We start from the raw sequence: 144179 nt of genomic DNA on the forward strand, positions 1-144179 counted from the left end.
GTGCTAGTCGAGCACGGTATTGTAACTAGCTGTATGGTCTTGACCTCTCCGTGTACTCGTATTGCAGTTTCGTAAATCCCGAAAGAATGGTAGTGACCTCTTGTGATTGTTTTTTCCGCCACAAAGCGTCGGAAAGTTTTCGTCTGTGCGTGTGTCAAAGAGCATTTCGTTTTTCCAGTGATTGAACAGCATATATGTATATAAGCCCGTCATTGCCCTTTGGTCATTGCACACTGTGCTTCATCACAGCATTACCACATGGGGTCAGTTTGTACCGCATTACTGCTGCTCACGTCGGCCTGGTAAGTGTGTGCGAATTTGGATTTTTGCGATCGAATCGAATACGAATCGAATAGTGCCAGAAGTGAATGAAATCGAATCGAATATCGAATATTTTTTGAATAGCTTTCGGATGATGAACAGTCGTTTTCACAATTAATATAAACGATGTTCACATCCCAGTAGTCTTAGGGTTGGCAAGCTTCTGTCATTACACGGAACATTATGAAGAGTGGTTCATTAAAGTCACAACTGGAGCATCAGAAACAAACAAGTAGTTTCTTCGGATGCACAGAACTCTTCATAGAGTGTGAATGATCGCTGTACATCCTCTAAAGTACGACTACCTAAGTGACGTAGCCGGCTCCACTACGCAAGCTCGAATGTTTTATGTCTATAACATGCCCGTGGGAGTGAAAATGTACCGTACTTTTGCTCCAATTTTATGTTTATTTGGGCGCAGTTGGCGTTCTGAAATATTCGAAAAGTATTCGAAAATTATTCTCTTTTACGAATAGTGACCATTCGATTACAAGACCGAATCGAATAGGACACTATTCGATTCGTTATTCTAAAGTTTCGAATTTCTGCACACCCCTTAGGCGCATGACCGTTATTCCGTAATTGGTGATAGTTTAGGGACAAATTAAATTTGCTTCCATTCTTTCGCCGTCTCTTTTTAAGCAGACTTCCACTCCGTGTCGAGCCATACATCCATCTGCCGTTTCAGTGCGCATCCATCCAACACCACTCGTCGCCCTGCATATCCGTGCTGAGTTGGGTCAGCCCACGTGCTGTAGATAACGAGCTGTACGGACAGCCAAGGCAAAAAAAAAAAAAGAGGGGGGGGGGGGAGGTGCCAGCACCCGTAGACCTCCTTGGAAGTTGATTAACGAGCTTCATTACTAAATTGACGCGGTTCCGTCAGCTCGAGAAGAAGGGAGAGCAGTTGAAAGCAAGCAAGCAGTTGAAAGAGGGCAAGCAGGTGAAAAAGAAAGGCTCTCGCAACGTAGCTCTGTAGCACTACAGGAATTGTAGCAATAAGAGGTAACGGCTGCTATACGTAGCCCTTATATAAAGCAAGAAGGCTGTGAGATCGAAGCGGGTGGAAAACGAATTAGCACAGCCTGTCAGCAGCAACAGCTGAATCGTGTGGGTCGGACGAATGAAGCTAATTGGCAATATATTCTGCAGATGAGCTAAAGTGCGTGAACGAGAAAGGACTAGTAAGGCGAATGAGCTTGGCGAGGCTTTAACAGCAGCCGACGGCTTCCGGATTCGCCCGCCCCTGCTGCAACGTTAAAACTAGTAGTAGTTTCAGCTTCGTCACGTTTGTCAGTAGTTAAATATGTTGCCCGTTAATTACCGGCGGGTGCCAGGCGGTCGAATTCCGCTGTTAAAGGGTAACTGCCTAAGCTGGCATACCTTTCAAGAGAACTTCCGAAGTTAATCTTCTTGAGAGTTTTTTTCATATGACCAGTTATTGCAAGAAGCACGGAGCGCAGCGGGCACAGATGGAGTGTCGCCAGTCTTTGAGCTTCTAGACTTACGAAAGCCAGCGGATGTTAGAATCAAAGCGGGGCAACTTCAAGAGGCTCCGACCCCACGAGATTGACCGAAACCTTAACTTGGCCTCGGCCTCACAATGTGAGATGAGATGTGAGGGGAGGCTGACGACTGCTAGAAATTATGTGAGTCAGGTCAAGAATCATCTGACCTCAATTCGTGTGTTAGTTTGATGTTGAGTGAGGTCGAATGTGAGGTAAGGTCCGAGTATTGAGGCCCAAAGTTTACTACAACTGCTGAGGTGCATATCTGCTCCATCTGCACGAAAGAGACGTCAGTACTTAGTTGACATTCTTATGATGGTAAATTCTCACATACATTGAAATATGCCTACATTCAAAAACAGTCTATGTAAGAAGACGCCTTGGCATAGCATGTTTCGCAACGGAAATCTACTGAACAGCTTTTATCAAGAAGCACATTTAGTGCGTTGTTTCCCGGATTTCACTCTCCAGTATAAGAGGCATCATAGACATCAGGTTTCTCGTGCATAAGTTTAAGCACAAGAAAACAGGTAAATGCACGGTGCATTCGAGGTTGTGAATCCGACCTTGAACTCACGAGAATAGGTTGAACCTGAGGACTCCACTTCAACCTCAATAATGAGGCTGAGGTGAGGTCGACATGCGCTCCCTGGCGGCTGGTGAAGTTGATGCGAGTTCTGCTGAAAGCACCTCAACCTCATTGGATAAGCTTTTGGTTGCGTTCGTCAAACCTGATTGGAGCTTGACATAAGGTAAATATTGTGCCGTCGTTGTCTCATTTTTGGCGAGAATATCTTGGTATGGTGCAGGGGTATAACTGGTGTCAATGGTTACAACGTACACGACCCTCTGCACATACCTATACTGGCTCGGCCACTCGTTGCTGCCCTGATGAAGACAAAATCTCTTTTTAAATCTCTGACTCAAAAGGGTCAAAAAAGCATCGCATGCGTCACTGCCTTTCATGCATCGCCGAAACACAAGGCTGCAATGCACATAGATAGTTTTTTTTTTTTTTTAGCTGCACCAAATTAAAAAAAAAATGCATGTTTCAGATAGCACAGTTCTAACCTAACCCTTGAGCTAAGTTCCTCGATGAGGTGGCCATTACTTCTACAAGAACGCGATTGAATAATTCACATAATCCTGCTAATTAACCTTTTATTTATTTCCTTTATGGCTCATATTTCAATCAATTTCTACAAAACTTGTAATCTTCAGGGCTGCACTGTTTTCTTGGCAGGGTATTTATACAGACCCCACACATTTTAGTAATGAAAAGGAGATGAAGAGGATGGGTAGAGTAAGGTGAGGGCTCTGTGATTGAAGTTGGAAGGTTCAACAATCCGGCCAATAACAATAGTTGCTGCTCTGATGAAGACAAAATCTCTTTTTAAATCTTTGACTCAAAAGGGTCCATGCTGAAGCTTCCCTTGCTCGACTACTCTTGACAATTTCAAGACTACATCTTCCTTTGAACCTGCTTTAATTGTTTAGATATCTACGTATACAACGTAACAAGAACTTACATATGCTGCATATAGCACGTGGAATGCGGATATCACACATGCACACTATCTGGCGTTAGTGCGCTGGCACATGGCCTGCTGCTGCAGTCCATCACAACCACCAAACAACCCCTGCTGTCTGTTGAGGAAGGTGACAGATATTGTCGCACGATTTCGCGTACAAAAGTTAAAGCAAAGCTAGGTGACTAAGTCCACCGTTAGCGTCTACGCTAACGATCATCGAACATATCATCGAGTTATGCTATCCCTTCAGCCTCAGTACTCTCTCGTGTTCTTGTCACTTTGGTATAATTCAGGGACGCAAATAACCCTCTTGGAAGTAGAGCTATACATGTGTCTAGGTATTTTCTTTGCGTCTAGTTCGCGGAGTGGTTGTTTTCAATATTGTTAGAGGAGTGAAGCAGCTCAGTGATCATAGTGAAAAGAAATTTTCGACATCTCGACCGCGGAAGGCCGGCTAAGCAGAAGGTTCTTAAGTAGCTTTGAGGGCGCTATGCAGAGTTCTGGAGAACCCATGGTTGAAGCTGGCAGTGGATTGGTTCAATGTATTTATTTCTTGTGGCTTGAATGACTACAGAGGCCCGATTTATCCTGGTTGTCAGGTTCTTCTCCGTATAGCAGCATTATGCGCGTTGACGCAGTTCATCTTGTGAGTCGTCTCTTATAGGCACGCTCTGGAATGGCACTCGTCAGTTTGCGGCCTTTGCTAGCGTAATTTTTTGTGTTGTCCAAGAACATTTTACAAACCGTAAAGCTACTAGCGCTCGGCAGGTCACTAATAAAATGTCTGCCGAGGACCAGACTTCTGGAAGCGCACCGTCTGCTATACGCCATAAAAAAATAGTTACGCAGATCCATATATTTCTCGTAACAGAGCCGTGGCTTACAAATTTTGAGTATTTTACATATGAAGTGCATTACGTTTTCTTTTTTTTCCTTTTTACCGTGACCATTTGAGATATGTACATATATATATTTTTTTTTGTTAGTCGCTCAAATGTATTTCTCTGTCTCTTGTTTATGCCAAGTAATGGGGCAAGCACCCAGTCAAGCTGCAGCTTAGCAGCTTTCTCGCTTGTCCCAGCATTCTTCTCTTATTTTTTTTTTTTGTATAGAAGAAATGCTGAGATAAATTAACTTGACAACGCACATTTAGAGTCAGTGTTAAAACACTAGTTTGTTAAAGATCTGATTATGAGGCACGTCGTAGTGAGGGACTCCGGATCAATTCTGACCTCCTGGGATTCTTTAAGGTGCCCCCAATGCACGGTACACAATCGTTTTTGGCATTCCGCCCTCTCTGGAATGCGGCCATTGAGTACGAACCCGCGACATCGAGCTCAGCAGCGCGACGCTATAGCAACTAAGCCAACTAAGCTACCGTGGCGGGTTGGGATCAGTGGAAATCGAAGTTTTTGTGAAGCTTCGATTGTAATCCTTTATTCCGCGTGAGATTATATATATATACAGCAAACTGATGACGTAGTTGTCACGTGGCTTACGTGCTTATCAAACAGAAAGTGGCGTTTGGTGCCGCGTCATAACAAATTCAAAAACGCCTCAGTTATCAACTCGCAGAAAGATGCGCAGCAATTTAAAAGGCAATGGTCTTCTTTTTCTTTCTGGGGTTTTACGTATACCAAAATCAGTTCTGACTATCTTCTTTCTGAGGTTTTACGTGCCAAAACCAGTTCTCATTATGAGGCACGCCGTAGTGGAGGGCTCCGGTTTAATTTTGACCACCTGGGGTTCTTTAATGTGCCCTACAACGCAAGCACACGGGCGTTTTTGCATTTCGTCTCCATCGAAATGCGGCCGCCGCGGGCGGGATTCGATCCCGCGATCTCGTGCTCAGCAGCGCAACGCCTTAGCTGACTGAGTTCTGATTATGAGGCACGCCGTAGTGGAGGGCTCCGGATTAATTTTGACCGCCTGGGGTTCTTTAACGTGCACTACAACGCAAGCACACAGGCGTTTTTGCATTGCGCGTCCATTCGAAATGCGGCCGCCGCGGCCGGGATTCGATCCCGCGACCTCGTGCTCAGCAGCGCAACGCCTTAGCTAACTGAGCCACTGCGGCGGGTAAAAGGCAATGGTCAACATTGCTCTCTGAAGCGTTTTCGCGCTCGAGGCAAGTGAAGAATTCAGCTGTACTGGCATGAACTTAGCAATTCTACGAGCATTTAAAAGGGGTAAGGTGAGAAAAGCATTTACTGTTCGTGAAAGGAAACGACCCGGGCCACCGATTAATTCCGGTAACAGCTTCTGATCGCCACAGTGGTAGTCCTGCCTTTCCTTTTTTTTTCTTTTTTTTTGCGCTACACATCGACAGATTTAAGGCACCTTAATCTAGAAACATTAAACTCGTGCGAACGTGCAGATGGAAGGGGCTAGAAATAAATCTTTCCTCGGGCGAGGTATAGGGTTGCCTACATCGAACGCCCCAAATTGGAAAGGCAGTAGAAATTACACCGCGCTTAGCGCGGTTCTCTCACGGAAACGAAATCGCTCGCGTTCTAATTTACGACACTCATTCGGTCGACCCTCAAGGGTCGCCCTCCCCTTCCAGAGAAACCTCCCCTTCGCGGCGCCTTCACATCACAGTCACAGAGGCAGCAGCGTTCCTCAAATGTGACTGCATGTTCGTACACGTATGCGCACGAATGCAACTCGCGGGTTTTAAGGGGAGGGGGCACTTTTCTCTTAACTTATTATTTCGCTAATGCGATCCCATATAAGAACGTCGGCTACACTACCCACACCACGCGACTCCGGGGACGACGCCGGACTCCTTTTGCGGACTCCGCGGTGCTCATGAATACCAAAGAAGAAGCTAGTGATGCAGAACCAAGAAACAAAAAAAAAAAAAAGAAGGAAGCATAAAATGAAGGCATCTCCACATTAAAGGCGGCACACACACACACACACACACCCGCACAAGCACGCCGGAGTAGCCTATAGTCGAATTCACGCTCCCGTCTCTCATTACCAAATTCATCATCGCGCAAATTGCAGGTTGTCCACGTGGCTTTTTTTTTGCCGGGCTCCGATTCGGGGCTCCTCGAGTCCTCTTGTGGTAGTACATCGCATGTTTTGCTCTTTGCGTCTCTCTGCCCCCCCCCCCCCCCCCCCTCCCTGTCTCTGCGCGTGCATTTTTTGTTCTCTTTCTTTTCCTTTCTTTTTTTTTCTTCCCCAGGTTGTTGCTGCAATTGTCGTTGATGCCACGTAGAATCGGTCACTTCTTCCCCGCGTTGCCGCCTCTCTTTGCTGTTGCCTTGACCCCCCTCGTCGCGTAAGTTTTGAGACATTTGCTTCTTCTGACGTAGCAACAACACGTGGGACCTTTCGCTTATGCGGGCTCGCTCCGGGTTCTGTCTCACCTATGGCTTCGCGCGTCGTTTCTTCTTGTATTCCTTCGGAGTGAAACCAAGGAAGAAGGAAGGAAGGAAGGAAGGTCGCCGCGGTTCTGACGGTCGTGAATCTGTTGATGCTGTTGTTTTGCAGCACGTAATACCACTCGTGACTGTAGCCCTACCTGGGAGCCAGCCAGCAAGCTATAGGGCGTACAGCATCAAGCGCCGTTGCGTCGCCTTCTTTCTTTTTTCTTTTTCTTTTTTTTATCCCTCTCCGCGAGTGCGAGAGTGTAGCTACTTGACGGAGGGTTAAAGGATCAGCTCTAGGAGAGGGGGTCGAGCGGTGGGTTCACTAGCGTCGGGCTTTCGTCTTCTTGACTACGAGCCGTGTTTGCTCACCGCCACCCGGTCTATGTCGTGAGCAGCTCTCGTGCTCATTAATGTCCGCTAGTTGTACTGACGCTTTCTGTTCCTCTCTAATGCGTGCTTTGACTGAATCGTCGCTCCGGTGGCCATCTTCGCAAGGGGCAGGCACGGTCGAATGCTTTTATACGTCCCCGCCGAATTTCCCGCGCCTGGGGTGTACCCCCCAACCTACATCACTGTTTGCGTTATTCCTTCGTCTACCTACGAAGCAGTCGAAAGTAACTATTTCACTTGTAGACCGGGGCGTTTCTGTTTTGTCCATGTTTCTCTAGGTGGTGTCTGTTCGCGCCGGTAACGTCCTCGCGGAGCACAAGCTTTATTGTCATGTCTGAATATGTTGCAAGTGTAGTTTGCATGTTTACTGACACAACGTTTATGAAGACACGTGAAGCTATATGTAGAGTCGCGAGCAAAAGTTTGGCGACCAAAGGTGCCGCGACTTTTTTTTTTTTTCCTTTCGCAGGCTGGGCATTTCGGCTGAAATCAAGAGCGCAGGCATATACGTGCGCGTGTTTGACCAATACAATGTATTCAACCAATTCCAGGCCGCGGAGCTGCGCTTGAATATATTTAAATTTTTTGCTGATGCCATGGTCTCCAAACTTGAATATATGAGGACTGCGATCGGCAGTAGCATTCTCTGAGTTTTTATTACAATCACTGCATTGTCCTTTCTTTGGAATTCTGTAAGCATGCTAACACTGTGTGCGATTGTTTCTGGGACACCGACATCATCAAGCCTATTGCAGGTTTTCGTACCTGCCACGGGTGCCGAATAAAGATGATTGTGTAGTGAAAACGATGCGATGCACAAGGCAGCTAGAACGAATGAATGAAAGACTTTATTCAAAAGGGAGTGTGTCATAGAGTCTTATGGGTGGGGCCCTCTGTCCAGGGCTCCAGTGGCCTCCGCCGCCCGCCGGACTTGATCCAGAAGTGCTAGTTGCACTCCCAGGTCCGAACTGGCAAGCCGTGCCTCCCACTGCTCCGTACTAAGTATTGTATGATTGCCTAAACTAGAGTTCAGATCTCCGGACTTCCGCGCGCATCCCCACGAAACGTGGTAGCAGCTATAGAGAAACCGGAGACTGGTGGTATTGGTGGTGGTGGTGGTGATGATGATGATGATGATGATGATGATGATGATGATGATGATGATGATTTCATGCTTAATGGCACAAACCCACTTTGGGGCCACTTGCTCATCTCCCCGCAGCCCGGTGTCATTATCAGTGTCATGCAGTACAAACCATGCAGTGCAGACCATGCAGTACAAACGACAGCGCTGAGGCGACACGAACTGCTGCGGACGGCGGCGCAAGGTGAATCGATGACGCAAGCAAGCTATACCATAGAGAAACATGCTTCCCTATATGTTTCTCTATGACGTAGGTGATGACGTTCCGATCATTATAAGCCGGTATCGTTCTTTAGCGCCTTATCCAGTTGCGTCGAACCATTATCAACAAAGCTGCGTATGACGCGGCCGCGCGTGCCCCTATCTTAAAAGCAATCTGCGATGTGGACACAGTGTGGCGCGTGCTGATAGCTTAGTGCGCGCTGTGTTCTTGCCACTTAGTTGGCGCTGAAGCGAGAGGCAGTACGAATGTGAATTAGCTCGCTGCTGCGGGCTTATATTGAAAGCGATCGTCTCACGGCACGGACGGACGGACGGACGGATGGTTTTTCTCGTTGGGTAAGCATAGAAATGCTGAAGCATTTAATAAATGAAAAAAAATATATTGTGCTTGTCTTCATTCTCCTGATCGCGCGCCCTCTAAACCTCTAAACTTCTTCCTCCTCAGCGCTCAGGCGATCTTTGTCGTCGCCAGCGCACGGGCGCCACCACAAATGATTGATTCACTGACTGGCTGTTTAATTATTATTTAAAATTAATATTGATTGATCGATCAATTGATTTACTGAGTCTTTTGCAATTACTTTCGTTTGCTAAAGCGCTTGCGAAAGACAATGATCATTGACAGCTTCGCCATAAATGACATACGATCGCCGAAAAGACTGTTGATAGCGAAGCGCAGGAAAGTGCGATGTCGAGAATTTGACGCCCCTTGAGGCGATCGCTGATAAGGGCAATGATCCGGGCTTAAATTTTATACGGTTTGACACACAGCGGTTTATCTTTAGCGGTCATATTCTTTTTCTTTTGAACTAAGCAGTATCTAGAGTATCGGATCACGCAACTTTGCCACGACCCTTGGGTATAGCTTATGACAGCACAAAGGGCCGTGGTGCATGGTTCGAGGTTGATTAAAGCAGCTAATGCTGATCGTGGTGCGATTCTGTCCAGCAAACAACTTTTCATCGATCGTTGCTCCATCAATCATGGCGTGATCCAAGTTCGCGCCTTTCGCGATGCATGCCCTCGGCGCTCAACAATCATGTTTGGTACTTACCTGCGGTTGACCACGCCATAATACTGATGACGCTGTTGACGTAGCCACGAGTTTGACGAGAATTTAGCTGTTGTAACGTCGAAGAGACTGGCGTAACTCGCCGAGTTAACAGGGAGAATACATACACGTTCCTGATCTTCGTGTTTACACCCTAAAAATAGGCGAGGTAGAAAAATCGCGCACGACGTAGGCGCTAGACACTCAAATGAAAGCTTTAATCGATGCAGAGAAAATATATAGGCCTACGTTAAAGTGAGCAAGAGGGAAGGGACATGTTATCGATAAAGTAATATGGATTGCGCATTCTTTTTTCGTTCCTCGCCTGTGACGTAGGCCAATGCATTTTTCTTCCTTCGAACAAAGCTTTAAACTAGGCACGCTTCTTCGTAGCGTTCCACTTGTTATGTTACGTTCTTTATAAACTTGACAGAATGTACGAAGGGACATTTTGGTACTACGTACTAAACTGAACAGCACGAACAAGAGAGATGACGAAAGACGAGGCGACACGAAGCGCTTCGTCTTGTCTCGTCTTTCTTTCTGGTGGTGCTGCTCTTTCAGTAGGCTTCATATAAAGTTTTTGTCTGGCCTCTACGACCAGTTCCAGATCTATACTATGTCACGCAACACGTAAAGGATTTAGCTAACTCTGCCGGCGACCAAACCAATGTTGTCGAGATGTTCACTTTGTATGGGATACCACGGAATACCACGTGAACGTCCGCTGCCTATGCCCCTTAGTTTCCTTTCGATACCTATATCACCATTATCATTAATTAGTCCCCTAAATGCCCCATTTCTGGGTATTGCGTAAGGGGGAGCGTACACAGTAAACGCAGGTAATTCCCAGAATATATCGAAGAAAGTAGTGTGCAATCGAACCAAAAGGGCTACATAGGTATACAAAACATGAATTCACAAAAAAAAAACCATATAGCAACACACTAACATGCGGAAATACATAGGCCATGCAATATTCAACAAGGATGGCAAAGAAGTGTTCAAACGCTGACAGGCTGTGCACATATACGATGCATTCAGGCAGTTCATTGCAGACTTTAATGGCGACAGATAAAGAAGGACTCATTGAAAGTTTTAGTTCGCCAACTCATGTGCTCTATACTTACTGTTGGAGATGTCATGCGACGTACCAACTGGGGTAGAAGAACTTCATGACATACAACAGAAAATACATAGAAAAGCTTGCAAAGCTCTTTCATACGTACATGGTAGGTCATTAAGTTGCCACCGAAATGTCTAAATCGGCTTGAATCTTTAATCGATAGCCAATTCTTTTTATGAAAGACGAAATCGCAACTCCTGCAGGCTGCCGATGGCCGGAAATCAATCCCTATTTTAATGTGTGGCTAAATTATCGATAACCGTATTGATGATCACCCAATTGCAAGAGCACAAAATATACACCCTCAAACACGAGACAAAAGAAAGACAAAACAGGGCGAGAGAGACAGACTCGAGACGGGTGATTGTGTTTTACTAGTGGACTGGCAGGTATCGGTGCCACCTTTTTTATTTGCTGTACTTTAACCAATCGTGTTATATCTACCGGTCTGTACAAAACACGTCACAGGTGACGTGCGGGAACAAAAGTTAGACAACGATGAAAAAAAATTAACGCCGGGCTAATTTATTACAATAACAAACAAGCGAAGAAGGTTAGCGACAAATTCATTTTGTCGCGGGATTAGAAGAATGGTTTTAGGTCGCACTAATTTTAGACTTTTGTTTCAGGACGATGTTGAAGCTCTCGACGATACTTGAAGTGCTTGTGGTACTGTCGTCTGAGAGATTTTACGCGCAGAGCCGTTGTCCGTTAGCCAAGACAAGTCTACATGCGTCCTTGCCTTCTTTGCCGCGGCGAAAAGGTCGCGACTTAGGGTCCGCACAAAATTGGGACTCTGCTTGAGAGACATGTTTTGCATAATTACCTTAAGGGGCGCTATGCTCTCACTGCTACTGATGTTTAGACACGGATCACCGCGCCGAATGCACTGCTCTAGAATGCCCAAAACCAAGTCGTTGTGCCTGGATGCCGTCGACGGCAGCTGCTGTACCACGGACAGCACAAACTTTTCCGTGTCTTCCGTTTCAGCACCGAGGTGCTTGAAAGAAGTGTTGTACGTGTCAAGCAACCGCTCAGCGAGCACCGTCTTGATGTCCGGCCTTTTTTCGTTTACGTAGGCATTGTAAAGTTGCGACAGGACAGATTTCTTGCTACCAGAGGGGTCGTCGTTAGAGCGTCCCGTGTTCTTGAGGAGCCCTTTGTTGTCGTTAAAGGACATAGGCTTCTGGAGCCAGTCTTTTAGGTATCGCAGTTCAGACGGGGAGCTGGCCGAAAGATAGTCATGCGATTTGGGTTTGAGCAGACTAGAACTCCGTTTCCACCTTCGTATTGATATTGAATCGATGTAATTGTCCTTGAGGGTCAGTATGAACTTTGTGACTTGGCTCTTCAGGTCCTTTGGAAGGCCAAAACCGTCCCGGATTCCGACGTTGCATAGTGCAAATATGAGGTTGTGGATATCGCTGGAGCTGAGCTTTGTACACTCGTGACCGTCGCACTTGAGAGCAAGCTTGAGCAGACGGATCCTTTCTTCGGTCTTCAGCGAGATTCTCTTGCTGTGGACAAGTTTCAAAAGTGCTATGAACGATCTCACTGCGGGTTGTGGCAGCTTGCCGCCACCCATTTTCCAGACTTCTTCCAGGTCGTCAAGCCTGAGCTTGCGCTCAGCCTTGGCGACCTTGCGCACCTCGGCGAAAAACTTCCCGAAAAGCAGGGCCTTCTCCTCGTCTGAAATCGTCGGTTCACGTAGCTCTTCTAAAAAGACATCGTAATCGCCCATCTTGTAGTAGACCATTTCATCGCCTTCTTCGTCCTCTTCGGGCTGCAAGTTAAGCGCTTTTGCGATATCCAGCATCAGCCACTTCTTTTCATGGGCCTTTTGAGGGAAGTACCTGTCGACGAGCATGTCGATCGTGTCCATCACATTCTCAGGAACCTCTTCACAGAGGATGCCAGCACATGGAGACTCTTCAACCTTTGTCCTGTTTCGGTCCGCGTAGAGGAGGTGTATCAAGTGTTCCATGTCGGGGCATGATAGCTCACTCGCTACGCTTTCGGAGATAGATATCATGTAAGTGTTTTCAGAGAGGAGCTTTGTGATTATGTCTTTGTGGTCGACGGCACAAAGGAAGACACCGACGGCCTTCACAACGACGTCGTGAGCTATTCTGGTTCCATGCGATTTCAGGTAATGGGCAATTTCATAGGCGACCTTAATCCTCTCCGCAGGAGCCAAGTATTTGCATGATACCTTTATGTCTTTTAAAGCAAGGAGAATGATGGTATAAGCGTCATGGCTTCCTATCGTTGTAGCTTTGATCAAGAAAGTGTGGAGTACAGTGGCATTAACTTTATATGTCTTCAAATCAGTTCTTATGATCATCAACAGAATCCTGATTTCTTCAGTCTCTGGAGTAATCAAACTGGGTGGAAGGGTTGTGCTGATAGGTTCTTCGGGCCCCGTTACACCACCCGTCTGGTACGGCATTGGAGTGGAAGTGAAATCATTGGCGACCTTCGTTCCATAAAACGATGGCGCTGTTGCTGTAGCTATGGTAGGAACAAATCCAGGAGGCACTGAAACACTAACTGATGCCTCTGGGACCTCGCTTACAGGTGTGCGAGGAAGACCAGATGGAAAACCCAAGTTAGTTGTGGGCACTGCGGAAGGAATAAAGGGTTGAGTAGTCTCATGTAGTTCTTCTGATGGAGCAGGAGTTCCGGTCTCAGATTCAACACTTATTCCCTCAGGTAGTGAGGGCGGAGGTCCACTAGAAATAGAAGGTGAACCGAAAGGAACTGTTGCAGGAGTTGTTGGAGCACCGGGAGTACCATGTGGGAACGATGATGGCCATGGCGCAGGCGTTCCTGGCATTGTCTCAGATACTGGGAACCCACTTGGTAAAGTACGGGTTTCAACAGTAAGCGGCCCAGCAGTAGAGGTTGCTGTTTCTGGCATTGAGACGCCCACTGAAAATGACGGAACCGCGACACTTGGCAATCCCGTTATACCAGATGGCAATGATACCTCAGTTGTAGGCACAGCAGGGCCTCCTGACGGAAATGTAGAGCTGTATTCTCCTGGAGAAAATGATGCCTCGGGCAGGGAAACACCAACGGTGGCTGAAGGAATGATTGCCGTCGGCTCGCCAGGCCCACCGCGTGGCAAAGACACTTCACTGGTCGGTACGACAGACATAGCAGAAGGTAACGTTCCTGTCACTACTGGACCTCCTGATATAGGAGGAAGCAAGGTTGACTTAAATGGTGCATTGGATGGTACAGAAAGCTCTGTTGTCGGGAAAGATGCACCGGTTCCACTCACGCCTTCTTCAGCAAACGTTGGTTGTGTGGAAGTCACTCCTTCAGGGATGGACACGCCCAATGATACTGAGGGAGGAACTGTCGATGGTTCACTGGAGGCACCCGAGTAAAACGGCACCTCTGTTGTTGGAAAAGCAGAAACGCCCGAAGGCAACATTGGTTGGCCCGGTGCTCCAGAAGGCGACATCTGTGGCGTCGGAACAGTGAAGGCTTCTGATGGCAATATTGGAGTGAGTCCGGGAGTACCAAAAGGGGGATTTGTCGTTTCTGCTTGGGGCCCAGAAACACCAACGGGGACAGATGGTTTCTCAGCACTTGGAATGACTGATGGACCGGACGGGAATGAAGTCGTGAATTCCGATTGAGGAATAGACTCAGGACTAGCAGTCGAGATTCCGGGTACTGATACACCGACTGATATCGAGGGCATGACTTCGGACGGCTGACCTGGAACACCAGATGGTATTGATGTCTCTGTAGTTGGAATAACCGATGAAGCTGACGGGAATGGAGCCGTAAATTCGGAATTGGGGAAAGCCTCTGGGTTGGTAGTCGACGTCTCGGGCACAGATACGCCGACTGACACCGAGGGAACAACAGCAGTTGGCTGGCCAGGGACACTAGATGGCATTGGCTTCTCAGTGGTTGTAAAGAGTGATGTACCTGACGAGAATGGAGTCGTGAATTCTTGGGGGAAGGATGGTTGACTACCAGTCTGAGTCTTTGGCACAGAGACACCTACTGATACTGAAGGAACAGCAGCAGTCGGCCCACCTGGAACACCAGATGGTATTGGTACCTCCGTGGTTGGTAAGCCTGAGGGACCTGTCGGGAAGGGCGTCGTGAGTCCTTCCTGGGGGAAACCCGATGGACGACTAGCTTCTGTCTCTGGCATCGAGACACCTACTGATACAGAGGGAACAATAGCTGTAGGCTGACCTGGAGCACCAGATAATGTTGGTACCTCTGTGTTTGGTATGCCTGAAGGACCTGACGGTAACGGAGTTGTTAGTTCTCCGTAGGAGAAAGACGGTTGACTACCTGTTTGTGTCTCTGGCACAGAAACGCCTAATGATACAGAGGGAACTATGCCTGTCGGCTGACCTGGAATACCGGACGGCATTGATACTTCTGTGGTTGGTAAGCCTGAGGGACCTGGTGGCAAGGGCGTCGTGAGTCCTTCCTGGGAGAAACCCGGTGGATGACTAGCTCCTGTCTCTGGCACCGAGACGCCTACTGATACAGAGGGAACAATAGCTGTAGGCTGACCTGGTACACCAGTTAATGTTGATACCTCTGTGTTCGGTATGCCTGAAGGACCTGACGGGAACGGAGTTAGTTCTCCATAGGGGAAAGACGGTTGACTACCTGTGTGTGTCTCTGGCACAGAAACGCCTAATGATACTGAGGGAACTATGCCTGTCGGCTGACCTGGAATACCCGACGGTATTGATACTTCCGTGGTTGGTAAGCCTGAGGGACCTGTCGGGAAGGGCGTCGTGAGTCCTTCCTGGGGGAAACCCGATGGATGACTAGCTTCTGTCTCTGGCACCGAGACGCCTACTGATACAGAGGGAACAATAGCTGTAGGCTGACCTGGAACACCAGATAATGTTGGTACCTCCGTGTTTGGCATGCCTGAAGGACCTGACCGGAACGGAGTTGTTAGTTCTCCGTAGGGCAAAGACGGTTGACTACCTGTTTGTGTCTCTGGCACAGAAACTCCTACTGATACTGAGGGAACTATGCCCGTCGGCTGACCTTGAATGCCCGACGGTATTGATACTTCCGTGGTTGGTAAGCCTGAGGGACCTGTCGGCAAGGGCGTCGTGAGTCCTTCCTGGGAGAAACCCGGTGGATGACTAGCTTCTGTCTCTGGCACCGATACGCCTACTGATACAGAGGGAACAATAGCTGTAGGCTGACCTGGTACACCAGTTAATGTTGGTACCTCTGTGTTCGGTATGCCTGAAGGACCTGACGGGAACGGAGTCGTTATTTCTCCATAGGCGAAAGACGGTTGACTACCTGTTTGTGTCTCTGGCACAGAAACGCCTAATGATACAGAGGGAACTATGCCTGTCGGCTGACCTGGAATACCCGACGGTATTGATACTTCCGTGGTTGGTAAGCCTGAAGGACCTGTCGGGATGGTCGTCGTGAGTCCTTCCTGGGGGAAACCCGGTGGATGACTAGCTTCTGTCTCTGGCACCGAGACGCCTACTGATACAGAGGGAACAATAGCTGTAGGCTGGCCTGGAACACCAGATAATGTTGGTACCTCCGTGTTTGGCATGCCTGAAGGACCTGACGGGAACAGAGTTGTTAGTTCTCCGTAGGGCAAAGACGGTTGACTACCTGTTTGTGCCTCTGGCACAGAAACTCCTACTGATACTGAGGGAACTATGCCCGTCGGCTGACCTGGAATGCCCGACGGCATTGATACCTCCGTGGTTGGTAAGCCTGAGGGACCTGTCGGGAAGGGCGTCGTCAGTCCTTCCTGGGGGAAACCTGGTGGACGACTAGCTTCTGTCTCTGGCCCTGAGACGCCTACTGATACAGAGGGAACAATATCCGTAGGCTGACCTGGAATACCAGATAATGTTGGTACTTCTGCGTTCGGTATGCCTGAAGCGCCTGACGGAAACGGAGTCGTTAGTTCTCCGTAGGGGAAAGACGGTTGACTACCTGTTTGTGTCTCTGGCCCAGAAACTCCTAATGATACTGCGGGAACTATGCCTGTCGGCTGACCTGGAATACCCGACGGCAATGATACTTCCGTGGTCGGTAAGCCTGAGGGTCCTGTCGGCAATGGCGTCGTGAGTCCTTCCTGGGAGAAACCCGGTGGACGACTAGATTCTGTCTCTGGCACCGAGACGCCTACTGATACAGAGGGAACAATAGCCGTAGGCTGACCTGGAGCACCAGATAATGTTGGTACCTCCGTGTTTGGCATGCCTGAAGGACCTGACGGGAACGGAGTTGTTAGTTCTCCGTAGGGCAAAGACGGTTGACTACCTGTTTGTGTCTCTGGCACAGAAACTCCTACTGATACTGAGGGAACTATGCCTGTCGGCTGACCTGGAATACTCGACGGCATTGATACCTCCGTGGTTGGTAAGCCTGAAGGACCGGTCGGGATGGTCGTCGTGAGTCCTTCCTGGGGGAAAGCCGGTGGATGACTAGCTTCTGTCTCTGGCACCGAGACGCCTACTGATACAGAGGGAACAATAGCCGTAGGCTGACCTGGAGCACCAGATAATGTTGGTACCTCCGTGTTTGGCATGCCTGAAGGACCTGACGGGAACGGAGTTGTTAGTTCTCCGTAGGGCAAAGACGGTTGACTACCTGTTTGTGTCTCTGGCACAGAAACTCCTAATGATACTGAGGGAACTATGCCTGTCGGCTGACCTGGAATACCGGACGGTAGTGATACCTCCGTGGTCGGTAAGCCTGAGGGCCCTGTCGGCAAGGGCGTCGTGAGTCCTTCCTGGGAGAAACCCGGTGGACGACTAGCTTCTGTCTCTGGCACCGAGACGCCTACTGATACCGAGGGAACAATAGTCGTAGGCTGACCTGGAGCACCAGATAATGTTGGTACCTCTGCGTTCGGTATGCCTGAAGCGCCTGACGGGAAAGGTGTCGTTAGTTCTCCATAGGGGAAAGATGCTTGACTACCTGTTTGGGTCTCTGGCACAGAAACTCCTACTGATACTGAGGGAACTATGCCCGTCGGCTGACCTTGAATGCCCGACGGTATTGATACCTCCGTGGTTGGTAAGCCTGAGGGACCTGACGGGAAGGGCGTCGTGAGTCCTTCCTCGGGGAAGCCCGGTGGACGACTAGCTTCTGTCTCTGTCACCGAGACGCCCACTGATACAGAGGGAACAATAGCCGTAGGCTGACCTGGAATACCAGATAATGTTGGTACCTCTGCGTTCGGTATGCCTGAAGCGCCTGACGGGAACGGAGTCGTTAGTTCTCCGTAGGGGAAAGACGGTTGACTACCTGTTTGTGTCTCTGGCACAGAAACACCTAATGATACAGAGGGAACTATGCCTGTCGGCTGACCTGTAATACTGGACGGCATTGATACTTCCGTGGTTGGTAAGCCTGAGGGACCTGTCGGCAAGGGCGTCACGAGTCCTTCATGGGTGAAACTAGGTGGACGACTACCTTCTACTACTGGCACAGAGACGCCTACTGATACCGAGGGAACAATAGCCGTAGGCTGACCTGGAGCACCAGATAATGTTGGTATGCCTGAAGGACCTGACGGGAACGGAGTTGTTAGTTCTCCATGGGGGAAAGACGGCGGACTACTTGTCTGTGTTTCTGGCAGAGAAACTCCTGCTGATACTGAGGGAACTATGCCTGTCGGCTGACCTGGTATGCCCGAAGGTATTGAAACCTCCGTGGTTGGTAAGCCTGAGGGACCTGTCTGGAAGGGCATCGTGAGTCCTTCCTGGGGGAATGATGGTGGACTACTGGTCTGTGCCTCTGGCAGAGAAACTCCTACTGATACTGAGGGAACGATGCCTGTCGGCTCACCTGGTATGCCCGATGGTATTGATGCCTCTGTGTTCGCTATGCCTGAAGGACCTGACGGGAACGGAGTCGTTAGTTCTCCATGGGGGAAAGACGGCGGACTACTTGTCTGTGTTTCTGGCAGAGAAACTCCTGCTGATACTGAGGGAACTATGCCTGTCGGCTGACCTGGTATGCCCGAAGGTATTGAAACCTCCGTGGTTGGTAAGCCTGAGGGACCTGTCTGGAAGGGCATCGTGAGTCCTTCCTGGGGGAATGATGGTGGACTACTGGTCTGTGCCTCTGGCAGAGAAACTCCTACTGATACTGAGGGAACTATGCCTGTCGGCTCACCTGGTATGCCCGATGGTATTGATACCTCTGTGTTCGCTATGCCTGAAGGACCTGACGGGAACGGAGTCGTTAGTTCTCCATGGGGGAAAGACGGCGGACTACTTGTCTGTGTTTCTGGCAGAGAAACTCCTGCTGATACTGAGGGAACTATGCCTGTCGGCTGACCTGGTATGCCCGAAGGTATTGAAACCTCCGTGGTTGGTAAACCTGAGGGACCTGTCTGGAAGGGCATCGTGAGTCCTTCCTGGGGGAATGATGGTGGACTACTGGTCTGTGCCTCTGGCAGAGAAACTCCTACTGATACTGAGGGAACTATGCCTGTCGGCTGACCTGGTATGCCCGACGGTATTGATACCTCTGTGTTCGCTATGCCTGAAGGACCTGACGGAAACGGAGTCGTTAGTTCTCCATGGGGGAAAGACGGCGGACTACTTGTCTGTGTTTCTGGCAGAGAAACTCCGACTGATACTGAGGGTACTATGCCTGTCGTCTGACCTGGAATAACTGACGGTATTGATACCTCCGTGATTGGTAAGCCTGAGGGACCAGTCGGGAAGGGTGTCGTGATTCCTTCTGGGGGGAAAGCCGGTGGACGACTAGCTTCTGTCTCCGGCACCGAGACGCCTACTGATACAGAGGGAACAATAGCTGTAGGCTGACCTGGAACACCAGATAATGTTGGCACCTCCGTGGTTGGTATGCCTGAAGGACCAGACGGAAACGGAGTCGTTAGTTCTCCATAGGGGAAAGACGGTTGACCACCTGTTTGTTGACTACCAGGCACAGACACGCCCTGTGATACTGAAGGCACAACAGCCGTTGGTTGACCCGGGGCACCAGATGGTAGTGATACTTCTGTTGTTGGTAAGCCTGAGGGGCCTGAGAAGAATGGGGTCGTCATTTCTTTCTGAGGGTATGTTGGCAGTGTGTCAAGGCCGGTGTTTACCGCAGAAATGCCGGCCGATACCTTAGTTGTAGGTGTTACGGAGCCGGCTGACGGTATTATATCTGAACCTTCTGTATCTGTAGGTTGTGGGCTGACAGGGAAGGTACCCGGAAAAGATGCACCTGGTGAGAAAGTAGGCACGAAACTCGTCGATGGACCAGGCCTAAAAGAAGGAACAGATGTTTCACTTGTAGGGACAGTGGACATACCAGATGGTATTGTCGCGGTACTTTCTTTCTGACCGACGGATGGTGGAGTGCCAGTTCTTTCTGGCACTGAAATTCCCATTGATACTGATGGAACAATGAGGCTCGGCTCCCTTGATACGCCAGAAGGGAAAGAAACTTCAGTGGTCGGTGCGACGGACAGTCCTGGTGGATACGAAGTGTTGACTTCTCCATGAGTAAAAGATGCTGGCGTGCCTGTCATCATTACTGGCACCGAAAGTCCCCCTGTAACCGAGGGAATCCCTGTGGCTGGTTGGCTAAACATGCTGGAAGGGAATGACACTGAACCTGTCGGAATAAAGGATACGCCGGGTAGCGCTGTGGCGGGAATTCCTTTCTGTGTTACCAAGGCTGGAAAGGCACTTACTGTGTCCGACAGGGAAGAACCCATGGAAACTGAAGGAATAAAATTCGGTTTACCTGAAGCGCCAGTTGGCATTGAAACTTCTGTCGTTGGCACTACGGAAATTCCGAACGGTGTAGCCGTGGTGATTGTTTCGGGTGCTGTAGCGGCGTTTGACATTGTAGGCATGAAAGCGCTAGGTTCACTCTGCACGCCAGATGGCAACGACATTTGGGTTGTTGGGAAAACGGACGCGCCAGTTGGGAATGCCTCCGGCACTGAGATGCCGAATGGACGCGACGGAACAGCTTCGTTCGGTGTAAATGACGCGCCATGGGGCGAAGAGGCTTGCGTAGTTGGGATACCGGACACTTCAGGCGAAAATGTATGAGAGGCCTCTTCGTGTGGTAGCGACGTCGCACTAGGTAGTTGCGCCGGTGAAACACTTTGTGATATTGTCGGTACTAGGCCTGTGGACGGTGACGCTGCTTCGGGTGGTATTCCAACTTCAGTTGTTGCTGCTATGGAAGCGACTGGCAGAGAGGAACCCGTGGCCTGCTGTTGCGGAAACAACGGAGACTCTGTAGGGTACTCGGTCGAAGCTCCCGGGAACGGTGTTTCAGAAAATGTTGCACCCTCTTCTGGAGTGGCGCTAGGAGTATATTTCAGGGTGCGCAGGGTGGTGGAACCAACGTTGTGCCAAGGAACCGTTGCTTCTTCAGTGAACGGCGTGATGAGGGTGGTGGCCGAGGGTACAGTGGTCACCCCTGCATGTGGAGATACATCAGTAAGCGGAGCTCATGGGACACGTGTACATACAGCTTCTGCCAAAAGTATTGTACAACTTAGAGCATGATCGAAGCGCTCTCTAGCGGACCTGGCATCGCACCCCGGGAGCTCCAAATAAATGAAAAAAAGGCACTTGTTCATTATTTTTTGTATTCACGATAGTTGTACAAATAAAAGCTTTTGAACAAGGTGGTGGGGACCCAGAATATCCTTCGTTATGCTGACCACTTGGTCGTAAACATCGCGTCCTTTAGTGCACTAATTAAGTGAGGCAGAATGAGCGTAGTACTGATAAACACCATAGTTCCGACCATGCCGACAGGTATACTTTTAAAACTTACGATGGGCTCCGCTTACGAAGTTCGTATCTGTCTTCTAGTTTACGCTCGCATCGCATATACAGACTTTCATGGCCTCAAGGTTCAAGGCAAAAGTGCAGAGTCGTGCCAGGCCTGTTCTTGAGGCACTGACCGGACTTGCCTATCGGCAGCGCAGTTTCATAATATAGTTTGCGCGGGCACTCTGTGGATGTTCGTTCTAAAATAACAGATTTTGACCGCTCAGGCGTGCATTATTTTGGTAAAGAGGCCAATTTGTTCGACAATTATTTGTTATGCGGCGCTCAAACTACATGCATAAGAAGAAAAGCAGGCCAGGTCATGTTGTCCTTTTCGTTATACAGGTCGTTTCGCAGTGAAGACGTCCATTTTAACGTCGTTCGACTGTGATTTACACAGACTTATTAAATACGCTAATGCTCCGCATAAAAGCACAGTCAGACCACAAACCTTATCGGTCATGCGACTCTTGGCGACCCTTATCGGTGACTATATGTGTGGTTATATGAAAACCAAGGTCAAGTGATAAAGGCCCGTTAGGTTAGTACAATCGGTGGGGATATAACAAAGAAAATAAATGAGGAGCCGGAAGATAAAATGTAAACGAACGTGTTAAACTGTTCCGAATGGTAGAGGTGGACGTAAACCAACTGCGAGATTCCATCTACTCGTGGCGCAAGTTAGTAGTCAGGGTGTCACCACAAGGATCTGCATTTAAGCATTTAACCCAGAAGACAAGGATAGACTTAAATAACGTGTCAATTGCTTTGAGAGCTTGTCAATGTGGAGGAAAGAAAGCTTGGATCACTGGCTGGTAACACCACTCCAGCTGACAAACTCCCCGCGTCTCTCAAACTGTCGCATGCGAATTATGGACCCCACCCTAGAGTTACAGCTACCATGAGGTTTCTTCTGCGGCGATGCAGCGTTATTCTGTCTGCAACGCTATTCATTCGCATATGCGCGCGAGAAATCTATGTTCGAAAAAAAAAACCCAAAAAAGGGCGACAAGCTATAAAGCCGCTGATTTAGGGGAGATCTGTGGTTTAGGCAGGATATGTAAGGAGAAGCAAGATAAAGTCATAGGCGAGGTGGTTCTAAAGAGTTGCGAGACTGACTCTGTCTTGAAGAAAGTTATTTATTTATGTGCATTCAAACACTGTCACCTTTGAAATAGCCCCCCCCCCCCCCCCCCCCTAGCGAAGAAATTGAGCGCTCCCACCGTTCCTGCCAATTTGCGAATATGCTTTGGAAGTTTCTTTTCTGGAACGAGCCGAACACCCTTCTGCAATACGAGTTTATAATTTAAGCAATCGTGTCAAAATGGTGACATCTGAGCTGGGCTTTTAATTTTCGGGAATGAGCGAAATAAGCGAGAGTGAAACCTGGCAAATTGCCCGTCTTTCACGTCGAGCGTCATCACCAGCGACGAAACTTATAAGTACGGGTTGGACCCTGGGACGAAGCGACAGTCGAGGCAGTGCAAAAGCCCAGTGTCACCGCGACCAAAAAGAAAGGCGTCATGTCCGCAGTTCGACAAAGTGCATGCTTATCGTGTTATTGCGATAGCAATTATATGGACACTTCAACCGTTTTTTGCCGTCGGCGTCGCCGTCATCGTCGCCGTCGTCGTCGCCGTGAGGTTCCCTATAGATAAAATCTTCGCCGCGTGCCGTATGCCCGAGCGGAAGCGTGCGGGGACGCGCGCTATCACGGAGAGCGAACGCACTCAATCTCCCACGCGCAAGCAAGGAAGCGGGAAGCCAGCGCCAGAGGGCGCGGGGGGGGGGGGGGGGGCGCACTTCCACTCTGCCAACAACCGCGCTCGTCGCTCGCTCGCACCGTCTCTTATCTCCACACGGCTCTGACCTTTATGCGCCGTGCATTCGCCGCTCAGTTTCCGTTGAAGCGATAGACCGCACGTACCTTCGCCGCTGCGGCGTATCCGCTTGCTGCCAGAGTTTTGACGGTCGTTGTCTGCAGTCATTCAGTGTGATCTATTCATGTTTGTTTGTGCGCGCTCACACCACGCTTGTTCATTCAGTTAGTAATAGTCGGGCCACATTTTCCAACGCACGCTACACATGCAATGCTGCCCGGATCGGCAGTGCAGCGCTACAGGTGTGTCCCTTCGCACGGGAAGCGCTTCTCATCAACACCACCGTTTCACAGGCGCCTTCTCGTGGTCATCGAGTCTCTCTTCATGTCGGTCTACTTACGGCGCAGCACACCTGCTTACTTAATCAGCTCATGTTTACTACAATTCATATTGCTACCAAAGCCGCTCACCTTACTTCGTATGACATTGCGGTGTTGCTATCGCATTCATTGCTTCGCCCTTAGGGCGAAACTGTGACATTTTTTTTTTCGTGCATTCACGGTATTGTTCATCGGGAATTCGTCCTGAATGGCCAGACTACGAACAGCGAGTTTCACTGCCAAGTTTTAGGGGCGTCTAGAGGCAGGCCGTTTGGAGAAATTGTTCCGATTTGGGGCGCATTGCTCGTCATCCACCCCAGATCGGGACGATCTGAGAGTGTCACATCAGAGTGTGATCGTCAGAGTGTCACAGCTGTGACAGAGTCATGGTCATTATGGTCACCTAGGTCACTCCGGACATACGAGTACCTCGTCGGAGACAACAGCGTTTCTACCCTATTTGTCGGACTTGGCTCCCACTTATTTCATTTTCGGAACAAGATTAAAAATCTCAGCTTGAAAGTTGCAATTTTAGCACGATTGATTTAATCAAGCTAGAATCGCAGAAGGGTGCTCAACTTCTTCCAAAAAGAAGACGTATAAAAATTCGAAACGTGGCAGGGTCACTGGGAGCGCTGTAAGTATAGTGCCTGCGCAAAGGGGGGGGGGGGGGGGGGGGGGCTGTTTTGAAAGCTGGGAGGTGTTTGAATGCACATAAATAAATCACTTACTTCAAGACAGAGCCAATCTCGAAACTATCCAATTCACCATCGGTGGGGCCCAACTTCCACAAATGAGTATGGCTCGCGCTTCTTTTTTTCTTCTCGAAGGAAGACCCCTCGCGCGCACCTGCGAATTTTCACTCCAGCCAACATCGCGGGGAACAATGCAAGGTTTACTGCGCATTGCATTTTGTCAGCAATCACGTTATTATTTTTCGTTATGGGTGAACCAGCAATTTTTATTGCGAATACATCTTTTTTATCAAGTTGCCTGCTTTTTGGTCGTCGGTGTGCTATGTCACATGCGATTTCTTTAAAATTCTGTATAGTCTATATAAAAACAAACAAACAAAAACAAATCTGGTATATTGTTCCAGCTCCGTCCCAGTTTGAGAGATATATAGAGACAGAAAGAGAGAGAGAGAGGGAGTTGGATGACAGAGAGGAAAAGCCTGCTGACCACGCCGTCTACCGCACGGCTGACTCCTGAGCATCGGTCAGCAGGGTGGGAAAGGAGAAGGAACGGAAAGATGACAGAGATAGGAAGGAAAAGAGTGCTCGGAGCTGATAGCTCTGCTGGCATAAAATGCAGTGCGAACGCTAAACAAAACAAGATTCCCGTTTCTATGGTCTTTCTCGCTTTTTCTTCCTTTTTTTTTTTTCTTTTTTGTTTCAGACTCGAAGCCCTCTTTTCCGTCGCGCTTGATTTCAGGATTCAGGCTCTCCCTAAATTACAAACTTCTTACAAACTTCCTGCAATCTTCTTTCTGACGGAACCGACTGAACCAAAGCGGTGACGCATCGTCCAGCCGGCTGCAAGAAGCATCGCGCCACCGCAGGAGCGTCGGTGCCTGGAATCACTCCGGCTGCCAAATCGGTGGCGCCATCTGGTTTGCGCAACGTGTATTTCGCTCACTTCGCGGCACAGCCCCTCAGATTCGAAGATACCGGAGAGCAGTGATGCCCTACTGTAGGATTTCTATCTCAATGTTCTAGGTTTCTGAGTGCTTTTAGAAATGTGTTAAGAAACGCGGCAGTGTTAACGCACTGTATAGTCTGCCCACCCAAATTCAAAATGTCATTCACTTATTCACCTATAATGCAGTTTAGGCTGGTTTGTAGCAAAATTTACCGTACCCTATAATTATTCTACAGTGTGGAAAACCAAGGTTGCATTCCAGTGGCACTGCAGAATACGCGATGACATTCGTCATTCCCTAACCAGGAATAACTAGGAAAGCTACATGTCATTATGTGGGACGCTCGTAAAGATGAATGCGCGTGTCTGGCATTACTCGACAACTAAGATTGCTTTAAGTTGAACTAAAACACGTACGAAGCTTGTAGCTGACAAACTACCGCGAAAAAAAAAAGCCACAAATGAGAGCTAGTGCAATATTTTGTAACAATTCTTTTTGTTTCCTTTTTTTCTTTTTCTTTTACCCTAGGTCATTAAACCGCAGAAAACCACACCTTGGTTGTCGCTGGGATCGATCCCTGAGTGGGACTTGTTGGAGCCGCGTAAGTCACTAACGGACGCAGCTGCGCACCGTGCTGGTTCAACAACATGGTGTCTAGGATATGACGTCACTGCAATCTATCTATACACAGCAGGCAATGCTGCGAAGGCTAGATACTTCTCTCACAGCGCGCATTCGAGACCAAAAGTTGTGAGTCACATATGAAAGAACGATGTAGAGCCTAGAGGAACGCGTCATGTAATTCCATGTAGCACCAAGCCTGATACTTTTATTTTGAGAAGTGTGACCTAATTAGTTTATGAGAGGCGTCACAGATCTCAACTTATTTACGACCGAACAAACGGAGCGACACGTTGTTGCAGCCAGCAACCACCGACGAGAGTCGACGAGAATCGGAAGAAAAGAATCTCTATGCCCCCTGGGTTTCTTTTGCTTCTACTTCTTCTATAAGACATAGAGTCTCCTGCTAAAACTACTGGAGGGAACTGTAGAGCTGCGATTGTAATGTTACCACGGGAATGATGGGTAGCACACGTTGTCTAAGCCTCGTGTTGGCGGCTCCAGACGACCCTGCTTCTTTACTTATTTTACGCTTCATCTGCGTTTGAAAGACAACATTTCTAGGCAATCAAAGTTTCCTAAACGCAAGAAGACAATGAAACACCGCGCACACGCATGGGCATTGCGAATTGTTGCAATTATAACGCAACTATGTATTTGTCCGAAGATGATCAGTTTGCAAATTTGCAAAAAAAAATAACTAGAGGGAACTCTTGACGCTGCGATCGTTCGGCAATCTCAGGAATCACAATTAGTACATGTGTGTTTCTCTATTTCATGCACGTGGCTTCTAGGTACTCGTGACGTAATCACCGCGAATTGTGTCATTTATGACGCAATGTTTCGTTGAAATTGACCAATTCGCGAAGTTTCGAAGTCGTTTTAGGCCCGAAGGACGAAGTTTGTAGGCGAATCCATGTACCACGCATCATCACCATGCTGACTCAATCACCGTAATTACAGCTCCCATAGACGCTAGAGACAGATTTCCCTCTAGTGGTTTTCGTAGGAAACTGTATGCAATAAGCCATGACGCCACAGAGAATCAGTCTGCATGTTAGTGCGCGTCAGAAGATGGCAACCCAGATGATGCATACCTTCCTCGGAGAACGGGGTTTCGGTCACCGAAACTTCCGTGGTTGCTATGGTCTCCCATGGCGACAGCGTCGTTGTTGGATGTTTCCTCTCGAAGGCGCACTTGTCTGTACCTAGGCGAAAGCAACGGTGCGAGATCACGTGGTCTTAAAAACTGCCATTTCGATAGGCACCAATCACAAAATAAACGCTTATGCAATCTGTATTTTTTAAAACTGAATGGTCCTGAAGCCTCATTACGAGATCCTGTCACTCCTCTAACCATCTTTCGACATCCGCATGACTTCTCCAATTTCGTGGTCATCTGTGAGTTGTAACGTTACGATCTAGTACTTCTGTCTACGAGTCTACAACGTCACCTGTGGTTAGCCGAAATGCAACAGCGCGTCGGCAGTTTCACTTTTTTTGTTTGTGTGTTTGTTTTTTGTTTGTTTCTTGCACCTACAAACGACACATGTACACTAAAGCCGTGGCTAATGACGTACACAAAAAAATATCATATCACACACATGCCACATATCTAATGATCTGCCAGAATGAATGCGCCGCTGTGACACAAGGTGTATCGGCCTTAAATGTATTTAGACGTGCGTCTTACTAATCTGTGCCCACGCACCTCTCACCAACATTTTTCCCTCGGCAAGCATCACACAATGCCTTCGCTCTTATGACGCTAACAGCTGCAGGCGAATAGGCTGTGCTCGTGTCATCGGCAGCTGCTCCTAACACGCTAACTAAAACAAGCTTCGCGTCAGTCATGAAGATTAAAACATTGAGTTGGGTCTGCATTTCATTGTTTTTTTTGGTTTTGTTTTTAATGCGAGAGCATTATATGCCCCATTACGCGAAAATCCGTCGGCGTGACTGAAAGATGGTCCCAAAAATGGCCTACGCCGCAAAAAGAGTAAAAACACGTCAACAAATGACGTCACATTTCTGGGGGAGGTTCCTGTAAACAAAGTAAATTAATGGTTTTGAAAAGGAAATGTGGTGCATTTCGGTCTGGGTGGGTAGCGAGCCCGGGCCTCCGGGGCGCCAGTCGAGCACGGCTCCCCGACGCCACGGCGGTTCCATGGTTCTGGCCGACTAAAGGCGTGCCTAGTGCGTGAGTTCATGACGCGTTCATGAGCGCGTTCATGACGTTCCGAGGTCGACAAACAGTATAATGCTTCCGCATTCCCACACGTAAGCAGTCCCATGTATCTCTGCCGAATTTCTTTTTTTTTTATTAGCGTGCACAGCACTTTGCAACTTTCCAATGCACGGACGCAAAAACTTGCGTAGGTACATTTGAAACTGACAACTGACAGGGCCTCTAGAGGGGATGAGCGCGCTCAACGCCCACTGCCACTAACATTCGCGAAAACGCGGCAGGAATTAGGCGAACGTCGACCGGCAGCATTATTTCGTTTCTACGATCGGCTACCCGTTAAAGCACCGGGCGCGCTCCTTTCATATATACTCGCGGCTATGTCACGGGCATATATACGAGTATATAAGACACCGATCGGAAATAAATCACGCGACCGCGACCGCAGGGAGTCATGGACGCGAGTGAGTCTCGACCTGGCCGTTATATAGGCTTGTATTTGATCGTAAAAAAAAAAAAAAGACAAGGTGTGCGTGTGTTTGTGTTTGTGTGTCTGAGGGGGCTGGGAAAGGGGGAGGCTGTTTTCCTTTTTTCCTACGCATGGCGGGGCGAACGATTTTGCGCGCTGCGCAACGCGCGAGGTCTCGGTCGTCACGCGTGGCTCGTATTTTAAGAGAGATCGTGGTTCACTTATGTCAACCCGTGCCGAAGAGGTGGAGAGGGTTAAGGGCAGGGCAGAGGCTGATACTACGCAAGTGCCCTGAGGAGAGAACGCTCTTGTCTCTGAGGTCACGCTGACGCTGATTCCGCGTCACAGCTGCCTTTTTTTTTTTTTTTTTTTGGCTCGAAGAAGACAGCCCCCGTCTCCTGCACCGAACGCCGGCGCACAGCATCTGCGCGTCGTGTTATATTGCGCACGTCATTCGCACTAAGTCGACGGACGCCCCCACGTATACGACGGGAGCGGCGCTGACAATTCGTCCGCGTATTCGAGGAGTCAGTCGGGTTAATTAAGTGCCACCTAAGCGCGAGGAAGCCACGGTGCTTCGCGGCGGGAGTGCGATGAAAAACGGCCCAGAGCGTACCTGCCCATCCTTGCTCCCATTAATTTACAGTTTTTTTTTATTTTGTAATTTGAGCGCGTGTCAGTTGTACGTCAGGTCTCTGTAGGAGCCGTGTTTATCCTTGCGTGTGCGCCACTTATGGGACAAGAAGAAAATTCGCATATTTGAAGCGGACTTGTTACTTTATCCGAGTCCATGTCCATTTCTTTGTTTCAGTTTCTTTATTGTTCTTCTTTTCTTGGGCGCAGACATTTCATTTTGGCGCTGGAATGTCGGTAGTTTTAAATTGGCGAGTAAAAACAGCCCCAACCGAGAGGACACACGACTAGACGGAACAAACGAACGTGCTCTCAATCTCGGCAGGACTGGTCCCCGCAGCCGTCTTTCTGCTTCGCCTTCGCCTTCTTTCGAATAAATGTATAGGACGGCGGCAAGGCTCATCGGCCTCCGTCGCGTCTTTCTACAGAGCACTAATCATACTGACGTAACGAAAATGTGACAGAAATGGCGCAGGAACCATCTGAGGTTGATTGTCAAAGTCAGTCGATAGCTTCCCGGTAGACCTGCTGAGATACTATGCTGCTTGCGATATTTATCGGCTAGCTCTACTGTATTGAAGAAACTCCCCGAGAGATCTGACATCAGTCCGAGCATTTCTGACATGTGTTTAGTCTTTGTGCCGTCGGCCATTTTTGGTACCATAATTTGGTCACGCCGCCGACTGCGAAAGATTTTCGCGTATGGGGCATATAATACTTTCGCATTAAAAAAAATAAAAATACTGTTAGGCGCGTGCGTAGATGATGTGGCATTGTATTGCCTGTATTGCCCGCGTTACAAACCACATTAAAACCGTTTCGAGGTAACTTATGCTCAGTCCTGTACCGGCCCAATCTATACTCGGCTAGGCAGTCATAAACGAAAAATTTTGGAGCGGGAAGAGCAATAGCTAAAGAAAGCTGCGTTTTAATAATAATAATAATAATAATAATAATAATAATAATAATAATAATAATAATAATAATAATAATAATAATAATAATTATGCACGTGTTTCTTCGAGCACTATGTCCAGTCTGTTTGCATTACTTCACTTCTGACAATGCTATCACAATGTGACCCCATCAGCCTTTCCGTAGTTTCAAACGTCCGAATAAACGTTACCGGGTCCCACACAAACAAACATACACACGCACACAAAAGAAGTGAACGTTACGTACTGCTGCCTCGTTCGAAAGTGCAGCTGAATGAGTTACTGGCGTCCTTGCCGTCTCGGAATGTAACAACGGCGTAGTTGTAGGTCAGCTCGAGCCGCTGCCTCCCGGGCACGTTGCTGTCGCAGTATCTGGAAGATGTTCACGAAAACATAGTTGGTCATATATCGGCTGGCCTTTAAAGATGCACAGAATGGAAACGTGAACTCAGTTTTAGACTGATAACGTACTATTTTAAAACATTTATTGTCGTTAATATCGCGCGAATAAGTTGATTACTAGAGGAGACTGTAAAGGCCGAAACTTCCAATTTCACATTTGGAAGTGACGTAGCGGCCGTCTCAAAACACAGTGACGTAGTGGCGCTGGCGCTACGTCACAGTGACGTCACGGATTTCCAAGTATTATCCTGTAGCTCGGCTTTCATGGTGCAGTCACACTTCATGTATTTTCCCAAGTTCATTATCTCACTGCTTTAGAGTACAAGGTATCCCCGCCCCCCCCCCCCCCCTACTTCAATTCTAAAAAAAAAGATAATAATAATCCACGAATAATTCACTGATTAAAAAAGAAAGAGAAGTAAACAGCCTTCAAATAGTTTGTGACCATAATTCACACGCTTAGGTCTACAAAATGAGAAAATTGAGATGCTACAAGCTGTCTACTAATGTGATACTAGTATGCAGCGTTCATCGCAAGAAATTTGGATATATAACAAAATAATTACATTAGGATATTTCAATCTCCTTGTTTTGTTTTGTTTTTTCTCGTCGAGATGCACAAGTTATACATTTGTGAACTCAAAAATGAACTTCGAATCATGAAGGGTGCAACCAAATGTTTCTGTAACTAACTTGTTAAAGAGAAATATTTTCATCTGTGAAACAAACAGCGCGAATCAAACGCACTAGGGGGGTTGGGTGTGTCTGGCGTGTGGTTGTTAAGGCTGATTCACACTTCGCCGACATGACAACGAGTTTGGTCTGCCGACTGATGACGACAGCAGCTTACAGGACGGAAAACGCTATGGCCAACGGTTTAGAGGAAGGAAGACGCTGTCGCCAACAGTCGGCAGACCGAACTCGGTGCCGTGTAGGCCTAGTGTGAATCAGCCTTTGTGCACCGTAGGCAATTATCAGAAGTTCTGCGTCCTTTGTGACGAAATGCCCGCCTTATTCTACATCCTACGACGTCACATTTATTCGTTTTTGAAAATGGTACGTTTCACTTGCTAAACAATTTATGCGCGTGTGTGTGCTTTCATTTTCATGAAAAAAAAAAAAAACGCTCTGGTGTTCCAACTACCTTGCATTCTTGTCATTAGGTGAAGCTGCTATGAAAATATCGTCAGAAACGACCTAATGTCTCTTTCTCTTTTTTTTTTTGTTTATGCGTTGGAAGCTCTTACATGTGTACTTACTTCCACATTACAGTTGCCTCGCTAGCGCTGTCAATGTAAGGCGAATGTTCTAGAGCTTATTGGTACAATGAGGCTAATAGTTCTCAATCATACGCCCAAGCCTTCGCACGACGCAACCGAATCAAAGCCCCTTATCTAGCATTTCGTAACATTTCGAGTTGTGCTTACTGTCGATCGTTTATCTTCAAGTAGCTGTTGGAGCAGTCGGCACCCGACTGGATGTTGAAAGCCGAACAGGTGACGACGACCTCGGAGTCCGGTGGCGCCTAGAAGAATTCGAAGTCACGAAATTGGCAGTGTGACAACGCGAAACGCGACTGCGACGCAGCCGTCAAAGCCGCGCAGCTCAATCGAAAATTGTTCCTTCGAAGTCCTTATCAAATAATACGAGGGAATCGTCATACCAGGACGTAGTAGGTGATGACTTGCGAATCGTGGGGGAATATCCTCTTCGAGGCGTGCTTTTCAATGGTGGCGGAATTCTTGGAGAACAAGTCCAATGTGTATGTACCTGAAACCTATTCAAAACTTAGTGCAATTTCAGAGCAGCATATTAGGTAGTAGCTATTTGCTAAAGAACGAAGATTTCTCTTGAAGTAACCCAACGCATAAGCAACCTGCCAAAAACAAATGATATAAGTACTTGTTATTCGCCAGAGGGTAACACACATTTTCTATTCACGACAAAATAACGGGGTTAATACTTTTTGAAGCCCTCAGATGTATCCATAGGGCGAACATGCAAATACCGCTTTCGATTATGGGCAGGTATAAATTTCAATTTGGTATTGAGATTTTCAGTGCCAGAATTAAGAGATTATGCATCAAATTGCAGACATCTTTTGCCAAGCCAGTCAAAAGAAAGCGATTTAGTATAAGGAGGACAACTTCGCATAAAACATGCTACAGTAAGTGGTTAACGTTTAATTGCCTCTTGTGAAACGGGCGAGAAGCAACACCAAGAAATGATCCGTCCAAGCGATCTTAAATACAGTGCTTTCATGCGGAATTGATATGCAGTGAGAGGTACCGCTGCGTTGAACACGTCAACTGAATTCTCTGTGCTTAGATGTGAAGGCGTCCAATATATAAACAGTTCTTAATGAGCTGCTGCAGTTATCCTAAGCTTACCAAAACCCGGCTTCTTTATGAATTGAATTGAACTTATTCTGCAGCAAAGTGGCGACGACCACAAGACGAAAACGTTGCAGGTTGCAGCTTGAGGGGAGCCTGGCGACCTCATACACAAGGCAACTTCATAGCGTTTGACCGAGAGCAGGTGTTTTACACAACGCAGTTTAAGAAAATGAAACTTAAATTAAAATTCGTACGGCACACAGAAACCACAATCAAATTTCATATACAGCATTATCGTGAAAAATATATCACACGGATTTTTTTTAAACAGGTGTGATAGTTATGAAACAAAAGGCAACCAACTTGTCACCGGCAACAGAAGTCAGCATACAAATGTTTCGGGTAGTTTTTTTTTTTTTTTTTTTTTTTTACAGAATAGATAAATTTAGATAAATTTCCTGTGTGCTTAATTCCAATACAACCTTTTTCAGTCCTCAGCAATTTTCTCACCTGACTCACTTAACCTTTGGGCACATCGCTGCTCCTAAACCACCAATCAATAAACTAGAAAAACCGGAATGTAGGGTTATAGATATTGTATCAACACTGTCCGTATCGAGGCTACTTTGGCACTGAGAATTCCAATGACATGCTGTACAATTGCAAAGCGAACACTAAAACCGACAATTAACAGGTCAACACTCATTCAGAAAAAAAAAATCATCCGGCCACCTCGATAAGAAGGTCATTCAAGTTATGCATAACTACGTGCATGTTTCGGGAGCGTTTGTTTGTTCTGTGGAAATCGCCTACGCAGACTGTTTGAGTTTTTGCCATGTTTAGCCTTTTTCAAGCTGTGCCTGAAGTGCTGTAACTTTGTGCCTTTCTTGTGCTATGCGATGCTGAGTGCATTCCGGAATCGTGCAATGGTTATATTACAGTGAAGAGGTTAAGGGCTAGGTTCCAGGAGATCGCGTCCGTAGACCGACCGGCGTGTACAACAATTTCGGCTCCGTGTGCGTGGTGGTTTGGCTCCATGTGCGTGGCGGTTTCCCGCCAGTTGTGCAGGACTCTGTCAAGGATAGTTTTCTAAACTTTATAGTTCTGGGTCTCCCGGACATTTCAGCGTTCCGATGTGAAGTCCTACCCGAAGTGAAACGAATTGAACTGAAGCGGGTCCTGCGCGAGCCTCACCTTTGGACTGGGGCTCCCGGTAGAGGAAGCACGAGAAATGTCCCTGGCGAACGCCGCGTTGCTTCTTATACGTCAGGCTGTACGTGGCCTTCTCTTTCACATGCCCGTAAGAGTATGTGAAGTCACGAGGCCGCGAGTGGCCGCACAACCTGCGAAGATGTGCACGACGAGATTAAGGACTCTTCTGTCACTGCGTTAGAACGGTGCTCGACTTACTACAACTCAATCATCATCATCATCATCATCATCATCATCATCATCATCATCATCATCATCATCATCATCAGTATATCTATGTCCACTGCAGGACGAAGGCCTCTCCCTGCGATCTCCAATTACCACTGTCTTGCGCCTAGCTTACTGCCTACCTCTCAAGGTAGAGCATGCAAAACAAGGTAGAGTGTTTCCGTGCGTACATAACAGGAAATGCTTATTCGTATTTTTCCCCTAAATATTCACTAATCATAGTGCAGCATTTGATTATTTCTATCTGTTTTCTATGATGTAAGGTTTCACTATGGCAGCCGTAAAGGCGGCTAACTTGCAACCAACATATTTCAAGCTAAGATGAATCCACAGCGCATGCGTCGTGTGGAGCCCTGAGCTATCACGTAAAAGCACATCCCCTTGCATTTGCTGCTCTCAGATTGTGGTAAGTATACCGAAGGCAAATAAATACATAATTATAATGATCATTACAGTATGTGCCCTCATGACTCAGTAGTTAAGCCGATGGACACTGCACGGGCCTGATTTGTCGCCTGATTCTTTATGAAGCCCGAGCACAGCCCGGGCCCATGATACCAGGCCCGAGCCCGCCCTGGGCCCGTGTTACGAAGCCCGGGCCCGGCCGTTCAATACTAAGCTTAGGCAGGGTCTGCGTTTGCATGTCCGCGTTTGCAGGATCCGCGTTTTACGTACAGGCCGAAAAAAAAATTTTTTTTTTTTACTTACAGATTGTACCGTATGTCAGCCTCACCTTCTCGAGGTATAATCAGCTGCGGTATATATAAGCAATAAAATACCTAAATCTTTCTTTTCCCCATGGCAGCATCAATGATCTGGCACATTGCCTGTGCTGTTATTTTTCCGCTAGTGCGCAAGATCATACCTTGATGGTATGATTTGGTCCTATGAGGTCATTTAGTATGCGAATATATGTATAGGTGAATTCACTAGCATACCGCCTAAATAAACGAACAAGTAGAAAGAGGCACCCCTTGAGTTAGGCCTAAAATAATATAATAGTGTCGAGAGTTGTAATATTATCGCACCAGCGGTGAGAGGAAAATATTTTGAAGTGCGCTTTTTGTTTGGTAGCCGTAAAGGCGGCTAACTTGCAACCAACATATTTCAAGCTAAGATGAATCCACAGCGCATGCGTCGTGTGGAGCCCTGAGCTATCACGTATAAGCACATCCCCTTGCATTTACTGCTCTCAGAATTTTTTTTCCTGACGCAAACTACGTTGGTTTTGTGGACAAGAAAATAACTAGAATATCACCTGTTTTCCTATTTTCTGTAGTAAGGTATACTAAGAGCTAGCTAGCTCTTTACACGTATCACTTCAGCTTGGCATAGAATACCTTGAACCATGCAATGCATAACGTTCGCGTGTGGTCGCACGCCATTTAATAAGCGGGCCGAATCTGGCCCGGGCCCGTGGCTTCAAGCCGGAGTCCGGCCTGGGCGCGCGGCCTCATGCCCGAGCCCGGCGAGAAACGCTTCGGATGGCCCGGCCCGGCTCGCGGGCAGGGCCGGGCCCGGTCTTTCGAGTCGGCCCGGGCCCGTGCAGTTCTCTAATCGATAGCACAAAAGAGAAGGTTGAATGACCGTAAGGTGAGCACGCATTTCGGTGGAAGCGAAGTCGAAAAATATCCGATGTCCCGATATATTCGGTGTTCATCGGTAGAAACATGTCCCGAGTCGACCATTGCGACTGATTCAGCAAGTGTACTGTTAGCTGTGTTGACGTCAGTGACCAGAGTTAATCACGCGAACGTTAAATATTACAATTTGTCTCGTGCTGTGGTTGTGTCGCTAGAACCTTACCTGTCGTTGTAGTTAAACCAATGCAGCCTCTCCTTGGAACAGTCGGTGTCCAGTCTGAAGTCGTTGCACCACAGGTAGTGGACCATGTGCGGCACACTCTGCGGGAGACGGTGGCTGATTGATTCATCGGGGTAGAATGCGACATTTTTTTTCACTGCGACATAGCTTGAAGACACAATGAGAGCCGGTGCACATCTCCCATGTGTGCGCTACTGTTTAGAGATATCCTTTTTGTTTCAGGTGACGATCACTGGCAGTGCGGTAAAATAGCACTTTTTACACATTTTCTTGAGAAACGTTCCTGCAACCGCAGAATCTGTGCTTATACAGTGAACATCCTTCGCACTGTTAAGTCTTGCTCTATGTGTCGGAGGACATTGCTGGAACGTACGGTATGTTGAATTATACTATCCAGAGATAAAGAAAGTATTCGCTTAAAATAAAAGAAAAAGCTGCTGCGATGCGTTCGTTAAATCAAAAAGAGAACGCTGAAACTTGTCGTCCACCCAACAGTAGCAAGAAACTACACAGGGCAATTATACCAGCTTCCCAGAGTGAAAGCTTCGTGGCTGAAGAAAACATTCGTACTGGTCCGGTGGTCGGACCTGGGATCAACGCCTTTCCGTATAGCGGCGATTCTACTGTCTGAGCAAGCCAGGAGGCCAGCAGATGACAGAGCGAAAGCCGAATCGATCGACAACTTGAAACACGGGGACGCTGAATATGCACAGCTTTGACTTTCCACGAAAGATGGCACTGCGGTGGTTCCTCGTAATAAACGTACTAAGTAAGCTCAGGGAAACTACATCACATACTGCGGAGAACAATCGCTTCAGTTTCTAGTTTTCGCTAATATTCTGGCAACCAGAGCCTGAATTTTCGCTTATGATTGATGCAAACTTAATCTTCATCGCGTCTGCTTCGACGTTGGATATCATCGTCCGACCTGTATCTCTGCTCACCATGACTTCGTACCGGACGGTCATGTCCATCTCTGTCTCCATTTCATCTCTGAACGGTGAGACGATCTTAACTATGGGACTGGCCACCATGTTGACGCAGATTTGAGCTGAAATCACAAGAAAGAGTGCATAGACAAAGTTATTGGCTACCCAATGGCGAATATGTAGGGTTGTATAGGAAAGTTGCATTATAGATCTTACTTTTTTTTTACTTTCTATTATTATGTATTGATTTGACGTGAAACGGGTAGCCGCGCAGCGCCACTTAGAGGTGCCAATATCTCTTGACAATGATCTATTTTAAAGATTTAAAACGAAGGAGTGGTAAACGTGCCCTCAAATTAAAAGAGCGAAAATGCGAAACGCTGTTCGGCGCCAGGCATTCGTTCGCTCACCTCGATGCCTAAAAGCAGATCTTTTGTTCAACGGCACGCATAAATGTAAGCAAAGCAAGAAAATGAATCAAAGTGATTCGGAATCGGAATATAATGACGTACCCCCTCCCTCATTACTTACAAAAGTAACGTAATGCAAAATGTGCTGCCGATCTATGCGATTTATTCTGTCAACTTCTTTCAGAAACAATACGGCAGATATCCTAACAGGGACATTGTATGAGCCGTGTTACTGCCTCTGTCCCTGACAACCACTGCCAATGAAGCCTGCAGGCTGTCTCAATACACGAAGAGAATAGGAAATTTCGAGGCAGCAGAATGCAGCTAGCGACAGTTACTAAGGTGACGCTAACATCGAGGACATTAGAAGTCTGCACTGATTATCCTCCCCTCAAAGCCTGAACAGAAAGAGAAAGGGCAGTCACCTCTCTGCTCCGGAGCTCCCACGTACGTCGGTGTGTTGGGCGATTCGACGCAAGCAGTCTTCTTGCCTGGTGGAAAATGAACAATGAGAAAACGACCAACCGATAACACCAGAATACTTTATCTTTCGGGGGAACAGTGCAAACGTTATTCAAAGAAGTTACGGGCACAGGAAGGCAGCTGATCCTCAATGATGAGGGTGTTAGCGAAGTAACCAAAAAAAATGTTCAGAAAACTTCTTCCAGGGCAGAAATGCAACTTCACGTTGTTTTGCTTACCATACGATTGAAATGAGCTGTGCTTGCTCACGTAAGAAGTTACTTGCAACGACAAATGTCATATTGATCAGGAAGCCTTCTGCTCGGAGACGCCGAGTATACGGCTTAACATCTTCGTTACAGAGACCACATCTGTTGCGTCCCTGTTGTCGAAATTCGCAGTTTCCTTGATTCTTCGTCGTCAATTTACCCTCCTCCTCACCTGTGGTCTGCGCGCTTCACAGTTGCTTTCTCCTACATTCCCTCTTTCTTCGATATTTCGCAAACGTTCTTGGTTCTACCTGAGGGAAGCGCTTCGCACGTATTGTGGCGGCACAAATAAATTTCACGATTAACTACAGCGTATGCTACAGGGAATCTATAGCACGACGTCGTTAACGACATCGCATTATGGGACACCCCTGAGTATATTATAGAAGCATTACGTCATGCTTCAACCTCAGCCTGCTATCACTCCCTAGCAAGAAATTTTCTCTCTCTGACAAGCTATAATACAGCTTTTTAAACTTGGAGCAAACAGCACTCCGTCCTTTTCGCAGCCAGAGTGCGTCGTTAAGCGCTTACACGGTAAAATAACACCATCAGTAATCCTTTTGTCGCTTTTGACCGACATTTTCAATTATTCACTTTCATATAAAACCTCACAGGACCAACAACTGACACTTTCAGTAAAGATGGCAACGTGTCATAAGTGGTTTTCAATGCAACTACAAGCGCATACTTTCCGCTTGGTCTGCAGAAAAAAAGAAAGAAAAGCGAAAACCTTAATGCGCGAGTTTCTGCAGTTGTGTCATTTCGCAGAAAGTAGATTTATTATAATAAGCCATTCATTCATTTCAGCCATAAGGGACGCTGTTGGGGTACTACACAAGGGGAAGCATGAATAACAAAGTATATCATTATATCACCAATGTAAACAATAATCTATAACAACGAAAGAAAAAACAATAATTACAAACCAGCAAAGTAATGAATGTAATAAACTTCCCCAGCATATTATTGAACTAGTGTAGGCAAGCAGGAAGGTTGTAATGATGGAATCAGCTGATAACTGAATAAATATTTTTAAAAGAGAAACAAAAGGGAATAAAGAAACGAAAATACAAAAAAATTATGTCATTCAGGAACGAAAAATAAGAAGCACTCGAAGCAAACAAGGAGGAAGCAGAATATCACCAACATTTAATACCCGAAGCGTGCAGTTTGAGGAATTTTAGCGATTAAATAAACATATTGCAGTTTACGGATTACCAGAACGCCGAAGGCATCAACGGCAACAGTGGCATTGGCAGCGCTATCTTGTGCTACCTTTTCAAGCACTTGGAAACATACTTCTTTTGCGTCATTGTTCTTGCAGAAGGGGATAGAAAAAGATATCCACTGCTGTGAGAAAACAAGTTTTTGAGCCCCTATTTCCTTTGTTTACGTCGAAAATTTATTTATTTATTTATTTATTTATTTATTTATTTATTTATTTATTTATTTATTTAGTTAGTTAGTTAGTTAGTTAGTTAGTTAGTTAGTTAGTTAGTTAGTTAGTTAGTTAGTTAGTTAGTTAGTTAGTTAGTTAGTTAGTTAGTTAGTTAGTTAGTTAGTTAGTTAGTTAGTTAGTTAGTTAGTTAGTTAGTTAGTTAGTTAGTTAGTTAGTTAGTAGTTAGTTAGTTAGTTAGTTAGTTAGTTAGTTAGTTATTGCTGCTTCACAGGTATTTGTGCCAGCATATAGGTAGAATTTTGTCGCTGCAATTATAGCTCTTTGCGCTCTAGTTTACATTAGCGTCACACGGTGGCGTCACCAACGTTGTTGCGCACGTCCCTCTATCCGGTGTTCCGTATTTCGTAATGTGTGATACGTTTAGCGACACGCTAAAACTCTATAAAATCTCTGTAAGTTTTCAAGGACTGCGTTCAAAGACAATTCATTGAATTGAGTAGAACATTCCATTCTACAATAGCGTAAGGCAAAAATCTATTTTTCGGCTGCCAAATCAGCACAGGTGAGGAAGCTCACCTGCTATCCGGTGCAGGACACACTGCACTCGATCGTTAGGTGACGAGGCCAGCTTGACCGCAATGGCCGCCGTGCCCGTTGGAGGAATCTCAATTTCCACTTTGTGCGCCGTGGGGAAGTGGCAGTACCTGAGCAGATAACCCGAAAGCGAAAGTATAACAGAAATTTCACAAAAGATAACGGCCGAGTAATAGATTAGTGTCGTCTGCTCTGTGGCCGTCTGCTTCCGTTTCGCGCAAAGAGCCAAGCTGTACAGCCAACTGTCCACGTTGGCCGTTCATGCAGTCGCCCATTAATCATCTGTTCTCCAGACGCAGCACAGACGCAGACGCAGTCCAGTTTTAGAAATCACGTGACCATTTGTAACGCTAGAGCCTTTCTTTCTTTTTTTTCGTTATTATTAAGTGAATAAATATAGGAAAGGATTATTTTTTTTTCATTTTCTTTCTTTTTTTACTTTCTGAACATAGCAACATACTTTCGAACAGTTTTCATTAGTTTGCTCCACTTTGTCATGAACGTGAAGGATATGCTCGTTTCTGGCCACGCCAATTCAAACAACATGCGTCGCGTGAGAATGAAGAAATGAAATGGCTTGGGCATGCACAAGACGGTCACAAAGCACGATTCTTCTGAAGAAAGCAACGGCTCTTGGCAAGTCACCGAGTGGCCAGTTCAACATTCATCCCCTCAATGTAAACGTCTCCCCGCAATGTCCTGTTGCGCTTTACCCACTCATTAGAACCTGGAAAATGTGGAACGTTTCCTCCAGTTGCTGGCCCGGCGTTTCCACTTGTAGTGTTGTGAAATTGGTTGGGTTCAAGAGACGTTTCAGTTTCGGTTTTGCTGTGACACTCATGACAATTGACATGATCCCGAAATGTGTGATGGGACACCGAGAGAGAGCTGGGTTAGTGTTGTTGTATTGTGTTTGTGCTGTTAATCTAATGTCATCTCTTGAATAAATAGTGCAAAGACACTACACCACTGATTCTGGCCCCCGAACGCGGTGCGTTGTGCGTAGCGATTGGCACAACTCTAGCGTACTTACTTTTGCAGGTCGACTGTAACGTAGCTCTGTTTGCAGGGCCAGTAGTCACTCACTTCGAACACGGGACAGCTCATGACAACGAAGGATTTCTTGGGAGCCTAGGAAAGCCAAGCATGAAACACAGTCAACATGCATACAGAAACGTAAATCAGTTTCTCGTGCTTTTAGGGCGATGGCTGAACATATAATCTTCAGACTGTCTTTATAACCCGGTGTGCTTAATTGCCCTCACTATGACTGTCGAGATCAAACGCGGTGAAGGCTTACTGGTCGCCGAGGGTGGCTTTCAACTCTTGTGCTGTAGAGTTAGATGTGCGAAATTTCGGAAGTGCGCTAACCGAGCCAAGATGGCCGACCTCGTGCTACGCGCGCCACCTACCCTGTCAACCATGTTTCTTCGCCCCTGGAGTTCAACTCTCTGAGCGCCTTCGTGGGTACTTGGGCTATTATTATTACTATTAGTAGTAGTACAAGTGGTAGTAGCAGTAGTAGCAGCAGCAGCAGCAGTAGTAGTAGTCGTAGTAGTAGTAGTAGTAGTAGTAGTAGTAGTAGTAGTAGTAGTAGTAGTAGTAGTAGTAGTAGTAGTAGTACCCTGACTGAATTTAAAAGATATTTCGGACCAGGAGATAATATCAGCTACTTCTTGTCACTTGGGAAAGCTAGAAATATATCGCAGGCTTTCGCAAACAATCAAAGGGACGTAGCACACTAACATAAAAGTTTAAAGCGCCATACAGAACACCACTAAGGCAAAGCAGCATAGCACAAGCACTCATAACACAGAATGTCTCAAGAGAGAAATAAACTCATCATAAAATATCTGCAACTGCCTAAAATGCCACAATCGCGAGACGTAAGTTATGTATGTATATCACTGCTCCAAAAGGCAAAAGAAAGAACGTACAACGTCAGCCTAACCGGAGAAAAACGCTACATTCGTTTTATGTCCTAGTACTAGTCGGTAATATGACTGTCCTCAAAAAAAAAAACAAAAAAAAAAACGAAGGAAGCTGTTTTCGAGAAATGGACGCACATTTATTATTTTTTTAGATTAGTTTATTTATAGGCTACAGGCCCAGTAACTTCATCGTGCTCACAGGCCGGCCTCTTTGGTTGGGGCTATTTTTGTGTGGAGGGGAAGCCTGCTTTCACTGTTCCGGATAACGACTCTTAAATAGTTCGCTCAGATTTGAAGCGGTAAGATAATTCTTATCCTTTAACAAAACGCTATCGTCATGGCCTGTTCAATTCATGCGGCTTTACATACATTTTATTGGCTCACTGCACGTGACGGTTGACGCGCGAGCGTCAAACCGTAAGCTGTCTTCACTGTTAAATCACTCAGTAGTGAGACAAACACAACCTTCTGATCTTTTCGTGCTTCATCGGTTTCATTGTGAGTTCCAGCACAGACATGTACTAATAAGCGTACAATGGAATAAGGATATATGTATACAGCGCTAGCACCAGCAATGGTGGCGGCACCTTGTGACGTTATTATCAACTACAGAGCCACAGATGCGCGTCTTCGTTACACGACTCTACACTTTGAAAATGAAACCAGGTTATGTCGTCACCACTACGTTGTTCATGACACGGCTTCGTCAGCAGCAATACAGTTTAAAGGGATTATCTACTGTTTTTCACGGACCTTTTATTTTGTAGCGCAGTAGCAGGCCTACTATACGAAGTGTCTAAATGGGCAGTGGTTTCTCTGGAAAGCGAGAAGAAATTTTAAAACGGAACTTTTCGATCTGCGTAGTCCCTTCTTGAAGCTGCACTCTAAAGGCGCAACTTGTCCCACAACAATAATAGCCACCTATCTTGCTCGTGTTTCCTTTCTTTAACGCTGCGCGCCCGGTACTTCCAGGTCACGAACGGCATGCGCGTTATCAGCGTGACGTATAGCATTCTCAACCGGAATGTGGCGAGCGCAGAGTTTTCAAGAAAGGAAACGCAAACAAGGCAGACGAAGATTATTGTTGTGGTACCAGATAAGCCCCAAACACTGATTACACCGGATGCCGACAACACTGATTACTGGACGCGATGGCACTCTCGGAGGTCATGTATCACCGCGACTACGTTGGTTTGCACAAGGCGGCGCCACTTTTCAACGCGCGCCAGCTCGAAACGAAAGGACTTACTCTCTCAGGCAAAGAAACGTTAGCAGTAGAGCGCAAAATTCAATTTCGGGCAATACAATACAGCATCCAAGCAAAATACCTCTCCCTGTGCGCCTTTCTGGTTACTTCAGCGTACACGAATCGGTTGCACTGTTTGACCGCCGAGCGGCGCCGCATGCCATCCTTGCACCGCTTCCAGAGCCAAATTAAATATATATTTCCTATTTTATGGGATACAAGCATGCTCCATTCCGTCAATATGACAGACAATCTTCTCATTACCACCACAATCCGAAACCATGTTCCGAGTGGTAGACGGTCCCTTCAAGCATCGCAATTCACGTTTAACGTGCTGTTAATAAACAAGGTAGTCGAGGAATCTGCGGAGTACAATCAACCTCTCTATATGGCTTTCATAGATTATGAAAAGGCATTCGATTCAGTAGAGATACCAGCAGTCATAGAGGCATTGCGTAATCAAGGAGAACATGAGGCATACGTGAATATCTTGGCAAATATCTACAAGGATTCCACAGCTATACCTTGCTTCTCCACAAGAAAAGTAGAAAGTTACCTATCAAGAAAGGGGTCAGGCAAGGAGACACAATCTCTCCAATGGTATTCACTGCATCCTTAGAAGAAGTATTCAACCTCTTAGACTGGGAAGGCTTAGGAGTAAGGATCAACGGTGAATATCTCAGCAACCTTCGGTTCGCAAATGACATTGTCCTATTCAGACAATGGGGACGAAATACAACAAATGATTGAGGACCTTAACCAAGAAACTGTAAGAGTCGGGTTCAAGTTTAAAATGCAGAAGACCAAGATAACGTTCAATAGCCTGGCAAGGGAACAAGAACTGAGGATCGTCAGTCAGCCTCTAGAGCCGGTATACGAGTACGTTTATCTAGGTCAATTACTCACAGGGGACCGTGATCATTAGAAAGAAATTTACAGAAGAATAAAATTGGGTTGGAGTGCCTACGGCAGGCATTGCCAAATCCTGACTGGGAGCTTACCTCTGTCGTTGAAAAGGAAAGTGTACAATCATTGCATTCTACTGGAACTAACATATTGGACAGAAACTTAGAGGTTAAGAAAGAAGCTCGAGAACAGTTAAGGACCGCATAAAGAGCGATGGAACGAAAAATCTTAGGACTAACGTTAAGAGACAGGAAGAGAGCGGTGTGGATCAGAGAACAAACGGGGATAGCTGATATTCTAGTTGACATCAAGCGGAAGAAATGGAGCTGGGCAGGCCATGTAATGCGTAGGATGGATAACCGGTGGACCATTAGGGTTACAGAATGGATACCAAAGGAAGGGAAGCGCAGTCGAGGACGGCAGAAAACCAGGTGGGATGATGAAGTTAGGAAATTTGCAGGCGCAAGTTGGAATACGCTAGCGCAAGACAGGGGTAATTGGTGATCGTAGGGAGAGGCCTTGGTCATTCAGTGGACATAAATATAGGCTGATGATGATGATGAATAAGCAAAGCTTAACGGGTGTCGACATAAGCGTTTCTGCTCTTATATACACCTTACAACACTCTGGTTTATGTGTACCGTAAAGTACTTGCGCTATGTCATATCTCTTATTCTTCCTGATATACTTGAAAAAAAAAAAAGAAAAGGAACCTCTCGTGTCACTGTTATGAATTAATGCGTGTGATGGATATAATTTTCATCACGCACTCTCACTGAAATGAAATGCAGTGTTGGAAGCAGACTCCTCAGCCTACATAAGGGCAAACTTAATTGCATATTGTATAAGTACCCATGCATCTTATTACGCGTAATGTGAGCGTACCACTGCAGTGACCAGTAGTAATATTCACGGAAACGGCAACATGACATGCGAGCATTGTCTGAGACTATCCTCGCTTTTTTTTTTTTTAGAGAGAAATCTTCGAGCTACTTATGCCCCACAAGAACATAATAAATACAACAACCTGAGAGCTCTGTTTAACTCAGCTAGTCGTAGCTTGCCTGATCCCGGTGTCAAGAACGGCTTACGTTCACGGAATGGGTTTTTATTATGAGATATCGCATGATGGTATACCCTCGCGGATAACCGTTATGAGAGCTCTTAAAAAAAAAAAAACTTATTAAGAGTCACGTCTCATGATGGCTATAAGCAGGCCTGTGGACGCCAACACTTACCAGAATAACAAAGTCTGTCTCCTGGCGGTAAGCCTTTCCGCTGACGTCCAGCGTAAACTCCACATGCTTTATCAGGTCAATGACCCGCTTTGGGTACCCTGAAGGAGACCAGGAAGCGTATTTGGTTAGGCTGATGGCTTCCATGGAACATGATAAAAATATACGTGGTGGGGCTACTCTTTCGAAACGTTAACAGATGGCTTTTGTCATTAAAAAAGTTTTAAAACGAATATTGTGTCCTTCTGCATTGCTTTAATGTTTTTGTATAATACGGACAACAGCAACTTTCTTCAGCAAATCAACTCTGTAAGGTACGCTGGAAACGAAAATTCGCGATGAAGCGGGTCGTCGTTTAACGCAAATGGGTCATGAATGAATTCCGTGCCATTAGACAGCGCGACAGATACCTGTCGTTTGTCGTTTGCCGACTGCCATGCTATCTAACTACAACGAATGGAATTCAACTGTGACAACTCTACTGCTTTGACTGAATTTGCAGATGAAACGCGAAAGAGCTAACATGCAACAGCACTAACCCGCCCGTTAAGAACTGCTCAGCAGTTTCTTTTTCTTTTCTTTTTTTAATGTTACGTATAGGAACTCTCTTCCACTTACTTCTGACCACTTGGAGCTGACAGCTGTAAGCTGCACGCTGCGGATTGGCCGTTTTGAGCACAATCATGCTCTCCTGAGATCCAGGGTTGCCAGACGTGAACGTGAACGGTGCCTGAGGAAAGTTGTTGTTGCAGAACCTGCGCGCCAAAAGAAAGAAATGGCCATCATTGAACGGTTCAAAGAACAATGTCTCCCCGCTGTCGTGAAGGAGTTGACTGGGAAAGCGGATGTCAAATGCGAATGCATTTATAGCAGCGCAAGTAAAACTACAGCTTGAGAAAGATAGCACATTGTATGGCTAAACTATCAGTCGTCTTCTGTAGTAAACGGGATGCATTTCGTAACTACTCATTTTTCAGATACTTTCAAAACATTACACAACGTATATCTAGGCAAAAAGACTTTAAACCGTCTATATCCATCAAATTCGAATAGGTACAAAAACACGCGGCGTGATACCACTCAGTAACCCATCAAAGCGTTTACTGCCCCAAGTATCCACTTACACCAAGCCGTAACCATTAAATATATAGTTCTACCACACTTTACCAAAACAAAACGTTAGAAGCGCCGTTGGTGCACGCAGGAAATGCCTTGTGCAGCATCCCGCACAGCATTAAAATTTAACAACATAGCACAGATAAAGGATTCACTGAGCAGAGGCTTTAACCCTTAAGTAACTTTTCTATTTCACTATGGTATAAAGGTTATGAACAGGGATTAGGTGCCTCGGAAAGACTGGCCAACGTTTCGATAGGAGGACCTATCTTCGTCAAAGGCGGCCTCGCCATCTACGGCTTGTCAGCTTTAACAGTTTAGTAGAGTGACGTCACGTGCTGGTCGTTGTCGGTGGCGACTGGCAGAGTTTGACCGCATTCTTCAGCTTCATTCCTTTTTGTGTGTGACGCTTGAGACATGACTAAGCAAACAGGAGGTGCTGACATAGTCCAGCTACTCGCAGCCCAATAAAATTAAGTGATTGCGCTGGTGCACCCGAACCACCCGACTCTTACGATTATTCACACCTACTGCACAAGGCCAACGCACTGGTTCTCACTGCCACGTGCAAGCTCATCCACCAATGCTTTTGACCACACAAAAACGCATCACGTGTAAACAACGCTACCACGAGATCAAGCACAATCTCACTGAAGTGACCGTCGATAAGCCGATAAGCATGAACGGGCAACGAGCGTTTATTTTTCCGCTCATAGTCTTTCAAAGGACTCTTTCTCGTGAATGGTCGCACGTCTAAGCGGCTCGTGCCGCTCGATTACGAAGCAAAGCTGCTGTTTACACAATATCGATATCAGCGCCTAGTTGCGGTTCCCAGCGGCTACCGGCATTTTCACGCACATGTGTAGCGCGGCTGACCAAAGAAACGTGCAGCTGTGCTTTTGTTTCTTTTTTTTTTTTTTTCGTGGCCGCCTATGAATCGCGAGGCGCGCCGGGAAAGCTATTTCTATATATACAATGGTTCGTATTTGTGCACCCGAAGCATGGAACATATCTCTCTCTCCCTTTTTCTTTCTCTCCGCATCAGCTGTTCTTCGACCAGCGGCGATACCTATAAAGGCCTGAAAGCCCGCCACAGGTGCTTTGAGCGGCGCCGCAAAGCAAGGCGTTGTTCACGCTTCGTTCATTGATGTGGTAATGGAGCTTTTACGAGCGTTCGCAGCGGCGGCCGATGGCAATGCACTCCAAGTTTCCCCGAGCGACGACTAATGCAGTTGTTGCGCATTTCCTTCGACACGCGTGCGACAATTGTGCCAGTATTTCTTAGCTCTTTCCTGTCCACGCGTTCATTTTCTTCGGGAGACTCGCGATTTATTGGGTACAAGAACAAAATTTGATCTGTGCTAAAACAACATAAAAACTTTTTTTTATTACCTGGTGAGACTTGGTTTAGAATGGCCTCAGTAACTTTATGCCACAAAAAATTGCCAACAACAGCAACAACCACTCGCAAACGAACGTTTCAAGAGTCCCGTTTCACCTCGTTCTGAGGGCTCATTTGAAGCTCGCTTACATTCCCATAGAGTGAAGCTGACGTCACGACGTCGTGTAGGTAGTTGGGACAGGCGTAGAGTCACTGTTTACTTCATTTCCGCTTCTTTACAAGGCGGTAATTTTTCAAAACTCCGACCAAGGTTTACGGTTTGAGGCTATGGCATCTTCCTGACGGAGCAGATGGCCCTCAGGAAAGCCGTATTTCCCGTGATTCTAAAATGTTCGCGCGCCACTTCCTTCGCATAAGCAGCAGCACCCACCCCAATTATGTCCTCTCTGCCTTTCTTCAAGTAAACCTCTCTCTCCAATTATGTCCATTCGTCATATTTTAACAACAACAAACGTATTATTGGTTGACTGATTGATTGACTGATTAATTGATTGATCGATTGATCGATCGTGCAGCATCCAGCACCCATTTGTCTCACCTTGCACTGTTGATCATAAGGTAGTCGTGAGAGCAGTTGAACGTGGGACTTTGAACTTTGACTTGGGAGCACGTAACCTGTATTGTCGCGTTTGGGGGAACCTGCACAAACAGAGAGCGATGAAGATTACTTAAGCTGTGCAGAAATAAAGAATAAAAGAACTCGCTTGGAAAAAAAAAACAGATTTTAACCTGCTGACGCTCCCGGCACACCAAATTACGAGAGTACGTGTGAAAGTTGACACAAAGCACTCACTGGAAACAGGTGCACTGACAAACAACTCACCTTTACGCGTACACTCACGGAGCTGTTCACAAGCTCCGATTTATTCATGTTCGAGTAGAAAAAAAATACGTTGATCCAATGCAGTGTTGGAATCTTGCTGGCGCGATGCTTGTTTGAATTGGCGAGGCACAACAGCAGTAGCGCATGACACGCGCACGTCATCGTAACCTGTAGCTTTTATCTCTCTGCGCCACAAACACTGACGCCCTCATCAACATCCAAGGCATTAACCAAGGTGTTCATGGTTGTACCGTGGCTACATCGGGACACAAGGCGCGATCCCTCAGAATTAGCACGACCACAGGAGAGATACTGCAAGGCGAGCAGATGCTGCAGAATAAATGTGCATGTTCTCCGAAAGATGCAAATTTGGGTTGTATTAACATTCTTACGTAGACGCCGATTGCGATTGGTCAATGCTGTGGTGACGATGTCAACGCGTCAATGACCATCACGAGTGGCTGGTGGTCCATTACCGGCCAATAAAGAAACTCTATTAGGTAAGAGACGTTCTGGAAATGCGGGCCCTGGTTCGTTGGCTTGCTGGACCATTGAATTTTGTTCTGGAATCAACCATCGTAAGCGACGCTGAACCTGACCTGCCGAAAGTGCCAGGTTCTGGCCTGCCGATGCCAGGCGTCACCAGCAGCGGCAAGTGAAGCGATTTCCCAAACACCAAAGGTAGCATGTCAAACGCCACGCAAAGACAGGCATGCGTTTACACAATGCATTTAGAGAGTGTCGAACTTCCTGTTCAGATTGAGCTTCAATATAGCCAATAAGCGTTTGTTCTATAATCCACGCTGCTCTTTTAGCGTCCAATAACACTGCACCTATAATTGCACTTGCAATTCTCGATGCATCGTCCTCAGAATTGATTTAAAGCTGCTTCTTCATTCCTGAGTTTCAAACACCAATGATGTAGGTAACAGCATACACTGATCATTCTATAAGGTTACCACATATATACCACCGTACTCACCATCAGCTCATAGCCTTCGGAATAAACGTGAGTGACCCTGGCAATGGTCTGGCTGAGCTTCTCGTACTTGACGTCCGGCACTGTGGGGAAGTCTGTCACTCGCGGCCCTGAGACCACTGCGCTGTCGCTGTTCACCAGGTCAATGCACATCCACTTCTGTACCTCTGCAATCGGATCGAGCCGATTGGTAAACAACAATATAAGCTGTAAATCTGGCAGGCCTTGTTTCTCCTAAACACCCACAACACTGTCCTACCACGTAAATTGCTTTAAAAGCCAGTGTCCTCTTTAGTTTGATTTCCACACAGTCTTCCGCCTCGACATGCTCGTACATGTTTCGAGGTCTTTCCTGTGATTTGAGAGCCTAATGTTCAAGAGAAAAAAGTCTGCAAAAGTCGCCAATAGGAGTTCTTTTCTCCACTACATCATGATTGTTTTTAATAGTCAACAATTACCCAGCCTCAGCTAGATGCTTTTAATGCTCACTGTCAAATTGAGCCGATTCGTAACTTTCGATGAGAGAGACAGAAGGGGAAAGGCAGGATGGTTAACCAGAGGGGAAGGTCCGGTTTGCTACCCTACGCTGGGGAGAGGGGGAGGTAAAGTGACAGGAAAGTAGAAACAGAGAAAGAAAGGGAGCACAGATACACAATCACAGTCGGTCACTGTCACCGCATACAATCACTGCACAGCACAGTAGCACTTGTAGCACCGTAAACGTCAGTTCAGGCTACAGCCGCTTATCCAATTCTGGGGCCGTATTCTGAAACGTTCCACTAGACGAAATTTCTTTTTTTTTCGTTTTCATGTGCACGCTGATTGGCTGGTTGAGCAAAATTGAATGACTTCGGGCTCAACCACCCAATGAGCTCATCCAATTGTGCTAAAACAGCCAATGAGCGCGCGCCTGAAAGCAAAAAAAAAAAAAAGAAATTTCGCCTAGTGGAACGTTCCAGAATACGGCCCCTCTATTTTTTAAAAACTGCAACAGAGCTTTCGTCGCCCTCCGCTGCGATGTCTTGTGATGGTGCCATTCTAAAATGGCTTCCTCTGTTAAAGCTATTTCGTACAAGCGCGCTATCCGAATTCGAGCGATCGTCTCGCTGGCATCACCACCCATCTACTAGCCCAAATGTCTACCGTACTACGTGTTGTCTTACGTCATTTACGTCATCTTCTGTAACTTTAAAGGGTCTGAAGGCGAGCTCGTTGGTATGCATTCATGGTGTAAAGTTATCCACTTCATGCATTCATGGAGGAGTATATCTTCTGGCTTACGGAACATCTACGTCAGATACACGTGGCCTACTTAACCCCCACTGACTACGGCGAAAATTAGCGAGAGCTAACGAAAAATTTTCGCTTTAATATTTGCAGTTTCGCCCGTAAAGCGAAGCCCTGAAAGCGACGCAAATGCATAGCACCGCGCTCGAGCTCCTCGACCATTCTAAATTTCCACTCTGCCAAACTAGCATGACTTCGTATGTTTATTCTTCAAAAGCTACACATACAACTGCGAGCGTCACAATCAAAACATCGTGACCGTCACCTTCTTCGCAGACATCTGAGGCGCTGGACCTTCCTTGCTCTACCGGCGGGTAAGAGTCTGTCTGTTCATCTGAAAAGGTGCGAGAAAAAGACCGAAACAGCATGTCTGCCATGCACTGTTCAACAAAAAGAAACATTTAGGGTATGCACTGTTCAATATCTGACCTCCGCATTCACAAATTGACCCAGCCTTCATCGAGTGGAGCACAGTGTCACGCCAAATGGAACATCTAAACGCTAATAGCGCAAACACAAAAGCAAAACTTCTTTCAGCTTTACCGGATAAGATGATGTCGTAAGAAGCGTCGGGCGCGCATCTCTGCATGCGGCTACAGAGTGCGTGAAAAGCTACGACCACTGAAATCGACAGAGCAATGGACAGAGAAGCTTCAGTAGCCAAAGGCACGTGAATATTATCGGCGTTGTTTTAGATATAGCAATCGACGTGGTGACCAAAGCTTTGGCCCTAATGTTCACATTTCGTCAACAACAAAAACAGGGGAAGGAGGGCGGTTACTAGCAGAGTAGGCAGAGTTTCAGTGTTACAACTTCTTGCCCGGCTTGCGTACGAAATATAAAATATAAAAAAACCAGAAACAAAACGTTATTTTCTCTTTTCGTTCTCGTATTTTATCTTTATAGTATTTCGTTTATGCTTCCTTAGGTTTATGTTTTCTCCGCCTCAAGCTTTAGGTCGGAGACCCAGTCAGAGCTACTAGAGAAAGTTTTGAAAGCAATTCTTAGGAGCAGGGCTTCTTTTTTTTCTTTTTTTTTGCAGTCTCTGTCAAGTATTGGTTTATTTGCTAATGTATTTATAACTGTTGGTAAATACGCATTGCATCGATTAACAAAGCAATATAGCATAAAATTCAAGGTATTGCTAAAGTACAAACTGAAGCCACAATGCAGTTTTAGTTTCCTTGTTTTAACGACTCGTAACAGTAATGGCGAAGTGTCCACTTCTGCCACGTACACACATCGGCACACCTTAAAATGCACAAAAATGATTAAACGTGTCCCATTGTTCAATGTTATGAAGTACATCGGCACTGGTAATAAGGGTATGCGCTGCTAGCAGTTTGGGTAGAGATTTATGACCTCGTGCCGTAGTCACGTGCATCGTTTCGCAAGAAAGAAGCTGGAAACTCTTAAACATCTATAAGTGAACTAAACAATTTGTTGTATTGTAGCACGGCCATTCGTGAAAAAAAAAAGCTCGAATATGTGTCACTGCGTGTGTATATCGCATTATGAACGGCAGTGGAGGCCTTAATAGCCAATCTCGTCGTCTAATGCCTCGCTCTGCAATAACAACACGGCGTCTTGCGAGAAGCTCGTGCAAGTAGCAATGGCTGCGCAGTTGTCATGTGCCCCCAATATAAAAATATATCTTGCTTGTTCAGAAATACAAGCTTCCTGAGTGCAGGTGGAACATAGGAAGCGCAATAAAAATGTCAAACATGGCTGAACGTCCTGTTCTAGTCATTTCTGGCTGTTGAATTCAGCTATCGCGAAGTTTTCCAGAGAGCAAACCAAAAATATGTGCCTGAGTAAAACAAAAAGAACAGCTTACATTCTTCTGTGGACTCGGACGACGACGAACTTTCTTCTATCTGAAAGCAGAAATTATACAGTAGAACGCGCGCCTTAGTAAGTCGTCCGTTCCAGAAGCATAATTTCATTGGTGAGGATTCGATGGATACTTAAAGTGTGTGGAAACCGGCGGCGATTCTTAGTTACTGGAGGTCATCAATGTTCATAACATTTGTGGGCCACGATAACACGATATATTTGCTTTTTTAATGTTATTATTTAAACTATCCCTCGGGACACTATGCAAGTGCTTAATCTATTCCTCAGCGGCAACAGTTAGTAGCTTGCGTGTCCAGCATTAATGCTTCGTACTCCACAGAGGAATAATTGCTTGTTTAAGATTGAACTCACAACTCGTGATCTTTTCAGCGAGTAGTTTTAAAAATTTTCACAATTTTTCGCATATTTTGTGTAGATAACCCATTTTCGCTGATGTGGGCCAAACGACATGTCTGAATGAGAACATTTTTAGTACATGAACGTACATTGTGTGCCGCATTGATAGCGTATACATATATGGCACCAAGATCATACTTTTTTGTCTACTATTTTAAACAGACATTACACTTCAGTTCTTGCCAGATTACATCGGCAAAAATAGCCCGCCCCAGTTTTGTTCGCGCAAGGCCCCCCCATGGGTAGAAGCTCTTTTTATTTATTTCGTTCCTCGTCAGAGCTGCTGCTTCCTTTGAGTTTGCATACATTATTCCCATTCCAGCTTTGATTCAAGGAATTCCTCCAAACTCCTATCATGAATTGGGCACATTGTAATTATGTCATCGAAAACGTGATATTGCAACTGCCGAAAGGTCATCCCTGCGTTCTTGTTTACCTGTTCTTCCTAAAGACGCAAGACCTGGATTTGTACACTGAGGCAAACTTGGCATATATGCGAGCAGAGTAGTCAAAAGAAACAAACAGTTCTTCGCGTAAAACTGCGACTAGATTATTGCGAGGGCAAGTTCAAGTCTCCTTTGCACACGGCACCACTGACGCGCATGCCCTTGATCATCAGTCACATGATAGGTGCCCATGATAACTCGGCGAACACCTTAAGTCTTTTTTCTTTCTGTGTGTCAATTTTAAGTAAATTTTTCGGCATTTGATATATGACATATGAGACGTGCAAACAAGATGACAGGATCGAGTGCAAGCACCAGTTAAACCTTGTATAGAGGACCGAGGTTAAGTCCACTACAACTTGATATTGCAAGGAATATTTTGCCTTTTATCACAGGTAAAATAATTCAATTCACGGTGTCAACAGAAACCCATAGGCAGTAGTAGTGAGACTTGCTCACTATCACTCATGGACCACATTTCATCTATATATTTTCTTAATTTTATGTGGCAGACTGTGCTTCTCAATTATGTGTAGCAGAATTTTGCTGCTGAAGAGCCAAACTAACGTCAAAGAAACGTCATATAGCCTAACTTTGAGCTCTCTTCAATTTATAAAGTTAGTGTTGACAAACGAGTTTCAAGTAACATTCGCGTACAGAATTAGCAGTACAAAAGATTTCAACGCGATGAGTTTGGTGTGGCGCGAAGCACCAATGAGAGACAGTGCCTTGTTAGAAATAATATCGATATGTTTATACCAGTGAATGTTATTGGCTACAAGACCTAATTACTTAGACTCATTAACACGATGCATTAGATTACCATTTGACTTATATGTGTAGAAAGCTGGGCTCATTTTATTTTACATTCCATAACTGCAAATATTTCACAATATCATTTAATATGATCGGAAATTGAGTTTATCACAGAATACACCATATGGTCGTCTGCATATAATCTGATTTTAACACCGCAAACGTCTACAATATCATCTATAAAACGGAAGAACAAAAGTGGCCCAATACTGAGCCATGGGGTCCACCTGAATTCACAGGCACTTTGTTCGAAAAAGATTAATTGAAAACAACATACTGTTTTCGAGATGTAAGATAAGCTTGAATCCACTGACAAATTTATTTGTTTTTCAATGCTTGCCATAGTTTCAGGGAAAGTTTAGAGTGACATATATTGTCGAATGTCATTGCGAAATCTAAAATAAAATCCATCTACCTGGCACCGGTAATTAATGGTCAAGGCAAAGTCATGATCTATTTCGTCGTTATATAGACATTCTTATAGAAAAAGCATGCCGAAAGTCATGCTGGACTGAGGGGAGACCCGAATGGGTGTCTCAAAGAAGGAAAATGTGCCTGGGACTTAAGGTCTCGAGTAACTGAGAGCACGTAGAAGACTATCGGCTATCCGACGGTAGTTTGGAACTAGTTCCCTGTTCCCTTGTTTGAATTATGGTTTACTTTATAGAGTTCCCCGTCATTGGGCCGGGTACCTCTGGAAAGTTAATCCGTTAAAATAATTATGAGAAATTGTGATGACCATTAATTTGGTATATCTCTTTGGGAAAGCCGGGTACCTCTGGAAAGTCTGGCAGGGTATCTGGGCCAGAAGATTTCCGTTCATTCAGATTTAGTAATAAACGAAGTACACCAGCCTCTGTGACTTGCAGGTTATCAACGGGAGGTAGTTCTTTCCGTTTATTAAAAGTCAGAGCGATTCCGTCATCACAAGTAAAAACAGACGTTAAGTATGCAGTAAATGCATCAGCAATGTCCTTTTCGTTCGAAGTGCAATCGTTATCTATAGCAAACGTGTCCCTCTGTCATGTTCTGGGCCTAATGAACCCTCAAAATTGAGCAGGTTATTCTTTGATCGTTGCTTAACCGCACATAATAAAAATTCCGTTGTTCAATTCTCACCTTTTCCATAATTTGGTGAGACATGTCATTGATCCGAAAAAACAATTATGGAGTTTTACGTGCCAAAACCACCATCTGGTTATGAGGCACGCCGTAGTGGGGGACTACGGATTAATTTGGACCACCTGGGGTTCTTTAACCTGCACCTAAATGTAAGTACACGGCTGTTTCCTGCATATCGCCCCCATCGAAATGTGGCCGCCATGGCCGGGATTCGATCCCGCGACCTCGTGCTCAGCAGCCCAACACCATAACCACTGAGCATCCACGGCGGGTCATTGATCCGAGTACGCGTGGTCGTGTTCTTACTCTTTTTTTGACTGATTTTTGAAGCCCAATAATTTTCCTTTTATGTCGAATAAGTTGCCACGTCATGTAGGAATTTCGTTATCTAGGATTTCTTGACAGAGGCAAAAATATTAATGTTAATGCGCTGTCTTCTTATACTTTAATCACAGAGCGTTATTATAACCTAAACCAGCACTGACACTATGGCAGTCATCGCACGCTATCTCTAGCCTGTTCAAAATGGCCCCATCATCAGAAGAACCAGTCTGGCACACGCGTGAACCTAATAGTGATTTTTCGTCTCAAAGAGCAAAAGTGAACTAAGACGGTGTTGTGGTGCAAAATGCCTGTCCCGGGCCCACTTCATGTTCGATTTCCCCAGGGATACTCGTACAATTACCAAAGACAAGATCAATAATTGATTCACTACTGCCCTGTACCCGTGTCCTTAACCAATTGAGTTAAACCGAAACAAAATGCAATGTTAGTGATGCCCACATAATTACCGGGATCTAATCTGCCGGTACAATTAGTAGGACGCTGATGCCAGGCGGGTTAAAATCCCCACTCAAAACAAGCTTAGTAGTATGACTTGTTTTTAGCTGAAATGTGCTGTTTTAATTTTTCCCGCACCTCGAAGTCCGACCCCGGAAGTCTATAAATTACTCAAATGACGAGGCTTTGTTCGATATAGAATAGCTTACAAAACAATGCATGGACACCAGGAGCATCAGTCATGCGCAATATTTTCAGATTTTGCTTAAAAAGTAATGCGACCCCAGCCCCTCTGGAATTACGATATCTTCGGTACACGTTGAACCCGACGTCGAACTTGAATGAGTTTCCGTTATAGACTCCTCGCAGGCTAGCGAAAACTCAGTTCTATCAATAACGCTTGAGTTTAGAGTAACTTTCGCTGATTACCTAAAACTCCGTGAACATAAGACACGTATTTAGGGAGTTCTAACGTGTCCGCAAAAGTATTACAGTTTACGGAATACCGTAACACGATGATGATGATTTACAGAATTAACGGAATACCGGAACACGAACGGCACTGGTGGCGCCATCTCGTGAAGGTTTCGTGAACCGCAGAGTTATGTCGGAAGTACTACCGTGTCATGTGTTGATTCTCGCAGAGGGGTAGTTGAATGAAAAACAAATCCAGTATATGGCTCATGATGGTTGCTGCCAACGCCTTTACAACCGCCCGTTGGTAGGCCATATGTTCGTTAAATACACCACTGCGTGCTCTAGTTGACGTCAGCGTCACGTGATGGCACCATCAGCGCTGCTGTGCGTGTTTGTGTCTTCGCTGTTCCGGTGTTCGTACTCACTAAACTTCAATACATCTCTTTAAACATTACAGTGCGTGAACTATCCGTAAACTGTGAGGCGTTTACGGACATTATTCCGTTTACGGGCATAGGTTGTTCCGTAAACAACCTATTAAATCGGGCTACGTGGACACGGTAGAACGTCTCTCCCTCACTTCTGCCGAAGGCGTGGGAAAGAGCAGCTACGTGAGGGTCCTTAAAGAATGAGAGTTCTCGACAAAAAGAGTCGACGTCTCTAGCCCATCGTCGCTTTGATGGCCTGGTGAAAGTACTTATACCTCAAAGTGTACGGCGTAATAAAAGGGGGTCATTTCAAGGAAATGTGTCGCTTTGAGCCTGTCACGCGTTGGCGAAACACCGATAATAAACAGTTTTACAGCACTCGGCGAGGACGGCTTTACGACGCGGCAAGAAAAAGAGAATCCACAAACAACTCCACCTTCCCTTGTCTTCACTTTACCCAAACATTTTCGCTGTTCTGTCGCTACTTTCGTCACCCTTCTTCAAACCCTAAGCTCCTGGAAAGCATGCTTCGTCCAGCATGTCACTAGAACGCCTGAAACGATGCAGCAAGAAAAAAATAGCATTCAACGTTCCAGCTTGCGTCCTAGACTGGAGTCTCGGCGCCAGCCAGTCGGTGGGGCGGAAGTAAGAAGCATGAAAGAAGCGAGTATAAAATGAAGAAGCTAGCGCAATGCCGGACCCGTGTGCTTGAAACTCCGAAACTCAGTTTCCTATGCAGACGTCAAGTGCGCTGCAAAGGCTGAAGGGTATCTCGGTGTGTGTAGCCCAGCTGCGTTCTGTCAACGCGCGCTCCCCCTCCTGGCTACGTGATTTAGCGTTAACCGGAAACGACGTGTTACTCCCACTGCACGCTGAGCATCGTCTTCAAGGAGCACGGAGGCCAACATCTTGATTACGTTTGCGCGTGTAGAATACGGCGTAGGCGAACGTCACTGAGAACCGGAGCACAGGATGCGCCGAAAGGCGATAAAAAAATTGAGGAGGGCACTACTTTGGAGGTAGCTGGTAGCTGTAATGCATGACGGCAGATATTGCGGGCAAACTAAGAGACAACTACACTTGATAAACATACGCCAGCGCAAGTATGTGGTTGTGTATGTGTTAGTTGTGTCTGTGTTTAGTGGTATAGAGGGGTAACAAGTAGGGGGAATTGCGCCTGGTTTAGAAGCCTGGCTGGTAAAAATGGAAACGGCTACAAAAATGCAAGCACACGCTGACAATACCACGGACCCATCTTCCGGGAAAGCACTAAATAAGAGGACATGCTGTTCGAACGCGTGAAAAAGAAAACAATGAAAAAAAAAACGGACAGGAAACAAAAACATGTCGAATAAACCGACCTTGGTCAATACATGTTAGAGGTTAAGGTACGGAAACATCTTTCCAAGAGCTGAGGCGGAAAGAAACGACATTAATAGAAGAATAAACAAATGAAGCAATAAGCTTATACTGGGGGATAAAAAGTCCACTATTATGGCTTTTGAGGAGAGAAAGAAAATGGCGGCAGAACACGTCTTATGTTGATTGTCGATGGTAATGCATGCGTATAAGCATCGAATCAATATGACGACACAACGTGTTGCCACCATCGAAACGAGTTACGTACGAGGCGTGTACTGCAGCGGGACTTCTCTTTCCCACTTCCCTAAGAACACTCGGCGCCATCTAGCGCTGCCGCGAAGCCTCTGCGAAGCCTCCGCGTGGCCTCCGAAATGCATGGCGCGCCGGTGCGTGCGAACGCTGAGAAACGTGTCACGTGGCAACCTGGCTCCTCTCTCGCGCTTCGTTCTGGACGCGCTGCATCATCTAGTGGCACCGCCGTGAAGTTCGAGCGTGTCCTCCGAGACTAGAAGCGTGGCGCGCCAGGGCATGCGAAAGCTGATAATTGCTCCCTCGCTTGCCGCACACTCCGTGGCCCATACTCATTGGACCCAAATTGACGAGAGGTTCATTGAAGAGCGGCACATATCCCGTGCGCTCATGGCGCGGCTCACTAAGGCTTTGTCGTACAAATGCGTTAATTGAACAGCGGCACATACCCAGTGCATTTGTGGCGCAACCTGCTAAAGTGTCGGGTCGATCTCCTTTCTTTTATTCCAGGGCGGCGCATTTTTGGAGATGGATTAGTGCATTTCAGGTAAAGTTTTGTTTCAATTATTAGGCACATATTCACATTTAAGGACCATTTATATATTTCCTTCTTTCGTGTACCGCAGTAGGCTTCCTCTTATGGAATGTGCAAGCAGCAGTAACAAAAGAAATTCTGCAGGAACTATTGACGATGATTATCAATGTAAGCGAACAGTTCGAACGAACGAACAATCGAACGAACGAGACAGCAAGCGAACGAAAGAATGAGACAGAGAGAGAAAGCAAGAGAGAGAATAAATGAACAAAAGAACTAGAGAGTGAGAGAAACGAACGAATGAACGAACGAAGGTTTTGATTGCCGAGTTCAACCATCGACCATCACAGACCTCCCACCAACCACGAAAACGACTGAAAGAGCAAAAAAAAATGTGCAGAAACCATCTACGATGATTTTAAATGTAAGCTAATAGCACGAACGAACGAACGAACGAACCAACGAACGAACGAACGAAAGAGCCAGAAAGAAAGCGAGACAGCGAGCGAACGATTGTTTTCCTTGCCGAGTCCAACGCCAGACCATCAGTGACCTTCGACCAACCACGAAAACGGCCGAAGAGCTAAAGAAACTCATTCGCTTTAATTTTAAAAAATGTCGCAGTTTCGCCCGAAAGGCGAAGCATCGATTGCGATAGCAAATTAGTAGAGAGCTATTCGGAGTAGGGATAGTGGTTTTATTGGCTGCATAATCTTGGACACATTCGCTTACAAACTGAATTAACAATCGTGGTGTCAGCGCGCACAAGCCAACATGAATAGATCACACTGAATGACCGCAGACAACAACTGTCAAAACGCCGCAGCGGGCGAAGGCTCGCGCGGTCTATCGCTTCAACGGAAACTGAGCGGCGAATGCACAGCGCATACAAAGGTCAGAGCCGTGTGGAGATAATTAAGAGACGGTGCGGGCGACAGCCAACGCAGAGCAAAGTGCAGAGGAGTTGTGCAGAGGATTTGTTGGCAAAGGAGAAGCTGCCCCCCCTTCCCCCCCCCTCCTTCCCGCGCTGCCTTCCCGCTTTCTTGCTTTCGCGTGGGAGATTGAGTGGCAAGATACGCCTTCGGTGCCGGAGCACAGCGCCGCCCCGCCTCCCTCCCTCCCACGCTCCACGGCCTTTCGCGCGACGGTCGCGTTTGCTTTCCGCCGTGCGTTCGCTCTCCGTGATAGCGCGCGGGCGAGTTCGCCCTCCGTGATAGCGCGCGTCCTCCGCGCGCTTTCGCTTGCGCATACGGCGCGCGGCGACGATCTTATCGCCCTTGGAATCTATACGGAACCTCACGGCAGAAATCCGGTTGAAGTGTCCATATAATTGGCAATAATAATGATGCCATGTCACGACGTGTACACGAGAAGCAAGCACGCTTGTTACATGTTTAGGACCTCCCGAACACCCAGCTACTCCCTTTTCATGTTGTAAAGCTTCATTTCATTTGCATCATGCTAAGGCATGTCCGACTCATGTAGAATCAACATGACGACTCATGTAGAAGGATTTTTCAAAAAGAGTCTATTGATTTCTTTATTATTAATGATTTCATTGTTTGGTTAATAGGACGTTTTCATCGCACTTGAAAGCACCCAAGGGGCTATGAGAAAAGCCGTCGTGGAAGGCTCCGGATTATATTATACCCACGTGCCCTACTTTAAAAGTTTACCTATATAAATATTTGAGTTCATCTGCATTGAAATACGGCCACCGCGGCAGAGAGTTCAAACCGCGACAGTGTGTTCAGGAGGAGAACCTCCTACGCACTCAGCCACAGTAATAAGAGCTAGCCACGCCTTCGTATTAAAATGATAAAAATCGTCCGTATTCCTTCTCTAGCGCTGCAGGTTACTTGTTCATTCATGGAACTGACAAAGCCACCAATAAACCTGACGCTTGCACGGCTCGCCGCTCTAAAATAAAGAGGGCGCAATGCGCCGAATACCGCAGCCTATATTCTATATTCATTGCTTTCTTTTGTACTCATAACAAGATATAGCAATATATTTCTGCATATGACCTGTAACCAATGACAGAAGATAATCTTGAGGAAATTCGAGCAAGATTGAGAATGATTGTTTTGATTCCCGCGCGAGAACTCAAATTTCTGGCATTTTGCTTTTTTATTACTTTTACCTTTACAAATAAAAATAACATTACATAAGAGAAACTAATATACTTTGCTACGCATTTAACATGTAGCGAAATAAACAAATAAATAAACGTGAGAGAAACTATGTTACAAGGCACTAAAAGATTACCACACGCATGTGCCCCTTTCCTAGCATCTTGTTAAAAAGATAAGTTTGCATTTTTTTATTTGTGCTGCGTGCCTGCGGGAAACAATTGGATTTATTTTATTGCGATAGCAATTACATATACAAACCAGATTAATTTCCGCCGTCGGCGTCGCCGTGGGGTTCCGTATAAAGTCCAAGTGCGATAATATCGTGGCGGCGCGCCCTATATGCTGTAGGCGCGAGGGAGAGCATGGGAGGGTGAGCCAAGAAGGATTGTGGCTAGTGACGGCGGCTTCCTCTCGCGCGCGCAGCAGAGGAAGATAGGGAGGGTGCGCGCGCTAGAACAGGGGAGAGGGAGGGGGGCAGGGTAGCGCGCGTCTCGGCTTCTACTACGGCCGTGGCTGCGTATGGCGCGAATGAGCGCGGACGGGCGCGTTCGATCCTGGACGTAATCTGCGGTGGGTTCGAAGGCTAGGCGACCCGAGATAGCTGATGGCTTCGTGTGCGCTGCGCTCTCGCACGCTTAGTTTGCGTTAAAGCGAGAGGCGGCACGAAGGGGAATTCACTCGTCACGGTTGCCGCTCTTCATCACGCTAGGGTTCTAACAGCGAGTGTCCGCAGTCATCGAGCGAGATGTGTTCATGTTTGCCTGTGTGCCTGTGATACATTGCTTGCTCATTTAGTTAGTAAGAGAATGTTTGGAGCAGTTTATGCAGCCAATAAAACTAACCTTACTGCGTACAGCCGTCTAATAATTTGCTATCGTAATCAATGCTACGTTTTTCGGGCGAAACTGGGACTTCTTTTTATTTCTAGTAAAGTAGTTTTGTGAAAAGTATAAAGGTATGAAAGCATATAACTCTTTATAATTTTTTATGCTCTGTCAAAGTTGTAATATCGTGGATTGCGTAATCCGCCTTTACCACCTTGTCGCAGTTAAGATACTTTCAGGCTGAAAAAAGGACGCACGCAGAAAAAAATAAGCTCGGTTCCGATGCATAGAGGGATATTTCTGTCAAATGAAAATTCCGTGGAAATTTTTTTAAATGTCGGTACCTATTTGTGACGGTCCTTATCTGAACACACCCACACGTGCCACTCCAGGGCACTCTGGAGCACCCGAGGCCGAATGTACCATCACATTAAAATGACACGGACGTCTCTTTCACAAGCAATCATGTGATTTCGCATGTGCGCCGTCGCGGCTGCTCCAAATGTAGCCATCGGCATCTTGATGCGTGCGAATAAAATCCCATTATAAGTATCCGTCGTATAAATAATTGGGTAGGCCCCTAAGTGTCGGATATGAGCCTTTGCAGCAAAGCAGTCTCGCCATTCACGAGGAGGGTCTACGCAATTCGCTTCCAATACACACTAGTGTGCTCAAACGGAACAAATCTTTCTCCCTTGTGAGTCCCGTCTAGGCAATGTCTACTGTACAGACCGCATGCAGTTAAACTCAAAAGCGAACAAATACGAAAAGGAAAATAAGTAGGGTAGCACACCTTGTACTCACAAGTGTTTGAAACCACGACGTTGTCTATATCTCCGTAACTGACTGCTAAATCGACTACGTACACTAAAGCCACAAAGCTCAAGCGTCGCTAAAGACGTCACAGTGACGTAATATGCACTAAAGGAATGTGACAAGGGAGATCAGTTCGCATGCATGACCCTCCGCGTCTTCCTGTTTACGTCTCTTTGCTGTTCGATAGTGCTTACTCTCACGTGACTCTGCGACTACATAGCAGTACTCGTAAAAAGCTGAGTCATCTCCTGCGGCTGTAACACTTACGAGGCAACCAGACACCGCCGGTGGGATATGTGGGTTATGTAGGCAGTGCGTAGAGACAATACGGCAAGTCGCTTGCCATTGTGATGATCACGTTCCATTTGCAGCTGAGGTTGTAAATTTTGTCAAACAATGTATGCCTTAGGGCATCTCTGCAGGACGGCTATGCTTGCTTGGGTTTTATCCAATTAAAATAAAATAACGAGGGCTTGATTTATTCAGTATGTATGATAGCTGTTTTAATCATAGTATAGCTTGAGCGTTCCTCCTGCTGCTTATTTTAGCGCTACCGATAAAGGCCTGCACCCTAGACATCTGTAACTGATGATGTTGAATAAAGCTTAACATTAACAATCGCTTTGCCACCATAAATGCTCGACGCTGCTTCTGTTTCTGCCTGTTTTTATGTGCCTTCTTCGCGAAGCACAGAACAACAAGCATGCCTCTCTATAAACCTCGTACAATTAAAATTAACATAGAAGACCGTCATTACACGGAGATTGCATGCCCCTCTTTTGCAGGGATAGGCTGTTATGTATAACTCATACAGGCATCAGTGGGGCTTGCTGCAGGTACCATCATAACGTTTCTCTGGCATAGATTGCCAAGAAAGAAAATCCCTATCTGTCCGCAGAGTCATTGGTAGCGTTTCGTAAAAATCATTTTTTTTATGCGATAGCATCAAACGGCCTATTGAGCGAAAAGAGCCAGCGGCGTCTGCATCATCCGAAACGGCACCTAAATGCCCATTGGCTGCGACGCCACTTCACGAGCGCGCCTCGACGGAGCAGAGCGGGCGAAACGGTGTTGCGTGAGGGGAGAGGGTATCGCCGCGACGCCACGTCACCAACGCGCCTCAACGAAGCAGATACAGCGACGCGACGCCGCGGGGCGAGACGGCTTGTCGTCGGCGAGCCAGTTGCCTGACGCGCACGTGCGGGTGCCACCGTTTGGCTATCGAAAGCCGGAGAGCAGTCCGTCTCTCTCTCTCTCTCTCACCCCCACTGGGCTTAGCTGCTGCGCGCACCTTCCGGTGTTAGTGACCGCTGCTGCTTCCTTGGTCTCTCGTCACTGCAGGACGTCGGTGGCATGCGGCGTTGGCACAGCAGGCTGCTGCTGCTTGCTGGCACGGGAAGCACGTACTGCTATGGTACATTAGTCGTAGCGCAAAACGCGAAGGACCGCTCAGCGGCGTTAAATTGGACATTAACGCTTTCACATTCAGAACTCATAAGTGCTTAGGTGTCCTCGGAGTTTTTTTTTTTGTCATAGGTCCTGTCCACAGGCCCTCTTTTAATTGTAACTGTCCATTTAATTTTCCATGGGCCCTGTTTTGTAACGATCCGTTAAATTTTTATTTTTTACTAATCACACGTCAAACCGAGCAGCCGCCTTCGGTGATAGCGGTGGCGCGCAGTGACCAGTGCCAATGATTAAGCCCCATCACCCCCAAGAAATGAAATGGGTCGTTACGAAACACCCACACGAAGAATGAAACGGATCTTTACAAAACGTGGCCACATGCAACAATCTATCACGGCATGTCGACTTGTCAATTGTCGCGCCATCGTGAGTGTCGTATTCATCGTTACGCTGTAATAGTGATTCTGCTGCCGTCATCGCATTGTGGTCGTCATTTTGGTCGTCAGGCCACTTAGCCACCGTCTACTGGGACGGCTTTTGACCGGCCGTAAACATTTTGATGCACGTGCTCAAAATGAAAACTGTAGGGTGCAATTCGCGCGCAATAAAAGATGACAGCCACATTTCTGTTATAATAACCGCATAAAAGCATCTACTTGTGCCCGCAGAAGTTCGAATTTTAAGACATAGCACAGAAAACACGCACCTAGTAGTACTATACCCTTATATCAGTTGCAGTCTGTGTAGGCTGCCCTCCTGAAATAATTTTACGGAACGTTTTTTTTTTTAATTTCTTTCTTTCTTACGACGGTCAAACAAACGCTTCAAATTTAATCAGACATTTATTCCCTCCATACGGCTGCTTGTTAGTTCATATTGCGTTTATCTAACGAGATTTTTATGGTTTTGTCGTTATATGTCATAGTATAATTCGCATCTCCGTACACGCCACTTCAAACAAATATTCAAACGAAAGTTTGCGCGCCCTTACGCTCAGAGCAGCCAGCCTCCTCGCCGGCAAGTGAGCATGACGTCATATGTCTCGCCCACCACGTCACAGATTGCAGTGCACAAATAGACAGCATCAACGTGAACAACACGGGGGAACTTCCGTCAAATGCAGAGCACGCAAAACAGCCGGACCAGCACACGGAAACGCACATCCTGAAGTTTAAGTGCTCACGCCGTTTCTTGAGCTACAATGACACAGCAGGTGTAGGATGCTCAGAGATTTGCGCGAATAAACCGAGTGCGCGTGACAAGAACGAGCAAGTGGTGCCAATAATCGGTAGCAGCAGGTCACCTTACCGACAATCTTGTAACGTCACCTACAGCTCCCTCAATGCGGTGTATATAGTTGCGTGGTAAACAGTTCCAAGTCCAACTTCTTTATTATTATTATTATTATTATTATTATTATTATTATTATTATTATTATTATTATTATTATTATTATTATTATTATTATTATTATTATTATTATTATTATGCTGTTGTTCTTGTTGCGGTTCTTGTAAACAAACACCACAAAGAGAGAGAGAGAGAGCGATCACGAAAACACAAAACGGCAAATGACACACCCACAAAGTATGAGCACTACACACGAGAGTCGAGTCCTGTGGTCGAGAAATACTGCAGCACAGCTTCGCGAGCCTCGTATCGAGCTAAGGCTGGTCGGAAATAAGAAAACAAGAGACGCATCCCCGTAACGATCAAGCTGATGGAATGCGCTATGAAGACTGCAACTCGCATACTACACGTATAATTTTTACCGACGAAAACATTTTCCACCAAGCGAACATTTTGTGGACACAAATCGAGGACGACTGCCACATTTACCCACAGACGCGTCGAGCAGAAGTGTGGGGTCCTCGATGGCAGAGAAATCCCCATTTTCGCACCTCTATACAACCGTCTGGACGTAAACCCACTCAACACCGAAACCTGCGCGCACAGCATGAAATTAGCGAGAACCTGCAGACCGAGAACTTACCTCTCGCATCGGGAGTGCATGCACGGTATGCACACACGCACGCACATACACACACACATGCAGTAAGCGACAACACTTAATTCTGCAGAGTTTCTTCCAAGCGGTTGTAGCACTCCTTAAGAGACCGTTCGCCGCCTTAACACGGACCCCGTCGCCCCGTCGCGGCTTCTTTGATCTCATCTTGAGCGGTATACCTTTTTTCTTTATCTCTTTCGTTTTTTCGCATTTTGTTTCTTTTGTTTGTTTGTTTTTTTCTGTCTTCATGCATGACTGCTGTCTGCAAATGGCGTTCGTTACAGACGAAGGTAAGTGAAATACCACGAACTGAAAATTGTTAAGCCACAGTGTAATTTAGAAGCCGGAAACCGAAGGTTATAAAGATGATCACCGCGTCATTAGGCCTCATGAAATGAGCGGTCTAATGGGCACAATTACGCGATGGTTAAGCCAGTCATTAAGCTCACTTTATTCTCCCGTCCCCTTCGACGCGAATTCTGGCAGACTCTTCTCCTACAATAATCGTTCTCATGCTCCTTGGAACCAAAAAAGGAGAGAACTGACAGCACCATGCCCTTATATATGAACGAGTTTCACATCAACTGCGTAGCAAACACTGTATCACGTTTGCGCACCTTATTTACGAAGGCAACAGTTTGCGAACCTCATTTAATAAAACCCTAGCTCCGAGGTCTGTGGTTTAACATTGCAAACATTAGCTGCTCGCGCGCGCCAGGCGGCTCAGGGCATGATGTGCTCAAAACAGTAAGAGCGATGCCAATAAAACCTAACGTCGAAACTTTTTTCTTATACTTAATACGCGCTACCAGTCAAGATGTATGGAGGAGAAAGGGCTGTTCTTTTCCTGGACGACATACTATGCATTGTTCAAAAAACCTGAAACAGTCGAACATACATACATTGATTGCTGGGGCCTGGTATTCCACTGGGATATATCACAACTCACCCGCAAGAAAGACCTACCCAACATCTCGCTCAAAATTCACTTTCTATCGGACCCCATATGACATGATCATGGACTTGAGTCTACACAGCATCTGGGAAAAAAATAATGTCTGCTTGGCACTTTGTTGTCAATGTCCGAACGGTCAGAGTGAACTTTGTAGAGTATATTGTTTATGTGCGAGAAGTGTATCGTCGCGCTATCAGGACCTCCTGAATGGATCGGGATGATCCATTCATGGCACCTGAAAAAGTTTTGATTCGCCATATTGACCTTCGCGTGGCTGGTGAATCTTCTCCCATTGTGCGCGACTGTATTGGGATTATTCAAACTAGTTAAAAAAAAAGAGTTAAACATCGTCATCCATTAACTTTTTGCCTTTTTGATGCACCAGAAAGCATTGAAAGTTGTCTTATAAGTTTCAAGATGCCATTTCGTTTCGGGAACGACGAACTCTTCAAAAACGCTTTGATCGACAGCCTAATTCCGCGCGATATCTGGCGCAAACACTTGTTGTGACTACTGTACCATTTGATATGTTTTTACTCATGGGAATGCATAGCGTGTCGAAGACATGTTTGACCGTAACGACGAACCTATGATTTCCACAGAGAGGCATTTCAGTCGAATGAATGCCCATTCGAATGTTGTATATGATCGAATTGAATTTAGCGCAGGGTGGTATTCTATATCCTTACCGTCATTCCAGTGTTTTCTGTAAACAGCGTCCGGTGCCTGATCAGCATGCCCCATGGATGAATGTTAACGTATATGTGGCTATTTCGCCTTCGCGTGACGCAGTGCTCAACCAGCCAATCAGCTCATTCCATTTTGCTCAACCGGCCAATCAGAGCGCCTGACAGCCGAGCAATAGTATCGCCGAAAGTTATCGTCGCAGAATACGTCCCCTGGTGGTCAGAATTAATCGGAGCCATTCACTATACACACGGAGTATCTCCAAGCACACAAGTTGCTTTGCTGCGTGAAAGCGCGTGGATTGATTTTGCAATAATTTTTGCTACGGTGTAATAACACGCGAAACGAAGCGAAGTGAGACCAGGACAGGAAAGGTCTGTCTGGTCCTGGTCTTACTGCAAACTTTGTTTCGCGTCTTACTGCACGGTAACGAGTAAGAACCAACTAGCCCAGCCATAAGTGTTGATACTTTTTGGCACTCCGACCCCTGTTGGAACGCGATCAATGCGGCCGGGAATCCAACCCACGACCTCGCTCTCAGCAGTATATTGTCACACAGATTCTGTTGGACGCTTATGATTACGTTAGATTACGTTGGACGCTTATGCACACGTGCGCGTGCATGCTGGGAACTCTTCTTTCTCTCGTCCTTCTCGTCTTTCACTTCCTCCTTTCCACCTTCCCCAGTGCAGGGTAACCAACCGGGCTCAGCCTAATTAACCTTCTTGCCTTTTATTTATCGCTTTCATTCATCACAAGCCGCTGTAGCCTGAACTGACGTTTACAGTGCTACAAGTGCTACTATGCTGTGCAGTCACTGTATGCGGTGACAGTGACCGACTGTGATTTTGTATCTGTGCTTCCTTTCATTCTCTCTCTCTCTTCTCTCTCTACATTCCTGTCACTTTACCTCCCTCTCCCATCTCTCCCCAGCATGGGGTAGCAAACCGGATCTTCCCCTCTGGTTAACCTCCCTGCCTTGCCCTTTCTTCTGTCTGTCTCTCTCTCTCTCTCTCTCTCTCACACATAGCAACTGCGTCACCACGACGGGTCACGCACAAGGCGAGTGGAGAGAGGCCACGGCGAGAGAGGCGTTTCTCTCGCGTTTGAGGCCGTCGTCACGGCCCGTCTGTCGCAGCCGTAGTTGCCGACTGGAATCATTCCTTTCATCGCGAAAGGAAGCCGCCGCCGCCGTCTCGGCGGTCCGGCAAGGGCAGGCGCCACCACGCACGACTTTTTTGCTTACTTTCATTCTTTCTTTTTTTTTTTTTGTTCTCGGACAAAATAAACAAAAAGGACACTTGCACTAACCGCCTAGAGATCTCTACTCCACGGTCGCGTGGGGATAGAGCTTCTGCCGGAAGCAGCATAGAACAGTGTCTGCACACTTCGTCATCTTTGCCAAACAGTGTCTGTCAAGACAATTTGGACGACGCGAAAAGGCTCGTGTCAGCCGGCGGGACAGGACGAACACGTATTCCTGTAAGTCTTCCTGGACAACGACTACGCCAAAATGTGACAGGCCAACATTTATTCTTTTTTTCTTTAGAGCCGAAATAACGGGATCAGAATGGCTTACGTATGCTTTTTCTTCAGGTTAATTATGAATAAAGTGGCAGCAACGATGAAAGATGAGAGCGTACACGCGCTTACAGACACTGTTACAGATGTTCCAGAGAAAAAAAATGTATAAGTTTTGCCGACTTCAGTGATTTCTCTCATTTTCTGCAACAGTAACACATCCTCACAGGGGCCGTCACAACCTTGTCAAGAAGTTCATTGCAACGCGCTTAACGTAGTTTTGGACCTTTACAACACAATCAATGCCCGATGATTCGAACCTTGCGGGACTGCAAGATTTGGTCGAATTATACCACATGTCGAATTTACAAATGGCGGCAAAAATGAACGAATTTGACTTCTTTTTGTATTGCTTCAAGTAGTCTGTAATGTACTCTTGCTTCTTGCTCTTGAGACGCTACCTAATCATGCAGCTTCTTTAGTCTTATTGTCAACCTAATCCTGTCTGCAGGATTTAGGAATTTTCTCCACCTTCGCTATTAGCGGTAGTTCTCGCCGATCTGTTTCCTGCTGAGAACACTTTCCTAACATCTTGAAGTGTCTCTTTCTTGACCTCGATGGATAGCGTCCTGTAATTGCCAGGCGACGCCAAGGTGAACGGATGAACCGGGCTGCCGAATCAATGTGGGGGCGTGACACAAGACGAATCAAGCGGGAATGGATGGATTCGCAGGCGGAAGGAGCGTCGGCCACTAAATAATAATAATAAAAAAAATCGGCAAATACACTTAAGACTGCTTACGTGTGGGAATGCCGAAAGCATATTACCTTTGGTGAAACCTTTAGTCAGCCAGTAGGACGCAACGTGACGTGTGCAATCACGCACGCACTTTAGGCAAACCTTTAGTCAGCCAGAACCGTGAATCCACCGTGGCGTCGGAGAATCACGCTCGACTCGCACCCAGACCGAAATGTACCAAATTTTCTTTTCAAAGCCACTAATTCACTTTGCTTACAGTTACCATCCTTGAGAAATTTCACGTCAATCCGAGCATTTTCAACCTGCTTTAAATGTTTGCACCGTCGGCCACATTTTTGCGTAATGGGGCGCATAATGCTTTCGCATGAAAATTTTAACAACTTCATTTCTAGGGAAGCAGTAGCGCCCTCTGCTGAATCTTCTTGTGTCTTCAGGCTTTTAGTGACCGCTGCACGAATGAGGGGACGCCCGGTAGAGGTCGAATTAACCGAAGCGGCATGCTTTCGCATTCGAATTAACTAAACGAGTTTTCCTTTCATGGCGATGTACTATTTCTCGCCGGCTCTTTTCAGTGCGTTGGAATTAAGCGAAAACTCGAATTAACCGAGGTCGACTCAACGGGAGTCGACAGCATTTGCTGCTGTGGACCTTCCACAATAAATGCACCGACACCACCGCTCTCAGAGTCCGCATGGAGTTTCATGCCACGCAGACTGCCACCCTACACGAAGGTAAGGGGGGAAGAAAGATAAGAAGGAACTAGTATAGTCAGTGTGCGCAAACCCGCAGAAGAATCTTCATCCACGTATACGTATAGTCACAAGCACTCGTCTAACCCAGTTACCTAGCTTTAAGGAGGAGGTGGAGAGAAAGAGAGAAGGCAGCGATGTTAACCAGAAGTGCGTCTGCTTGGCTACCCTACTCTGGGGGACGGGAAAGAGGGAATAGAAAGATGAGATAGGAGGTGGCAGGAATGACTCGGTGAGCTCGCGTACGCAAGGTTCAAGAAGCCTATTACGGCTATGGTGGCCTTGTGCACAATAGAGTTCTTCAGCCAAGGTTCCAGGATATTTGCTACCGAGAATGGTCTTTCGTTTAAGCGGCTGAGAGAGAGGGGCCATAAGAGAAAGGCAGGGAGGTTAACCAGGCTGAGACTGATAGGCTACCCTGCACTGGGGAAGCAGGAACGGGACTAAAGTATGAGCAGGATGAGGGAAGTTCACACTTTGCACTGTTCACACACGACCAAGAGTTCATCGTTGAGTCGATCGTAATCAGTAATAGAGGCTGGTGCATTTCAAAAATCGCAGCAGCGCTTTTCTAGCGTTTGGCATCGCAGACGCACGAGGCCGTGGTCCGAAGATCTTCTCTTCCGTGAAGGGCCTGTCATCTAAGTGACCTAAATCTGTCCGAAGGGCAATCCTTTCACGTCACTGAGCGGCTGAGGCTAGAACGCAGAGCATATCGTTGAGAGTGGAAAGTCGGGCAGTGGCGAAGAATGTGCTGTAGTACATGCAGCGTATAGACTGCCCTTGTAGACTGGAAACATGCACGGCGTTCGAAATGTCTAAACATGAAGGAAAAGACGAGTGGAAGTGGGAGAAACGGCTATTTGCCGCAGGTAGGAGCCGAACCCACAACCACGCACGACGCATGCGATTCTCTGCCAATTGTGCTACGACGGCTGCTGTTTCCCCTTGTACGCTTCCTTGGGTATTTATTTAACGTGCGCTAAGCCTAGTCCTGGGAGCGTTTGCCAGTGCAACTGCATGGCGCCTGCGGTGTTGGACGTGGAACTCTTCCGAGGTTATGTTTGGTGCACGCACATAAATACTCTAAAACTAGACGACGAGACAGCCGCCTCTGTTGCTCAGTCGGAAGGGCAGCGCACTTGTCGTGCATAGGTCGTGGGTTCGGTTACCGCCATTGTGCCAAGTTGCCTTTTTTCTGCTTCTAGTTTAATTTCCTTTACTACGTTTACATTTCAATTAACAAACATTTATCTTACCCTCTGTTACCCTTGGTTTCATTGCCTATACGTCTTCATGTGGGCCGGAATAATGCAACTATTCGATTCCAATTATTTTCCTTTTCGCCCTTTGTCAGTGGTCCAAGCGGCCTTTCATTAACGTTATCGCCGAGATCGGCCTGCCGTGAGCGGCTGAGGATAAGAAAGGAATATAATCGAGTCAATGGAACATTATACCGGCCGTGGTTGCCTTCAACAGGCGGTTGTGCGCCCGCATAATGCGCACTTTTGCCTTCGCTCTATCTCTGCCTTTTGCATGCGGTGTTTTCATCCCTTGTTTGGAAACGCGCTCTAAGAAGCGTACGCTTTCCGCCACCATGTTTGCCGCCCGTTGAAGAGTTGATGGGCTGATGGAAGAGTTGACAAAACACATGCGAAATCCGTGCTGATGCAAATGACCACAGGAGAGTGGTCATTAATACCCGCCGGGGTGGCTCAGTCAGCTAAGGCGTTGCGCTGCTGAGCACGAGGTCGCGGGATCGAATTCTGGCCCCGGCGACCGCATTTCGATGGAGGCGAAATGCAAAAACGCCCGTGTGCTTGCGTTGTAGTGCACGTTAAAGAGTGGTCAAAATTAATCCGGAGCCCTCCACTACGGCGTGTCTCATAATCAGAACTGATTTTGGCACGTAAAACCACAGAAAGAAGAAGAAGAAGTGGTCATTAATATCTTCACGGACCCCCACAACCTGTTCCCCGTGCGGCGAAACCGAATGACGAGAACCACATACGTGAGGTTCACAAAACGACATGCGAATTGCTGGACATGCGAATTGCTGCCCTAAGTCTATGCAGACCTAAATGACCACCCGCCGTGTTTGCTTAGTGGCTATGGTGTTGGGCTGCTGAGCACGAGGTCGCGAGATCGAATCCCGGCCACGGCAGCCGTATTTCGATGGGGGCGAATTGCGAAAACACCCGTGTACTTAGATTTAGGTGCACGTTAAGGAACCCCAGGTGGTCCAAATTATTCCGGAGTCCCCCACTACGGCGTGCCCCATAATCAGATCGTGGTTTTGGCACCTAAATGACCAACTGTGCTGTCGATGTGCACCTCCGGATGAAGCGACCCCTTTCTGCTCTCTTCATTCTTTCTTTCTTGCTGTCTTTGTTTTACTCCCTTGGCCTCCACCCCCTGCCTATAGGGTGGCAAACCATAGACACGTCTGTTTCCCCCCTCTGCCTTTCCTCTATCTCTCTGTCCCGACACCGTGGGAGTTTGCATCACACATTGAACCGCTCCACGATAACCATGCAAAAAGAGAGACCCTTGGGGTGTAAACGCCTGCGCGGAAGAAGAAGGCGTTGACGCCTTCACGCCCAAGTCCTACTCGGTGTTGCAGGAACGGTGGGAGACGGCAGCGAGCAGCTGCGTTCCTCCAGCTCCGCGGCCGGGTCTGGCATGCCCGCCATCGCCGCCAGTGGCATGGAAGGAATAGTCTACGCGGTTTCGAGAACGGGGTCGGGTGCTGTGCTGCGGCGAAGAGGCCGAAGGAAAGGGCTCGTGCTTTTGGCAAAGGGTTATAGCAAGCACGCGAGGAAGTCGAGGGAAGAAGAAGGTGAGAAGGTATACACACGCGAGAACCGTAAAGTGGCGCGGGGCAGCTGTTTTCCCAAGTCGTCTCGTTAATTGCCCCGCACGGGCCCGGATGGAGGCAGGCAGCGACAAACCTTATAGTTAGCTCGCCGGGTGTTCGAGACGGGGGCGCGCGTATACGCGTGAAAATCTCGAGCGTTTTGCGACGCGCTGCGCTTCGCTTTACGTCTATACCGCGTGTGTATGTATACGTCATGTGGACAAGCTGTAGCGGGTGACGTCATGAATAAAGCGCGGTGGAGCTGCCGTCACGTTCGGTGCAGGGCAAATCAATTTCGATCACAGCTCGAGGAACAGAACACCCGTATACCCACGCTGACTCTGACCCAGCCATCAACACTTCAGTCAGCCCTTTTGGCGTTTCTGTGGTATAGAAATGTTGAATAGCTGTGATTTTCTTTCTTGTATATGTACACCTTTTATTTTCTTCTTGTGGATCCGCTTTGCGAACTCACGGCTACAATTTGTAAATTGCAATATGGGCTATCATGTAATTAGTTAAAAACTTAATTAGTAAATTTTTGGTAATTAGCTGATTATTCATTTCAATGTTTTGTGCAAGTAATGTCCGTCTCTTCCAGTAGACCAGCTCATTAACTAGAATTGGGCTATCTGCCCACAGGCAACCTTAAATAAATTTTGAAAGTATTCGCTGAAACACCCTGTATGTACACCTTTTGTTGTCTTCTTTTCTAGCAACCTACTTTACACTATCATTCATGTTGAAGTTATGTTCGCGTTTTGTGCTGCATTCATATATTTTGCGAAGTACCATCGCTGAATCTATGATTTTGCTTGCTTCTATATGTAGTTCGTTTCCCAGTGATCCACTAAATGGTATTCATGTTGAAGTTATTGTGTCCGTCTTTTATAGTACATACCGTGTAATGTGTTTTTCATCCTGCATTCATTCCAACATCGCTCAAAACGCCAAACATTTCAAAACATTCAGCGTCACATCCGTTCAACTGCGCTTACGAACATGGCGTTATTTCCTTTCCGTGGTCAAGAAACTACCGCTTCTGCCAGCGCGCTGAAAAAAAAAAAAATAGAACACCGTTTCATACACTGGCGAGACATTTCGTTGCTTTCAGGCATTCTTAAATGAGAACAATCGTCCCACGCGCTGTGGAAATTGGTTTTAGGCGAAGCTTTCATTGATTCTTGCGGAGAATCGTGCTTATAGCTATCATTAGCAAGTAGATACCACACGACCCATATTTGGACACCTTATTACTGAGAACCGCCTCGCTCAACATGAACTTGTCGCGCTCGATGATGCACATGCCACGCATCGAAGATCATGGAATGAGCACGACGGTATGACGGCGACTCTGTGACGAGGCGTGATGATGATGACCTAACAAGGCAGTGACTGCGACTAAGACGGAGGTGGGATGGCGATGTCTTGTCAAACAAAACGAATTATTACAATGGCACGAAGGTGACGAAATGACGAGACATTGATGACTTTGGCATAACTGGATAGCACGTTGGTGTTGGAGCTCGCGTGCGCGCTTACGTGCATCACCTGCCGTCGCGGGCCGCCTCGACTCACACTATATCCGGTGTTTGCACTGTGTCTTCGGGAAGACGGCGGTGGCGGCGGCGGCAGCGGCAGCAGCAGGAATGTTGAGGGAAGAGACAAAGAAAGCTTCGCTTAAAAAAAAAAAGTATGCCGAGACCATCGGCGTTGATTATCAATGTAAGCGTATATGCGAAGGCTGCAAGAAAATTATTCACTTTATTAAAGTATTGACGAGCTTGGCGGGGTATACTTGTTGCAATGAGGATGTTTATGTAGCGTTTGTTGCTTATTCGCGTAATTCTGCAGAGAACAGAGCCGTTATGCAGTACATCTGTAGCAGTAATCTAGGTGGACAGCACGTGCGTCTCAAGAGCTAGAATAGTTGGCTTTCAGCAACAAGCGTGCCCCGCGACTCGGTTTGCGCGAGTGGATGCGCCTTTTGCGCCGGCGCATTTGTATCGGCGGTGAAAGTCCAACCTCTCACGACCAACCAGCAACCACTAAAGCGGGCGATAGATCCAAAGAATGCTGTTCGCGATAAAACTAAACAAAGACTGGGATGACTGCGCCATAAACGGCTGTTTGTTTTAGAAAGTGCAGGGATCCTCCTTAATCCACGCTTTTGCCACTTGATTTGCATTGCCTCAGGCAAAAAAATATAAGCGATAAGCAGGTCATTTTCGATTGTTTGTAGCGAGAGCTACATTGGCCGTATTTTCGCCGTTTCGCTGTGGCCGGTGGTCGCACCGTGAGCTGAGCCGTTGCCTAGCAACCGCCGCAGCTGGCAGCACCGCTCGCCGCGCCATCTGGCACGACGTCAGAGGAGGAGCCGGTGAAACCGCGTTGCAACAACAGAGGAGGAGCCGGCGTTGCATCGTATATATATATATAGAAGGGGCGGCTCGGTGGGATTCGTCGGCAGATATGGAACGTGAGTCGGAGAGAGTGAAAGAAGTCAGGCTTAGTCGTCGGAACGAAACCAAGAGGAGGCAGCGAGCCGAGGAGACGGAGGAAGAACGAGCCGCACGCCTCGAGAAGCGCCGTAAGTACGAAGCGGCCAGGCGAGTGGATTCAGATGAGGATAGCACCCGAAACGTGTTCAAGTCACTAGACGACAACCCCTCATCCTCCCGCCTCACCGACCATCGGGCCGTCTTTATGGCAACTGAGAAACACTAAGATGAAGACTTTCAAAATAAATGCGTTGCACTTTAAAAATACGTAGTCTTTAACGTGACGATAACTCAACGAGAGGTAACTACCAAACCGAAACACTCAGACGTACGAAGTTAAACGATAAAGATGTAACCGTAGAGAGAACCAAGCTAAACAATAAGATTAACCGTACCTCTCGCTACGCACACCCAGGCATAACTGAGTTAAGCCACACTCAATTTTTTTTCTTGTACAGTGTATGCGACTCAGTAACTGTCAACAGATCAGATGGTCTTGATCGGTGCATTCGCATGTTTGCTCGGTCTTCGGATGTCTGCACACTCTTAATCTTGCTCTGTTTGGGTTCCCACTATGACTAGAAAATTTTACATTTTTCTCACTTTCATAAATGAAACAGCGTTGAGTATAATAAACTTTTTTTGCGTTTTAGATACACATAACAATAAACATGAGGAAATGCGTTTCAGTGCAATAGGCACAGTTGACAGGAGCAGTGTTTTTCATACCTGAAACTTTTATTCGAAACATTGTTCCACACACCTCTACCTGGCGTCCTGTCGAAGTATGTGGGACGATATCCCGCATGCTTAGGCATGGTTCCAGGTTGAAGTATGTGAAGCAACGTCCCGGATAATATCTACAGAAGTGTGTAACATATATATCAATTAGCCAAAAAAAACTAATCTCTCTCTCCAAATACGTCACGAAGCGTGTAGACACATGTATGAGTCGCTATCTATAGCTAAAGCGTCGCAAGCACATAAGCATGAAATAGCAGAGACGCATTTAAACGCATCTGCTGTGATTTAATAACTGGACCATGATTTCGTGAATTGCTCCTTATCTGTCAAAATTTCCTCCCCTGCCAGTTTTGTCGCTCAAGAACAACGTTACGAGGCTTGTTTAATAACAATGCCATGGCCGTTCCACGCATTATGCTCGTGTTGGGTGGAAACGTGGTGGGCTCAGACAACCAATAATTTTGAATAGCTGCGACAGGTGAACTCTACAAGACAGTTGGAACGTCAATACGTCGCTTCAAGAACGTTTGCTTGTCACCAATTCGAGTCTCTGCATCGCCTTCGGTCTAATTGATTGATTGAATTATTGATTGACTGATTGATTGATTGAATAATTGATTGATTGATTGATTGATTGATTGATTGATTGATTGATTGATTGATTGATTCATTGATTGATTGAACAAATACGGGCAGGTTAGGGGTAATGTGTGGACAAAGTTTAAAAGAGTGTGGACTGAACGGCCTTAGCAGTAAATTACGTAAGCAAGCGATCCGGAGCGCTATAAGTGTGTGTCACGAACAACGCCGAATTTATCCCACTGTCCTGCGAGAGCTGTGATCGCAAACGAGATCAAACTTAGCTGAAATTGGGGTGGAAGACATTGTAGCCAATGATTCTGGCGAACTAAGATGCGTGTGGAGGAATTACTGCCTTTGCAAAACTTTCTCAACAAGTGATCGAAAGCGTTGTATACGGGCAAGGTTTCGAACGGACCAGTCATACTACGTGTAATGTTTTAAAGTAAGCGATTAAATTACCGGCCGCCAAAGTTCTTACTGCATTCTGCAGAGTCGACGAAGTCTGCCGTCTTTTTCTTTTTCTCTCTCTATCTACCTGGACCTGCTCCTGTACATTCCTGTCACTATGTATTTTGAAAGGATTTGTCAGTGAAATTGAAAGGCACACACGCCGCCTCTGGGTGCGTGTGCTTTTCTTTCTTTTGTGTCGCACCTTTGTACACACTATGCGTAAAGGATAACGACCTACCAACTCGTACAAGCCTCCTTAGAAATGAAAAAAAAAAAAAAAAGAAAATAATGAATGCACCGACTGATCGCGATAGTCAACCATAAAACTACCGGTCAATCCCGACAGGCAGTGACGAAGCAACAAAACCGTTGGCCAATCACGACAGCCAATTACAAAACAGCGAGAAAGCCGACCAATCACGATAGTCAACGATAAAACATCGAAAGCATCGGTCGATCGCGACAGGTACTGACGAAGCAACGAAAACGTAGGCCAATCACGACACCCGGCAATCACAATAGGCAGTGCTGAAACAACGAAACCGTTGGCAGTCAATGATAAAACAACCGAAACGTCGGCCATTGACGAGTTTTTAACAGCTTCTAACGGTCACTTTGCGATGTGCGTCCACGTGACGACAGCTTTTACACAGCATTTATACGCTGCACGGACTTCTGCCGAAGCGCTCTATATGCCTGCCGCTGGCGCATTCCGTCCGTGAAAGTCCCGTGTCGCTTGCCGGCGTTGCGCGATGCATTCCAGCAGCCGTCTCGCGGAAGTCAGAGGAGGCCACGCCATCAACCCCGCGTTACGGGGAATCGCGCACGCAGTCGTGCTTTCAGCGATCGCCGTAAAGAGCGCTCTGTTCGCTTATCCGAACGCGAGCGTAACGTCAAATATTTGCTTTCCCTCTTTTCCCCCCTCCCCCGCTCCTCTCCTTCCCCTCCTCTCTCTTTATATTCCACGGCCCTGTCGTTAACAGGCCGGACGTCTGTCCAGGACGCTTCGAGAGCCCCTCGGCGCGCATGCGCAAACGACGGAACGGGCCGCGGCTGTATACAAAATAGTCGTGGTCGCCAAAAGGAGGGACCAGTCGTAAATTCCTTAGCGGGCGAGCGTGTTTCCTTGAGCTGTGGGCGCTGCTCATATTCATTCGGCGGCGACGGGGGCTCGGGCGCAAAAGGCGTGTAAAAAAAGCGACGAGTCCGTATCCATAGCAAAAGGACCGCGCGCACGCAAAACCCGTAGCTGGGAAGCTTCTGACGCACTAAACCAAACGTTCGGCCCATCGCTCGTTTCAGGTCGGGCCGGCGCGCCTTGCAGCGGTGGCGCTGTGGTCGTCGACGGCCATTTTCCGCTGCTAGCCGGCGCATCCGGCGAGTTATTATGCAACGGTTTCACCTGAGCAAGTTGGTAGATGATTAGTGAAGCGTGTAAAGCCTAAGATTACAGAGAAGACAGGAAGGAGGCAAGGCAACACATGTGACTGAAACCTGCAGCTAAACGATGGCCTAGTTACTAAACACTGGCCCCGGAGCGATGTTTACGAAGCTCGAGATTGGCAAGTTATGCTCTGTGCGCTCGTATAATAAAAGAAATGCGGTCAATACGGCTGTGCCCTTTACACTATTCCTGATCTCATCGGTGTTAAAAGCTGTCCAGTAAATATGCCATTTCTGTCCAGATGACGCGGACTGAATACTTGGCACGTTTTGAAATACTACTCCAAAGAAAGAAATTCGCTGAATTGTCGGTACAGTTCTTGTATGTTCTGTGGCTTTTATGCACTGTATTATTCAAAATGACTTAAGATCAGTCGACTTTCTGCGCATATATGTCAAGTGGAGCAATTACCGGCCAGGTATGCCAGGCTAACCTCGCCTGCAGCAAAATCACCAGCACAAAACCCACCACCACTCCTGATTGACTTTACGCAGATTACATAAGTTTGCTTGTGGTTATAAAATTTCTAGGGAAGAAATACTCAACGCCTGCTGACATGCTCTCCTCTCAAATACATTCAGGTTAAGTTCTACCTGTCGGATGTGAGGCTATGCCCAAGCCACCCAGCCACCTACCATCTGTGGATGTGTTGTCCACACCATAGATACCTGCTGGATTTTATTGAAAAGAACAAGCTAAACTTGTACACATAAAATGCATAACCCATTTTATGCCACAGGACAATGTTTATAACCGAAAATAAGTTCATTCAGGGGCCAGCCCACAGCACGTTTATGGCGGTCCAAATCGCCAGACACTAGAGGAGGCCAGAGGAGATGATGAAGAACAACTAAGATCAGCAATGCAGCAGGTAAATCATCATCGTTCTACCAATGTAGCTACATACTCTACATAGAATCTTCACATTGGTGCAGTCGACAGGGAAGCGTTAAAAAAATTCACAACCAGTTCCCACGACAGACATCAGAAAACCAAGATGAATATAATGGAATTTCTATCTTCGCGACACTACAAAGACGCCAGCGATTGATCCATGTCTGATGATATTGGTGAGAAAAGGGCTCGACACAAACCCTCCATACTGTGGGGCAAAAAGGCTATGCAACAAAGGCTGCTGGAGAGCTTGCATTACCATGCACCAAGTGAAGGGTAATTCACGGTAAATGTGCGCTCATATTACCAGGGCAAAGTTAAATACAACGGACCGGGAAAGTGTAGGCAATCCAGATCGCCACCACTCCGGGGGAGGCCGAGAGAAGACAAAGATCAAGTATGCAACCAGAAAAACATCATCATTATCATCATCAATTAATTGATGTTGCTATAGGACGTCTACGCACAACCTTTACATTGGCGCAGTCGACAGGATCGTCTTGAAATAAAATTTACAGCCAGTTGCAGCAGCGGACGTTAGAAATAGAGGATGACAATTAAAATAATTTGACCTTTACGTTAATACTAAAATGCCAGACATAGATGCTAGGTTTATCTATTAGTCAGAAGAGGCCTCAAATCAAGACCTCTGTTCACCAGTATATACTTCGCGGTCAAAACAGCTAAGCAACAAAAATGAGAGTAAAGAATAAATGAAAGGCAGGAGGGTAACCAGGACAGCGCGGTGTTGACTGCCCTGCAGTGGGGGGGAGGAAGGACTTTTCGTATGAGTACGAGAGAAAGCCAATAGCTGATCGCGGACTGGTATCGCCGACGTAATGAAGATTCTCAGCGCTGTGTCACAGACGCTGCTCTGTCTGGTTGCATTCAGGAATCATAGCAGAGCTTTTTCAGCCTTCTGTAGCTGTGATATGCGAGATCATGGCCCGAACATTTTATGAACCCAGCCGTAAAGTGGAAGAGCCATCCCGGAAAATGTGCTCACATATTACCACAGCAAGGGCAACAGCAACCGGCTGGAAAAACGTGGCTATCCACGCCGCCGGAGATCAGGGTTGTCTAGAGAACTAGGTAAAGTGCAACCAAGATTGAACATGCAACTATAAATCGCTGGTAGCTACATCGTCTACGCAACATCTTCGCAATGTTCGACAAGCACGATTCATTGAAGATGGCATGCGTGAACATCAGTCGATTGATATACTCGAGCTGTGCTCCACCTTACAACCTCACCATGTGAGGTGGTTTCGGAGCGGCACTGTCCGGTAAAATTATGAAGCGGCTCTGCATACGTATAGCAATGATGAAGGGAAAAGAGGGTGTGCCTTCGTTCGGACAACTCAACGTTTTTTCTTGCCCAACCCTAACTTTGCTCTTTCGTACTCATTTATCCTCCTCGCCTCTTGGAGGGGGGAGGGTGTTTGAGGGAGTGACCTATATAAATAATTCCAAGCAAAACAGTTGTTGGCCTGAGGAAGAAAAAAAAGACAAGTTATCTCAGTGCAAACATTGCTTTGTAAGTGAATTTGTTTCACTGACAAAGGCGGGGTAATCCTGGAAGCCTGAGCCGGCACTTGATCAGCCTCAGCGTCTCTTACCGCTATTCAGGAGCGTATTACGACGTGTTCATTATTTTAACAGGAGATCGAGAGACGAGCTCGGCCCCAGTCATCCTGGGGACGTATTCTGCGACGATCACTTTCGGTGATAGTGTCGCCTCAGCGACAGCATCACCGTCAGGTGCACGCTGATTGGCTGGTTGAGCAAAATCGGATGAGCTATTGGCTGGTTCAGCACTGCGTCACGCGAAGGCGGTAGTATCGCCGATGTGATCTTCGAATAACACGTCCTCTGAGGAGCACATCAGAGGTTAACACTTCTGCAATGTATCGGTGCGCATCCCAACAAACTCCTTTGGTCACGTACGCAGTGGTGTCGAAGATATCCACGATTGTACGCACGCGCATGGCAGGGTTGAAACATCGTCAAGACTCCAGCACCGAGATTAATCGTGCAATGCTTTTTCAGAGGCACAGGCCACATAAATGAAAGTAAGTAGGAGCGATTTGCAATGAACAGCGTTTAGCACAGAATGCAAGGGGGTAAGTCAGCTTCATTGTTTTTGCTCTAAGTAAAACCTAAACTCATGGTTCGGAAAGAACAACCAGGAAGGGAAACAAAAACGGACATGTATAGAAGCGAGGAGATATCGGTTGGTTCACAGTAATATACCCGATGTGACTTGATGATAAAGCAGTTGGTAGTTTGCGCTTCTTCGTGTTCATCTGTATTTTCCTTCATGGTTAGTGCTCCTTTCGTAGTCGTTAGTTTGCGCTGTTTGTAGCTTAAGAACACCGAACATGCACCAACTAGACCAATTCACAGCGCAGGTGTATTGTTCATTGCGCTGTGAAAGAGGGCAACATGAACTCACCAACGACCCCGTACTGATAAGAGTAGCAAAACGCAGTTTCAAAATGTGGGCAAGCTGGGTTCGCAGCATTTTCTTTTTATCTGTGTTTGTTTGTGTGTGTGCTTGTATGGGTGCGCGCGTACATGCGTGCATGAACGTGCGCGTGTGCGAAGGGGTTTATGCTTTTTTGAGTATTTATCATTTAGAACAACATGCCCAACAAGCACCCAACGCCTAATGTACAGCCGACAGTGACCGATTCTGGGAATCCTATTTTTTGACGGCAGCGCACCATTACAATAGCACATACACGAAGATATAGCCTACGTTTAGAAGATAACGACTCTGAACGTCTGCTGTGACCCTGACGTTTCACTTTTCGCTAACGCCCGTATACGTCGAAGAGACCAGCGCCGTTCTGCCTTTTTAGCGACCCCAGAATAGCGCCATCCTGACGGGCATTGTTCGTTTGCGTGTCGTCAGGTTTCCGAACAAGCTGCAGTTCGAGGAAAGAGAAGAAAAAAAAAAAGAGTCCCAAAGGTGGCGCCAACGACGCCTGTTTCAGAGAGCGCAGAAAAGAAGCTGACCGTACCCGGCCTGAGCACACACCTTCCTCTCTAGCCAAACGCAGGCACTAAGCAAAGCAGCCGCGTATACGCCAAGAGCACGCGGCTCTAAAGCTAGCAAAAGCGCTTTCGAGAAACGTGTTTAAAACCGCAGCCAGCTTGCAGCCGGGCCTTTATTCTCACTGTAACGGCTCCGTCTCGCGTACCGACTGAAACTCAGAGTCTCAAAGAGAAGCTTTCAGCAGACGGCAAAACGCGCGCTGCCTGTGAGTGCTACGACGTTTTCGTCGTGTGTAGGTGTAATTTTTGCTATCCTTTTTTTTTTCTATCTTGCTTAGGTTGGTTCGAGTTTCGTCACCGACACCCAGCATACGTCGGTACCGCGGTCGCGGACTAACGAATGTGAAAAACTGCGTTGTCCCAGTAAATTTCTACTCTATCTCTGTTCGTTGGCCGCGCTTTAAAGTATACGAGCGCATTAGCCGTTGCGCGTCAACAACAACTAACATTCTTTTTTTTTTTTGCTTTCTCTACTCATTCTAATGACTCAAAACGCAAGGGCCTGGGAAGGCGTGGAGCGTTAATTGCTCACCGTCGTTAAGCCCTACAGAAGCCAACGCGTCGACGCGGCATCTTACGGCGTGCGAACAAGCGCCGATTCCGGAGCCTTTAAATGCCAACTGGAACAAAATGTCGCGGAAGCAAAACTCTCACTTCGTTAAAACGCTGATAACAGATGTCACCAAATGTAATTTCGGCAATTTCAAAGGCGAACAACCACGCAAGTTTTTTTTTTTCTTTTTTTTTAACTAACAGCGTTCAGATTACCCTGTAGCAGACAACAGGCAGGGAAAAAGTAAGGCGACTTATGCCCACACCCAGAACGTCAGTAAGGTCGCAACCGAGTAAGTGCTCATTGGCTGTGGCGCCTGGCTCCTCCCGACGCGCATCCAAGCCCAGCCAATCAGAACTTCAACAACAGGCGAAATGGACATTTCTACTAGGTGGACACTTACGGCACCTCACCAGGGCTCCTTGCCCGGCCATGACTACAGCCAAAATAAGCTAGCTGTGTGAATGAAAGGGATCGCTACGACGTCTCATATGCTCAATGCCTAACTGAAGCAAGACTTCACATCATTTTTGCAACATGCTGAAGGTGAGCGTTCGCGCCTGAAAAATAACAACAAAGGACATTTAAATAAAACACGCTGCTTTCTTTCCGAAAAACCACTGCTCAAAGTATGAACAAAGCAGCCCAAATTCGTACACTTCCACACAACGCGCTATCAATATTTCTCTGTTTATGATAGTTCTCGTTGGATTCGAACACACCGCCTTTTGTGTGCAAGGGGTCCGGATGCGGACTTTCTTGCTCGAGCATAATTACAGGGCGCCGAACGTCCCGCTCTGTCTGATGCTTGTCCTTGATACGACGCGCGAAGAAAAAAAAAGTCTAATGCGAAACTATGCGGCAGGCACTGAGAGTACCACCGCATAAAACGTTTTCGCAAGACCGAGAGATGTGCCACTGGAGATATACTGATATATGCGTGCACGTCAAATAGCTACAGGTGGCCGAAGTCAGCCAAAACAAGCTGTCTTCAATTCGGTGTCCGTAGAAGCCCCGTAGGAGTTCTTCCGTGTCACCATGTCCCGCATTCTTATCATTATCCTCTCGTCCCAGTCAATGGCGTTTTCTTTTTCTTCTTCTTCAATCTTGCTGCAGGCGTACGACTGCCCCGACAATGACAGGTTCTCGTGCGCTGAAACATCACCGGGAGGAGATCATTTTTGCTGCACCTGTTGCCAGCCGCTCGTCCTAGACCCTCCCCCCTCCTGCAGCAGCCCCGTGCTAATCGCCGAAGATGTTTCGCCCGGACAGCATATCCTCTACTACGCCACCTCGCGTCTGAAGGAACATACTGATCTCGGTTGCTGCCGGAGGGGCCCTCGCGCCCCCCTCCTCCTCCCCCCCCCTCACCCCCCCTTCTTGACTTGTGATATTGAGTTGGAGGATGAGGCTCCCCATCCTTTTTCCTTTCTTTCCGCGAATCGCTCAGCGTTTCTGACCAGTGGTTGTGGTTGGGAGGGGAGAGAGTGGGCGGCCTTCACAAGGAGCGCCCAGCCGGTGCGTAAATCAGCCCGTGGCCGGCGCAGCGCGCTGGAGCCAGCGGCCACGAAGCGCCGTAAATCAGACCAGATCCCCCTCAAACACGCCGACTTTCCTGCGCGCTGTAACTCGCGATCTTCTCCCGCTCCAAGGACTGAGAGATGCGCACACTGAGCTGGATGGAACGCGGGGCCACTTCGCTCGAGCAAGGAGCGAAGTATGCTGAAAGATGTGACCATGTGGTCTCGATTCGTTCGACTAGCCATTCTGAACCAACAGTGCCTCAGTTACCGGACCACGGAAAGGCGGTGAACATCGGCGTTGGGGTCGTATAGCCAGCGCTGTTTGTTCGAGTGTCGATGCTTTAACCAACTAGCACAACTTGACCAGAGCTCTTATGTCCACGCAGTTTCCAAGGGGCTATTTGGGGGTGGCGGTTGTACCAACGTCTTGAGTTCAAAGTCTGGAGTATTGGTCTCCGGCACTTGGTTGGTCTCTTTTCTCGACGCCAGGAAATCTAGGCCAGAATCAGTGATATGAGAATGCCATCAATTATGATGGGGTCATTGAACCCACACCCACAGGCCATCCAGGTCAGTGGTTGAGATGAGGCTTCGAGCAAAGTGCCTTCCACGAATTTCCTTTTTTAACAGTTCTACTATGAGGCAGGTGACTAAGGGAAATTCTGCTGATTTTGAACGTGCCACCTGCCAAACATTCAACCACAACGGAAATAAGGCACAGCACATTAACTTGCTGACACACCAGCTTGACGCTCCCCGAACGCTTATGTTATATTTAATGCTTTCAGACACCTCTTGTGGCTACTCATGTTATTTTTTTTTTCAAGTTCGCAAGTAGCAGTCAACGCAGCGCATGTGCTTTGCAAACTTCCACTGCACAAAAATGCGTTCGAAGAATGGCACATTCCTGGAGGGCTCATTTCTCCTACAGACAAGGATGTCCTCCCGGGCGTGGGTTCATGATGCCCGTGTAATTTCGCCTCTCTCCCATCACAGAGCCCGCACCAGTTGTGTACATAGTCGCGAAGGCACACGATCAATTTTGTCAGCACGAACAACAGTGCGACGAAAAAAAAAAAATGGCGACGAACAGAGTCGCTACTGAACAAAGAAAGCTTTAGCACCCAATTCTCACGCCACCCTATTGTCTGGCGACTCCGCGAGCAGCACATTCAGCACATCGAAAACATTTTGCCGACCCCCAGAGCACCAAATGGCAACACCAGCACCGACGGCTCGAACAAAAAGCCATTTGTAAATAAAGTTAACATCTCTCTCTCTCTCGATGGAGCCAAATGCAAGAATGCCCGTGTCCCGTGCATTGGGGTCACGTTAACGATCCCCTGGTGGTCAAAATTAATACGGAGTCCGCCACTACAGCGTGTCCTATAATCAAATCGTGGTTTTGGCAGGTAAAACACCCGAGTTCAGTTCTCTCTCTCTCTCTCTCTGTCATGACTCAGCAGTAACGAAAAGAGACGCAAGCAGAAAAAGGTGAGGAAGCGACGCATGGCACCGAGTGGGGGAGGAGGGTGCGTGCTGTCTCTTCCACAAAGTATGCGGACAAGCTGCAACAGGTGGCCCCGTATCACGCCGCCGGCGCGCTCTCTCGAGGTTCGCGACCGGGGCCGCAGCCGCGACTCTTCTCCCGCAACAGTGTATACGTTGCATAGCGTAAAACTGCTACTACGAAGCACGCGGAAGCGATCTGAGTATGTTTGCCTCTATCATCAGTTTCACTATAACTGGAGATGCTCCTGATCTTGCAAAGGCAGGCTTCAACCCTCAACGAAAGGCTCGTTAGGGTCACCTACCACAACAAGGAAAACGAGGTTGTAAACTAAACATCATGTATGTTAAGCAATCCTATAAAAATCAATGTCATAATATGTACGAATGCGAAGTACACCCTTATTAAACTGGAAGGGATAACTCTGGGCATGTGTCCCTTTCCCATTCTGGGAAAGGTTACCACGTGCCCAAAATGGTCTTGTACCACGAATCGGGCAGCTTTAGCAGAGATATTTTGGGAGCTTTTAAAGATTAATAGAAATACGGACTGTAAAAATACAATTTATATTGAGAAAGGTCAGAGTAGCAACAGCAACAGTTTCATAGGTTGTGAGCGATGGGTTCCTTGTAAGCGTAGCGTACGTATACAGGGCAGTGCTGTGGCGATTGTGGCTATGCAAAAAGCGTTGGCATTCATAGTCGCCATTTGTTAAAATAATAGAGACAAAGGGATTGCGTTTTTCAATTATAGTCTAAATGAAATCTGAAGGCCTAACGAGTCCAAGAAATGCTAGGCGTGTGTGCTGTAGCTGCGGTGATTTTACCCGTATACCAGGTTTACGTGCGATGACTTTTAACTCATTTTTAAAAAATCGCCTGTGGCAGATAGCACAATTCTAGTCCTTGAGCTGGCCTGCTCGAAGAGTCGGACATTATTTGCACGAGAAATTGAAATACGTATTCGACCATGCAACAAAATTCACTACAATTAAGTTTGTAACTAATTGCATTACGGTACATATTGCAATTTACAAATTGTAAGCCGGTGAGCCTGGATCGAATATGCACTTGAAAAGAATTCTGTATATGATATCCTTTCGAGATATGGCGCCATCAAATTTTCAATAATATTGCACTGTCGCTCCACTTACTTTTTTGACAAAACACCGTTGTATGCATTGAAGCACGAAGTAACTGGACCGGCCGTCAGTGTATTTCTTTGCAAAGTTGGGGCATTAATGTCTCGGGAACTGGTGTCATCCTGAGAATTAGTTCCACTTGAATCCGCCTTGCGATCTCCCTGTTTACAATTTGTAAATTGCAATAAGCGCCGTAAGGTAATTAGTTAAAACTTGATTAGTGAATTATTCTATTATGCATTTAGATTTCTTCTGAAAATAATGTCCGCCTGCTTGAGCAATACACCTCAAGGATTACAATTGTGCTATCTGCCATACCTGATTTTTTTAAATTTACAAAATCTTCGCAGACATACCCGGTATATGTAATATATATATTTCATAACTGCTCGCGTGGCCTTATGAAGCTTGCGTGGCCTTAAGCCTGCAGTTCATTGCCGCTGCCACATTAAACGACCACAAGAAAAACAATACAAACATTTTTACATTGCTTCGTAGGCAGTTCCTTCACAGTGTATAGTGTAACTTGTGCCTGCAGCGCGATTTTGTTAAGTGTAAGCCCTGTTCCTAACTCTTTCTCATCATCTGTACATATCCTCACCATTGGAAGTGTGGTCATTCTCTCTCTGGAATGTTCGTGGGATAAGAAAAAAGAGGAGAATAGCCAGTGGTACGTTGTACGGCGCGGTGTTGTAAGCGATCGTGACAATACTAATATTCCCTAAGTACCAACCAGCGATTTCACTATGTAGTTAGTTTTTCTTTTTGTTTGTGTCACATCGAGTCATTAAAGATAAACTTTGAAATGAATAAATGCCTTCCTTGTCTGTACAAGCTGCCTGGTGCTTGTTTATTTTTGTCTACGCATAAGATGCTGCTTTGCGACCTCATTTATATTATGTGTACAGGGAATAACTTTCTCTCGCATTATTTTTTATTACGAATGCGAATGCTGGTACGCTTGTGCTGTGCTGCCATTTTCCGTGTTTTTTTCCGGATCCCGAACAGTTTCAAGTCACCCTTTTCGGCTTTTAGTTTCCTATAACGTTGTAGAATTAAATAAACTTCGACATTGTGCGTATAACGGCGCGCAAATTCCGGGCGTTCCTCGCAGTATACTTGTCCTTGATAGAAAGGGGAATCGGTAGATTGCCATATTACGGGAAGATCTAGCAGCCTTGCGGACTCAGTCGTTGCCGATAACGTCCCAATGATTTAGTAGCCACTGAAACATCCCTCAGTGACTTTTCTCGGTCAGCTGGTGTATCGTCCATATGATCCTGAAAATCATCTGTGGAAGAACGAGATGAACGTCGACCAAGTTGACAGCCCCGCACTTATCGAAAATGCAAGGATGATAATGAACAATGAAGCCTTGTCTTTGAATAGCACGCAATCCATCATTTATAAAGCGATCCGCGACGCGAGAGGCTGTAATTTTGAGATTGATGCGATGAGGCGATGATTTTTGCTGGGACGGCCATAGATGGCGCGTGCGTGATTGATTGATTGATTTGCTGATTGATTATTTGCTGATTGATTGATTGATTGATTGATTGATTGATTGATTGATTGATTGATTGATTGATTGATTGATTGATTGAGTGATTGATTGATTGGCGGGCACTAATGCCTCGAAGCTACAGGAACCGTAATGGAAGACTACGGATTCCTCCATTTCTTAAACATGCACCGAAAGGTGTGGGCATGTGCGTTTTCAGGCATAGAGTGGACACGGGGCTGATTCCTTTCTTCTCACTTCACTTGGCCTTTTCCTGCGCTTTGCATCATGGCAACAATTCTCCATGTTTCTCCATCATTTATTTTTCTTTGTAAACGCACAAGTGTGTCATTAACTCCCGAAAGCCACCGGTGGTAGATTTCTTTCAATGAGACATAAGATGACGAGTGATGGAAGATTGACAATGATAAAAGAAGAAAGCATGAAAACGCTTCCACACAATTCACCATGTACATACAACGGGCACTGCATGTGCTGAACGTGTTGGCCAGTTCCTAAAAAACTGAGAAAATGGGCAATGAAGCATTTGTAGCGATACAGGTGTTTCACGGTATACCTTTAAAATGATGCGTATGCATTCTTGTGCAAAAAAGCACCAAGGACGAAGACAAGACGACGACCGACGTACTCCACGCAATCGCTCACAGAACACATTCGCTTATCATGAATCTGCATTCACAAGCCACAAACACCAAACACTGCTGCTGTGACGTTCTTCTCTCTCTCTCTCTCTCTCTCTCTCTCTCTCTTTTTTTTTTTACAACATACTCTCGGACTCTCAAACTGCCAAGCCTCGTGCGAGCGGAAAAGAACAAGACGTCACAGGATCGGTCACATATCTCATAGAGTGCTAAAACATTTTACCACTGACACGAGAAGGTAAATTTAAGCCTGAGCTGTACGACCTAATCGACAGCGGCAAATGATAAGTTAAGCATCACCGTTTTTAAGAGCGTGTAATCAGCCCACCAACTTCTCAACCCCACATTTCCCACTCTTGATGTTGCGCTGAGCACGCGCCTGCAAAAAAAAAAAAAAAAAAAAAAAAAAAAAAAAAAAACTTGCACAAAAACTATGCAATGCAAAGGCTCAAAAATTTCAAAATTTCAAAGCGCGTTACGCAGTTGAACAAGATGTTCCATGAATAGCGACGGCGTTCCATAACTCCAAAGCAATGAGATGTGGGATGGCACCATTGCACACCATTGCTTGGAGTTATTGAATGCCATCAAACACCGACCAGGGTTATGGCCGTCGATCGATCCGGGTGCGTGGGAGTTACTCCAGCGCTCGCCACGCATACTGGACCTGCATGCCCCCAAGGACGCTCATCACCCCCGCCACACCCCTCACACCAGTACTTGGGAAACTTGGATGAAGGTCCCACCGCGGACTTAGCCAGCGCTCGGCCCTTTCTTGGTTTCTAAGATTTCTACATTCAAGCAGCCATGCCACGCGCCACCTCACCGGCAGCTTCAGAATCACCTGTTATTGTATATAGAACGGTGTGCTGCTGACAATTGTTGTTGTTATTGCTGTTATGGTTATTGTTGTTTTGTTATTGGTGCTATTGTTATTGTTGTTATTGTTATTGTTATTGTCGTTATTGTTGTCGTTGTTGTTGTTGTGAATGATTTTGGCACATACCCACATTGTGGGATTGGCCATGAATCAAGTTAAGAGAATTGACAAAGGCGAGAAATAAGAAATTGGAAATTGCCAATTACAAAGCATATGAATGTTTTCTCCTTCTTCCAAACAAGGAAGAAAAAAAAAGCAAAGCTATGTATGGATTGATTGTGGTATCTCTTTATTAATTAAGGCTGTAGCCTTTCAGGAAACAAACGCTGGCGCGCTTCCCTTTCTTTCTGTGTAGGGATTAAATGTTTACAGGAATAATAACACTTTAAGCCTCAGCAGCATAAATAGTTTATTTACTGATATGGTAATCCCATTTGCCAAACATTTATTACGTGTCATCAGCTAGTCCCAGCTAAGCGAGGTGAGATAAACCAATCTTTCGGTGTATAGTTACGTAAAGACAAGCTGTTCAATTAGGCTTAGCTAAGCCTAAATGTTAGCCCAATTAAATTTAAAGGTCAGATAGTCACTCCTGTTTCACGCGAGAGGTAAGAGCTTGTTCCAGAGGTTGGTTAGGCTTCGTAGCAAAGCTGAACTGTTGGTTTGTCTTGCGCCTTGCGAATTAGCTTCTTTTGTCCCCTGTTAAACACACCAGCAAAATGTTGCCATCAGTTAGTACTACGTGTACAAATCTAGGCGCATTCAAACGAAGTCAGCGCGACTTCTCGGAACTTATTGGTAACGTACGTCCACCGTTTTAACGCGCTTTAATGAAATCAGCAGCAAACGCAAATTTGTTTCAGCGAGAACGGCCCGAGACCTTCCTTTCAAGAAGACCATTATGGCCTGTCTTCGCTGCACGCCTCCGAGCTCATTTAGTGATGAGACGCACAAGGACGAATCTCCTAAACCCTGGTTCCTCGTAACGCAATTCCGGCTTCCAAAAACAGCTCGGCGTTCAAGCTCCAGAGTCTGTCGCCTCAACTCGAAAAGAAGGAGGGAAAGAGATTAAAAAAAAAAAGAAAGGCCGATCTCGCGCGGACGAAAGCCAAGTGAAAACAAGACGCTTTCGCACGGCAAACAAGAAAAAAAGGAGGATGAAAACAAACGCGCTTAGGTAGAGGCATGCAAGAACAACAGGTGTGTGCGGTGACCAGGTATAGTCGCGGAAGCAGGCGCTGAATCGTATTACGCTTACGCTGCGTGTAGTACGCAGCAAGGCTCGTAACTCCGATGCTGCACGAATACGCCTTCAACGCGGCTTGAAGGCTCGTGCACATTTTACAAGCCTGAATCTTCTTCATCCCGCAGCTGCGCCTATGTTTTATACGACGGGTTAGCTGGTCCTTATACGTTACCTCTTCTTTGTTTTGTGCTCATCCCGTACCTCTTGAAACTTCTTGGCTTTAAGGATCTTGCTCGGTGGTTCCTCAGCATCTGTCCTCAAGTCAAGCTTGTTCATTTTGCGTTGCAACTGTTCATTGTTTTTGTTGTGAATCCTTGCAGAGAGCCGGATGAATAGGAAGCATCTACCCATATCAATGTGCTTTAATGTGCTCTTGATCTTCACCTTCGGTATTTAAATCACATTAGAAGGCGACGAGCCGTAACAGCCGTTCGCAATTTGCGAACGGAGGCAGAGGGTCTCTTATATGCCAAATTATCCATGCGTTAACAGTGAGTGCCCAATTCTCAGTCTCCTAACATTACTTCTTTAGGCGTTAAAGGTGATGACAGCCTTTTCTGATGCCTAGTATCAGTTATCTCGATGCAGTACATGATTTGGGAAAATTTCAGCCAGTTATGAACAACGAAGACTGGAAGACGGAACACCTTTTTGTTAGCACAATGACCTGAGCTCACGTTTTGCAATTAAACTCCGAACACGCAAACACAAGCGCCACACGCAAACATACACACAAACACACAAAAAAAAAAACACCGCATATCCACGGGGTGAATGATGATGAGTGGGCGAAGCTCCGGAGGGAATCATCGGTAAACCGTGAATCTTGCGTGTAATTCGCCCAGTCTCGCCGCACTAAATCGAACGATTGACTTCCACCAATGACACGCGCCATATGTGACGTCATTCCTATTTTATAACAGCGCCCTTCATTATAATTGCACCATCTCCCGCTTAAGGGGACGCTAGCACAAACGCGTTAGAAACGTGCAGTACTCTAAGGGGAAGAGGCCACAACGTCTTACGCAGCCGTTTACACATGCCGGAACGTGCACCGCGTTTGCCGACGCCATCAGCGTTTATGAATACGGGGGTAAGGCGGAGAGACCACAGCGTCTTACACCAGCTTCTTGCACGGGCCGTAACGCGCTAGCACAAACGCGTTAGAAACGCGCAGTCTTTCGTTAATGTTGGGTATTTATTGCCATCTAGGTGCGTCTGTCCATGTGCGCTTCGTGGCGTAGTGGATTGTCCTCTACAGTGGTTGACTGTTATACCAATGCAATAAAGAAAAAAAAAATGTGGTTGATCCCTCTTATATAGGAATCGGTATAGAACACGAAAGTGAAACGTGTCTTCACAGAAGTAGTGTAATGTTTATTGCACATTGATATATAATGTCTATTGGTGTTTTGTGGCTAAAGCGCCCTTAGGCGTTGATGCACCCACGCTGACGCCTGGTGGCACGTCTCCTCCATCACGACTACCAACGTCGATGACCATGAGCAACCGTCGTGCATATGGAAGCTGCACTACGCTGCACACGCTAGCACAACGCGAAAGACGAAGCACGTAACTGACACACTAATACAACGCGCAAGACAAAGCACGTAACTGAATCGTCACCGAGTCAAATCAGCGCGTACAGCACGTCGTAATTGCAGCCTCCGCGATCAACTTCAGAAACATTTTCAGAGCTAATTGCGGAGGCCACGCTCCGCTGTGCTGAGTACGGTGAACGCCACCTAGCGCGTTTCTAACGCGTTTGTGCTAGCGTGTTACGGCGTTGGTAGTGCTTCTTGATGCCAGCGTCCCTTCGAATGCTGGAATCGAGGCGTCGTACTGCTGAGACCACCGAAGCGTTCACTGTCGGTGCGCGTTAGTGTCATAATGCAGTACTTCTCTTTTCTGCTCGTAGGTGGCGGCACCGCCCCGAGCAAGAGCGCGGGTACACGGAGGAGTGTTAGATATATAAGGCGCGTCTGTGTAGCTCTCTGCAAATGCGTTTGTGGCGCAATGGGTTAAACGCTCGGCGATCTATCGTCGCGGACCGAGAGGTCGTGGGTTCGATTTCCAAATTTTGCATGTTTGTGGAACTTTTTCTTCTGGTTTCTTTCTTTGTATTATGTTCTATGACGTATTTCCGTGACGGAAATACGTCAGTGAAGTCTTGGTGGACCCCGGCATAAAACACTTTCGTGTTAAAAAAAAAAAAAAAAAAAAAGCTTCGTGGCGTAGTGGTTAGCGCCACGCGTTCAGAAGCGAGGGGTCCCTGGTTCGATTCCGCTACGGCCACAACTCTCGGAATTTTTTTTCTCATAAAAGTAGACGTGGCTACCTACTACGACGACTACGACGACTACTACTACAGAGGAGGGACAGACCCACACCCTAAGGAGCTTCGCCCCTAAAAGGCACGTGAACACACGAACAAACGCAAACACAAATGAACACTCATGCAAACACAAAACAGTTGCAATAGCCCGTGTCATCTCGCTCTCTTGCGTTCAATCGCGGCACTTTACTCGTCATGTCTGAATTAGACTCACAAAAGCAGCGTGAATGCCAGAATGAGACTCGCAAAAGCAACTGCTACTCGGCGACGCCACATAGTTTGCACTATGGGTCATGACGTGACGATATAATATCAATTTTGGCTGGCCCAGGGTCAGCTTGAGGAGTTATCTGTCAAACAGAATACCTGAGAATTGCTTCATACTTTCATACCTTCATACTTCCTGATTGATATCGCTATACACCTCAGAAAACGTAGGACAGATTCTCTGCAGCTTCCGCGACAATGAAATTAGGAAATATGCAGGCACAACATGGAGTCGCTTGTGCAAAACAGAGGTAACTTGGAGATCGCTGGGAAAGTCCTTCCTCTTGGAGTAGACAAATAGGCTCATGGTGATAATGACGAACTTGTGCGAGTTGGTGCCTATTGGCAAGCATTTTCTAAACTGCGTGAGTAAACGGCCACAGAAAGAGCATGGAACAAGGACTGCACCTGTCCTTGTTCCATGCTCTTTCTGGTGCCGTCTGTTCCCGCAGTTTAAAAGATGATAATGACGGCGATGATAACTTATGTAACGCCTACGTCACGGTGATCAGAAGGGGAAAAAAACACCCATTTTGATTTCACCTTGCTTTTTTGAGCAAAGAGTTAGCTACGGCTTTCTTAATTATTTTACAATCTGTGGAGGCGGTAACTGCTTCGGCTTCGTGGCGTTCACACTTCGCTTCAGAATCACATTCTGGTTTTTGAAACTAGCTTGCACTTGCACATTGACTGAGAAGTGTAATTAGCCTCGGCAATGGGAAGAGTGACAAATTGTTACGAGTAGAACTGTGAGCTGAAATATCCAGGAAAAGATGTGCACGTGACAAAAATGTGGGAACATAACGAGACCAGAGGATTAAACGGGAATATGGGGGACAGCACGTGAATACTACAGCAATACGAAAGCCCTGTGTGCTGTAATTGCACAGCATGGTTGTCTTCGTCAGAGTACTGACGATGTTAAGCCCCTTGTCGAAATGTTGGTTCCGGCTGAGCCTTCCATTACTCAGCAGCTGTTTTTGTATTATTACACATTAAGGAACGACAAAAAATTTGAAGCTTGACGTTTCTTTGAAGTAGAAGGCATAGGACGTAGCATAATTGCTAGCCCTAGTGGTTCATGGGATTCAGAGCCCATTCTACTAAAATAACAAGTCATTTCATCTCTGTAAGGTGCACATTAAAAATAAAAAGTGTTCCACTGTGAGCTGTTGCACAAGTGGTTGATGGTGAATGCGGCGTTAATTCAGACAAAGGCCGATTATTCATTGTCTCAAGGGTGACGCAGAAGCTGATGTCGAAGTCTAGATTTTAGGACGGGGTCAATTTATGACATTGGCTTAATTCACTCACATCAAAACGATAGCTTTTGTCAAACCTGTATGACCAGTCATATGTTTCGTTGGCTATTCCTTTCCAGCACTCTTTGTTCTAGAGTCTTTTCTTTTTTGTGTCCTCGTTTTTTTCGCGCAGTTTATAAACGTCTAAAACCTATGAACCAGCTAGCCCGCCAGAACGTCCTACTGTTAATTGAGGATAGCAAAGAGACGAACAAATCTGATTTCGTTCAGAGTATGGTTGACATTTTTTTACGTCAGAGAGAATAGGTGCCGAATCTGTTACAATCAATTAAAAACGCTGTTTTTCAGCGTAAACAGAAGGAAAAAAACCTTTTTTCGAAACAAAGAATCTGGGCCTGAGTTCACAAAAACTTCTTACGCTAGAATTGTTCGTAAGAAAGAATTTCAGCCAATTCAGATGCACTACATATTATTATCTAAGGCGGCACTTACGAAAGAAAAGCTTTGTGAATCTGGCCCCTGTTCCTTATTTCCTTTGAGAGAAACTTTCTGTTTTAAAAGAATATTTTCCGTGTTTCTTTAATTTTTTCACATTCATTTTTCACAGTACAGCAGCCCCCTTCGGCAGGTCTAAAGGGAAGCCTATCGCTTGACTTCGACAATCATCCTCTGATGGTTCCTGCCCAATTTATACCTTTCTAGTTTTCGCGAGCACCACAAAACTCTCTCTACGAGGGGCCTTAATAAAGTTTTATCATACCATACCATAGTCACAAAACTAAACTGGACTGAGCAAGGCATTCATACGGATTTTAAGTTTCAGCGTGAATACAGGCGCATCGACAAAAGAGGTTTACCTTCCGATGTCGCCAGCGTTACAGTTACACAAACAGCGCCTTCAACACTGAACACCAAAACCCAAAGGTGAGCCGAGGTCAAAAGAATGGAAGAACAACTTCATTACGTAACGAATAGCGTAACTGTCACAAATACGAGCGTAGGAAAAAAATACATACTCGTATACCATAAGATAAGAAAAAAAGAAAGCATCGAATGCCCGTAACAAGTTCCCCTTATAACACAATTCAGTTCGGCACCGTCTTTCAGAGCGAACTTGTTGCTTTAAGGCGTGAAACGTCACTCGCCACGAATGTCGGAATCCTTTGAATACGCGTGGTTCGTCGAAAAAGAAAAAAAAAGGGGGGGCAGGCGTTTTGCCGCAAAGCCACCGGAACCGACGCAGAGTGACCAGTGATTAGAAAGAATGGTCTCCGGGCGCCCGAGCGTTGCCGCATGCCTGTTCACAGGAGGCGGCTCCTTTAGTCATTCCCGCCCTGTGGCCTCATTAAAACTCCAAAACTTTGAGTCGAGCGCCACAGCTGTGTCTCCAGCGATAGCCTCGTGTTTCTGCAGCACCTCGCGCGAGCGCAGACACTGCCTGGGAGTTTTTCGTTGTTTCTGAATTTTTTACCACCGTGACATTTCCGGAGCATTCTCAGTTCACTTTCACTCGGCCGCAAAAGGGGCTTTGGAAACACTGACTTCATAAGTGGAATGGTTTTGTCAAGGACGATGCCACCTGCCCCAACTGTTGGACCCTGGCGCGTGACAACGACGTGCTTCTCTCCTGCGGGCGGCAAACGTCATATCCGATCGAGAGCCCACGCTCAAACGCTGTGGCCTGCGCAGTGACCGGCATGCTTACTTCAACGCATGGATTCAAGATGACGCTCATGAAAGAGCATTACTGAACTTCCTGCGCGATGCGCGGTTGCATCCATTCATATGTTTTGTTACTCTCCCTTAAGGCAGCCAATCTCGAATAAAAAAAAGGAAAAAAAAGAAATAAGAAGAAATAAGAAGAAAAACCTCAAGGGCTGAGCAACTGCATCATGCGCGAGGCTCACTGACGGAGTACAATCCCATAATCCCATTCCAAAGAGATTTTTTTTCTCAGCCCGTGTCGTCTTTAGGATATTATGAATGTGCATAAAGAAAAAAGCTCTCAACGGCGCTAGATATACTGCACGATTGCCCCTTTTCGTAGTAGAGAATTCCAGGACACTGGTGCAGGCCGGCCTCGGCACAGAAGATCTTAAATGTGTTGCTTCGCCTCCGGGTGACATGTGGACTGTGCGATATGTAGAGACTGTGCGATAGAAACGTCTCGCGCTCCATCGCGTTTATGTGCACACCTTCTCTATTTCTCGCTTTATATCATTTCGCTCTCTTTCTATCACCTTTATTCTCTTCAGCACCTTATCTCAGCATGGAGGAATGTAACAAACTTTGAGGGAGGATTACTTCATGTCGCCATTCTTGGAAGGCCAACTCTCTTTGAAGCCATTCACTTCGCATTTGTTATCGAAAAGTCGGCCCAACACGTCGCCTCCGAGACTCGGCGCAATGGCAGTAAATGCTTGGATCCCGGTAGTTTTTTGATCGATGAACACTCGTTTGGTTGATCTGCAGAGCGAGAGCATTAAAGCTTACCGCGCGCTCTGACGCGACGATCACGTTTTGGGCCGACTCGTTTGGCTTCAATGGTGTTGCGCCAATGCTCCTTCTTAGTTCCTTCCTTCCGCCAGGGTAGCCAGCCTGCCTTCGTATACTGGTTAACTTACAGGTCTTTCACTCTCTTTCGTCTCACTCTCTCTTGAGTAGTTGGTGATATGGCTGAGCAGCCTTTACAAGGTATTTCGAATTCCGTAGTGGGATGGCCGACGACGACGCGTGCCATGAATGTGGTCTCGAGGTGACCCTTGCACACATTCTTTGTGACATGCGCGCTCGATATAGCGCACAGAGATGGCCGCTCGTCAGAGCACGAGCTCGTGTTTACGATGGTCAGCTTCGGAACAACGGAATTATTTTGCAATGCCGATTTCGCCGGTCCTCAGAGCCCAGCCTGACGATGGCATTGTTATACTTCTTGAGAGTAACAAACTGAAGATGTTGGCAACATTCACTGACTGGTTTTTTTTTCACATTTGATTTCCAAATTGATAGACAGAAATTACATGAGGAAATAAGCAACTGCACACACACGCATACACAGATACACGCAATGGCGAGCATTTAGCATCGAAGCACTTGCCTCCTTGATTAATGTAGAGGGCCGAAGCAAGGCAAATGAACCTTCTCTTTAAAAACTGGAATATAATGCAAACTATTCATGCATTACACAGGTCAAGGTAGTTAGGTGTTGTTGGCCAGGTCAGCATTAACTCATCAGCCTCGATGATTCTGAAAAGATGCAATCCACGGTTTCGTGCTTAGTTTTTATTGATTTATATTCGACGCACGTTTACCCCCGTGGTTAAACAACAAGGGTGCGTTTTTCACAACCGGGAACAATTTATAGCGCAAGTTATTCATTGTGAATCCCGCGACATACTGTCACCATTACAGCCGTTGATACGAAAGAAGTCGCCCTCCTGTGGGATACCCATTTCGACTGCATGAAGCATTTGCCGCAGACGCACTTCAATGTGACGCCCCACCCCATGCTTTGCTTCATCAAAAGATAGTTGGAGAGGAAAGGTAACGAATTTATAACCAGATGCGAGTTTCCAGTTTGCTAACCTGCACTGGAGCGAGGGGAAATGAGTTGGAAAAATGGTATAAATAGAGATTAAAGAAAATACAGCAAGGTCATTTCCATTATAGGAACTCCACGTATCTCGGAAAAACGCAGCACGGCCTTTTGATGTGATTACAAGTCCAGTCGATGCTGTATAATTCTTTCTTTCAATAGTAAGACGATTCCACAACGAACGAGTGATTGTATCTGTACATTGTACTGCGAGCAGTGCCAGAGAATATGACATCCTGTTTCTTCATCACCGCAGTAGCTGCGGTGTCGGCCTTCCTATATCCGGAACGCGTAAGCATTGGTGAACGCGAGGCCGACCACTGGCCTACACAAAAGGGCCGCATCTCTTCGGGGTTGCTTCATCAAAGCCATCGAAATCAAAGTACTCTAATGATTTCTAGGCTATTATTGGTTTCCCACTCGTGCCATGGCATTCTTAAGCTTAATCCATCTTCATCGGTAGGCTCGCCGGTACTGTCGATAATTGCATCGCCTCCATCATCAGGTGTCATTTCATGGGCCATCGTGATTGGCCGGTGCACGGCCGGCCGCGGCCAATCACAAAGATGATTGCACGCAAAAACGAATCGTGCCTGCAAAGGTCCTTGTGAAACAAAATGTATGTAAGTGTATGACATAAAAAAAAAACGTGGTAAGTGGACAGTCACAAAAAATGTGTGAACCTAATGAGGCAGTGGCATTCGCTTCTGCGTCTGTCGGTTAATTTGGTCTAACATTGTAATCTGCTACAGAGAGGAGTGACAGGGAGAAGGCAGGGAGGTAAGTCAGGCTGACCGCTGCTGGCTACCCTGCACTTGCTGAGGGGAAAAATGAAGACGGAGAAGAAGGAGAGAAAAGAAGCCTCCCGGTATCCCTTACAAAAACCGTTATATGAATTCAATTCTGTTACCTTTTTATCGACCTTTTGTTGTCACAAGTTCACTTTCTGCTGAAATGCAATCGAATATTGCGTATTAGTTTTGCAAAGTTGTTAGCGCTCGCCCCGAGTCCGGCATCCAGAACAAGTTTCTTTCGTCGACTGCGATATTTGTTTTCCTAGGTTCAGCGTCGCCTGGGACTACAGCTGTATTTGGCCTTGCGGAACCTTCTCAACGCAATGCGAAAAGAATACTCAAATTATTCAAGTTAGATAGGTGGCGTCAAACTTAAATTATAGAACGATTAGCACATATAACACAATTGACGCTAGTCCCTTGCTACGTTTCCTAATGTCTCCGTCTTTAGTTGCACTGTATCAGCCTGCTGTAATGAACTGGGCTTCCCTTCGTAACGATCTTCCACTAGCAGGCAGATGCATGGCGATTTTCGCTTTCTGAAAGTCCCTCCAACTTGCGCATTTCTGGACAACTCGTTAGCTTCGGGAAAGTGACGCCTCGTTAGGTAAGGCGGCAGGCGTGAAGGGGAAAAAAATCTAGGAGGGAGCGTCAAGTGATGAACTTGAAGCTTATCATAACACAAATAAAAAGGAGGAATGATGAGAAATACATCGAAGCACGTGATGGCAAGCGGTAGTTTCTGCAATAAACCAACGCGGCTGCGCTGGGTTCGTCGTCTGCTTGTCTGCTGAGCCGCCCCGAAGTCGCAACGCGCTGCTAATCGCGAGGGCGCTGCAGAAGTAGTGTATGTCGCTGCAAGAGCAACTGTGTTTTCAAGTATCGAGGCTAAGAACTAGAGTCATCGAATGCGGCGAGCAGAAAGCGAGCCGCACGGGCTGGAGAAAGCGGCGGCAACTCAGGCGGTCAGCGGTACTAAAAGCTACCACGAACCAAGCAGGGTACGGCGTGCTGTTCCCAGGATTCAACGCGCGATGAGCGAATTTGCCCAAGGAAAGCAGAGAGCAGGTTGCCTTGCGAAGGTTGATTGATTGACGTCATGCCCTCTTCTAAGTTATTTCTTTCCTCCATGATGGGTGGCACCTACATCTCTGACAGCGCTTTAACGTTCCTGCCATGGTGAGGCTCTATCTAGCGAACTTTGTGGGCTTGTTTCCCGACCCGTATGCGGCGATGAGACTAAAAAATTTCGTTTGCGTGTGTAGCGATCAGCCCCTCCTTATTACTCGGTTATTACGAAAGTCCTCCAGTTCAGTGTTGGCGTGAATTAACCAAATGGCAGGCCAAAACCAGGTGGAGTATCATACTGTGTTAGACACGATCCAGGGTTCGACGACACATCGTCTGGCGATGGGCGCGCATTTTCTCGCCGATAAACAATCACTCGCCACATGCAGCAAAGAGAATCACAGTTGATGACGTTTCGAGACCCGCACGGGTACCTTGTTCACGAATTCTAAAAAATGTCACAGTTTCGCCCTAAGGGCGAAGCAATGAATGCGATAGCAACACAGCAATGTCATACGAAGTAAGGTGAGCGGCTTTGGTAGCAACAACACGCAGAACTGTTGTCGACGCCATCGGCGTTTTGCCCGCGTTAGCTCAAAATGCGTGCGGCGTAGGTGACTGTTGCTGGAGCCTCTGATATAAATAGGCACTTGGTGCCGCAGCTAAACGTCGCCTCCCTTCCCTCCCCCTCCCCCACGGCCTCTCGCGCGTCCGAAGAAGGCGCGTTTGCTCTACATATATGGTGATTGTAAAGGAGAAAAGAGACGCCTACTTCTGCAGCCCTTAAGCGAGCACGGCGCAGAACGCGCGTTTGTTCTCCGCCGTGCGTTCACTCCCCGTGAAAGACGCGCCCCTCGCGCCCTTTCACTCGCACATACAGCGTTCGGCGCGCGGCGACGATTTCATCTCCAAATGACGTCATACGGAACCTCACGAAAAGGGGGCATTGGTCATGCCTTATATACGTAATAGATGACGCAATGAACCGGCGCATACCTCGGGTTGATTTTAAATCATTGTTCTTTTTGTTGCCTGTGTCGATTGTTTGTTTATTTCCAAGAAAACGTATTACGCACAAGTGTTTACACTTTTGTAGCTTCAAACATTAAGAACAAACGGGCTCATCATTAGTTTCGTGGAGCACTGAACCACTGACGTCCGCGGAAGTGAATGTGATGAGACGACAAGCAGGCGCTCACTTCCTTTGGAACCACTCTTATGAAAGACATTAGAGGGGGTCGAAAAAAATGGGATACCATTTTTTTTTTCATGCCTGAGTGCGCGCGTGCATTAACTTGGGTCTTACCCACCGCGGGAGACCAGTGGCTATGAAGTTGCGCTACTGAGCTCAAGGTCGGGGGTTCGATCCCGGTCGCATTGCGATGGGGACGGAATGAAAAGACGCCCGTGTACTGTGCATGGGGTGCACGTTAAAGAACCCCATGTGGTCAAAATTAATCCAGAGTCCCTCACTACGACGTGCCTCATAATCGTATCGTTGTTTTGGCACGTAAGATCTTGAACAAAATAGTAGATAGGACATGAAGGAAATACGACACCACGTGAGCGCTGACTCACAACTGAAAGTTTATGGTTAGTATATCACATATGAACAGAAAAATACTCACGCACACGCAATCCAACAAAAGTGAAAACGCCCGCGGACGACGAACGTTTAAGCATGTGTGTGCATGCGTGCTGTGTAATTTTTTGTATCTTTCACTCCCTTTTCCGCAGTGCAGGTTAGCCAACCGGGCCTCAGCCTGGTTAACCTTTCTCCCATTCCTATCCTTCTTCTCTCTCTCTCTTTCGACCATTAAGCATTTTAGTGACGAAACCTTCAGCCGAATCAAGTGCAGTGGATGATGAAGTACGGCTGCTTCCTCATCATGCCGACATGTCGGTCGACAGAACTTCAAAGTCGTAATGTTGAATTGCCGGGGATTCATAATAATTCCACGCGCGATTATAGCAAGCCTGTCATTTTTCAGGCTCGCGAATCCTCTTCCTGGTTTTTAGAGCAACACTTCCAAATACAACCGAAAGTCTACGCAGTTTGAACCCTTGACGTCACGCGGAAGAACCGGAATCCTGCTGATTTCATAGAGGGCACCAGTGAAGCTCCTTTTTCTCTTCATCTCTCTCTCTCTCGCTCTCTCTCTCTCTCTCTCAATCTCTCTCTCTCTCTCTAAAGCACTCAATGGGAGCCCCAGCCTTTCTGCATGGCGCCACGGCTCAAATCGCGCAGGCTTCGTGTAGGTTGAATGAAATCAAAGCAGATTATGGGGTTCAACGTCGCAAAACAACACGTGGTGCTATGAGGAATTCTGTTGTGGGGAGGCTAAGGGTTAATTTCGACCACCTGGGTCTCTTTAACGTGCGCGTAAATTTATATACACTAGCGTTTTTGGCATCCCCCGTTCATCGAAATGCGGCCCCGACGACCGGGTATCGAACCGTGCGACCTCGGGCTCAGCAGTAGGACTTCAAAGCTACGATGCCGTCGCTGCGATTCCCCTGTTGGTGTTTGGAAACGCTTCAAGCACATGGTTTCTTTTTTCATTGTTCCTTTTGTTTAATGACGTCATTCTGTCGAAGACAATCCCTACTAAGCAATGCCTGTTTTAGTATCCTAAAGATAAGTATTGCGTTACGTTTCGCTATCGGACTTAATCGAAATGAATATCATTGGAACGTTACAAATTCATGAAATATTTAGTAGGTTCGCGTTTTTTGACGAGTTTGACGGGTGAAATTAAGTTGTCTGACTCTGTCAAGTTACTTGTAACAAGGAACACTAAATCAAGACAGGTCGCTAGTTTCAGCTTCTGAATTCACCTCGGTGGCTCAGTGGCTGTCGTCGTGCTGTTGTGCACGAGGTTGCGGGTTCGAGTCAGCACCGCGGCGGCCGCATTTCGATGGGTGCGCAATGCGAGAATGCACGTGCACCGTGGTTTCTGTACACGTTAAAGAACCCCATGTAGAAATTAATGTGGATACCTCGACTACGGCATCCCTCATAGCAGATTCCAAAAGTCAAACCTACCACAATTAGTCGCAACTCTTGATCGAAAGTTCTTTTTCCTGGAATGATTAATGATTGTATCTCTGTGCCCGTTAGTGTCTTTTTCAGATAACTTTTTTGTTGACATCGAGCACATTATGACTTAATAATGATAAATTTTTCTCGTGTACGTTCCTGCAATTATGGCAGGTGTCTAGTGATTATTTTGTTATGTTGCCTCTTTTGCGTGAAAAGATCGGTTGATTGATTGATTGATTGATTGATTGATTGATTGATTGATTGATTGATTGATCGAAATTACACCAAATGCAATATGTCGCCGACAATGTTAAACTGGTAAATGAATGAATGATGATGTTTGGTGGTATGACACATTTATTCTATACAGAAGTTCGCAATTAAACTGGGGGCAGTCTTTGCGCTTGAAGAAAGCGCATTTCGGTGCATCCCTCTCTCTCTCTCTCTCCCTCTTATCTATTTCATTCTCATATTTACGCCTATTCTGTCCCTTAATGCAGGGTAGCAAATCGGATTTTCTGTTCTGGTTGATCATCCCTGCTTTTCTTTTCCGTCACTTCTCTTTCTCTCAAATGTCAGAACCGGTTGAGTTCACGTGAATAACTTAGTAGCTCCTCCTCTACCTCTAGAAATCAAAGAAGTGTAGGCCGCACACCTCAGGTAATATGACTGTTGTCATTCGGTGCCACTGTTTCTGCCAGGCTATCCCGTTTCATTCACACTTGTACTTGAACTCAGTAATCTAGGTGTGAAACATTAATAACCTGCAGGCGCTGTACTCGTAATATTGCAAAACGATGTTCCATTGTACTTTACTTTTGTTTTTCCTTCTGTATGTACTCTTTTATTTGATGTTGAAATTTTTGTTTTGTATAAAATGTTACCCCCCTTAATCAATGCCTTTCATTGAGCCTGTAGGTACTGTACATAAATAAATATGCTGAATAATTTTTACACGCTAGACCAAATTCAGATTTGCAAGATGTTTTTCATTTATCTGTTGCGAAAATCGAAGATTTGGGAAATAGCTTAGGCTTCGATCTACGTTTATATAGTTGTCTCCTATACGCCGCAGCATATTGTAATTTCGGTGTTCTATTAATTTTGAGTTCAGGATTCCATACAGCACTTATTATATGAGAAGATCGCGCGGAATTACATTATAGTGAGCGATTTACTTTGAAAAGATTAGACATTTTGATAACTACGTTGTGTCTCTGAGTTCTCCACAAACAATAAACTGTTCACTCATGAAAGAATGATAATATGAGGCGATATAAAAACCGTTCCAGCAATAACGCACATTTCGAAAGCATCCTTCAACAGGCAATATAGAGAATTATATTAAAGTATATATCAACGAAAGAGCGCGTTATGCATTTTCTGCAATTAAACACGTCAATCAATACAGTCAGCCGTATCATACAAAATAAATATCGCAGATAATGACACGCTAATTGCATACATACGATATGGACTTTCATTAAAGGATGTTATTAAGTCTTTTACAGCATGTAGACTTATGTACGTATACTATCTTGCGTGGACTGTGTATAATACGCTCTCTGCTTCCTTTGTGACGGCCCGCTTACTGTTTATTATTTCTTTTTCCAGCAAGATGTCACGCGTGTCGATTTCGGCCAATGTCAAGACGTCACCGTGCGACAAGTCGTGACTGCGGACTTATTAAGTGCAGCGTGTTGAGGCCCCTGCAAATCATCTTTTAATGTTGCTGTGACTGGAGGGCCGCCGCAAGAACAGCTGCTGCGCTGTGCTCTTGCTTTTAGATTGTGGTCTCTCTTTTCTTCCGCGGCGACTCCAACGAGATAAGTGCTCGCTAAAAAAAAAAAAAAATTGCTGCGGAGTCGAAGGGGCTCTGCGGCCGTTCAATGGTGGCTTCAATGCTGAATTATTTTCAACCTCAATTTGAGTTTATTCGGCGCCTTTCTCTGTTCATAAGGATATGAGACCAAAAATAGTAAAACGCTGGGACAATTAGGCACGAAAAGCTGCTAAATAACCGCTTCACTAAGTGTTTTCACCGAGAAACTAGGCAGTGCAAGAAGCAGCCGTAAAAGAGGTCGCTGAAAAAATTTGAGCCAGTTGAATGTACGCATTAATAAGCGGCTGTTATGCCATCATTTGACGATGGGCTCTGGCACCTGCGCTGAGTACAATTTCTGTGTGCGTGTGTATATCTTTAACTTCTGCCATTGATTTCCTTGTATATGAACCAGATATTTTTGTTAATTACTCTTGAAATTTTGGTGCTGGTGCTCTATTGACTTGTGTCCAATCGCATAAACTTCAAAACGTTCCATTATTCTTTTGTTGTTTTTGTATATTTCTCAATATTTATTTGATTGTTAATCTCCACTAGCTTGACGTTTTGTTGGGGGAGTGTTCTCTTTTCAATTCGCTGAGTCATCCTTCATTTCCTAACAATATACCTCTGTGGGGAAGCCGGCGACAACATAGTTGCCAATGTGTCCAATTACATCTAGATGAATCAGCCAGTCAAACAGCCACAACTGTAACCGTCACAAATCTCATCTCGCGCAGTAACCTCATACTTAATTGATGCTGAAGTGCAACAAATACGGCAAGACTAAGAATAGGCGGCACTTTTATTTCGCATAATGACAAGGTTGTGTAATAAGTTCTATACTCTTTGATCTTATTTTACCCTTAACTTTCATATCACGCCTCTCAACAGGTTGGTGTACCGTTAAGGCTGACGCTACAGCAGAAGTTTAAGGCGTAGCAATGGGTGATTTTTTTTTAAGTCCGAAAAATTAGAAGCATAGAAAAATATTTTGAAAGACTAATTCATCTGTCTAAATTTAGGTAGTGTTCCTCTTTCATGTTGCTTTCTAATGAAGCTGCACAATACTAGCGCTCATGTCTAAACACATGCGAACGGAGAATTCATTTCGATCCCCATGCCCTGGGCCCTAATTGACGAGGTTTCTTGTATTTGAAATAAAAAGTTACAATCTACCACTGTAGAAAGTATACTTTTGGTTAAGGTCATCAAAGATTTCTTCGATGACTGTCAAAAACTGCAAAATTTTAAAAAAATACCTCAGGCGTCTACTTTACAACTTTCTAACTCAGTGACAACAATGTTATCACAATTCAGTAAACTGAATGTATTGCACACCTAAAGTGGACAAAATTGATGCATTATATATCGCTCTGAATTATACAACTAATTTCTGAGTAGGACTTTTCGAAAAAATCTTGCGCATATTGTAAAAGTAGCACGTAAACTGTAATCGCGCATAACAGAGGGGCTTTATACTGGGCGCAGTTTACAAAACTGCGAACTGCGATAGTTGTTCCTGGTGCGGGGGATAATTGATTTGTATGATAATTGCTTCGCAATCTTTAACTTACCTATTTGCGACAATCTAAAGAAAGCATGAGGCCTTAATTCAAAATCCTGCTTCCTTGATTGAGTTGGTAGTATTGAGTTTTCTTTCTAAATGCAACAAATTTCATTCACATCTGTGCAGCGCTCGTTTCATAATAAGTGTTTTTACGTTTCGCATGTATTTCAACAGGGGAAATCAGATTTCACCCCAAAGTAAGGTTTCCTCTTAATGCAGTGAGTAAGAAAGCGGTCTTCTTTCTGAAAAGCTATAAGCTTCAATGTGCCGGCTTATACAGCCCAAATACTAGGTAAGTCTCGTAGCGGGATAACAAATGATTAAATTTTGCGTGACACGATTAAGCCATGACTGGTGTGATAGTTTGCACTCGCCGCAATCCGAGAACAATTCCCTGCATTCTTTTTTTTTTTTCGGAGCTTCGTATCACATGATGCATCGCACATAACCCGTCGCGTGGTCAGCTGACAGTTTCAGTTACGCTACAAGTCCCTTGTAAGGCTTCGACAGTATGTATGACACACGTAATCATTCACGCTGCTTGAGCACCACTTCGTGGCTCACTGAGATCTCTACTAAAGCGGAAATTGAGCTAGTTGTTGATTCATATCATCTGATAACATCGCATAAAACCAGGGACGAACATAGAAGAAACTGCACATCGGCATGCCAATAGCTCCACGTTCCAGTTGGGGATTATAAGTGCTCAAGAGAAACTTTTGCTGTGATTTTTGTTCCGAAACATTTAACGAAAAAAGAGAAATGTGGAGGTTTCTTCTCCAGGTAACGTCTGGATCGATTCGATTAAATATACTACATATACTATATTTCCTTAAAAGTAAAAAATCGTTAGCAGAGACAAAACTAACTTTTGGTGTAGGTTATCAAATCTTTTTTCGAAAAGAGCCAATTTAACATTTCAATTTCTGTTTTATTCGAGAAGTGCCTGCGTAAGCAATATATATCTAAATTCTTCATGCTCTATAATTTTTAAAAGTTCAAAGCAAATAGGGTGGATCGATTAATTGCGTTTCACAGAAACTAGTAGTTATGAAATTATAACATGCAGTAGAGCCAAAAAACTAAACCTTTACCCGCTTTCGTACTCTTGTCGGTGCTATTTACGAAAGTGCATTATGAAGTGTTTGCGAAGAAAGGCCATGTTTGTATAAGTAGCACTTTACCATTTTTTTTAACTTCGCAACTCTCCAAAGTGCCCATTGAAAATTGAGGGTCTAACTGATAAACATGTTTCTATCAGCAGCTCGATTTCACATTCTGCCTGACCTAGTAACGATACATTTCAACCACGGTTAAGAATTTGACGAACACTCATTTGGTCAGGTAGCACTCTAAAAAAGGGAAAGGTTCTAGTCAGTGATCAAGTGAAAAGTTAATTGATATTTCGCAACCCATCTTGATTGCAAGTCAAAAGTTAGCAGAACCCTTGACATTGTGAATTATGGCGCTCTTTGGCCATACCTGGCCCTTGCGCCACTAAACCACACACATTCATTCATTACATTGTGAATTGACGTATTGGTTTCCTTGGTTTCCACAGTAACCCGTATGAAACCCTTGGTTCCTATGAAAACCGTATCGGTTCCGAAACGTAAATTCCGAACGTCAAATGTTCCGTTGATCTTTGACTTGGATTGGAGCCCGTGTGAGTTGCGAAACGTCAATGAAACCCTATGGAACCCATAGGTTACCAATAGAACCTATGGTTTATGAAACCCGTACCCAGCGAAAGACGTATGAGTTCGAAAAGGGCAATTTACAAAAGCTTCTGGTCAGTGGCCAAGTCAAATGCTATTTGACATTTCGGATCAAAAACCCTTCTTTTTTCTTAACTGTCAACCAGTATGGTGCTTGCCACCAAAACATATTTTGTTCTTTCCGAGCTATTTGAGTAGATTTATCGTGGTTAGATCCGAGGCACCGCACGCAATCTGCATATTTTATTGAGAACCACTCACACTATGAAGTAGGTGCACGCGAGAACAAAAGTCAGTGCTAGAAACGCCAGTCACAACTGATTTTTTTTTTCTTTCGTGTGTTGACAGCGTACGTCAACGCAGCTCTCTGGATCTTCATTTTAACTGTCAAGTGTCTTCACGTTCGTTACGCCGTACAACACCCACGAGGAAGAAAACAAACGAATAAAAATACAATCTAAAAATGTGCACTTTGAAGTCTGTTAGGTTGTTGAATGCGTGCTTAGGGTACGCGTACGTACTACTACGTAACCTACTACGTGCAACCAACGTGGCTGATCTGCTGTATTCGCGCCTGATTATCCCGGAACAGAATGACGACAGTATAACAAACTCGTCTATTGTCAGTGTCAAGCCACACTCGAAAAAAAATTTACACTCTTTGGGGATTCTATTGTGTCCCAAGAAAAATCGGCATCAATCTTGCGTATACACTTCCTTTACCTAACACTCTGCGCTCGCTAGTTTCCTGTCAGGAACGCTTATGTCACGGTGATACGCGCATGCTGTCCGTGACCTTAAAGTAGCGGGAGCGTGGTGTTAAAAAAGCAAACGCACGTATATAGATGACGACTATTATTGGAAGGCATGATCAACCCGAAATGTAGCAAATTTTTCTTAGGAGCGTTGTCTAATCACGTGTGCCATGCAAGAGAGTACACCAGGGAGGCAAGGGAGTAAATTCAATAAAAGGAGTACTACAAAGGAGTAGTTACCGCGAAGGGGTACTATTTCGACACAAAGAACAATGGTTCCGGCCGACTGTCGATATCTATTCATCTTCTCATATCTGTTTTTGAAGTACAAATCTTTGTCTTTTGTGTTATTTGTTTATTTCTATGGACATAACCTCGTCTTCTGTATTGCTTTAGATTCTACACAGTTTAAAAAAAGAACCATGTGAGAGTAGTACTTTCAATGGCAGGACAATAGGAGTGTCTACAGAAAGATATCGTTCTTTATCGGGCATCAAATGTGAGAAAGCTCCAACGACGAAAAAGATTAGTGCTACCCAGAGCTCAGAGCGTAATTGGCTTTGCTTACTGGCCATGCAAAACTGCGGAACTGCAAAACACTGTAACCTCAAATTGCAGACAATAGAGCCGAAACACTGCTACCTGTGGGACGCTCGCTTTTCTGACATGAAGCATACATTTAGTCTTAGACCAACGACGTCAAACTATTCTCATGCGAAATTACTCAAAAACCGAATCCACAGGTGATCTTGCTTTTGTTTTTTATACAATAATCCGAATGTGATGCATGACGACGTCAAGTCAGCGACGCTATTGAAATTCAGGGCCATTACAGGCTTAGCTTTCGTCACATAACAAAGACAGTCATTGTCATCGCTTGCGTTTTCTTTGTGTATCGTTCTGTTGTCCACATTTCCCTGTCATGGACGTTTAGTCACGCCACCGGAACGCGCACTATACATGGTACGTTATTTAAGCATTGCCCAAGGTCTTCATGAGTACCATTGCGACGAAGAAAATACTTCTCAAGTGGTTTTGATGTACCAGCGTGTTGATGTGTCAACGGCGTTCGATGTCGACCTAAAGTGCCTACAGAAAAAAAAATGAAGGTAGGTTTGGCGCCCATTATAACAGCAACCTAAGGTTCTGCAGAGTTGATTAGTCCGTGCCTCTCATTTTTACGGTACTGTCCCAGTCAAAACTTCAGTGCCTAAACTCGCAGGCCCTTCCGCTCGCGATAACTATTGCTTATCGACCGGTTCCTCCGATCGTTATCTTTCCGTTCGCTGTGACGATCGATTCGAGATTGCTCTAAAGAAGCGTTCTTGCGTACGAACGACTTTGTAAATCTGGAGTGATGAACGCTGATATTTTTTTTTGTCTACCCTTTTGTTCAAAGCCACTGAATCCCGATTCCGACACTCAGATAGATCTGTTCGTTGCCCAAAGCTGGTAATCACGGAGTATACCAGAGCGATGACGCCTGCTCCAAAGCAGGGCGGCTCATACGGGGAACGACGCACCTATACCTTACGACAGCGAGCGCCGCACAGTCAGCAAAAAGATTTTTTTTTTAAATGGAGCGGAAAAACGGAGGCCTTACTTCGTAGGCGTTCGCGGTCGCAACCAGCAGGAGGAATGGTAGCAGTGACAAGACGAGTAACTCCTTCTTGGACGGCCCGGCTCGGCGCCGCTTAGTCCATCCCATGGTCGCGCTCGTCGTCGTCGTCGACGCCTGCGCGCGGCAAGCACACACACAGGCCGTCGTCGTCCACCACCACCCCACCAACCGTGCCGTAACAAAATAAAATAATTTTTCTTTTTTCTTCTTCAGGCGCGCGCGACTCCCAGCGGGGCTCCCTTCACACTGCGTGTCTTAACAACCTGCAGCGAGGACTACCAAGCCGCGGCTGGGGCTGACATTATTTATCGCGCAAGAGGACGTCAGTAATTGCGTAGGCCGCCACAGCGGCGCAGCTAGCAGCGGCGGCGGCAGCAGCCAGACACTTTCAAGATGATCACGCTTTTTTTCGTCTCCCCCCACCGCCGCCCTCTCCCACAACTCTTCCTCGGCACGCGCGCGAGCGCGCGCGCGTCGCTGGCCCCGGAGTCACAATCTTTGTGCCTCTCTAACACACTCGAGTAGAGTACGGTCGCTCACAGCTCACGAGGCCCGGAGACCGGCGACGTTCTCCATTGGTCGAGCGCCGCGATATCCCCGTTCTCCCATTGGTCGGTTTCGGAGCGCTGAACGCGTCGCCGCCATGTCTGTGAGCTGAAGGACTCTTTTTCTTGGCGCAGTCGGTGGTGGTGCCGCGGCCGCCGACGCGCTTTGATTGAGCGTGTTCTTGAAGAGGCAATGCGCGAAAAACACGTTTACGAGAGCAGCTGCACGAGAGGCACCGTGTTTCCTTCATCCGAGATGAGTGGAATCCGCGACGAAGTTTCTTCCTTGCTTTAGGAGCATTTAATGCAGCTACTGCTACTCTTTTTTTGCACCCGTGGGTTGATGTTTCACGCTAAAGCTAATCGTCAGTAACGCGGAAGACAAATTAAGACTACGGCGAATAGAAGTTTTCTGTTGTCAGGCTACATTCTGTTCATGATGGCGTAGTCATTTGTATGCGGTCATTCAGTCATGCGGTTTCATTTAGAATCGTTGACTGTTGGGCCAGTTGGTGCATCATGGTGTGTCACTCATTCGTTCATTCACTCATTCATCCATTCGTCTTCGTACGCGTTCAGGAGAGTACGTAGTCGCTCATTCGTGGCAAAGTGAGAAGACAACTATACGTTTCCCGTTTCCTGACAGGTTTAGGGACGCGGCTTTTGGTATAAGGTCGAAGGCGTTTCGCGGCTAGGAAAGCGCGGGTCTGTTTTCACGGCTGTTGTTGTTCAGTGACTGTGGTGTTGTGCTGCTAAGCAAAGGTCCACAGGTTCGATTCCCTGCAGAGTAGCGTAATGCACAAACGCTCGTGCAGTGCGTGCTTTAGGTGCACGCGAAACAGCTAGTGTGTCAAATGTATATCCAAAAGCCCTCCGCTACGGTATTTCTCACATTAAATATATCAAAGGACGTTAAACCAGGACGTTAATTAAAACCCATAATTTGATTCAATTCAATTTAATTCACTTATCAAGCCCGGTCTGCACAATCACGACAGCACAGTTAGACGATCGCCAATGCGCCATGAAATGCCAGGACGTTTAGCTTTCTCAATCAAACCCCGCGAATGCAAGCCGAGTTGCTGCTGTTCACTTTGCCGTCCCTGTATTAGGACAACGGACCCGCCGAGGTGACGTAGAGGTGGTGGTGTACTGCTGCGACGTCGCAGGTTCAATTAATTGGCTCGGCAGGTCCATTTCGACAACGGAAAAATGCAACAAATGTCTGTGGGCTGTTTGGAGTCGTGGTGTCGCGTGTGTTTTCTTTCTTGTGTCCTCGTTTTTTTTCGCGCAGTTTATAAACGTCTAAAAGCTGTTTGGATATACGCGTATATGTGTACGTTAAAGAATCCCAGGAAGTGAGAAATAATGTATGACCTCTTGTGAGATTGTCAGTATTCCTAAACAAATAAATAATCCGGAGCCCTACAGGATGCCGTCTCTAATAGCCACACTGTTGCTTTTTGGCGTTAAACCCCATAAATCAATTAATCCATCAATTCGATAGCGGATACCTTCGCGAATGGTCATTATAGGCACTGAAGATTTTGGTCGTCCTGCCTTCTCTTGAGTTTTAATAAGCAGCCTCGACTATTAGGTGACATAAGGTATCATTTCGAAGCCTCTTGCCGGTTGATTCACCGTCACCCTATCGCGCAGCACCAGGACAAGTGCCAGTCGCCACCGGGTCTTCTCATACTTACTATACTGCTCGCGGGTAATGTCCGAGCGACTTGCTGCATGGGACACATGCCATCGAAACTGCTCCGAGTCGGCGTCATCGCTGCCACCGAACGCTTGTTCCACGAGAAGAACGCATGGCCATTTCGTTTCGGGCTTTCTGCCGCTTGCTGGGCGAATGTGAGACACACGACATTATTAAGGTGTCTAAATTCTCGTACATAGCGCCCGGCACACCACACAAAGTGTCGCCTGTTTCACACGCCGTGCACGTGTGCACGTCAGTCTAGATTTTTTTTTTTTTTCTGTTCGCATGCGGCCCAGAGAAGGCCGGGCTAGCCGTGTCTTTTGTCTCTTCTGAAGTGGCTTGAATCAGCGTCCCGTTTGCGACAATTGTGTACCGCGGCGGCCATGCGAGACTCGACGCCGCCAGGTTCGTCGTGCCCTTTCTTGTCTTTCTTGAAGACGAGAGAAATGGCGCCCCGCTTGTAACCGATCTATACCGGTGAGCTTTCACTGAAGAGCTCCATTGTGTTTATTTTACCTTATTCTGAGCTTCTTTTTTTTCTTGTTTCTTTTTTTTTTTTACGACTAGCATCGCATGTTCTAAAATTTCAAAGATTTGTTATTCTTCTTTCATGTTGTTATTTTGGGCTTCCTTTTGCTGTGCACGTGCTCTAATACTTCTGAATTCTTTTTATTTTTTTGTTATTTAGATGTTGCTCTTATTTTGTTCCATTTTAATGCGGCGCACTGTTCGTGTTTTGGCAGTCGGGCTGACTTGGACATGCGTAATTTCAGTTCGTTCGCCAACTCCTTCCTTTCCGCGTGTTCGTTCCACCCTGTTCCTCCGAGAGAAGGCAGGACGGCGTTGACCTCCTTACTGTGGCCAGATTATTCGCTTATGTTTGTAAGAGGACGAAGCGGTGGGAGCCTTGTTCGAGGGAAATACAGGGAAATTAGTCATTACCAGGGCCTACTGGCTACCCGTTGCCGTAGTAAAAGCGTAGAAAGGGAATGAAAGACGAGTGTAGGAGAGATCTTGCTCATGAGCTGTTTTCTTTTTCCCGAACGAGGGACCACTCCTTTTGATCGGTTTTATTTCGCCCGCCACATAACTTTTGCGTTTTCAAAGCTTTCTTTGGTTCTTCTCCCACTTTGCGGTTGGTATGTTTCTGGCCTTTTATGGGACCTTGAGGCGACCTTGACACGTGTGTGTGTGGTGTGCGTGTGCGTGTGCATGTGTGTGTGTGTGTGTGTGTGTGTGTGTGTGTGTGTGTGTGTGTGTGTGTGTGTGTGTGTGTGTGTGTGTGTGTGTGTGTGTGTGTGTGTGTGTGGTGTGTGTGTGTGTGTGTGTGTGTGTGTGTGTGTGTGTGTGTGTGTGTGTGTGTGTGTGTGTGTGTGTGTGTGTGTGTGTGTGTGCGCGCGCGTGCGTGCGTGTGTGCGTGCGTGTGTGTGTAAGCGATAGCTTGCGCATTACGACAAGAGACGCGCTGGAGATTCCAGTACCGAAAGCGTACCTGAGCCACGGTGGAGCCATGGTGGACCTTGCAGAGAAAGCGCAATTTTTATTCAGCATTAAAACGTGTTGACTCACAAGACACGACATCCTTGACCCTGTAAAAGCGTCCCGTGACTTCTACCTTCATCGTCAGCTATAGATGCGCGCACTCACTATCAATGCGAAACATTCTTGACGAGTTCAACCCACACCGGGTACGTCCCGCCCCCGGTCAAGTGGGTGACCTCCTCAACCCGAAAAAAAATCGTGGCTTACGCCACTGGTCATCGTTCCGCCATTGTCGTTATACAACTCCTTATCCTCATGCTGGCGTCACCATTCTGTCCTCGTTATACCATCGCGATCATTTCAGAATCATCATTCCAGTGCCATCACGCCTCCTTTTCCCCCGTTTCTCCCCCTCACTTGTGGAAAGGTCTCTACGCCTCCGCCGAGCTGATAACTTTGCCTCCTGCGCAAGCGAGGAGCGGTTTTACCGCATAGCTCTTGAACAAACTGGCGGAATTTTGCGCAACTCTGCTTCCTTTGAGAGCACAAAGAGGGAAACTCCACGCCCGGTCTAGGGACCTTATACTGCGGCTGCTGATGATGATGTTTATTGGAATCCTCTCTGTAACAAGGAAGGAACTATAATAGTCCCCTAGCCGGCTTGATTTAACCAGGCTTTACTGCGTTCTTACTATCCAGCCTTTTGCCTATCTAATCTCAATCTCAGCTTTCGTGTTTAACACTTATATCACTATACTGCACGACTACTTACACTTGCAATGACTCCGATAATGTCTTCCCTCTTTTTCTTTCTCCAATATACTCTAATCGTCTCTTATTTATCTCGACTGCTGTCCAGTTAATCCTTCCATCGTCTTTGCATCCCGACGCTTCTGGAAGGTGGACACTCCTTATGGGTCTCACCGGGTCAATACCTCTGCATTCCATTACGATGTGCTGAGTCATTTCTGGGCCTTTTTTTGCCTCATCCTGTGGCGCATATTTGCTCGGGCATATTTTTGTTCTCAGGCAGCCAGCTCGAGCCTCAAATAGCGAGGCACTGCCCTTTGCGCTATCATAGCGATTTTCCACACCTACACACACGCCTACAGCGTACAGCGTCGTTTGGTGGCGTTATGGCAGAAAGGGTCAGCCCTATGCTCGGGCGCGACCTCATAGATGGACTAAACGTAGATTAATTAGGCGGAGTATACTGCCGCAAACGCGTTATTGTGTAACGTGACCTGTAATATCGCGCTCTTGCTCTTTTTAAAATGCGCTCGAGACATTTTGGTTCAGTTACGGACACGTTTCCAACGAGCCTTCTCGGGTTCTTGGTGGTCAGACCTTAAAAATGTATTTGTCAGAAACTCGCAATTTTTGCTGCAGGGATCGATGTGGACTGCGTTCAACAGGTTTCCTTTCGCACGAATGATTGGGTTCTAATAGCAGTATCACGCGCTATGCGATTGGCTTCATTGGCATAAGTGTTCTTTTTTTTTTTTCGTTATGTGAAAGAATATCCAAGTCACAGTTATTGTGGTTTCGTGTATACTTACGTTTTGAAATGTCCAAGTAGACTTTCCCTTGTGGTTATTGTAGATTTACAATTAATGTCACACATAGGTTTATGCAATAATTACTATAGGGAACTGCGGCGTTGGTGTCCACGGAAGCTGCAAGCGGGGCGATTTAGCCAGCATGGGAATTAAGGGAAGGACATGGATTTGCCTAAACTTCGTCCTTCTGGCTTCAGACGGATTCGTGACTTTGTAAACCGGCCATTTTCAACAAAGTGCAGTGTAATAAATACTTGAACAAACATTATTAAAGTTGGCTGACGGCAGGATTCCAACACAGGACCTATAGCACAGAAAAGAAGATATTGAAATCGTTACGCCACGGGCGCACGCATCTGCAAGCTGCTTAGAACGCCCTTATGAATTTCCCGCCAGCGCGTTGAGACGCTTGGCGCGTTTGGCATTCGCCGCCTCGACAGGCTGAACCGCTGCACTTAGTAGCGGTAATGCGTGTTCGCAGAGTCTTCTGCACATGGAAAAGTATAGATTGCTCTGAAAGTTAGGACAATGAAGGCACATAAAGCGTAATAAACAAAGCCACAAGAACGCTTGAATCAACAAGCACGAAGATCAGACAAATCCATGAACTACCGATCATTCCCATGGTTCCTGTGCGATCACAGCGCCATAATTCCCTCTAGTAATTATTGTAGGAAACTCTCTCAAATCTGAGGGTTCCTAGCAACGATATTCTCTGGGGGCTATCTACTTAATAACGAGAAAATTCCCGACAGAACCAACCTTGGGTCGATATCTTCGTAGCCGATAGCTTGCGCATTACAAGTGACGCGCTGCAGAGATCAGTGATGAAAGCGTGAAAAATCTGTGAAATCGAAACTTTGGCAGTGAAATCGGAACTTTTATTCGGAATTAAAACGCGTTGAATCACAAGACCCCAACGTGACTGACCTTCTAGAAACGCACCACAGTGAGATGAGATCCGCGCAGCGAATTTCGAGCGACGAACGCGTACCGTAACTTCCATCTTCATCGTCAGCGAGAAGATGGGCGCACTCAATTTTCATGCGAAGTATTCTTGCCTATAGATGGCTTTCACTGACGTCATTGTAGCCGCCATGTTGGTGTACCGACACGATGATGAGCTGGGTCCGTAACGTCACGTGAAAGCTTTCAATAAGATGGATTGGACTGAAGTGCTCGTAGTCGCCACGTTGGTGCACCGACACGGTGATAAGGTGGGTGCGTGACGTCACGTGAAAGCTATCAATTTCAACGCAGTTTTATTTCGCGACTATCTCGATGCTATCCGGACGTTCTCGTGGGCCAATCCCGAAGATTGTGCAGGCTAAAAATGTGGGCCGATGTGCCACTGGGGACACAAGGTGACTGCATGCCTCTCTTCACTGAACTTCTCTGACGCCAACTTGGGTCACTGGGTATCATAACAACAAACAACACTTAAGAAGTGACACCTACGTAATGCTTAGTAGATGCCAACTGGTGTTGACTCTGCTGAAACCTTTCATTAGTCAATTGTTGCTATTCGACACGCCTAACTCTTGAAGCGTCTCAAAGTGCTGACTTGCCACAAGAAAAACACGTAAAGTTGTTTTATTCCGTATTTTCAGGCATGCGTCCGTGGCCTTGACCTAATGGTTAGAGCAACTAACTTCTGCGCTATAGGTTACCCTGGTTCGAATCAAACCTTTATTTGAACGTAAACTAAACAGAATAGTTTGAAATCGCCTGTGGTATTTAGCACAATCTACTTACTGATCTGGAATACTCGAAAAAATATACAATGCTTACAGTGAAAATCGATACACATAATTGTTTAATTGCCAAGATATCACCAATTACCTTTTCAATTGATTACTTTAGCGCACATATAGCAATGCATGAATTGAAGTCAGTGGTTTCTCAAGGCACTTCCATTTGGAACAAATTTTGAAACTAGCACCAGTTTGAGTTAAGCGCAGTCAAACTTGCCGTAAAAGTGCACTGTCGTTCCACTTACCTTTATGACAAAACGTGGCGAGATGCGCTTGTTGGTTCATCTTGAATGACAGTAGTTGCACACTTAGTAAAAACGAGGACAAAAAAAAGGAGACACACGGACACACGAGCGCCCGTGTGTCCGCGAGCGCCCGTGTGTCTCCTTTTTAGGGGCGAAGCTCCTTAGGGTCGAGCGTTGTCCGTCGTCGCGCCGTCGTCGCGCCGTCGTAGCCACGCTAGTACTCGCCGCTCCCGCTAGAGGCGCAGCTGTGCTCTCTTTCTCGTTCCCCGCGCGCGCTCTCTATCTCTTTCGTCCGTAGCTAGGGGTGCTGCGGTGCACAAGGGCTATATAAGCGTTGTATATACTGTACACGTGTGTGTGTGTGTGTGTGTGTGTGTGTGTGTGTGTGTGTGTGTGTGTGCGTGTGCGTGTGCGTGTGCGTGTGCGTGTGCGTGTGTGTGTGTGTGTGTGTGTGTGTGTGTGTGTGTGTGTGTGTGTGTGTGTACACGCCACGCTCCGGCTTCCGGAGAACGCTTCCGGCGTTTTGCCCGAATGATCCCCCGGCCGGTGCTTCGCCCACTCATTATCATTCACTTTGTGGATAGGCAGTGTTTTTTTTTTTTTTGTCCTCGTTTTTACTAAGCGCTCAACTACTGATATTTTACAAATGATACAAATGTACATATTTTAAAACAAGGGCTCCATGGTGAGCAGAGCTTACTCCATACCAAGTCGTTGCATGTCCGAGCGTTTACATCTCCGAGAGTTTACATGTCTGAGCGTCTACATGGTCGAACGTCTATATGGTGGAGCTTTCCTCACAACACTCAAACTCCCCCTTTTTATGCAGTTTCTTTCCCCCTTTCACTCGATGAGAGAATTCACTGTAGTTCTTCTCTGCCAATCACAAACTTCGACCAGTTCGCAATATCCTGCCCATGATGTGCTCCGCCTCAAATGCTGCCTGATCACCCCCGCACACCAGGCGATGGGTGGAAACTTGGGAATCAAACGCCGACGTGGTTCCCACTGGAAAAGCTCGACGTTATGGTCAGTCTGACAGGGTCCTGGAGACTGGTCTTCGCGGAAACCACCGTTTCCAGGAAGGCGGCGGCTGCTGCCGTCTCGGAAGGGGGCTCCTGGCTTGCGTGTCACAGTAGGCGCCGAGCCCCGTCGTAGTTAGTCCGGGCGGGCGCTGGTGCTTCCCAGAAACACCCCAAAAGCGACGTTGTCGTCTTTTATTCCGTATTTTCAGCCATGCGTCCGTGGCCTTAGCCTACCAGGCGACGGGTGGAAACCGTGCCTGGTAGCGCTGCATGATGCCATGGAGCGTCGCACGAGGCCGTTGACTCATTGCAGCCTGGGGTTCCAGAACTCGTCTCGCCCATCAGCTCCGGGCAGTCGAGCAGCCGAAGATACGAGACATAATTGCTCGTTCATTCGCCCCAGGTGACGCTGAATTAGTCGCCAGCTCGTAGGCCTCGAGAAAACGACGAAGCGTGAACAGCACTTCACAGCTGCATGTCTGCCGGTGAAGCATTCTTTGTCCCGAGGGACCGCCAGGCATAACAATGGTAACAATCCCGTTAACAATAAAATAAAACACCAGTATATGTGTGTGTCCATGTGTACACGTGTCAATCACCCGGTCACCACAAACGGACAGAAACATACGAACCGCCAAGTTGGTGGAAGAGCCAAAAAGAAAAAGGCCATTGCTTTAAAAGTTTCGTCAGAACGTTTCTTGTACAGGTATATACACAACTTCGTATATTCCAGACGTCTGACTCCTTTAAGACAAAATATGTCTCTGTTTTACGCATATGAGAGTTTAAAAGGGTTCGTGTATGAGGATCCGCCTTGCAAACACCGAGAATACGTTGAGTCAATTTTGTGGCTCTGATATATAGCAGTACGCTGTCAAAATAAATATTTCAGAAAAAAAGGATCCGTGCGCACGCGACGACTAGGCAACCAGAGGGAGCGTAGTTCGCAGATTGTGGCGGTTAGAAAAGAACAACGCACGTGTGTTGCTCGCTTGTTCGTTCGCGGCCGAAATAGGAAAAAGAGAGCGAAAAACGTGGACAAAGGGTGCAGAAAAGAAATGTACTACAATAGGTTGTCCGGTGTGCAAATTACTTCTGTCTTTCGTAGTTATGTGTACAATTTGTTTCTTTATATTTTCTATATTTCTTCCGTATTTTTGCTCTTCACTGTTTGCTCATTTCTCCGTATATAACGGGTGTCTTTTTTGTTTCATTTCGAAACACTTTTTTTCTTCTTTTTTTACCGCAATGCGCGATTCGGACCGTTCTGGATGAATTGCCTGAAGAGGCGAGCATTAGTTACAGGAAAAATCACACTGTCGGAGCAGTAATTAAGAATCACTAATTAATTCTTTATTAACAAAGCGATGCTTTCTTTGGCAACGGTGCGGCCCACAGTCGAGCGAGTGAGCTGTTATTTTCCCGCTCATCTCCCCTGGGCCCAGTGCCCTCTCATTCCTGTGCGCCTGAACGTAGAGGAGGAGTGCGAGCGACTCAAACTACAAGCAAAACGGGAGCTGAAGGTGAAGGCACCACGCAATGCCCAGCCTTTGCCCAAGGAGCTTCCTCGGGGCGCGCAAGCCCTGGTGCACAAGGCCAGGACGGGCGAACACTCACCGAAGACGTCCTGGCTAAGTGGCGCGCGTACACCGCTTCAAGGAAGATGCGAGGAGAGGCAACGCCTGGACAGCGAGGAGAAAGAAGAGACGTATCCGAATGCGATGTCTCCACCAGTGACGTCCAGTGCGTGCGACATCGGCGCTCGTCCGACAGTCAGGCACCTATTGTGGGACTGTCCCGGTCTCACGATAACGTGTAATCAAAGGATAACGTGGACACCGTGTAATCGAAGGCGGTGACTTGGAGGGTCGATTACTGATACCATCGCACGGTATGTTTCCTCGCAGAGGTTTTAATGTGGTTTGTAGTGCTGGTCGATCATGAAGATAGTGCACCGTCAAAGCGTTCACATGCCTCATAGCATCAACTTATACAGCTACGTGCCCCCAGAAGCATACGTCAGAAGGTCTACAGGTCGTTTGAACTTGACAGTGTGTTTCCGATGGTCCCCATTCGAGGTTTCACTATATATATATATATATATATAGGGCACTTTCAGATTATGGTGCGTCTGTGCGCTTCTTACTTCATCATGTAATTTCTAACTGATCATTTGACCATCAAATATGAAAAAGCAGGCGATAAAGGTTGTCGACGTTTCCCGTATAAATAAATAAACTAAATCACATCATCGGGCGAGCAGGTATGTCAATTAGAGGTTAAATGAGCACAAATTATACGTTTGAAATCTCTTACGAACAACCTGCTGGCTCAGTGTAACAAATCTATGCGCGACCTCCAAACTTCTCTCATTATCTTTAACTTGAATTCTCTTACACGCCGGGGAGGCGTAGTAGGCATTGGTTTTACGCTGCTATGAACGAGGTCGCAGGATCGAATCCCTTCCGAGGCGGCCGCATTTTAGAAGGGGATGAAATGCAAGAACGCCAGTGTACTATGCATTGGGTGCACGTTAAAGAACCCCATTGTGGTCAAAATTAACCCGCAGTCCCCCACTACAGCCTGCCACGTAATCAGATCGTGGTAACCCCGGAATTGAACTTGAATTCTCACTCGAACAAAGAGACCAATGAAGCGATTTGAGCGTACTGTACACCGCTGATTTTCACATTTGCACCAGTCAGGCGTTGGTTGCGGCTTCTGAATAAAAATATGCATCATATCACGCAGTCATCTTGAGGTCATGGCCAGGATAATGTATTGATTATATTCCAATGCCATTCTTTTTATCGTTTTCTCAGTGGTCCAAGCGACGCTCCGCCCACATTATCACCAGGATCGGCCGGCCATGAACGATGGCTGATAAGAAAAGAATAGAGTGAAAGGAATCCTTACGTAATACCAGCCCATGTCCATCTCTGTTGTGTTTCTCTTGCTACTTCTTGCACTCTTTTTTTTTTTTTTCGCGCCGACCTTGCATCATGCGCAAAGCGATATGTTACCCATTCGCTCTGCAGGACATCCTTTAACTTTAGTTTCAGTTTCGGCATCACGAAATATGCTACACACAATTCCCGAGCCCTGACTCTTAACAATGTACAAGAAAAAGTGAAAATGTAGTCTATTGGTCCAGCTAGTAAGCCGGGCGACCGGCTGCGATGAAGACCCACATTGCGCCGGTGCTCCAGTCGGCAAACTAACCTATGACACGACTCACTGAGGCTCCCTCAGACTCAGAACGACCGGTGAGTCTTTGTGTAAGTGAGCCCGGATCAGTAGATTTCTGGTTTATCTGAATCAGAGTGAACCAGGCTGAGTAGAATTCTGGTCACTCTGAGTCCAAGTGAGCCCGTCGGAAAAGAATTCTTGTGATTATAAGTCCGAGTGATCCCGGCTGAGTATAAATTTTAGTGAGTAGCAGTTCAAGTGAGTGCGGCCGAGCAGAAGCGCGGCCGAGTGAGCAAAACAAAAATTGATAGACTCTAAATGTGTTTCGTTGATTTTGCCAACTTATACCCAGAGACTCGTAGTGGTTGCTTAGTGGCTTTGACATTGTCCGCGCGAGACACGATGTCACAGGATCAAATCCTGGCCGCGGCGGCCACATATCGATAGCGGCGAAATTAAAGAACGCCTGTGTACCGTGCATTCGAAGCACGGTAAAGAACCCCAGGTGGCCGAAATCAATCCGGAGTCCCCCAATACGGCGTGCCTCATAATAACGTCGTTGTTCTGGCACAGCAAAATGCCATAATTTTTTTATGCCTAGAGGATGTCGATGGAAGCTTTGTAGCCAGGGGCACGTCCACAGAAGGTGGTGGTCTATACATAAGAAGGCAGCATTTATTCTGGTTAAGGAAGCCCTGCGCCGGATTCGTAATTCAGTCTAAGCGCGTGTGAGTGTGGCCTCAGCAAACCGAGGCATCGGCACACCGGGCAACTAGGACGAACGGAAGACAAACGGATGCCGAAGCTTCCCAATCCTCTGATCTATAGCACACGCGTGCGCGTCACAGATTAGCATTCGCAGAACAAGTGCGTGCCGGATAACGATGTTATAAGAGTTGCAAGCCGTTCACGTGTCAAATATGAATTATCTATGCGGTGCGCTCAAACGTGCCGTAGTATAGAGCCATGATCCTCTTCCGTGTGTTTGCGATCACGGTCATTGTATTTTCATGAAGCCATTTACGGACTTCACTACAAGCTGCTCATTTCATCGTTTTCCGGTAAAAGGTTTATCTAGGAGTTCGCATGTTCAGTTCGTGCTCAGCTTTTTGCTTATTAGACTTCGGTGCTTTGCAATTTAATACGAGTCCTTGCCAATTTGTTAATTTGTCGGCATTGATGACGTCAAATCCTCGCCCGCCGCGGTCGTTTAGCGGCTATGCTGTTGCGCTGCTAATCACGAGGTCGCGGGATCGAATCCCGGCCGCGGCGGCCGCATTTTCATGGGGGCGAAATGCAAAAACGCCCGTGTCCCGTGCACTGGGAGCACGTTAAAGATCCCCTGGTGGTCGAAATTATTCTGGAGTCTCCCACTACGGCGCGCCTCATAATGAAAATGTGGTTTTGGCACGTCATCAGTCATCAGCCTATATTTATGTCCACTGCAGGATGAAGGCCTCTCCCTGCGATCTCCAATTACCCCTTTTTTGTGCTAGCTAGCTGATTCCAACATGCACCTGCAAATTTCCTAACTTCATCACCCACCTAGTTTCTTGCCGTCCTCGACTGCGCTTGTAAAAATGTAAAACCCCAAAATTAATTTATTCATTCAGTGTTAGTCTAGTTTGTGTGAGGTCAGGTAAGCTCATGTCAGGGTTTTTATGTCAGTACTATATACATTCTATGCATCATACACAATTCAGGTTGCAAACACCACAGGCAGGATGCGGACAGCAGGGATGTATAGTTTGGTATTAGTTAGCTTATTATGTTATTAAATGCGAAGCATTTCTTGGCGAACATTTGCCACTTTGACAGTATCTATCTATCTATCTATCTATCTATCTATCTATCTATCTATCTATCTATCTATCTATCTATCTATCTATCTAGCCGCCTACGTCTTGGTGCATCTCGTGGTCGTTTGGTTAACTTGGTAGGTAACAAAATCGGCATAGTATGACAAGAGCGTATGACGAGCAGAAATGATAGGCCATGACATAAATGTCATGACGTGTGTCATGTAGGTCATGAAACAGCCGCCTACGTCTCGGTGCTCTCATGGTCGTTTCGTTAACTTAGTATGTAACTAGAATGGGTTCGGCCATGGGTACTAAGTGAAGGAAACACCAAAGGATGATGGTAGAAGTCATAGTCATGATCATGATAAGCTAAAAAGGACAATGACTCCGCGAAAAATTGATTAACACTCAGAAAACCATGGAATGCGTTCAGATGTGGGCACAGTGAAGGAAACACTAAAGGATGATGGTAGGAGTCAGTCATAAGCATGACTAAGCCAAACCTTATAAATGACACTGACTCAGCGAAAAAGGATTAACACTCAAAAATCCCTGGAAGGGGATCAGACGTGGGCAGCAAGTGAAGAAAAAGCTAAAGGATGGTGGTAGAAGTCATAGTCCTAGCATGACTCAGCGAAAATTAGAATGACTCAGCGAAAAAAAGATTTAACGGACGTGGCATAAGGAGAAAACACTAAAGGATGGGGGTTGAAGTCATAGTCACAAGCATGACTCAGCAAAAATTAGAATGACTCAGCGAAAAAAGATTAACACTAAAAAAACACTGAAATGGGTCCGGACATAAATTATAGGTCATGACATGCGTGTCATGTAGGTCGTGAAACAGCAGCCTAAGCTCTCATAGTCGTTTCGTTAACTTGGTAGGCTCCCCGCACACTGCTTCGCATAACATCGATTCTCACAGGGCGTGGGATCTGTTGGCTTTTTTTTTTTTTTTACTGTTAGTTTAGTTATTGTTACGTTAGGTGGGTTAATGTTAGGACTAGTGGGTCCCGTTTATTTGATCCAGCATGTTCCACTCGGATAGCAAACACCACAGACGAGACACTGACTGTAGGGGCGTACTTGTGGTTTCTGTGATTGCTTTCCTGAAACCTGGGCGTCAGAAGGAGTACGCGTCAGAAGGAGACAGGCGCCTCCAGCCAATCAGCCTTTCAGCAGCAGACGAAATGGACATGTCCACTAGGTGGACACTTACAAAATACCCCCCCCCCTCCCCCCAGATGCAACCGGCTTATACTATACCTCTGCTTACCACATCGAATACTTCCGCCAATGCCTTCTTCTGACAAACACACCTCCGCTGCTTTGTTTTTGTGCCAAATAGCGTCGGAACTCAGCGAGGTCTATTTGTATATGTCTATTTTGTATCCCTCCTTGTGACAACAACTTTCCACTACAATAACGTTTGGCGTAGGCCCCAAATTTTAAAAGCACTTTAGTTTCTGTTCAACGCACCAACCCTTCCAAAGTTTTATTACGACAGCCTATATAAAGTCTATAAACATTTGTCTACGAACTCGGTGGATTGTATTGAAAGAATTGCTATAGACTGCTCTATGGACACTGCCTTAAATTAAGTGTGTGCCAATCATCGAAATTTCGAATACGAATTGAATTGTATTTACTGTTCGATTCGTGTTCGATTGAAGGATTCATTTTAACGCGAAAGCGTTAAGGGCCCCGTGTCGCAGAAAATTCTAATGCGCAACGTTAGAATGCTGTTGGTACGGAAATTTTTTATCCTTGTAATTAACTTATTCTTGTATTGTTTGTTGTTTTGCATAAATGAACTGCGACTTCGTATGCTCACTTTGTTATGCGCAACGTTAGCATGCTGTTGATACGGAATTGCTGTATCCTTGCACTGTTTCACCTATTCTTGTATTACTTCATACCCACTCCTGCCCAAGGCCTGACATTCAGGCCGGCAGTATGTACCAAATAAATAAATAAATAAATAAAAATCCGGTGTCGGGGTCGGCGTCCGTGGCGGAGAAAATCATCGCCAACCACCCCGACCGCGCAGGCCCTCGGCATGGCACGAGGTGTAAGCGCAGGAGAAAATCATTCTGAACCACCTTGACCACGCGGGCCCTCCGCGGGGTGCAAGGTGTTAGTGAACAAAAATTGAATTTCTCACAGTGAAATCCGGCAGAAAAATCGTAAAGTAGGACTTAACCACAGCCTACAGACATGGTGGCGTCGAACTGTTATTTGAATGGACGAGGAAAAATAATTCTGTTACGAGAGAACTCAAACACAAACCCCTTTTGCCAGCATTTCTACCATACCAACAGCGGCGCGCTCGGGTAGGGCACTTGCGAAAATCTTAACCAGATGGCGCTCGCATCCTCGGCAGGTCAAATTGGGACTTGGCCTGCCTAATGCGTTTTGGACACGCGCGCGCGTCGGGGCAATAGCAAACAATTAATAAAATAATAGAAAAAGGTCCTAGGGCATTCACATTTTAATATAAGACGACTTATATTGCCCCCGGAGAAACGTATTCCTAGCAATGCATTTCTGTTTAATAGGGAAGCCGACATTAAGGGCATCGGCGTAAGCTTGGTCTTCGTAAGCTGGCTTTCCTACGTTTTGTTTTGCAGTGAAGCCTACTCAAAGAAAAATGCGATGCGAACGGGGCCTGATAATGCTATCGCGTTTCACTCTTAAAGGCGAAGCTTTAGCGTCCTCCAATTTTTTCGATGTTGTTGACTTTCGTTTCTGGTTGAACTTAAGGGACCACAACAAATATTGCAGTCTACATGGAGAAAGACAGGTGCAAGTGGCGACTGTTCAGATTGATTATGCAGTTGGGGAGCCTCGGTTTCTGCACAGGGACCAGCTCCTCAGCTAGCGCATGGAGTGGGTAACTTCTGCGCAGTGATGAAAAAAGAATTTACCCATGAAAAAATAAACGTTTCGTTTATGAGAGCATACCTTATTTTTACTGACACTGTGTAAATAGGATATTATTGCGGTCCGCATCGTTGTTTGAGTGTTTCTTTGTTAAGCATTAGCGTTTTACTGAGCAATATTGCTCCAAGAGTGCCTTGTAATGTGTTGTTATTTTGACTTCTATGTGGTAACGCAACTTTGTTGTAACTATGTTGTATAATGTTATATGTTGTTTGTTGCTACTGTACCTTGCATGTACCGCATATTCAAGAGTCAAGATGAAGCCAGAGCCGCTTTTGTTCTCCAACATCTTATATCATGTCATTAAAAAGAAGAGAGAGAGAGAATGCCTTGCCTTTAGGCAGCTTACTCATTTGTTTTTCTCGATTCAGGCTAAACATTATCCGGAAAACCTCATCACATTTGCATACCTTTAAAACAACGTGCGGTGCCAAGTATTATGCGCTTTGGTCCCTCAACGAACACTCCCGCATTGTACGTTCCGCACATTTTACCGTCTAACTCGAAGTTGTGACGTAGCACCAGATGGCTGAGGGTCCAAGGCTGAAAACATAGACCTTCCGATTTTCAACCCTTAGCCCGTATGCACACGACCCGACAGCTCAGAGCTGTAACGTCGCGCCAGAGGGAGAGACCATATGTTTGAAGGAAATGTGAAGGGAACTTCGCAGTGACGGCGTTAGACTTCATGACTGTTTCAATATAGCCTGCTTCGCAGTAGAAACATCGCCCACTAGCGTCACGCTACGAGCTCCCATATTCCAAGCTTCTTGTCTAAAATGGGTTATCCACACATCCTTGACGTCAGACGTCCTCGAAGGATTCCCCACCCCGTGCACGAACCGGTACGCATGAAACACATGCCGACAACGGCGAGCCGCCCACTTCGCCCGCTTCTACGGACGCAAATCGAACTCACGAGCCTGGGATAGAGGAGCCCCCCTTCCAAATGAAATGAACGTCGATCGTCATCTCTAATCGAATAGCTGCGCACGCGCTAGGAAGGCGCCGAATAGATAAAAAAAGCAGAAAAAAAGGGAGCCTGGCTTGATCGACTGCCGCGGCTTGTCAATCACTCCTTATTTATTGCGAAGAGCGGATAACTGGCGAAGTCAGCTTTCTTCTCTTTGTTTATCGATCTCCTTTTCATTTTCAGGGCACACGGGGCACCTCGACGACAGGTTTGTTGCCCGCACCGTCACGACTGCGACTCCTGGCGCCGGTCGCGCCAACCCCGTGCACACTGAGCGAATGTAGACAACCTGACAAGTTGCTCTTCTACAGTCTCCTTTTTTTTTCTCTCTTCTGCGACACAATTACAGGCCCGCACGTAGACCTATTAACGGCGCTCCTTCATTGGCAGTCAATTAAACGTACATCGCGTACAGGCTTCACTACCTCGTCATTTGGCGAGCGCGCTACTGGCGCCTCCTCGGGGCGAACGGAAACTCATTACGGGCACCGGAGTCGCTCGGAAGGAGCATTAGGGACGGCTTCCATTAGGCCTAGAAGCTGAACTAATTGGTTCGCCCTGTTTGTTTTATTGCCCAACGTATGATGACGTACGCGAGTAAAGCTCACGGTCACGTACACTGCCACTCGTTCGGGAACTCCGATGACCAAAGAAAGATTAAGCGAGCCGAACATAAACTGCGCGAGGCATGCAACAGTGTCCACGGCTTGCTTACCCAGTGGGTTATAGTTGTTACGTCGAACAGCTGAGTTAAAAGTTTTTTGTCCACGCAAGATTAACAAACTAAAGCCGGATCAAAATTTAAATTCTGCGGTCTTACCTGCTAAAACAACGATCGGATTAGGAGGCACGCCGTAGTGGAGATATCCGTATTAATTTTCACCACCTGCGGTTATTTGGTATGCACCTAAATACAAGAACATGAGTGTTTCCGTATTCCGCCCCATGGGAACGCGGTCACCGCGGCAGGGAACGAACCTTCGACCTCGTGTTCAGCTGCGCAGTGCCATAGACATTTAGCTATCTTGGCGCGTCAGCCGGATCAAAAGTTGGCTAGTTGATGAAATTGACTTACATCTGAAGGTTGCGCGACCGGACGACATGATAGTCGCGTGATGCGCCCCGTCTGTATACATGTCGAAATATTTAATTCTGAGTCAGCCCTGTTGCGTCCGCCGCCATTGCTTTCGTACGTGCATCACCCGGTTGTACTGCCATCAGACGTGGCTTTAACAGGACGTACATTGTCTGAACTTAAGGTTAAGCAGTTCCGTCGGTACACGATTATTATTACTCAAGGTATCATCGCACTGCAAGCCTCAGTAATGTCCTCGTTCAAGGGCTGCACGGACATACCACCTTACCTTTTACTGTCTTTTCTTTTAGTTGTTCATTCATTCTTTCTACCTATACACCTACTCACAAGAGATTCCAAGTAACAGCAATAATTTGACAGTAGTCAATATAAAACGCTTGAAAAGCTTGATTAATATCCTTCACTTCTGTGACAACACATTCAGGTTTTGTTAATTACTTCTATGCCAACACTGTCTCCCAGCAATTATATATGCTCCAACAGCACATTTTAGGAAGGCGCTGAGTAACTTACGGCCCTGTGTGTACAGCATATGAAAACGGGGAACATCTCGTTATTTGTCGCCCGCTTCGAGGAGATGGAAGGGTCTAGTTGGTTGCTCGGGCAGTGTCATTACAAAAATTGCAATGGTGCACATTTCTCGCTTCCAACACCACGTTGATTGTTATTTTTACCGCAGAAGCGGTTTTTCTTGAGTTCTCCCACACACTTCCGTTTGATGGAAACTCAGCCGACATGGCTCCACACAGGACAGCCCACATAGTCGGCGCGTACGATGAAGCAGAATATCGGTTACTCTCGCACATCCGTTTATAGCCAGCGCACTTAATCTCGATCCCAGTCGCCAATTGTCTGTGCATCCCGCGCTGAGCTGCCTATTCGATGACGGGGCAGGTTCCATTAGGCCTAGACAACGACAAAGGCCTAGGCTTAGGCCTAGCTGACGACAAATGCCGTCGAGAGCGAACACTGGCGGCAAGCATGCGATAAGAAGGAGCTGAGCGTAATCGCGGTTGTTATATCGTTCTTGCCGCCAGGTCCCGCAGCCCCCTGCAAAAAGATGGCTGCCCCCTGGAATGTCCGAAAATTTTGGTTTATAGCTATTGTGTACTACCGCCACAGATAGCGAATTACACAACGAAACAACAAACGCTAGCGATAAGTCGGTGACGACCTAAGAATTACAAACAAGCTAGCTCCACTCACTAAAATACTGTGTACCTTCACTTCACCTCTGAAAGAACGCGAAGTCAGGTGGAGTCCACTCACAGCTTAGTGACTTTGCTGCTTTAATGTAAGTGCTTGGCTAACAGAAAAATAAAAGCCCGTTGTTTCAAAGTAAAATAATAAGTTTTGCCGAGCTGTGTCATGAGGATCACCGATAAAATGTGCCCTAAACATCCAGGTTTCATCCTGAGACCAGTGACACAAAGACAGATCTATACGAAAAACAAACAGCTGCTTTAAACACGCAATGTCACTACACGTCAGAAAAAACAAGCGAACCTAATTGGTTCTATATAACTTGTATATAATTATGAGTGGACCCCCAGTTGGCTCGGCTCTCTTTCAAAGGCGAACGGCAGATGCACTGCGCTTTTGTGGGAGGAGCTTGTATTGGATTCTTAAGTTGCCACCGACTGCTGAACCAAATTTTCCTCACTGCAACAAATATACGCCGTGCTTCTGTGGTACGCAGCACTAACTTAGTGCAGTAATTATTTCAAATTTAGGGAGGCAAAATCACAGATTTAATTCTTCATTAAAATTGATTTACGTTCCGTTCTCAGCCCCGCCGTGCGCACGTTTATTATTATTTTTTTGAATAAAAGAAACAGATGCAGTAACTCTGTGATGGAGACGGCTACACTAATTTTCACATAATAGCAAACAATTTTTTTAAATGTAGCACAAGAAAAAAACAACGTCATGGGTTCGAAAAATTTAGAGCATACAATCCGAAACACACATGAACACACCACAATGAAAATGCGAGGACAAGTTGCTCCACACTGAGTCCCTGCTAATACGTGCATACAGAGTGTCAAACACGTGCATGAGGCCGCGATGCAGTCTGAGCAGAGCAGGTGCACAGAGGAGGGAAATACCCATATCTTGCACAAAAGTAAAAAAGAAAAGAAAGAAATAAGGAACGCGATAGACATTGACGCAACCATCACCGTCAACTACGGTAAGAACAGCCCGCATCTCACTCTTGTTTTCGCCTAGCAGTTTCCAAGCGCTGACATCACCCATTGAAGGAGTGGCGCAACTTTGTCTCCGCAGCTGACAAAGAACGCATCGGAGTAATATAACAGCCAGCCTATATGTATTCCATAAGCCAGCGCTCTTTGATGGCGAGTCCTGGTCTTGCGTCAGCCATGCGATGAACGATTCACGGGCCACTGCACACGAAGCAAGGAAAGAAAACAACGCAGGAGAAGCCACTGCTTCAAGTACAACGACGTACAGCATCACATGAAGTAGTTCTTGTTCTTGTTCCAAAGGAGTGGCGCTTACCTGTTATACGAAAAGTTGGCCAAGAACCGCCTTGCAATGATTTCTGAGTGACTAATAATTTATAAGACAAATTAAAGCTTCAGATAATGAAGTATTGTGTCCGCAGTTGTTACTTACACCCTTTAAAAAAACAGCAAAAAATGTAAGAACCGCAACAGAACGAATAAAATTTTAGAAGTAACTCAAAAAACTTTTTCGCTTCCTTGCTGTGCTATGTGAGTAAATGTGTTACTCACACATATGTGCAAGATGTGTTACGGAAGACCAATTACCTTTTCTCTGAAGATTTCATTCAAGTAACCTGTACTTGCGCTGTGGCTAGCTGCCATGTTTTAAGTCTAGCCAAGACCAAGGCAAGCAGGAACACCCGTATCCCAGCATTTACATGGTTGCACAGCGCTCGTCGGAAAACTAGGATAGACGGTCTACTCTCTAGAAAATCGATTAACGCAAATCCCCAGCACCAAAGGAATGACTGTTACACGCTTTATAGCAATCGTCATCACCACGCCATCGAAGTCGTCACGACAACGTCGTTATGCCGTCACAATCGACGTCATCATCACCATGTCAGCGTCGTTATGCCATCGGTGTCGTGTCTCATTCGACGTCGTCATCGTCACGACAACGTCATCACACCGTCGCAGTCGTTATGTCGTCGTCATCAATCATGCTTCATTCCCGTCATCATCGTCATTACCTGGTTCGCCTTAATTAGAACTACGGAAGGCGTCAGGATACTCGCAAAGTGCGGTAAGCTAGGCAAAGACTGCTATCGCCGTAATATTGCAAGAAACTATATGATCAATCGGTGCTGATCCACTGAGAGCTTGACATTGATGCCTTGAGGCAGCATACGACGGTTTACTGGCCGACCGTCCGCTCCCAGGTTGATGAACGACGTGACGCCTGTAGTATTCGGAATGGACGTTTCACATGCACAGCCATAGATGTGAGTGGCGCTGGCTAACACTCCCAGGCGTAGACACACTACCCTTGCACAAACACCCAAGATAGTGAACGTATACATAGGTCAACCGCCGCCATAGTTCAGCTGGTGGAGCATCGCCCACTCTATAGGCATTTGATCTGGGCTCAGCTATCACAGCGGTAAGTTGTCCTTTCGTCCACTTTATTTAACAGCGAAGCTGTTAAGGGCTCACTCTTCGATGGTCGCGTCCGGATGTAGAAAAAAATTCTCATTGGCCGTATGCCGTATGTGCAAGTGAGAACGCACGAGGGCTAGGGACGCGCGCTTTCAGGGGGAGCGAACGCACGACGGAGAGCAAACGCAACTTCCCAGTGGAAGGGGAGCGGTGGCAGAGGAGTGGGAGAGGGGAGCTGGTGGGAGAGGAGTAAAAACGGCGTTAAGCCGTTCCGTCACGTAGACATCGCGCTAGCGCTCTTATCAGTTGCCCTTACGACTCGCCATGGCCCAGCCGCGTGCTGTTCGTTCGGAGGAACAACGCAACGAGCGATGGGGAACTAGCGACTCAGTCTCCCACGCGAAAGGAGGACAGCGGGAAGGCAGCGCGGGAGGGAGGGGTTGCGGCTTCTGCTCTGCGAGCAACTTGTACATTGCGCGTCGCCAGGCGGTCGCGCGCACCGTATCTTGAAAGCGATCTGCAACACGGCTCCTAGCCCTTACCTTTGTATGCGCTGTGCTTTCGCCACTCAGTTTCCGTTGAAGCGATAGACCGCATCAACCCTCGCCCGCTGCTGCTGGCGCGCTTGCTCACGCCAGCGTTTTGACAGCGGTTGTGTACGGTCACACAAACAACGCGCACAACTGTTGTCGACGGCGGCGGCGTTTTGCCCGCGTTCGCACCGAACGCGCGTGGCGTTGGTGACGTGTTTATGAAGAACGTGCCAACCTTTGCCGTACACCCTATGGCGGTGTACCGTAGCGACCACAAGGCCATGGTCCCTGTGGTCACTAAATAAATGAAAACCACCGGATCATTTATATTTCTCATTTTTAATAGTTCAAATAACCAATTACACCATCACATCTTAATAGTCATAATTGGAAATTCATAATTCCCACCATAGTACAGCTTCGCTGGTCTTCCATCTCCACCCCAGTGGAAGGGCTGACAGTGTTTCTTTTCCTTATTGTTCCACATTTCAATTAAAAAGGGAACGCTTATTTTTCCTTATGATTTCCTTGGCTTCACTGTCTGTTAGCGTCGCGCCGTTTTTACCCCCACTAAGACAGCGATGAACGGGGTGGCCCAAGAAAATACCGCACGGCTCCTCGTAATTCCTCTTTCAAGTGTTCGTTCTTCCACTAACCACGTGGCTCATGACGGCCGCAGGTCCCATAAACAATTGCTTGCTACATATTCAAGATATGCCACGGAAAAGTCTCTCGAAACTCGGTAAGGTCACGCTCCAGCATACATGAGCCCTCTCAGACGCAACTTACGACACTTCCTGGCCACGTGTACGTGACTCCTCATTCTGAAGTTTGGTCCGCCTCCTTCCGAACAACGAATTTTTTAAAGCTGGACTGCTGCATAAAGAAACACGCGCACGGAGTAAAAACTATGACCACTACTAAGCTCGAAGGCGTTGGGGAAAAAAAGTAGTAAAAAAAAAAAAAACATGGCCCAACACAGTGTGGAACCGCTTCATAGAGAAACGGACCGTGGGTCGAGGTCCCCCTTAATTAAGCATTTTGTGGGCGGCGTATAAACGCGGCACTTGGGTGAGTTGTGCAAGTCTCTTGACCAACCTTTCGCACTTCCTGCTTCAGGCGTCGGCTTTCTTTCACAAGCGGCCCCTACAAAGACCTTAGCCGTCAACTTCGCAACCGATTTCATCGAAAACAGAATTTCTTTGGTTGTGCCGGCAACCATTTCTGACGCGCGACAGTTTTTTTTATATAATAAACTCGCATTTGGCATTATTATTCCTTGATAGCTGAAGTTAGCATTAGAGTTGAAGCTCATCGCGGGATACCTAAGGCCAGTTGTTTTCGAAACAAACTGTGCACGCGAAGGTGAGACCACGTTTAGAAAAAAAATTGCAGTCGTGAGATCTAATTTCATGCCTTCCTTTCTAATATTTTTTTTTCTTTTGGGCATGGCGAAATTATTATGATCATCATTTCTGAGTTTCAACAATAACAGATGAAAGCGGCGATCCGAGGCGACGCCGATGAACTCTGCAGGTGAGCCACTGTAGCAGCCATATCGCTTTATGGCGGGCACACACTTCGTTTCATATCAACACTGCAACAACTACGCAAATAGCACTGTCACTGAAGTCTCACTCCGTGCGTTTCGCAGTGCGTTTGTCGTTAAACTGCGAAGCTTTCAGTGGACTATCAACTCCATATAATATTACAGCTTGCGAATGAAATGCTAGGAACGTCAAATCAGCCTTATTTTTGCGCAAGTTCTCTGCTTACAGTACGCGACCTGCTATGCTTTAGTCGCGAGCCCAAGCGATGCGCTGAGGCCACTGGTCGCAGAAGCGTGCCCCTCCACTTATTTGTTCAGTGGTTAATAGGTTGATGAGGCAAATCAAAGATAGGTTAAATAGGTTGAATAGGCAAGGAACATGATGATGATATTCAACTATGTCAAGTGCACACTGCGACGGATAGATCAAGAGGGGCAATAGGAGGCATTGAGTTCCTACAAAATTTATACCGTAGTGAGAAATCTGGTGCTACTGTCGACAAGCACCGCCAATGTATGCAACATCTAGCATCGGCATAATGGCCAATATAGAGATTCGCCTTTTAACTTTGGTCTTTGGGCTTTCAACAACTTCGAGTTTCTTATTTTAGTCCTAATTTGTTATCGCATATTATTTGTCCGGCAATGATTAACATAATGTAACCTCGTTCCTGCCATCTTAGCGTTCTCAAAACATTGCAAATATAGTCAACTGTTCAGAGAGTAAAAAAATGTTCGCCCGCTGTTGTGTTAGGGCACAAATGTAATATATATTTAGTGGCATGCATACTGGAAAGTGTAGACATTTGTGTACTGTAAATAACGTGTACTATAAATAACTATAATAATTTAGCTGCGACTGGCTTAAAGAAACGTGCAACACAGCTGAACCAGGAAGAATATGAGAAGCCTCAGTGCGCTTTCTCAACGAAACCATGCCAAAATGCAGACACATCGATGGATGGTACTTGAACGACTGCAGCGCCAGATTACACCCTAGTAATTATATAATGAAATTCTACGGCAAGAGCGTGAACCTCTGAGATTGCGGGCCGGTGCGTTAATCTCGGAGTCCACGGCAAGCCTCACAGGCATATCAAGCAAACAGACGAAGAAAAAGCATCGTGAAGTGCGCTTAGAATACGGTGAGCTGACAAGAACATTCAGGATGTTGCATCGAAACGCCAACCTATATCACACGATGTCACACTTTCCCGTCTGTATTTGGTCAAAGAAAAACAGTTTCTTGTGTCGATTGATGAGACGGTTACCTTCACCTCGTACTCGGAGGAAGCAGTCATCAGCTACACGTGCTCCAATGTCACGTTAGCAAAAATAAGCGCTCACATTTAGGCCCACGTGTCCAGCTTCCGACCAGACTTGGCATCGGCATGTTATAGAACAGGAGCGCATGCGCACGGCCACGGACAGAGCTTAAGGAAACGTTGACACAGGTGCACGTAGCGTTGTTGTTCAAAATTTCGTGCCAGTTTCGTGCCCTCCCTATGGGACTGTGTCAGCGTATTTTAGTTTAACACTCAAACCTTCAAATTACCTGCCGTAGCGCCTCGTCGCCAGCGTTAGTTGCCCAAAACTCCATAGCCAACCGATTCCTTCCACCAAATTTTGCGGAGATAAAACGTTTTGCCTACAGACGACAACGATTTCTTTCCTTCGCGAGCAAAGCGCATCTGCTCCGAACGGTGACACGAAGTTGCAGACGCGCAATTGCCTTGAGCTAAACAGAAACCAGCCGCCTTCTCGGCGAGCGCGCAATCTGCTATTTGCCTCCGTTTCTGCTTTATTCATGAAGAGCGCATTTCAGCTGCAAGCGGGTTCACAGCGGCAAAAAAAAAAGATAGTAAAAAGAGTGAGATAAACGTGAGCAAGCATCGAAACTGTCGCGCGGAAGGAGGCATCTCAGACGACTACACAAAGCGGAGACGCGCGCGCGTGCGCTCATTTGAACTGACCCTTCTGCTTAGATAAGTTTAAGTGTTCGCTTGTTAAGTTCGCTTGTAAATGTTCACTTGTAAATGTTCGCTTGTAAAGTTTAAAAGTTCGCATCAGTTCACTTTCAGCATGCTTAAAAATACCCTATGGAGAGGGCTGCTTTCTTTATTGGCGTGTGCGAATATTAGTTTTTGAAGCCAATTCGAGTACGAATCGAATAGTGCCAGAATCACGTCGAATACATTTCCGGAAATGGTTCTCGCATCCTAGTATTCAAACGTTAGCAAGTTTCCGTCATTACATTGCACGTTACGAAGCATTGTTTACTAAAAGCACAAACGGAGCATTAAGTACAAACAACCAATATGATCTCGTACTCAGGACTAACTTCGGAGCATATACGTGGTCACGCATTATCAGAACAAAGATTTTGAAAAAGGCTACTGGCATTGCGCTGATGAACACTAGGTAACGAAGATCCCGGCCGCGGCGGCCGCATTTCTGTGGAGGTGCAATACAAGAACGCTCGGCTACTTTGCATTGGGCGAAATTCCGGTGATCCTAATTATTCGGGACCCTCCACTTTGGCGCCCCCTATAGCCAACTGTGCTGTTTGGGAACGTTAGATCCCACAATTTATTAAGCTTAAAAAGGCAGTTTTGTTGGATAGTTAACATATGTGCACATGTATGGGCCTGCATCGGAAACGGTCGTCGCCTACGGCAATTGATTGGATTCTTGGGTTTGATGTGCCAAAACCATGATTTGATTATGAGGCACGCCGTAGTGGGGGACTACAGATTAATTTTGAACCACCAGAGGATCTTTAACGTGCCCCCAATGCGCGGGACACGGGCGGTTTTACATTTCGCCCCCATCGAAATTCGGCCGCCGCGGCCAGAATTTGATCCCGCGACCTCGTGCTTAGCAGCACAACGTCATAGGCCGCTAAGCCACGGCGGCAGGTGTGACGCAATGGCAGAGCGAAAACAGCAAAATCCTTCTGAAGTTTGAGTGATCGCGGCTGATGGAGCCCATGTTATATCAAACAACGTGGCAACAAAGTGCACTCAGATTCAATCGGAAGATAACACAAAGGTTCAGCATACATAAAAAGTACGAAATCTGCAGTGCCCACTGCCGGATCTCATTACTGAGCGAGATGTGTGCGAGCGTGTGAGCGTCTACTTTGACCATCGGGATAAAATGCATAGAATGTTTGCAACAATGTTATGTTTGATGGCGCACACGTGACGTCTTGAATTATTCTGAAAACTTAGTGCGCTTCATTCTTGACAAGCAACTGGAAGATTTACCAGCAGAGGGTGCCGGCAGACTGAGAGAACAGCATTTTTCTCACCTTGTCGTCACGGGTGCCGTACGAGGCTGTCTGCCACCTGCTCGCGTGTTTCCTTCTAATAAAATTCATGATATTACTAGCAGCTTTGCTTCCACTTTGAACGCTTCTTGTCAGACTTCAAACGAACGGTTATCATTGATCGATAAAGGTGCGCAGAGCATCGACGCGTCACAATTACAGGGAATGAGGTGCCGCAGTGAAGGACAAGTTGTGACGAAGCATTTGTTTTTCTTTAACGAGACCACGAACCATGCAACGTCACTGCTCCAGTCAACTTGCGCCAACACGTTGTCATCGTTATGACAGCCTTGCTATTATCAAAGCATCTACTGCCTGGCTGCCCACGTGACCATACTAAGCGACACATACGAGCTGCACTACAGTCGTGTCTGCCGCCGGTGGCATACGCGCCTTTCAACCATGCGTCCTCGAACTGTCGTTTCCCTAATGATCCTCAGCGTCTTCCTGCTGACTGTGGTCTTCACGGTGCTCCTCTTGTTCGGTGAGTAAGGCGACTGCGCTTGAAAGGTGGCTGTATTCTCTGTGAAAAGTGAGGCATAGTGCAAAAGAAAAGGCACAGGGGCGCCAGAAGAGACACCTAGCACACGCAGCGCTCATGTTCATTCAACAAGCGCTGACCAAAAACAAAGTCCCGTTGTCGAAACGCTGGCTCTCAGCTTGTAATACTAGAGGTGAATGAATTCTGGGGTTTTACGTGCCAAAACCACGACTTGATTATGGGGCCCGCCGTAGTGGGGGGGACTCCGGATTAATTTTGACCACCAGGGGATCTTTAACGTGCACCCAGTCCACGGGACACGGGCGTTCTTGCATTTCGCCCCCTTCGAAATGCGGCCTCCGCGGCCGGGATTTGATCCGGGACCTCGGGCTTAGCAGCGCAACACCATCGCCGCTAAACCACCGCGGCGGGTGGAATGTAAAGTTGTGCACGCGATTGAGATGAGGACATGAGAGGAACAGAAACACAAAGTGTGTTTGTGTGTTGCGAGCTTTTTTTCTGCCCTCGTCTCGTATTCGCGCTACACAAGTATTGCAAGATGGCATACCCAGTGCGCTTCGTAACCGTATAGTTCTTAGCTTCGATTGTGTGTCCATTGTTGACGAAAAAAAGTTGTGTTTGTGACATGTCATCAAGTGTGCTCGTGCCTTTTCTTGAGCTATGCGCTGTTTTTCCCAGTTTCACGACATGAGAAAACCAACTGTAGCCTTGTAGCCCTCTCGTGACCCCTGCCTGCCATACGATTGGTGATCGGCAGTTGGCAGTTCCAGCCATACCTGCATGTAGCCAAGAGTATTTGAACGGTGCGGCTTGACGAGCACGATGGCGAATTTCTTGCTTGCTGGCGCCCTCGGGGCTTAAATTGATCTCTTTGCGCAGAGCGAAACAAGCGATACAATATTCACGTAGCCGCGCATTATCATCAAACGTCATTCGCGTACAGTGTGACCGTCGGTCGCAAACGATTCCCAGTGCTGCTATCCAGGGCACACGGGTCCCGCACTCAGTGTAACTGCACCTGCGTGTAATCGCAATATTTATGACAATGAACAAGCGAGCGGGTGTCGCTCGGTACAGGCAGAGAACTCCGCCGCGAGTGGCATGCGCGCTCTCGTAGTTTTGTACCTTTAGTGGATACACTCCCTGTTCGCGCTCGGGCGACGTCTACTACGCTCTGTTGCCAAACCGTAAGTCAATGCTCATGCGCACGACACCTCATGTTCCGTCTATTGACGGTAGCACGAGCGTGACTGCGTATAAGTGCGTCCGGTCGCATCCTGCCGGTGAACTTACAACTTGCGAAAGTGCGCCCGCGGCGCTCGCCAGAGTACTCGGCCTGCGTGAATGGTGAGCGCTGCCGATATTGAAAACATATAGCATATATAGACATATACGATAAATTGCATGTGCATTATATAGAACAAACCGCTGTCGCAGCAGTGAATGCCGGGATGATCTTCCACAACTTTGTGAACGTTATTGTGATGCTCACGCAAGCGGTCTTGTCCAGCGGTTTCGGCATTCACTGTCGTGTACCTCTTTCTAAAGAGAATGGCTATGTTTGCGTTTGTCGCCCATTTTTTTGTGGTTGGTCGGTGGTCGGACTACTCAAGGAAAACGTTCATTGGGGCTACTCGCTTACTGACAATCATCGTCGATGGTTTCAGCATATTTTTCTTTAAATCAATGCAAAGTGACGGCAAAGCATAGGACCCAGCTAACCGTGAAATTATTGATGCTGAGACGATAAGGCAAGTTTGGTGATGCGTCTCGGTGCAGCGGCCGTCGCACTCAAAAATATTAGTTTTACTATATCGCCAGGCTTTGAGGCCAATTGCGGGCACGTGCTTGGAAAGTGACAGTTCACTTCTGGTATCAGTCGCCCTCAATTGCCTTGTTTTGTTTTCACAAGTTCTTCACAAAAATAAAATTAGTTGGAAGTCGGCATTCTTTCAATCTTTGCCTATCCCTTATTTTTTTATACGTGCGCTTTGTGAACAATACAAAATTAACCGTTACCAGCTCGCCCAAACTACCCCGCTTCGCTCAACTGCCGAGCCGACAGAGCGTAATGTGAGGGTGCGTCCATTTAGTACCTACCGTCGCTTTGCATTCAAATTGATCACGACGTCGATTCGTGGCTACGGTACACACGCTTATCAGAGATGTAAATTCTACACAATTCTCTGCAGCGCATAAACGCGTGATTTTTTAGTGGACTTGGGCGTATCGAGTGGCAGGGCGGTCAGCGCCTTGTCGCCTGCTGAAGCATATATAGGAGATGTAGGCGCATGCGTGCGGGGTGTCCGTCTGTTTGAGCATAATTTGCTAGGGTCGTTTCTTTCAGCCCGTGAAGGATTCAGCCCGCGATGGCCACTGCTGCTTGCCCGCTTCTAATGCAAGCAGAAATGTGCTCCCGTGGCTCTTTACGCATACACATAATGGTTACAATAAGCGATTGCGAACGTTAGATGACCGGTAAGTAGCACAGGCTTCTGACGCTTTTCACCGGAGTGACACATGCTAATGCATCTTCATGCCCTCAAAGGAGGTGCTCAGGCGAAGCGATTTCCTGTACTAAAACTGTCAAGATTCCATTGTAGGCTAAACAGCGCAAAGTAGACAACGCCATGAGAAAAGTAGACAAAGTGTTTTACAACTAGACAAGGCATTGTTTACCTTGTCACACGTTTCTTCTGTTCAGCGCCGTTTAGTCAGCCATAAAGTCACACAAACGCGCCCAACTTTCTGTTCTCGTAAGATTCCATGGTCGTGTACCTTGGTGTTCAAAATGAGAATCTGACGTCGTGTCGTTCTAGATGCGTCCATTCATGCGAAATTTGCACCTGAATGTCCGGCACGCTTTGGTGAACGCAGGACAATTGCAGTGTCGACGTTTTCACATTAGAAGCCAGAAAAAAAGTCGCCGAATTTGAAGGCTAGCCTTGCATGTTTTAGATGTATAAATAGCTCTTAAATACATTTAGCTGCTCGTTGCCACTTTCGACGTAAGCGCGCTCGGTGACTGTGCAGTCTACGTCAAAAACGTTTATGGACCAAGAGAATTAAGAGACATTAGAACCGAATTATTCTGAACAATAATTATGGCGAGGTTACTCGCTGACTGGCATCGCAGTTTGCGTGACTCTAGTGGGAGAACATGACGTTATATTCTAAGAATAGAACTATGCACAGATGTTCGAGCGAAGGTATGGCAGGGCGGCGCGTAGCGATAGTGTGACCGATATATTACGTCAGCGGCTGGGGACGGCTCGTAGCGCTGTAGTCCGCGATAATTGTCAGCATTATCAGCATTGTTGCCTATTGCGGCGCAAATGTTCTGTAAGCGCAAATCGAATACTGCTGATTCAGAATTTGATGTGTGTTTCGTCAAATGCTGCATATATCGTACACTTCTTTGGAATCCGAAGCTTCCTTTCTATTGTAGTGCCTTAACATGTTCTTATGTTTTAGTTCATTTGTCATGCT

General features: G+C 46.5%; 2 protein-coding genes across 2 annotated transcripts in view; one reads left to right on the plus strand and one right to left on the minus strand.

The window, feature by feature from the left end:
* Positions 1–11048: 11048 nt before the first annotated feature.
* On the minus strand, positions 11049–113131 carry LOC119430925 (uncharacterized). Its single transcript, XM_049656916.1, has 21 exons — positions 112811–113131; positions 52998–53037; positions 51426–51494; positions 49877–50040; positions 48610–48710; positions 46172–46308; positions 45557–45654; positions 41269–41366; positions 40218–40345; positions 37934–37999; positions 37114–37220; positions 36152–36249; positions 34100–34248; positions 32233–32339; positions 31997–32094; positions 30415–30539; positions 27043–27153; positions 19618–21123; positions 15937–15999; positions 15416–15606; positions 11049–14758 (listed from the first exon to the last, which is right to left on the minus strand). The coding sequence occupies exons 1-21, from the start codon at positions 112913–112915 to the stop codon at positions 11300–11302; spliced, it is 7020 nt and encodes a 2339-aa protein (XP_049512873.1). The 5' UTR covers positions 112916–113131; the 3' UTR covers positions 11049–11299.
* Positions 113132–140459: 27328 nt separating this feature from the next.
* LOC125940540 (uncharacterized) overlaps positions 140460–144179 on the plus strand; it is a 5491-nt gene continuing 1771 nt past the window's right edge. The window contains exon 1 of the mRNA XM_049656826.1: positions 140460–140672. Coding sequence (XP_049512783.1) covers positions 140591–140672 — 82 coding nt within the window. The 5' untranslated portion in view covers positions 140460–140590. The remainder of the gene's footprint in view (positions 140673–144179) is intronic.

This window comes from Dermacentor silvarum, chromosome 10, assembly GCF_013339745.2.
Source record: "Dermacentor silvarum isolate Dsil-2018 chromosome 10, BIME_Dsil_1.4, whole genome shotgun sequence".
Taxonomy (NCBI): domain Eukaryota; kingdom Metazoa; phylum Arthropoda; class Arachnida; order Ixodida; family Ixodidae; genus Dermacentor; species Dermacentor silvarum.

What these genes read in the sequence shown, in the direction of transcription:
- LOC119430925 (XM_049656916.1), bottom strand. Translation starts at nt 112,915, where the DNA reads ATGGGATGGACTAAGCGGCGCCGAGCCGGGCCGTCCAAGAAGGAGTTA. An exon ending in AGACAGACTTTGTTATTCTG is followed by an intron (nt 41,367 to 45,556) that starts GTAAGTGTTGGC and finishes TGGCTTTCCTAG; the next exon opens with GCTCCCAAGAAATCCTTCGT. An exon ending in CCGTCCGGTACGAAGTCATG is followed by an intron (nt 36,250 to 37,113) that starts GTGAGCAGAGAT and finishes CGTCTCCCGCAG; the next exon opens with AGTGTGCCGCACATGGTCCA.